The sequence below is a fragment of the Rhopalosiphum maidis genome, chromosome 1 (genome assembly GCF_003676215.2).
Source record: "Rhopalosiphum maidis isolate BTI-1 chromosome 1, ASM367621v3, whole genome shotgun sequence".
In the NCBI taxonomy this organism is placed as follows: Eukaryota; Metazoa; Arthropoda; class Insecta; order Hemiptera; family Aphididae; genus Rhopalosiphum; species Rhopalosiphum maidis.
The window spans coordinates 73,062,282-73,173,355 of NC_040877.1; the positions used below are offsets into that span (position 1 = coordinate 73,062,282).

Here is a 111,074-nt window from a genome sequence, read left to right on the forward strand (position 1 = left end):
ACCACAGATCCCTCCAACTACCTACGACATTCTTTTTCCAGATGCAAACATACAGAAACAAATGCTAACCAACAAGGAGGAATGAAATGGATATATTCCCCCGTGACCTTTTTTTTATCTATACATATTTATAATAATATATATTATATTATAATGTCTACTAAAAAAAAAAAAAAAAAATCAAAATCAAGTTTAAAACAAAATTATCTGGCCACAATATCAAGGTACATAACTTTTTCGTGGAAGCACAATATGTTCAAACTATGTCAAACTAATTGTCCATTATATTCGTTCGAACATAATAATTATTACATTTTATTAGTTTTATTATTAATATTTCATGTAGACATAAAAAAAATTAAACTGTACACATATTGTACCTAAGTGTTTCTTTTCAGCGAAATGTATTACAACAGAAAATATAATTAATAGAAACGTTACCTTTTGTGTCATGATAATTGAATGTCAACCGAAAATAAATTAATTATACAAATTCATAAAAAGGTCAAATAACGCGTTAAGTTATTTTTACCTCAGCGTTTTTTACTACCTTTGGTTTGATTAAACTCGCACCCCACATAATTAGCTACATGTTTAATAACAGTGTAATAAAATTGTTGAATTTAATAATCGTTTTGTAGACATTAAAAACTAAATTTATTGATTGCCGCTTAGAAAGTTTATTTTACTATACAAACATAGATAATTTGATTGTTATATAAAAAAATATAAAATATAAGACCGTATTCGGTTAAAAGTTTTTTTCTCATTTTACATATACATTTACTCATAATAACATTATAATAAGTATTATAAACTTCAATTAATTTCGAACGCATAACATTGTCTACGATATTAATTATGACAATAATAAAATAATTACCTTAGATCATTAAATCATTGAAATTTCTGTCCAATTATTTACCACTAAAGAAAATTTAATGATGACATTTTAAATACATTTTTTTAAATTATTATTCTGATTTGTTTATTGTGATGTTAAATGCACATAATATCTTTCTATGGACAAAATCTAATAATATATTGAACTAATCAATAAATAGTATTTGTAATGAAATTCGTTGTCAAAAATCTGTATACAGGTACAATTTTCGGAAACAATGCCATCAAAATTTATTGAGAAAAATGATAAAAACTTTGAGTTCGACATGCTCATTTTAAATATTTACATGCAAAAATGTTTTGGATCATTTCTACATATTATTTATATAATATTTACTCTAATGAATAACGTATAATAATATTGTTCAGTTTATTATTATTTTTTTCTGCTGAAATCATAGATTATCACGCAGTTATAATACTAGGAAAACGGAAAACCGTTTTTTATATACCTAAATTATTAAATTTGATCAACGCTTAAAACAGGCTAGATAAGATTTAAATGGTTTTCTTTTAAATTTAATGTTGTCAAGATCAAAATTGCCCGGATCATTCGATCTACGTTCACAATAATATGAATATCAAAGGACAGGCCTGTGTTTTAATGGCTTTTTTACGATATGGTTTTATTTATTTATTTTGCGTAAAATTCTAAAAAAAACATTGTTTTAGTTTATTTCTCTCCTCTGTTGTTTGTATTGTCTGTAAATTTCTTTTGACATAACGCCAGTAAAGATGCTAATTTCCGGTTGCGATCGTAGATTGCGTTTTGAGTCTGGCTAATTTACAAATATTTTGGCAGTCGCATTTTTTACTCGTAGCACTTTGATGTCGAATAACGAATTAGCGTTTCTCCGTCCGTACGTTTTTATTTCATTATTTAAATTTAAATATTCATTTTGGTGTACAACGTATTACATAACAAAAAGCGACAAATTACTTTTGTTAGACAGTGTTTTTAAAAAACCGACCAAAACAAACACAAAAATGATTGTTATTATAAGATATAATTTTTTTTATCATCTTACAGTATGATGATACAAAAAAATATATTGTTGTAAAATGTAGGATAATATTAAATATATGCGTAATAGTCAATGTATTGATGTATTAAATTTCTTTTTTCTAATAGCACTTATTGCTTATACCAGAGGTTAAACTAATTAAGTTTGGATTCACAATTATCGTGTAAATAAGACGCGAAGTTCAGTACAAATTTTATTTTTTTTTCCAATATCCAGACATATTATACTGGTTCCCATCATCAAAAAACTTAAAAATAAAAAAATTACTTTTTTACTTTTTTATTTTTGAGTATGTCTCATAAGAATATAATGTAAATCGTAATAACAATTCATGTAAAATATATTATCTTACTAAAAATATATAATAATAATAAAGGGTATTATTTATTTTGTTTTATCATATTGTGTTATAGGTACACGTATTACTTTTTTACCTAATATGTACCAGATAAAACCTGTATGCACAATGATCTGACAAACTAAATATTCGTCACGTGCACAAGTATATACTATATTATAGTTCATTATATTTTATGACTTTTATCGATCACGATAATACCAAATTAAAAATAGATTTTTTGTTTAATCATTTTTATCTTAACATAAAAATAATTGTTTTGAAATATTATTAGTGCATAAATCGTCTTTTTTTAAGATATTTAATTTCACGCCTTAAAAAAGTTAAGAAAAAGTATAAGTACTCGTTTGTTTTATTCTTAACATGTTTTTTCATATATTTATTGATATATCGAGCCCAACCGTATACAATTTAATCCTTAATAACATTATATATACAACAAAATCATTTATGAGTTTGTTTCAAAAAAAAATCTATCAATTATTTTCCGTCCTAAAAGATTATATACGTATATATATATTTATATAAATATAATATTATCGTATAATTTACAGTATCAGTCATTGTCAATATCTTATCATTTGGGAGGTAGAGTGTTTTTAGTGCACTACTATCCCTTTCTCTAAGAAAGGAATATTTCACACATGTGAACTTCAGTCTAAAGTGATGTGGGCACGGCAGTTAATGACATTTTACTGTAAATGCATCATAATATTCAATATATTACATACGTGTTACATGTAACATGTATAAAAGGCGTATTGTAAATCTATAAATTAAATAAAAATATACTTTTCAACATTTATATTTATATACCTACACACATTCCTACCTACATGTGTAATCAAGGTACAACAATTATTTTAAGTTGTTTAAGGTAAACTACTGTGATAACACGCCTTTAGACACTAATACACTATTCGGATTATAAAATGGTCCATCAAGCGTTTGAAGATTTCATGAGATATACTTAAATGAATAATAATAATTTATCATGATCTACATTTCCTCGTTCAAATTTATAAAATATACACGGCGGTGAAAATATCAAATTTAACCGTTATTCCTAATGAGCGCATTGCCCTAAAATCCTAAGCGCGCGTCATACATCTTTTTGTTGTTTGTTTTAAAAGTTTATACGCTTTAATGCGGCTAGACATAAATCAATTGATTAAAAAGTTTTCTCACGTAAAACGGTTAACAGGACATAACGCTTTTCAGACACCTCTTTCTAGTTTTATAACTTTATTAGATTAGTAAATTTACCTTTTAATCCGATTTACCCGCAGAGACGTATAATTCTCAATTAACTTACACATGTTTTAGTAAACAATAATAATTAAAAACAATTTTGTTAAAAATCAATTCATGTGCATGAAAGAAAAAATTGTAATAAAAGTAAATGTTCTCAGCTAACGCACAAATCCATTTTAAAATAAACTGTCATTAAATGTGTATTTTTTTTATATGAACCGAGTTTTATTGTGATGATTATTTTTGTTTGGGTTCTCTGTAAATAAAAGACTATTTTAATATTAATATTGTTATGTAACTAAATTATTTTGTCCAACTACATATTTTAATAATATAAGTAGTATGTATAGTATGTAATTACTAATAAGTATATCTACCTGCGATGAAACCAATATCATAAATAACAATTGTCGTAGAACGGGCGTCGAGTGCTAAAGAATACGAACCGCCATTTCCAATGTCGTATTTAAAATATAAAAATTATTAAACAATTTTAGGAAGTATCCTCTGTTAGAGCTAAACCAAATTATATTAAATAAAAATTATATTATTTATATTAGAAATATATCTGTCTCATTTTTATGAATATAGTCAATCTATTTTAATACTCTAACTAGTAACCAGTAACCATCTCCTAATGATAATATTATTGATGACAACGCTGTGTTACTTACTAAAACGAATCACCGTTCTCTCCTTCTAATGGAGTTGACCTCAGAGTTAATTTAACACTGTCTCTCACTATTGGTCAGTCTCCGTTAAAGTGCATCGAATGTCCTCTAGACAAGGTGATTTAATAAGCATATGGCCGCCCCATGTGTTTCTATAAATAAGAAATGTATTTATTAAAATTATGATTTTTGAAATTTTTGAGAAGACTTAAATACCGTATTTTTAAATATTTGGATTTGTATGTGTTTATTACTAAAGAATGTCCTGTATGTCCTGTGGTGTTTCAAAATTATTTTTTAATAAGAAATAACATTATTTTTCATAAGTTGTTAAGCAGGCGATGTTCTTGAAAATATGGTATCTAAATCAAAATGTGAACGAATATTTTCTGAATTATTAAAATGTAATAAATAGTAAGGATACTAGTCCTTAAAAGATACTAAAAAAAAATGTATATAAAATACAATTTATATTTAATCTATTACTTAATATTATATTATTATATTACTATTACTATACTGATTATCTTACTTATCAGAAATGTTAACAATATTAAATGTTAATTATAGATCAATATTGAATAAAAATGTATAACTATAATATTCACATCATTATAGTTTCAATCCTGATACCGAGAACTTATTTTTAATACACATAACTGAAGAAATCAAAAATTGCTTATTTGAATTTTGATTTAGATATATTATAATTAAAAAAAAAAAATTAGCTCATATTATTTTTTGTACGTAAAAAGTATAAGAAATATTAAAAACATATTCTGTTTAGAAATTTAAAATAAAAATATATTTTAAAAACTAAAAAAAATAGGAACACTAAGAAAAAGCAATAAAATATAATGTCTCAAACCCTATTTTTGTAATAAATTTAAAAAAAATTTAAATACACTATTTCTAAAACGTTATTACTTGTCTGGATGATGGTTATTTCCAGTTTATAATAATCGTTCAATATTACCTAATATCAGCGCGATTCAATGTGATTATATTCGCTTTAAGTGGCGTTCTAAACCAGATAGATAAACCACATTAACACGATTTCATACTCGAAGAGACGCGAGCAAACGAAAATCCGTATGTTACAATAGTGTTATCATCCAACACGGCTGTGAACAATAAGATAATAGCGATAATTCCTATAATAACGTTAACTGCAGTGAATAATTTATGAAATGATTTGTACTCCCCGACGTAACAGTTTCCCGCTATTTTAATTTTACGAAACAGTTTTTCCGAATCGGGCTCTTAGATCGTGTCACGGCCCACGGGCCAAGAAAATCGTTAAACCGTTCACGTTTATATCAAATCTAAGACACTAACAATTACCTCGACGTGATATATTATAGTACATAATACGTATATGTTGGCAGTGGTACAATGTGGGATCTACAAAAATCATTTGATATAATAATAATAATATGGAATAAAATATACAATTCAGATCTACTAACTTTATTTATTCCATTTTGGAACTCGATATAAACAGCATACCTAGCTACTTCATTAAGATAAATAAAACGCCACTACTCCTCGTAATATTTTTTAGATAAAAAGTTTAATAACTCGTTATATTTTTATTTTTATATCACATTTTTTTTTGTATTTCACTACAGTTGTACAATGTTTTGTGTATTTGTCTGCAAAACCGGATCAATGAAATACGTACTTTTGCTGATATACAGTTTTATGTATGAATCTATGCACTTTTAAACATTTTTATATTTTCTGCTCGTCACTATATATATGAACTGTGAAGCCTGTCTCACCCTCTGCTTTAATAATTAATAGGGAGTAGTGCTTTTTTTTTTTTTTGTCATTAGTGTTTACGTATAAATGATAAAAAAATCTATGTTCTACGCAATTGTCATGTATATTGCATGTCGCCAACACAAAGCGAATACCCACAGCCCACAGTCCGCGTACCTACATATTTTTCATAATTCTATATTAATAAATATTATTTATTTTCTTCTCCGATGACTGGTCTTGAGGTCATTTGGGATTTAGGTGGTAGTATGACACCACGTTGCTCGGTGTTACTTTCTTTTTCATTGGGAGTCATCTATTTCAGTTATTTTATATTATAATATACGTATTATATAAGTCTATGAGTAAATATTTTTCTTTTATAGATAACATATTAATATTAAACCACAATCAATAAACTATACATAAGTACATAACAAATGTGAATAAACGCAATATCTACACGTTTTGTGTTACTTCTTATTCACTCGTCTGAATGGTTCGTTACATTATGCTAAAACGATATAATATCTCAACATTCAGATCACATATACAAATAGTAATATTTGAAGATTTAATAATGAAAGAACTGGAGGTTTTTGGCAGCATTTTCAATTGAGTTATTAAATGGAATATGTTATGAATGTTCAACAAATAACAACATAGCGAAGCGAACAATATTTATATCATATATTTGTACGTGCCATGTACGTATATTTGGTACAATTTTGTATAAATGTTAAACAATTTATGTTAATATTAAAAACACAAGGTTTCAATTTATAAATGGCTTTTTAACCTAATCTAACCGGCTGCCATTCACAGCATAATTAAATTTTCAACTTGAGATTTTAAAACACGAGTAAAGTCATATATATGAAAATTCAACATGTGAAAAACCTGAAACAATACGAGTGAGCATAAAGTTTATCATTAATAATAATAATAATAAATTCAGAATAAATTTTAAGTAGAGTACAACATGAAGTTAGTTTGAATTCAAATATTATTTACGTAGTGAAATGCTTAAAATTTAGTAAAAATAATATCAGATAACTTTTATTTAGTAAATAATAGTATGATATTATGTAAAAACAAAATACTATTGGGTACGATATCATCGAATACCTTGAAAAAATTTTGATTCTTATTATTCAATTGAAATTTTAAATGAACAGAAATATTTATAAATATCTTTAGATAAATATTACTGGCTAGGTTATAAAATTGTTGAAAAAATAAATAGAAAAATGTTTCCAAATATAATAATAATTTTTACTTTAACGAGCACAATTTTTTTTTGTACTTACATTTACGGAAATGCACAATTTAAATAATGTATACCTACCTTCAAAAGTTGAATGAATAAACTAAATAATACTTCTAGTTACTTTTTAGTTGTAATGATAATAATGATAAAAAAGCAGAATATAATACTTATTAACAAATATTTTTCATCATTGTTATGCTACAAATAAATAGAACGCAATAAAATAAATCTTATTCACCAATATCATCTATTTAACATTAAATTGTTTATATAAGCACCTTATTTTAAACTAATCGGTTAAGTACACTTGAAAATACAATTGATTTATTTATGTTGGCCTTTTTAGGGTGCAATGATATTGAAACAACTTATGCATATATATTAAAAGAAAAAACTTAAATAATTGTTCAAGATTTTTGAGGGCTACCATAAATCAACTGAACAACTATCTCTTACAGATTATAATCCACATAAACAAATAAATAAATAATATTTATGCAATCTAATAAACTAAACTAATAACTTTCTTAATCATAGAAATTGTATTTATAAATTATTTTGAATGTCTTTCACAATTAAAAATATTTTTAATTCAACTAATTATTAAGATTAGTAAACTAAAACTAATAATAATAAATGCAGTTATAAATATATTATATAATGAAAACACATTTTTCTTGGAACATTGTTTTCTGAAGTTTTTAGTATTAAATGATAAAATAAAATACAAATTACATTGTAAGAATAACGAATACAAGTACTTATAGAACTTACCCAAAAATGCAGTTTAATAAGTAAGCCATTATATTAATTCAATAACCTAATGTTAGTCCTTAGTAGACATCTAGACTTTTGTAAAAGAAAAATGGTTAAATTATAAATTTATTATTATTATGTAAATACTCAAAAGGGAAGTTCCGTATTCCAAGTAAATATTATAAATATAATATTATGACGTACAATACTCGAATTTAGTGTTTAATATAATAACAATATTTGTATACAAATGTTTTCTATCTATTATGTATTTATTAATTTTATTTTATTTGTAATAAAATTCGTACAGTTAAATTTATTATAATATATATTAAAACCGAAAATTATTATTATTCTGTATTATTATGTTGAACAAAAACTTGAATTTAAAGAAAAATTGTTTAAAGTAAATATATTTTTGATGGTTTTATAACTTACTTAGGTACTATACTTATTGATTTTTCTTCATAAAATAAAATAGTAATATGGGCACTTACTTAATTGTCTAAAATTGTAATGATTATTATTATGAAATATGACAAAAATTGTGTTGAATCAAAAGCCTATATATATATATAAAAAAAAAACGAACATTCAGAACGTTACATTAAATTTATTTTCATAAAAAATTGTTAATGGTTTGACGGATAAATAAAATCGTTGACATTTTTATTTTTTACATCATTTTAAGTCATAGATTATCTAAACATATATAATATAAATAATTTTATCAATATCTCCATTGCTCCATTAGGTACTTGAAATGCACTGTAACACTTTACATTGATAGTTTTAGAGATTTAAACGGCTGATCCCTATCAAAGATTCGTGACCTCGTTTTCGTTTATGTACTCTCAAGCTAATTTATAGTTTTGTAATGCAACGAGCTTGTATAATATACAATCAAATTCTGGCGCATGAAGCAACGCTAAGTTAACTGTATGGAAGTTTTGATATGGTGCAAATTTAATAACGTTACGTTGCTTTTAAAAAACGGTATTTTTTATAAGTTATCATTAAAAACTATCGTTTATCGTAGGTGAAATGTAATATTTCCAAAATAGTAATAAAATTGATTGAGAGTATTTTAAAATATTATAATAATGGGCCGTATCGTCTATCGTCAACAGGTATGATATATATAGATAGCGTCACTGAAAAATGTGCATGATGAGTAAGTATCGTCATTTCGACCAGAGCGCTGACCATTCGGTCACTGCGCAGGATTTCAACGATTTCCATCCGTTAATAATTGTTAATATTATTAAAATGCATTGTCTAAATGTAATAATATTATATATATATATATTATTAACTTATCAGCCTACATAACATATTGCCGATTTCAGCACAACCCTGATGAGTGTCGGAAACGAGCGTATTATGACTGCTAGTGACAACCACCTGCGTGCATTTTGTACATTTTACCTGGAATTTAATAGACTATTTTTACATGTACAAAATACTATTTTTTGATCATAAATAAAACAATATTTTTGTATACTATTTTTAACCATATAACAAAATCTAATATTTTATTTAATAATAATACAAAATATGTTTTAGTTATGTATAAATAATGCGTGAAGTAAACATTATTATTATCATCATTAATACCTATAATGATTTTTTGTTTTTTCACAAGTAAAACACAATCTATACAATTTAATGCACAATAAGCACTTAAGATAAAAGTCTATACATAACATGAATAACTTGAATAAGAAACCACCCATTAGTGACACTTAGCTTGGCGGACATTTAAATTGTTGAGAAATATTTTTAATTTAAATGGTTACGACACCATTTCCTTTTGAGTCTGCGTTGTGGATTTTCTGGAAGTGTGAAGGTATGTGACACTTTTATTAGTGAGTTGGGATGATTTTCTAGTTTAGCGAAAAACCGTTTTTAGAATAATTCCGCTCCAGTTATAACAGGTTGGATACCTAAATCTTGGTGGAGGGATAAATTAGAGACATAGAAAGGAGCATTAGTGATATTTCTTAAAGTAATATTCTGGAAGACTTGAATTTTGTTTTTTTTGCCGATCTCCAGAGTTGTAACCCATATGTCCATATAGGTTTTAAAAGAGTTTTATAAATAAGTAATTTAATTTTTAAGCTAGTAAACTTGTTTTTGGATTATAACATTTTTAAATGATCTGGATCGAGCGTTAAGGGTCAATCTTTTAGCTTTTAAATGTTGGCGTCAGATTAATTTTTGGTCAATAATTAAACCTAGATATTTAACAGCATTAAGGGGGGGATAGGTATGTTTTTGACTGAGACATTTGGACAGTGACCGTGTCTAAGGGTAAAGGTTGTATGAGCTGATTTACTGTGATTTAATTTTACGCGCCATTTTTCATACCATTCCGATTGTAGATTTAAATGAGACTGTAAATTGACAGAGGCTATAATTGGGTCATTGTGAACTGAAAGAATTTCTATTATCATCTGGATAGTCGGAAATTTTGGTGTTTGGAGTTATGAGCTGATTAGAAGCATATATATTAAAGAGTATGGGAGATAGGATAGCTCCTTGGGGTACACCGGCGGTAATCGGAGCTATATCTGACGTTGAAGAGCCGCAGCGTATTTGAAAGTGGCGATCTGTGAGGTAAGAATTTTCGAAGTTTATACAGTAGCCCTTCGTGCCATACTCGATCGAAGGCTTGAGATATATCTAAGAAAACGGCCGTGCAGTAACATTTTTTCTCGAGTGATGTGCTAATAACATCAACTACTTTATGAGCTTGATGTACTGTACTATATTTAGCTCTGAAGCCGAATTGTGAAGCCGGGAGTATATTGGTCGCGAGTATATGTAGAGATAAGCGTTTAAGAATAAGTCTCATAAATTTTTGAAAGATAGGGCAAGAGACTAATTGGTATGTACGAGTTTGGGATATCTGGTGGTTTTTAGGGCTTGGCAAACCTATAATGATTAAAATTTAAAGTTAAGGTTAAAATTTAAAATTGATTTTTACGAGTATGATTTATTTTTTATGTTTTAAAATTTTAAATGGTTTACGTTGCATCTTTGGATATCTGTACGCGAACGGTGTATCGAAAACATTTTTATTTTTGGTTATTAAAATGAAATTTCTTAAAACAATTTATACACACAATAACTGCAGGTAAAATGTACAAAACAGGCACGGGCGGTTGACAGCCGCAAAGACATGAACACAATAATTATATCGTAAAACATAATAATATTATCTAAAACAATATTCATGCGAAAGTTACAACGACGTGTACGCGGTCCGTATTATGTAAATATATTGTATTCGACGTATACGATAATGTATAAATATCATTATTAGGTATAATGTTATTGAACGAGTCAACGCCGTCACTCGGACTCCTCCTCGTCCTCGTCCTTGATGATTCCCAAGTGTCGGGCTACGGTCTTGACGTTGCTGATGACTTCTTCCTGGACAAGGTTGAAGCTCATCGCCAAAAGGGCGATGCCGAACAACAGGTACAGCGAGCAGAACCATATGCGGAGCTTGGTGTCGTCGCCTTTATTCATCACACGCTGGGCGGGCACGAAGTCGCCGAACCCGATGGTGGTGAGCGTTATGAAGCAGAAGTACGCCGAGTCCGGGAACTCCCAGTTCTCCCAGCTCTTGAACAGGAACGCGCCCATGATTATGTAGCTGACCACCAGCAGCACGCACAGCCATATGGGCACGGGCTTGATGTGGTCCGGGTTGTTGTCGTCGAACTCGCACGGCTCTGCGTCGTCGTAGTAGTCGCTGTACCGGGTCGACCGTCGAGGGTATTGCCGGTTCACGGCGAAACCCAGCGGCGACATGATGCGCGGACTCGGCGCCATCACCTCCAAACGTTTGCCTGCGAAAACAACGGGACGTGATGGTTATAACAACGACAGAATAATAGACTTCAAAACTTTCGACATAAATATTTTTTACTTTAAAAGTAAAACAGTTGTTATGAAATTTACCACTTTTCCATATGATTGATTTTACATAGACACGGTGACACGGTGCACCTATAGGTAGTTATTTTTTGTACATCGTCGTGATAAAAATGTGTATTAAAAATAATATTGTATTTTGTATGAAATAATTTTATCCTATATGGGTAATAATAATAATGTATTTTTTGCCATTTTATTTCAAATGAAGGCTTTACGCATCTTTTTAATGAAATACTATCAGTGTACATAAAATTCACTTTCCAAATCACTTTAAACAATGATAATTTCGGTTTGAAAATTGAATTTTTATATTTAATCGATTAAAAATATTTATACCACAAATTTCCTTTAACAAATCAAAAAATGCTATCTTGTTTAAATCATTATTGGAGCCGTTTGACATTTTCGTAAATGTATAATAAAATGATTGATCTGTTTTAATAATTCGATAAAACGTATTTAAAAATAATAATAATAATAATAATAATACGTTTTGTGTGGGCAAAACTGTGAAACCCTCTACGGGTCTATGGAAGATAAATTATTTTAGCACTGTAAATTTGCACCTAATGTTCATCTATACGCATATTTACCACCCAAATAAATTAACAGACGACCTTACATCGACTTTGTAGAAAAAAATGTCATGGGACTTTCGGTAGAGGAGAGTTGATATTTTTATAATATAAAATATATATATACCGAGAGTCGTAATTATTCAAATAAAAAATCGTTAAAAACGAGAGAATTTCAATGGTATTTTACTATTGTATTGAGTTAGTACTTAACCGTATAAATACAGCGTACAGTTTGTCTTATATACGATGAATTTATACATTTATATATTGTATAAAAACACAGTTATATACACTCAAATACTTGTTGATATTTTTTGTCGTTATGCGAATTTTTTTTTACAAGAAACTTATTCAATTTTAATTTTTTTCTTATTTTTTCGAATAACATTTTCATTTTAAAACGTTTTAGGTATATAAAAAGTCCCGAATCTGTATACAGTATGAACATTCGTTTTTATTCAAATAAAAACTATTGAAATAAATGTCACGAACTTATTCGAATTTTATTCATATTGTAATACTATCATAAAATATATATTTACCTTTAACCCATTTTGCTCTTAAACATGATCATCGAATGTTTTTAAGTTTAAGTTCATACATTTCATAACTTATCTTTTGATAAATATTGTTTGATAAATTGAATAAACTTCGGATCGCAAAAACATGTCTTTACTGATGCATTAGCTTACTAATTATAGATATAATATAGGTTAAATAAATAAAGTTTAGACCTTAGATAAGATAAAACAAAACGTAAGCAAAATTTAAGCAAAATCAAACTATATACATATTAGTTTATATACGTATATAAATGTATACTTAAAATGTATTATAAACATATTTAAAAGTACACCAACTAATGTGCATATTAAAATAATCAACATAATTCATACGTTTGCATTTATATAAGAAATTGTAAGTTTGCGTTTACGAATCGTACAACTATAAACACTTATTATATAGTTTAATATGCATTTTATGTTTATTTTATGGTTACCAACGATTATGAAAATGCGTCATACTTAAAAAAAAAAAATCAGAACCTTTTAAATTCAACGATATAATTCAACAGTAGATCGTTCATGGTTAAATGTATGCATGTTGGTATAATGTGTTTGATAATGAAATAGTTTGTTCACATCTGTCACGATTCACGAGACTCTGTTTTCGTTTTTATTTGTTTTCCACAAATAACAGCAAATAATGATAAAACCGAAAATCTAATCCTAGATTTTAAGCGATTTCACTGGTAAGTTGCAAAAAAACTCCAGGCTTAAAAAATCCCATTCTATTATTTTCACCTTCATTCCTTCCCCGTTTGGAGACTTTATTTTCTTTACCCGTCGCAGACTAATGATGCCCCTGGAAACTTCACGTCCAAGGTTTAGTGGGCGGTGGTCAGTGGGATTTGTATAGGGGAAGTGGAGAGCGGAAAGCCGTCCGTAATATATTATTGTATTTGTCCCTGGTTGTTCTGAGAAGTTAAACTATGTTCTGCAGCCTAGCGACAGCCAATATGTCACACTTATTCGTTCCGCTACGCAGCATAACTAAAATGTCCGAAGAGCAACATACATACTCCGTTTTTTAAGTGCTTCGTGCACTTGGAATTCGAAATATTGCTCTTGCACATAAAAAGCTTATTTTTAATCGTTCATGAAATTTTAGATCCCGAATAATATACCAGTTTTGTGTTAACACCAAGTAATATCAACTTTAACAAAATAGTTAATTACTTAGTGATAATAAATAGCTAACGGTCGAATTGAAAACCATTCGTATTATATTTTATAATTATACAGTTATGACAAGATGTCAACTTAGAGATCTATAACCTATAAACACAAAAATGAATGACAATTACATTAAACTGTTGCTAAAGATTTAATAAAAATAAATTAGTTCACTTAAAATCGTATGAATAAATGAAATTATTATAATATTTGAATAATTAATGTAGGCAAAAAACTAATACTTATCGCTCATTAGAAAATAAACTATAAAATACTATCAATGCTATACGCTTTTTATTAATTTTTTTTTTTATATACTATCAACTTATTTTTAAACCATAGAAATTATTATTTAATATAATATTCTACTTTTTAAGTTCTTATACGTATAGTTTAACATAAAACATTATTTTTTTGCAAATACAGTGAAACTTCCATACAACGAACTTCCATTTTACAAAATGTTCTGTTTAACGAAATATTTTTAAGAGCTATGTCCATCATTTTTAAATAAAATGTAATTCTATTTAACGAATTCCTCCATATTACGATTTTATTTTTTGTTACTTATTCGACTTCATTATATGGAAGTTTTACTGTATTATAAAAAGGAGATATTATTAAATAGCTGAATGTGATGATTATTGTTTTTTGTTTTACATTTTCAGAAGGTAAATAATGATTACTATTTAATTTTGTACGCAAAACTTATTGTATAATATACTTAATTACAAAATATATTAGAACTAAAAAAAATCTAATAAACCACAATACATCAATGTGTGAAATACTCTTAATACGTATGAACTATGAAATGCATGGAAATTAATTAACTGTATTAATTTTTGATAAGGGAATATTAAGTATTATTATCATTTTAATATAAAAAATGAGTAAATAAAAGTATTCTATTAAACTGTAAGCTAAATTTTGGTTTAGACGATTATATTATTATTTATGAAATATAGTGAACTTTTTAGTACCTAGTGATTTAATTTGATACCCCAATTGAACATAACAAAATTAAAAATTAATACAAAATAAAAAAATTAATAGATGTGCAAATACAATATTTTTGAAGAATAATCAATTCGTATCAAAGGAACTGGTAGCGGAGACACTCATAATTAGTTTCGTTTGCCGTTGATGATTTTCTTCCGGTCGGTCGGAAATGTACGCGCAAACGTCCGATAAGAGACAGTAGAATGGCAAACATCCGTTCTGACCCAGGCCACATCTGAATTCGGTCCAAAATTACTGATATCGCCACACATATAGATCTCGCAATTATAAGATGCACATTTTTTACAAGAGTGATTACAAATGAGGATGATCCTCGTTTTTTTGATTACCTTAGTTCTACTACCGAAAACGTTCGAGTTGAAAATTATTTCTTTAACTCTATATTTATGTAATATGATGTCATAAAGATCAAAACTGATTCCATGGATAACATAAAAAGGAGAACAACGAACAACGAACAAAATTATACGTTGTAGCTCATCGGCGTACACATATATATATATATATAGGTGATTAATCAAATATGCTCACTGCCTTTTATTTCTTCAATAATTCGATATTTAAAGTCTGATTTAAAATAATTTGATTTATAAATATATCTCAAGACCATATTTGAAATGTTTTTGTATTATTAAAGAATTGCGCTGTAGAGTTACAAACTTTTATTTTTCAAATGACAATCCCATTTTAATTAAATTATTTAGGTGATCATTTATTTTTAAATAATGGTGAACCTATTGAACTTAATTCAAAGTTCAAGTGAGTAGTTTTAGTTATTAAACTTTATAAACTATGGTACATTGATCATTTTAGTAATTCCAATTAATCTATCATTTATTTATGATTTATTAAAAAAAAGAACAAAGTATAATAAATACTAAATCCTGTACTATATTTTTTTTAAATTTTTTTTTAAACCATTTTTCATAAATATTTTTTTTCATATAAATATTTTAATAACATTTAGGTATATAAACATTTTTTTAAATAATCCATTTAATAAAATTAATAATAAAAAAAATAGGTTTTCATTTGAAATATAAAAATTTGGATCACCATTAGGTACTACTAAAGTTCGAGAAGTTAAAAAAAATTTCATAAGTTTTAAAATATGGTCTTTAAGTATATTTAAAAGTTTCAAATATCTAAAAATCTGAATTTCGATAAATTCATTATAATTGATCTGTATATAGGAAAACGAAAGAAAAAACTTATACTTATCAGTAGTTATGCTGCGTGCGTGCGCGCGCGCGCGTGCGTGTGTGTGTGTGTGTGTGTGTGTGTGTATTATGTGTGTGATTGTCGTTTGCGACGTTTTCCACATATACGCACCCTTACCGCCTCCACCGCCGCCACAGCCGCCACCGCCCAAGAATTCTTCTCGTAACTTACTCTGATTGGAATTCCGATGTCTCGGTCGGAATTTCGGTTTCGGATAGTAATCTTGGTCAGGATGGTCCATTGGCGGCATGTCCACGACCAGATGTTGAGGTGTTTTGCTTCGGCCGTTCGTCCGCAACGTACCCGACGGCGTTTCCGTCGCCAAATTTGGCGCGGCCGAGTGACCCCGGATGTTCCGGCGGATCTCTTGGCTTTGCTTCGGATGAACTGCAAAAACAGACACCGGAAATAATATTCGTTTATTATGCACATTGTACAACACACGGTCAACGACCACGACCACGACTACACCACGGTGAGACAAGACGATCACGAATCACGACCACACCACGACGAAACGACATTTCGTTTACACCTGCGTGGACCAGTGCTATTATAGAATACTATTAATATATTAGTGACAAGGCGCAACGTGTTTGAAATAATAAATAGTACCAACGGTAATTTTCACTGGTAATTTAATTATACATAAATACTATCGTTTGTGCTAAAATTTAATATTATTACGAGTCAAAATTGGCAATAAAAAAAATTATTTTTTCCATTTAAAATTTTTTTTTTTTTGTGCAATTAGGCGATACATTTTACAAAAAATCAAAAATTTTCATCGGATATTGAAAAAAAAAAACAAATTCAAAATTGACAGATATCCAGCCAAAACATTAAAGTCACTTTTCTGACTATTTGAACATAATGTTTATATTATATTATAGTCATAATATAAATATATAATAATATTCAATATATTATATAAATACGAGTTATGTATAACGACATCTGTATCGCATTAGCTGGTTTTAATCTATTTTTTATTTTTATTTTTTTTGGTTTTCCAATAAATTACATTATCATTCCAAAGTTCCAAAGGACTGTCACCTATCGCACCGGATACTAAACACAGTACAGCGTGTACATAATAAGCGATTTGTATTGCAGCTTTGGTGTATTTTACCACCTTATTGCGTATATTTTTAGGAAATCGTATTTTATTGCATACAATTTCAGCTCTCAGTTCTACAATGTGCATTTTTACACTAATATAATTCTATGATTTTTTTTTTTTTGTTTAATACACTTTCTACAATTTATTTTGTATTTCATTCAACGAAATGGGCATCAATTCCATTCAATCTAAAAACGTAAAACTTTTTTAGGTTCATTACCAAGAGTAGCGAATACTTAGAACAACTTTAGTTATAAAAATGTTAAGTTATTTTGTTCACTGAACCGATAAGATCTGTAGTTTTAGCATTACTGTCCCCTTTAACGATATTTCTCCCGGGCTGAACACTGTTTTTCGCCGAAGTCACATGAAATTACGATATCGTCTACAGTATAATGATTATGAAAAAAAGCTCTTGGACTCCATAAATGAAGATAGGTAACATTTCGGAAAGATAAACACTATCGGATTTATATCAGCGTTAACTAGACGTGACTTGATATTACAACAATATAATAAAATAATAGTTCTATTTATAATCGTATTAATAATCCGATTTTGTGCTATGTTCCAGTTAGTTTTTGTTCAATATCTCTCAGCTTAATAATTTTAAACACACATCAGTTATCTTTTTTGTACTTTGCTTCATCGCTGTTCTTAATAGTCCTATCAATACGACGTTAGTACCTCTACGTATGCGTTACGGCTATTGCACAATCTGCACGTAATATTATGTCGAGTGAACCACGTAAATGACATTGTTTATATGTACACATTTCCTATCTTATTTACAATTTTTTTATTTAAAGTTTTAAACTCGGCGAATACAACCTTGCCAATTAAATAACCTAAGTTAAATCAATTATCATTTTTGGTTTTAATATAAATATATCAATAACAGTTTTTGTTATTTAGTCTACAATTAAGTTATGAACAATAAAAATATGTGAGACAAATTGTTATATATCTAAATATAATAATATGATAGTTTACATAAAAGTTCTTGATTACTAGTAAATCGAATGATGATAATAATTATAATAAAGACAAAACGCACATTAACCGAGTGAAAAAATAATAAATCTAATAAATAATAAAGCTAATAAATAATAATAATTTCGCAAAAATCCAATTATACATTCTATATTCTGTTATAAAATTTCATAAACGTTAATATAATTATAATTAGTCATAATAATTTTAAATAATTTTCTCTAAAACAATATGTTTAAGGTTGTTTCTATAAAAAAATCCATAAATTAATCTCCAATACAAAATAATGGCTAGCGCTCTTTCGCTGAACATAATTTTACAAAAATATCTCTAACTAAATAATTAACAAATAGTGTTCTAAATAAGTCTTAAACAAAATACACAGCCGTTAAAATCTACACCATTGGTAAGTAAGTTAAATAATTATAAAATGTTATTTAACAAACCCATTACGAATACCACTATAATTTTGTTAACAACCAAATACCAAGTATTTATAAAATAGTTTACTGTCATGAGGGTATTTTAATTTAAGTTTGTTTCGCAAACTTAGGTAAAACATAGGTATCAATTTAAGTCAATAAAGTAATCCATAAAAAAACGTGTAACAAAAAAAAATAATAATGAAATTTTTGATTAGAAATACTGTTTTATTATTATATAATATATAATTTTCACAAATTTCTGTTTGGCTCACTTTTGTGGTAAATCGTGTGTAATAAAACTATACTCTAATTTTAATTATTTATCCCGTTCCCGCACTTAATTCACTTCATGTTAATTTATTTTAATTTTAGTTACCTAACTTTAAAATTAAATTAAAACGACTAAAATTCTATCAGATTAAGGGATATGAATTACTGATTAAATGTATTGCATTTTAATCTTATTTTTATAAGGTGTCAATTATTATATAATAAATAAATAAATTGTTAATAAATTATTAACATACACTCGGCAGAATTTGCAATATTAGGTATTATATATAATATGTATAGTATATTATTTATAAAATTTAAACACGAATGAAAAAAAATAAATAAATCTTATTAAACTTAAATGTTATTGTACTTACTGATACATATTATTATGATTATACCAAAAGTAAAACAAGTATAACCATTTTTGAATTATATTACATATATAATTGTTCATAAGTTCTTATTTTATAGGCAGCAATTTAATCTTACTGATTATTTACGTCTGGTTTTAATTAGCATTATAGCCAAACCATCTTTATAAAATAATTTACGTGTCATTATTTTATGTAGGGACATGCAATTCTATTGTTTTACAGCGATAAATTATACAACTAAAATAAGAATTGTTGTCACAAGTTATTTATGTCTTAAATAAAAGGTTGGCAAAATAGTATACATTTGTATAAGCTATGCAATGAGTTTTGGACTTGTCAGCTATTTGGTTGTGAAAAAATCAAAGTTCATAAAAACTTTGGTATGACTGTAATAAATACTATAAATAAACCAAGTGTCCAAGTTTCGTACTAAATTTACATATTTTTTACTTTCTATTGACATCTCTGATGTATCTGATTATAATAAACATACATTTTTAATACAAATGAGATCTGTACTACGACTACATATTAAAATTAATTAATAAACAAATAGCTCATGGTTTTGAATTATTGATTGATCAATTAAAATAAATTTCAAATAGGTATTAGCACAAAAAATGTTAAACGTAAAACTGTAACTGTATATTTCAACGGTCAGTTAGGTTTAAATTCACTAGCTTATCATCTTGGGTATTTAGAGTGTATACTCTTCACAAAAATATAATAAATATAATAACATCACATACTACGTTTAGTAATCACACTAAATTAAATAGCGTAATTTTAAAAAATATTAATAAAAAAATATGTTATTGTCGACTACGAAATGATTTAATATGTGCGCACAGTACAGGTTATTTTTATTTTATCAAAAAATATCACTCACGAGGAACAAATGAAACTAACTATAACATTATATTATATTTGAATATCAATTATACGTATAAGACGTATACGCCCAGGAATATTATATGCGTATGGACCTTCCATTGAATCATATTTGAAATGTCTTGAAAATGTAATTACTATAAATAATTGGAGGAATAAGGAAGCTATAATTTATTTACAAGGTTTTTTCTTTCTTTCGGCAAACAGTTTTATGTTGCTGTATGCCAACATATAAATAGTATATATATATATACACTTACGTACTTATATATAAAATATAGTTCAGTTAAAAACGTACAAACAGTAAAATATCATAGAGCGACCTACTCAGATTAATGTCGCATCTGCGTTTTATTTTTCGTAAAAAAGCTAAGGTTGACATTGTTCTAAGTGAAAACGATACAAAAAAACATGCAATACCACAATTATTTTGGTTGAAAAAAACATCAAAGTGAATACAAAACTAATTAACAAATAATAATTTAATATTATAGGCATTGTATTGTTGTAATTATTCAATGCTTGTCTAAACCCTTCGTTGTTATTTTAGACTGTGTTTGAGTGACCTAATACGATATAATTTATTTATCTTAGAAATGAATAAAAAATTGAATTCAACGATACAATATCATTGTACAACGAAAAACGATTACGAACGGAGACAATCTGTCCGCCTACATTATTAAATATTTTTTATGATGTGTTTTTTGATATTCCTATTAAACTAATTTATCGTATTATTATTAATCTCCTTTCCACAAAAAAGTACTCATTCTTAAATAACTATATTTATATATAATATAATTATTATTAATTTTAAATTGTTTATCTTGTTGCTCTTGAGTTGTTTTTTGATAATTTCAGTGTTAGTAATTAGTTATAACAAAACCTTTTAATTTTTAATATTTATTTATTTAATATAATAATAAATTATAAACTCATAGTATATTATTAAGTTATTTTTAAATGTGCATCAATAAATATATTTTACTTTAATTTGTTTTTCCGTATTACTATCTGATATTAGTTTTTGTTAATTTTAATATTTGCCGTTCAAAATGTTTATCTTACCATACAATCACAGAAAATACTATAAATAATGTTACTTTTAATATAAATTGTAAATTATGAATATAACTATTCCTTTAATAATATTAATAACTTTTGAAAATAACAGATAATTTTCGTTAACTTACTTCTTCTAGATTCTTCTCTGTCCAGCGCATATTTATTAAATAAAATCGATGGCACTTGCTGCAGTTCTGGCCCATCTAGTTGATCACCATCTGAATAACTTGGATCTAACAAAATAAAAAATAAATTTAAAATACCATTCGATGATTAAAAAAAAACCCTATTAATTTTCATTGTCCTCCATAAAATAGTCACACTGGTACAGCCGAGTGCTTAACTTTATGTCATCGCAATACATTATTAATCCAACACACAATTATATTGATGGTTTTTTCCAGTAAAATGAATTATATATATATATATCAAGTATTTTAAAATGTAACTGTAATACTTGTACTACGGTATATCATTTCTCTAGAAGTAAAATGTCTTACATTCAAGACAATTCTTATAAAAATAATCTTTATCCAGGCTAAATATTTCTCTAGGAAATAACATAAAAGTAAAAACAAAACGGTAAAAAAGTGCATTGAATCATCTTTGATAAGCGAATATTATTAGAAACATATTATAAATAAGTATTTGCTTGATAATTTTTATGAATGATTTGTATGGAAATGTTTTCATTTTATGGACTATAAAACATCTCTTCGTATATACGGCACGAACACTATAACAATATCTTTATAGTTTATCTATAAAAAATATTTTCAACTCTGTTATATGTAAAGGTAATAAATATATATAATTATTATATAGAAGGTATTCTTTGCAGCGTATATCATGATATTGTGTATATCAGCTATAAGCAATAATTTGTATTTAAATAAATAACTCGTAAATAATATTTAGTAAGGAATTATTATAAATACATACTCGGATCCAACTTGCGATATATTATACAGATTACGCATGTAACGAAATTAAAATATTTAACTATATTTTTATTTCTAATCTTATAAAGCATAAAATAAAATGTTAAACTTATAATGTGTTTTAATGGTTTTATACAGTTTAAAATTCATAATACGTAAAAGGAACGTTTATTATACTTAATGATATTTACGTGTTACTGGATTTTACCCCACATAGGGGTACTTACTAGCTCACATTTTGGGAATATTTATACCAATGAAAGGTGTTTGAGAAATGAAAAAATATATCTATTAAGTTTCTATAACTATGTTGGTACTTTGTAGTAAGACTGTAGTTTTAATGTTAGTTTTTAAAGATAATTTACGATCCTGTATGGAAACCGAATTTATTACGGTACTATAATGATTAGTTTAATAACCATGAACGTACTTTAGAAAATATAAGAAACATCAAAATAATGTTTAGAATTTTAGATCGATCTATAACTTTTTTTCTTCTCGACTCTCATCAATTAACATTTATTTTAGCTCTAATAATAATTTTATGAATTTAAATTTATAATATACATAATACATTTTATTATTTTTTTTTCAAATAATATTTATTAATATTTTAACATATTTTTCTCATTTAAATGGTTTATTATATGTTTTTTGAAACAGTTAAATTTAAATGCTTGTGACAACATCAAAAACGACTTTTTAAGCATCATACATTTAAAGAATACAATTTTTGGTATTTAAACAGTCACGGTAATGATGGTCATAAATCTTTTAAGTATAAATACAATACAATTATAGTTTTTAAAACTTAACGATAATCCATTCGATAAATAATTAAGATCGTGATAAAATATATACTCTGCGTGTGTCTAATCCATTAGTAAATATTAACTAAGCTTAAGCATTTCACCAGGACACTTGTTTTAATACATAATATATGATACACAAGCCTAATACTAATTTTCACGTTCTCTAAATGTATTATGATTTCATTTCACTCTAACATACAAATACTATATATATGATGTGAGTACCTTGTACTCGATATCGACCATGATAATAATGGTTAGCATTATTTCGGTGACCACTATTTTGACTGGTTGATCTTGGTTTAATAGCTGGCGAGTGTCTTCGTAACGGTACGGTGTCGGAATACCTGGATTGCTGTGAATATCGATTAGGGGCTTTAACGGGCATTCCGCCTCCAAACATGGCATATTCTCTTTCCATTTTATTATAATACCTACAAGAAATATATATAGTTTGTGATAGAAAAAAAAAATCAGACTACCACAACTCTATAGATATTTCACCTGCATTCGGTATCTGAATAAGAAGATCTAGTGTAACAATCTGACATTCCAAGAGCACTGTCGGCGGATCTCTGTGATATTCGACCTGTTCTCTTTAGTGACGTAGTTCTGGAACTAGAAAATAGATCAAATTAAACAAAAACAAATTATTGCGTTACAGTAAATTTGTAACATTTAAAGACTGATTCTAGTACGCAAATTTAGGAATAGCAATCAAGTACGTTTTTAATGGGGTTTTACAAAAACGATTTTTCAAGTCATCATTATTTTGATAATGTTTTCGTGAGATGTGATGATTTAATATAATATCTATTAAATTATATATTATAATACTAATTTATTACAACTATTTATATGGAACTTCTAACTCAAATAAATAATTAAAAAAAAAAAATCAGAAATTATAATATAATACATATAAATTATAGTTATAGTATTTTAGTACATCTAAAATTAAAAAATCCGTTTAATTTGTTAAAAAAAAAAAATGAAACGTCATAAATGTAAATAAAATGTTAAGTCATATTTGATATAAATTAATCAACACAATAATTTCACCACAACAAAAATAAATTAAATAGTTGAATTATATTGAAATAAAATGATCAATATTGACGCAGTTTAATAATATAATCCTCTCGCACTTCTACGATGAACTTCACAAAAATACAACATAATCAATAAACAATAAACATTAATTTCTGGATACAACTAGAAGTAGTCAAAATCTATAAAACTTGACCACTTGACCTATTACGGGCCTTCAGGGGATTAACAAGTGAACGTGCTTTGACTGGGTTAGGTATTAAAATATGTAAATCCAACACCAGGTATGTTAAATCTTACCCGTGTGATCTTGTAGTGGACCTTTGACTGCGGGACCTCCTTAGGGACTGTACTCGTCTCTGCCGCCTGGTGCACGTATAGCAACATACTTTCCAGTAGAGGAACCTGAAGGAATGCGCCATTATGTCACCAATATTGGACAGGCACAGAAGCATCAACGGTATACCGACAATCGCATAAAATATAGTGGCTATTTTTCCATTAAGGGTTTTTGGAGCTATGTGACCGTAACCTGAAATAAAATATTTGGATTATCTACAAAAGCCGTCCTTATAATAAATTTCAACTATATGATAAAAAATATAAGTTCTGAAGTTTACATCACGTTTATTAACCGTATACGTTTATACGCATTTTTACGGAAACACATATTTTAAATGTATTCAAAACAATTCCATTTTAAAATATATTCAACTTCTTGTAAAAAAAAATACAAACAACAATAAAATAAACAATATTTAAAAAAAAAAATTGCACTTCACATGCATATACGTTAACCATCTATGTCTGACCTGGAAATCGTATTTCTCTTATCAAACACTAAGAGATATAGGAGTTTTCAATGTTGTTATTATTTATTATTATCGAATATTGTAAAACACCAATACCCTTTACTTAATGCCTGATGAAAATTTACCAAACACATTTGATGTAAAGTATATGTAAGACTAAAGTAACTTTATAAAATCATCGAGGCTAAGTGTGGTTTTACTGATTAAAGTTTAACAATAGTTAAAATGGCTTTCTTATTTAAAGAACAAAGCCTGCTTAATTAAACAAAGTTCTTTTTTGTACCACGATACTAAAAAAAGGTTGAATGTATAAAGTTGAAAATAATATACTGTAAGCAAACTTACTAAATCAGACACAATAAGTAATAACCTAAAGCTTAAAGTTATTTCAATTAATCAACAAATAGTGTTTGGTAAAACAATATTTGTAATCAATCATGTTTTGTTATTATTGTATAAATAAAACCAAAGTGATAATCAGAAAATCAATACATTTTTCACGTACGTGAAGTTTTCACCCCGACTATGTCCAATCGATTTCATGTCGGTGTCATTTACTTGCAACTAATTTGCAACAATTTACCACGTCGATAAAGTAATTAGCAATATATTTTTAATGAATATATACAAATATAACTTTGAAGTACTGAGATCGCGCAAAACCCCAACTTCAACTATTAAGTTCCAAATCAGTGTCCGATCTGTTAAGTAGTTTTTAAATGGTGTTCCATACATTACGAGTATCTATAATTTGTTTAAACTGATTGCACTTTGTTGAATAAAGTAAACAACTTTTTGGTGATATTCAATATTTGTTTTTGTTATCTTATTCATAGGGAATGTAAAAATAAAACAAATTACATCAAAACTTATACTAGTATAGTATGCTATGTAACCAAGGAGGCCTGAGACTCATATTTTAAGGGAGCGCCAAAAAGTTCATTACCTGATTAATAATACTATACAAAAATATCTTGACAAAATATTGGTTTTAGTGCAATCGTCGTAATGATTTTGAATTTCTTTCTGGCAATTCATTGTATATAACACAACTTGAAATATTTAAGAAATGAGCATCTAACTTAACAATTAAATATGATAAAGATAAATGTCCAGAAATAATTAGAGAAATATAATTTTTTAAATATCACCTAAAAGCAATATTACAAGATGTACAAAACGTAACATTTTTAAATAATTTAAATGCAATAAAATCTTTACAAGAACTTGTTTCAAATTTTCCAAGCTTGATAATTGCATAGAGATATAAGATTGTATATCATGTCTGCTATTATCGCAACCGAAGAACGTTCCTTTAATAAATTAAAAATAATCAAAACATACTTATGATCAAAAATATCCCAAAATAGATTAACTAATTCAAAAATACTATTAATTGAAAATAAAATGACAAACAATATCGATTTTGAATGCGTTATAGAAGATAAATCAAGTCAAAGAAGATTAAATTTTGAATCATATAATATTATGTTAAATAATCAAATTTAAATAACGTTTACTAATGACAACACAATTTTTTTTCTCTTATTATTATAATACTGTATACAATATTACACCGTTTACTACATTTTAAGTTATTTTATTATTTTTACAAAAATTTTTAATAATATATAAGTAATAAAATATTAATACAATAATACCAAATAAGTTGAAAAAGATTAAATAGTAAATTAATGGAGGGGATCGAATATTTTTAATTTTGCTCCGGGCGCCAAATCATAACGGCACGGCTCTGAGTATAATATATTTACCACTTTTAACTTATGACACTTTAATTTAATTACCTAATCATAGAGTGCCAACCAAATTCAATTTTCAAACAATTTAGAGATACTTAATTTATTTAATTGGCGCCTTTACTCGCTACCTACTATCTGAAAAAGTATCGTTAAAAAAAATATATCGCTCAGAATCGTTAAATTAATTTATAAGCGCGATGGCTTATTTAAAATAAAATAACAGGAATACAGGACACAATTCTGTTTAATTAAATACTCATACAATATTAATATTGATTTGTCCTTAAAATAATTTAAAACAGTTCACTTAAAATTGTATTATTCAAGAATTAAGAACATGACTTTTAGACTTCGACAAAACTCTATAAAAAACCCTGTGTTGCATTTCAAATTTTTCGATACCTTATATACGAATCAATTTTAATTATAATAATAATTAAACAATTAGTTTAATGCCGTGGATTTTTATTATGATACTCTGTATGCATATAATATTATATGACTAGTTAATAACAAATTAGGTACCATGTTAATTACTATTCCGATGTGTTCCGATGGTGTATTATACATTAGTATGTACAATAATATAATAGTTATTCAATAAATTATCATATTATATTGTGTACAGGGCAGGATCTATAAATAATAAGAGTGACCTAGTGTCTAATGATCTGCGTTGTATCCCACATTTTTTTTCATGATTATTCCTAAAATATAATATAACTAACAACTTACTTATATAACATAATCATTTTTTACATAGGTCTTGAATTTTAATATACTTAAGAATTATTTGGGCAAAATGAGTAATGACACAAATTCGTATTTTCGTATTATTTTGAATTTTTATTATATTAATCGATAGTATTATAATACAAGTATTCCCGCCACGTGAAAAATATCAAAAATATTGGATCAATAGAATACACGATAATCATATAACATTGAAAATTAAGAAAAAAGGCAATAAACTGGCTTGTTTCATTTAACGAAAAAAAAAAATCATTTCGTATTGTCGTTGTACTAACTCTCCCGGCAATTGTCAGATCTAGGCGGATAAATCGATTTTTGTTCACTTTCTGAAGTGAAAACGAAGACTCATGCAATTATAATTTAAAATTTTATATTAATTAGCCATGGCCTAAAAAAATAAACAGACAAAAAAATGATCTTATGAAAAAATACATCCTCACGTGTCACAACACCATCGTGATTTATATCGAAAGATTTGTAACGCTCTACATACACATCGTCTTCGTCATCCGCCCAAAAATCAAATAAAATAGAGAGGGATCTCATACTGGAAGAATAAACCGTTTTTTCGGCGTCAAAAAATTAATAATTAACAATGTAACTCACATATTTATCCTGTCAACCTAAATATGCATGCAAACTTCACGCTTATCCAATGGACGATGATTTGTAAGTTTTTTAATGTAAGTAAAATATTAAATTGTGTAGCCTACTTGTTATATGTATCAACCGTCAAGCGCATTGAACCTCGAAAAGTATTTTTTTATCGTTGTTATTATTTCGCCACCTCAACGGCAATAATCATATAATATTACGACGCCGATAGATTTTACTTACATCACTCTATAAACCACAGTACGTATAATTTACTGGATAATTCTCCAATCATGTATACATTTTTATCTATTAATAATGTATTTATTAAAATACTTTTTGAAATTTTCAATTTCATTATAAAAATAGCATTATATTTTCAAATGTTTAGATTTTTACACAATTAGTGAAGTATACTGCGTGACGATTTAATAGCAAAAGATCTTTTTTTTCAACTACTTTTTTATGCGTGAACATTTAAGGAGATTATTTTTTTAATATTTTGATGCGCTTATAAATCGAAATGCTGGTATTTTTTTTCAATAGTTTCTTAGTTTCTAAACTTAACGCACTAATAGTTCACGGTTATAGGTTTACTCAATTTCGGGACTATGACGATTATATTACCATTTTATAGTTGGTAAAATTTATCCATTTATAAAAGAAATACAATACTAAATATTACATATATATATTGTATTACTAAAGAAAATTATTTAAGAATTTTTATCGTTAGTTGATAAAGCTTAATAACTTCAGAACCAGCTACTAATCCATTATTTTATTTAAATGTATTAACATTTTCAAAGGGGGTTCTCATTTGGAAAAATAAAAAATTAAAACAATTTTGTATTTCACCAAATACTTCTTAAATTGTTAAATGGTACAAAAATACATTCATTTTAAAATTTAGTCTTTGAGTATATAATACTATAATGTATGATGTATCAAATCCAAAAATTAAACTTTGAATAAATAAATTATCCCAGGATAAAAGAGTACTAAATTTAATCAGTGAATCACAGCTATTTATGATATATAATATATATAATATATATTATATATTATGTATTTGAAAATATAGGAATTGCTTATAAGCATATTATATAAACAATTATGACCTCGTATCGATCTGGTTTGGGCATAGGCTTATTGATATAGGTAAAACGATTGTTACTGTTTAATTTTTCAATCGGTAAATTATGACATAGGTGTGTCACCGTCAGATTCCATGTATATTATTTTTGCAACGATGACTTAATCGTGATCATTCGTTTTTATTTAATTCAACCGCTTATAAAGATACTAGACTTTGATACGCACCCCAAATTATTATTTTTCACACTTGCGATTCACCGCAAAAACAAAAACATACCAAAAAACGCTCGTAAATCGCCCGCACCACGACCCAGTCATCCAAGTCACGAGTGCGTTGTATAATAATCGACGACATTTAATTCATCCTCTCGACCGTACTGACCGAAAGCTGCTTTGAAAATAAAACAAAAATCTCTATACAGACATAATATCTCGATACGTATTCGGAATCTCTCGTTTGGACTGTACTATCTATCCATGTATAATAATACCCTCTAGCTAACTTTTATCCTCTCCTCACAAACAATACGTGAATAGGTTTATTGTTTTATTATACAGGGTGACTCATTGAGAATTTTTACCCGCCCCCTTTATAGTTTAATTATTAATTTATTCATACTATGATTTTTGAGTATATATTTATAAACCATATTTTAAAACATTTTTTTTTTTTTTTTTTTAATGATGATTACCAATCTATTTTAATATAATTGTTAAAAATATAATAATTAAAAAACTTGATTCATCTAGATAGAAATTCAATAGATTAGTTTTTGAGTTATTACACTTTGTGTATTAAGGATAATATAGTATTTAATAATGGTTTTATATGAAATATAACAGATTTGTATTTACTCTACTATTTATTATTTCTATTTTATTACTTATTACACAATTCAAAGAGTTTTAATGAATAATAATTGCTATTATTTCCAAATAATTATAATACTTTATCTTCTAAATCTATATAATCATGAACTATTACCCTTAGTACTTAAACTTTATAATTCAAAAACTACTTATCAACGTTTTTATACAAATCATTTATTATTAATAAATCATATTAGAAAATAGTTGGTATTCGTTAGAAAAAAACTTGACTATAACAGGACATTCCTTATTATACAATAAATCTAAATATTTGATAATATAACCCTTCAGTGTACAACAGAATTTAAATATATAAATTATTTAAAGGAAATTAGGGTGAACATGCTTTTTAAATTACCCTGTATAAGTATGAGGTGGTACGCCTGTATCTCAATTTATTTTGATCCGTCGAAGTATAATGGCTCGGGTTATCGTGGTTTATTAAAACCATCAGCAATCGAAATTAAAAAAAACAAGTTGTATTAGAGGACTTCCATAAAAAAAAACATAAGATGCCTACAACTATATGCATTTATAAGATAACTGAATATTAGATTGAAAAAAATTGTTTCTCTGTACCTTAATAATCATACGTTCACAAATATTGTAAACTAAGATTTACGAAACATATTAATGTGTAGATGTAGATACATGTGAAAATAAAAATTTTGTTTTCTAAAATAGAATAACACTCAGTGAGACACTCATGCATGAGTCTCACGCCATACATTTTCCACTGAGATGTAATAATAACTTATTGTAATATGAATATAAAAGCAAATTGAAACAATCAAAACCTGTCTACAAAATTAAATTTTATTTTCATTAATCAAACCAATTTTAAATTCTAAGATACGTGCAAACACGAGCGTTAGACTTTAAATTTGTATGATAATATTTATTTTAAAATGTCTTAATACCTTAATAAAACAAATCAAAATTTTCTAGTTTAATGCATTTATACAAAGACCAGTTGATTTTTGGCGGATAAGAATATTCTAAAACGAAAAATACAAACACATTTATTACCCGCAGGTATATAATAAAAAATAAAAATAAAATTATAATTTATTTCAAAAACAATAGCTCTTGCGTTCCGTAAAGAAACTAAATTTAAATCTTAATAAACTGTTTTGGAGATTGCCGTTTCTTGAAAGAAATTCAATCCGAAATACTTATTAAAACTAACGAATTGAATAACGAAAGAAATAAAAGTCCATAAAAACAAATCTGTCTTTGAAAATGGATGAAGTGAATAATTTATTTTATTATCCCGAAGAAAGTTTGAAACGTCATCAATATTTGTCGTTGATAATTTTGTTTTAACATTTTAATTAAATTTCAACAAAATATAAAACGATGGATATAAAATATGGGTAACCAGTAATTTGTCACAGCCAATTTAAAAATGTTTCACTAATTCAAAATTAAATAGGTACATTTAAAAAACAATAATTATTCAACAAAAGAAATTATAAATTTATAAATATGTATCAACAGCAAAGCTATTATCGTTTTTAAATCTAAGATATTACAATTTAAGTTAGTAGTTTAAGTAATATAGGTGTAAATTAATAGATATATAAAATAAGTGATACAGGTATGGTAAAATAATGTTAGTTTAAATGAAATAGTGTATTTTTGATAAATGTAAAAATGTTGTGAGCAGTGATAGTTTCTTGATTTTAAATTATAAAATGTTCATACAGTATTATTGTATATTATCAATACGCCCTACTTGTTTTTTATTCTGAATGAAATTTTCTCGCATTGATTTTATGATCACGTGACCACTTCGAAGTATTATTATGCAGTCTGATCACAGATTTTCTTTGCCGGTTAATGTTAATGCATATTTGCCATATTTCCAAAAGCCTGTTAATAAATCGTAAAAAGCTTCATAACAACTCTGTGAAGAAAATGTATGCTAACATTGCTAACAAATAAAATGTGATCTAACCATTTTTGAATAAATCGATAGTTCCGATTGTCTTTAAACGATTTTAGGTACTTGTTTTTATGTTAAACTTGTTTTATCGTTTTTATATTTTTGTCATCTAAACTCTAAAGGAAGGATTTTTAATCAGTTTAAATTGCTAAACGTTCATCACCAGCACCACATTTATTAATATTACAAACGTCAGGATGCTTTTACATGTAATACATACTATAAACAAGTACTTGATAAAAATCATAATAAGTTGTAGTAAATAAAGATACGTATAATATACCTACATTATAGGTAACACGACAATTCACGGTTTAGTTTCCAAATAAACAATAATGTTTGTTTCTGTGGTTTACACTCGAAAATATAATAAAAGATCGCGTTAGAAGATGATTTACTATAGACGAGAATAAAGCACCTATTGTATACGCCGTATACGTTGTACTACACCGAAGTAATCAACACAATCAAAATAAAATAAAACCGACAGCACCGCTAGCAATGTCGTTACCAAGAATCTGAATAACGGATTTTCTTACGTTTTTTAATTTTTTTTTTTCAATATTCAAAAATTCTGTGTTCACTACATTTTTTAAATACCGGCTAGTGACGTGTAGAGCATGGTGGTGCAATTAAAACGTAATCAAATAAAATGATCTGTCTGCTTCTAATCCCCTCGATACTTACTATTCATCAACTACCGCTAATGTGTGCGAATAAAATTATGATGCAGATGACCTGTTCTGATCAACATGATTTCGACGTATAATATTATTTTCTATAATATGTGACGTCAATATTTTTAAATAGATTTTTTCGTCCACACTTCACGGATTAATGGTTGTTTAACAATATTGGATATATGTAAAAACGTGACAAGTAGACCACCCTGCACCTCGACGTTCTGAACAACGCGTCCGTAATAATTATATTTTGTTTAAATAGCTAGACGGCTCTTCGGGATTCTCTGGTAGTGATTATTTCGCTTTCGGATAGATAGTTGGGTATATTATTATTATATAAAAGTAATTTTGAGTTTCCGATGCTCACGACTGCGAAAACGAAAAATCAAAGAGCTGTGCGTAAAAGTAAATTCTATACACTGTAGGTGGAGCGTTTGAATTGCGAAAATTTTTCAGTTTCAGAACGGTTTATGGTTCTTAGTAAAAAAAATATATTAATTCTTTGTGGTCCCGTTTGAAATCCGCCTGAAAAAGCGTATATGAGAGCTGAAATCAAAATCTATCGTTTTACGCTTCTACGTTTAAAAAAAAAAAACTGAACCCGTAGGCCATTACGGATTTTCTACAAACCATACTGACGTATGTACAGTAGTATTCCGATAAAAATACATTTTACATAACCTACTGAGCAAATTCTACGTAAATATTCGCTTTTGAGAAACATAATTTAGATATCATAATATTAATATTCTTTCGCAAACCCACACAATAATATATTATTATTGTCTACTAACACGCTAGCTCGAGAACCCCAAAATTATCGCACTGTAGACGTGTGTAATAATATAATATTATGAAGCGTATGGCAGCCGTACGGGTACAATAATAATAATAATAATAATAATATTATGGTGCTGCGTACTCGTATTGTACGGCGTGAGCGCGCGCCCGCGTGCGTGTTACGTTGTGACGAAACGTTGTGCATCGGCTCATTTCACCATCATCTGATTTTCGCGCCGATTCCAGTCCACTCGCGCCGGCGGGCGGACGACGATGTTCCGCGTCGTTGTGTCGTAACAATAACAATAATATTAGTTGTTGTTATTGTTATCATACGCGTGACAATGCGTGCTGTACACGTCTTTTACGTGTCCCATTACACGGCGCCGTTTCCGCGGTCGCGGTGGGCGGGACAGCGCGAAAATATCGTTTTGACCGAACGGTGTTCGACCAGAGATCCCGGATTTTGGGTCCACGAAATCCGCTCCGACACGGCACGGCTAACTAGCGCACCGTTCGGCGGGTTGGATAACGCGATCGCGTACACGGTGCCGTTCCATTGTAGATCGTACCTGTGACGCGTGTACGACGACGGTGTGTAGAGCGCGGAGACGGACGACTCCCTCCGCCGCCGGTCGTTGCGAAATAATAAATAAAAAAAAAATTGTGTGTACATTAATCCGAACTCTCGGCGGTCACGCGGCGGCGCCGTCGGCGAAACGCGCGATCGGTCTATTGAAACCGCCGACACGATTGTTATCGCTATTCCTGCAGTAAGATAATATAAAGACAATAGCGCGTCAGCGCGACACGGCACCGTGCGCGTGCCGGGCGCGGATCTAGAACGATCTGACTTGGGGTGCGCTGGATATGTTTGTTGTCTTTTGCCCGGAAAAACGACAAATAATACGGTTTCATTAAATGTCAGACATTATCTAATCGTAATGTTATTATAATATATTTGCAAAAATCATGAAAAAGTTGACGACAGTAAAAATCCGGATGCGTTACAACCGACCGTGTGTGTAACGCCTTATTACGTGCACGATGTCCAATACACTGTATACACAATTTAATTCTTATAAAGTTAAATTATCGTTTCACGAAAAATGTTGGAAAGTTTTTGAAAATATCATTATTTAGGTATTTATTGATGTCGTTTAAAAACAACATTTTCGAACAATAAGTTATATTTTTCACAGTTTTTTATCTTTATCGTTATTCAAGTTTTTTTACTATAATGATTTACAAAAGTTCAGATATAATTGTTTACTAAAGACTAAACACAACTATTCGATCGTTTTAAAATTATGTTGAAAAATACATTTTTACTGAGAAGTTTCAACAGAATATACGCGGTACCAATCAATCAATATGTTATATATATGTATAATAAACATAGAGTTTAAAGCGTTAAAAGTGAATATCAACTTTAATTAAAAAGAAAGTTAAGTTTTTTTTTTAATTTTTTAACTCGTCTAGTTAATGGATTTACTTATTGATTTAATAAATGAATAACTATTTGTTAAAACTGTCCATTGTAATAACGTAATTTATCACAATTAATTTTAAAACTAATATACATAGTATTATTAAGTTAAAAATATATTCGTACATACATATATATATAATATTATGCTTGTGGTTAAAATTAAAACGCATTAAATATACTTAAATTTAATCCCTATCACTATGTATACAATGATTTTAAATAAATTTAAACAAATAAATGTTTCATAATTTTATAATTTTATATAATGTAGATATGTGGTAGTCTGTAGACATAAATATTAAATAATTTCCTTAACCACTTATGAGTAATGTGCAATGTGCAATAATAGTAAGAAATGTAGGATGATTTTTTTAAGAAAATAGTTACCTAGTTATTATTTATACAATTTAAAAATTGAACAATTATTATGTATGATTCAGTCGATAATTTAAATTTATTAAAAATAATATTTCGACCACACTTAATCATAATCTACTAAAACACCAAACACTCGACGAATACAATTAATAAACTTAAAAACGAAAACTTAACTGTCCAATTAATTTCTTTCTTAAACGAATTTTAAACCCTTATCAATCAGTTTCTGCAACTGTCATTGATAAATTAATTTTAAAAAATGTCAACTAACCCAAATTGAATTTATCCTTTATCAATATTATTATTGAACGCAATTGGATTATTCAAAACAATAATAAATATTAAATTTCAATATTTATTATACGATAAAAAAAAAATTAACTTCGCGTTAGTTAGGTACAAAAAACCATTTAATATAAAAATAGAAGTAGGTACATAAATTAAAAATCAAATTGAGATTTGAGGGGCAAGAGGTTTCCTCTTGCAATTATCTAATTATTTATTTATTCCCAAATGTATTAAGCACTGCTTGCGTAGTTATTTATAATAATTTCAAAAATAAAAATGAATATAGGTATATTATTTGTTAATATTTAACTTATATTAGCTTAATGTTCTTAACATTGCTAAACAAATTCAAGTTAATTGTTTATCATTAACTTGTCATTATAATATTCTATAATATGCTATGTAGGTATTATATTATATTATTATTACATTTATAAGTGGAGATGCCCGTGTCATCGTGTCAAAGAAACAAAAATGAATGATGAAATGTTAGATGTTAAAAATCCATCACTGAATAGTTTCCACGGATTGATATTGTATTATATTGTTTCACTGTATATAATTTTTACACATAAACAACGATGAAAGTAAAAGTGCTAATCTAAACATCTTCTCGTAACTTGTGATTTAACATACTTACATAGTAAGTGTTATTCGATTTCGAAATATGAATATTAAATAATAATATTATACCTATTATCAAACAACTCCTGGTTTTAGAATCATAATAATAATACATAATACTACACTGCAACACATACATGAATGTCGATTTGTTCCGTAATGCACGTGCAGTACGGTTAATGCATAAATTAATTATACGTTTCGAACCGTGAACGCGATTATTTCATCGGATTATTGGCCCGTAATATATATAGTATACAGGAAACACGTTTCGCAGAAAAACGTCTGAAAACTTGTTTTCCTTATGTGTATACAATAATATGTCCTATAAATTTAAGGTAATATAATACTAATAATACAACCGACAAATCGTATCACGATAATAATGTTGTGATCGATCGCAAGGACTTGTACAACTGTTGACACCGAAGGATTAAACGCTATATTATTTTAGGTAGTGAGCACAATTCGTCAGAACGCTACGACGCGTGTGTTTGTGGTGAAATCGTTAAAAAGCGTCAAATGCACGGATCGTTTATTGACGTTTGAAACGTTAAAGGGCACTGCACCGCGGAACAAAATCAACATTGTCCACCGTGACCCAAAATCTGTCATCATTATACGCGAATCCGACGACGGTTAGCCGTGTCCAAGTTCGGTTGTATACATAACGTCATGATGTTATACAACACACAGTCGTTGTGCGCGCGATGACTATCATCCCGATATGTTGCAACAGCGAGCATATTATACACGATGCGTGACTGCAGCAGATTTATGTTGTAGCTGCAGTTCAGGCGTCGAATTAATTGTACGTAAACACCGAATAACGATGTGTACCAATGCTGTTATCATTAATATAACCGTATGTGCATTATTCTCGGAAATTAAATTTGTAAAGGGACTTGGATGTACTGAGCACAAAATAAAACGGCCTCGTCATTTGGGGCTTGGTAAGTTCCCATAGGAGGAAAAATGTGTCGAGTTCCGACCACATGTAAGTCCGACCTACATAAACAAAACTACACCTGCAATGTGTACTCTCCTATACGGTTACATGGTAATAAAATTAAATGCATTACTTATTTCTTTCGTTAAACTTATCTTTATTACGTTATGAAACGAAATAGAATGGGCATGTTGTTGAATCAGTACTCGTTGATTATTAACAAAGTTAACATTTAAACAAATATTAAATGCACTTAAAATTAAATTAAAATTTATAAAAAAAAATGGACGAAATGAATTAATTTTTTAGTAAAAAGGGAAAAATTATTTTAATCCATATAAAAATTATGAATTTCATGAGTAACGCTTCAATACAACGGACATGTTGTTCATATCCATACTAAATGTTACACCGATAATAAAATATTAATTTAAAATAAAAAAAATATTGGTTTTATTTATAAACATACAAAAAAAAACTACTCTCTACTAACAAATAAATAATTCGTGTTAAAAAAAATCAGTAAACAGCGTTATTTAAATACCATAAAACTGTGTTAGACTCTGAGTTATCAATTAATGTACCAAACAATTTATACTTGAGACAACACAAGTATGACGACGCCGTATCCATTTGGGTCCAAATTTAATACCGTAAAATTCAAAGGAAAATAAACGAATTTTACGATTATATTAACTAATTACAAAAAGGATAATGGTACGTTCTTTTCCCTCCTAATATTTGGGCTAGTGCTAATTCTTATAGAATCGCCTGTGACAGTTTCAACTCAATATTACCATATTTTATGTAATTAATTTTTAATTTTTTTATTAATAAATAATATATATGTGTTATATATATATATATAGTAAAAAAACATTGTTATACCTACCTATATAATATTTCAATACGACGATTCAGTGTTATGTGGTATGGGAAAGGGATACCCGAGATAGCTCAACGTTTAATCCATGATTGTAAAACTAACTGAAAAATAGCGGTCTTCAAGTTAATTATTATTTTACCAATTATTAACCATGGTATTAATAAGTTGTATGCTCGCATTGATTACTGATCATGTGGATAATTGGTTGTGATACAAACTTGTTATATATTTTATGTTTGTTTATAAGTAACATACCTTTACGTTGTGATAGTTTGTTTTGTTTAAGAATGGCGTAAGTTTACAAATTTACATTAATCATTAATGCGATATGATTTAATACGTGAACTTTAGTGAATACATTTTGTCAGGGATAGTTTATTTAAAATAAAAATATGACAAATTGAGCAAATTGACGGAATAATATTATTGTAAACATACATTTTTTTCTTTTAATTTATGATAATTATTATTGTTATAATTATTTTAAAAAAATTTTACTCGTTTTAAAACATTAGGTGATACGAATAAGTACATTTTATAACTTATTTCTCTTTCAATTTCTTTCAACCAATTTATCGTAACTCTCTCCTCCCCGAATTTTAATTAAATTTGCCTTCCTGGATATTATTGTTATTATCGTTAAAGATAACCCTAAGTGTCCACAGAAGTCCTATTTATACCCAGACGGATGACTCCGGAACTCGTCACTCGACGGCATTATATTATCACTCCAGTAGTGTACGCATGAACGCGATCGTTTAATTAATTTTTCGCTTTTCGTATAATTATTATTCCGTTCGTTTCGGCCGTCATGTCTGGACGTCGCGCGTGTCACAACGCATCGTATACGCGTATCGCGAACACTTGCAGTGTATATTACCAAAGATAAAACATTTCAATATAATGACTGTAGGTTACGTGTATACATTATAATAAAGCGTTTTTAATTTATTTTATCCCGAAAACGTTCCACTTCGTATACAATGTATACACGCGTAACATATACATTATTATATAACATCTACAAAAACATTTAAATAATATCGTATCGTTATAATATTATTAATTTTTAAAGACCGTTTTACACATTTAATAAAATATAATATACGTGGATGTAAATGATATTTTTGGTCCGTTACTAAGGAAGGGTATGCGATTAAAATTTAAAATTACGTAACATCACCAAAACCTAAACTTTTAATTGTAACAGTACTAATTTAATTTATACATAATAGGTTTATTATAATTTTTCTGTTTTTAAATACAACAGAAATATCAAACAGAGTACTGTATAGTATATTGATATATTATAATATATACAGTCACTAGGCATATGTATATTTTATATTGTACAATGTTATACAGTTGACAATACTCAACCAAAATTTAAATGCCTCGGTTGATTTTTGTACCTATTTTATGAAATAAAAATATTATATTGTATTCTATATATATTTTTTATACATAATAATCAATGTACGAATACACAGTTGGAATAAAATAAACTCTATTGTTAGTTCCAAAATGGTTGAGTTTAAAAAAAAAAAAATTGAAGTTCCTTTCATTATAACAATATTATTATAAGCACTTAAAAGTTATGACCGTTGAATTGAGATTTTAAGATTTGCTGTTTCATTTAGGCTCCGGCAGCAATGTTTGAAAAAAATATTTGAATCTCGTTTAATCCAATGCCCTATACATTATATTATAATTTTTTGTGACAAGTAAATACCATCGGCACCCACCACAGTGAAACACATTTTCGACCGCGGCAAGAATGTTTCAATGTCAATGTGTGTATTATATTATAGTCATCCAGTCGTCCTTTGAGCGTGAATTTTGAAGGTAAGAGGGCATTTGCCAATATTATTATAGAGGATCGTGCCGACAAACTTGATAACTTTTCAAACGCGTCCAAGTTTCCACCACTGAAAAACAATAACAATAGCAACATTCCCACGTGATTTTTTTGCCGGTTATATAGTCGCCCCCTTCTATTCGACAAGATAACATTTAAACGCTCTCTTTTCCACGATGCCGTCAACGTCTAAAATATCCGCATCCAACTGAGCTCACTAATCTTATGTAAGTCAAACTGTGTATACCGATATCGCTCATTGGACGGACTGCCACACCGAAGACGACAATAAACAAATGACGAGTGAGTAACTACAAATAGTAACGTCATAAGTAAAAATGTTCTCTATCTTTCAAAAATATTATATTATATTGGTATGACTTTTACAATTTGACTCACATTTGTTTCATTTCATCGGTTCTGTATGTGTGAAAAGTTTTCTAAAGTTTCGGGGCGAAAAACTATCAATTTAAGACACGCTCTGACTACGTCATTATAGGTTATCTATGTGGTTGATAAAAATTAAGTTTTAATGTCAGTAACAAGCAGGAAAATTATTTCAATAGCTGTAATAATATTACAGTGGATATCTATGTAATTACTACATTGAATATTTTCCAAAAATACGTGTAGATTGTAACGTGTATTCGGGATTAAAACTTAGTATTTCTATTAAATCCAGATATAAATGTAGGAATGGCGGCAGTAAAAATACTATATATACTATTATTTAGAATATTATCTATAAATTGAAAAAATATACTACCTTTAACTCTCTCTCTAGTAAATCATAAATAAGCTATAACTCCTTTCATACTTATTTGCCTGCATTCTATTTTACGTTTTTTAATTAAATAGTCAATAATTATACAGAGACACAATACTAACGCCTAACCCTATAATAATAACCATATAATATAATATTTTATGAAAATTTATTCAAGTTGAATTAAGAATTTGTTAATGGTGTTTCCTACAAGTTCTTATGGTAAGCACCATCTTATTATCATTAATACAAATTCATTATACTCATCTGAAATTAGCATGAAGTAGACATGAAATAATATTATAATACCTAACCTCTCAGTTTCTAATATTCATAAAAACAAAAAATACAATTCAAATACTTAATCGAAAAACAAATAAAATGTATTTATTTACCTAAACATTTACATGGGACATTTCAAAAGTCTTACTTTTTCCTTGAATTATATACAACATTGAATATTAATTCTACTATATCAATTTAATAGTCATTTGAAATTTTAAGTACCTAGGAACATTAAAAACATATTAATAACTCTTTAAAGTTCAGGATATTATAATAAAATATTTAAAAATATTAAATTAAAAACACTAAAATTATTAAACAAAATATTACAATAAACATCAAAATAAACGATAATAAACTGTAAGTATATTTTTATTGAAACCCGACCGATGAAATGTATAATATAGTAAATCATAGAAAATAAGAAATTGATTGGCATCTTTTTTTAATGTTTTATTTTTTGCAAACACTAAAAACGTCATTACATACTATATGAACAAAGCATTTATATATTTAATGACTGTTTATTATATGTAGGATTATGTTTGTATAATATGTTCTTTAGTTCAGTAATTACCATTTTGCCACCATTACCCTTAATAATGTTGTTAAATATAGCAAAAAAATAATTATGATAAAATTGTACTTTATTACCATACCCGGAAAGGTCGGTTCCATGTTATGATTAACCCTTATACTTTGATAGTTAATTTTTTATGTTATATTTTTTATTTCTTGTTAGAAAAAAAATAAAATAAAATATATTTCCGTGAACAATGTTTTTATTTTATTATAATGAATACACTTTTGAATTATATTATAACCCTTAAATGATCTATTATAAAATCTTTATTTTCATTGTATTTCATAGTTAAATAATTACTATTATTTGTTATTACACATGAATAGGTTATATAAAAAGAATGTTAAAATAATTATACAAATAGTTATAATTTTCACGTAACAAAAGTAATTTTAGACTAAATCCCAGAAATATGGTTAAAAAAATAAATCCTTCTAATAAGTAATAATAAATTAAAATTAAGCTTACCAAATCTTATCTTGTATTATATAACTACAAGATAATAATAACTATAAAAGATTATTATTTAAAAACAATTGATACACACAAACACACTGGTGAATGCTTTGTTCATAACATGTTACGTTCAAAACTTAAAAAGGAGCTTACGCTTAAAATATTATTTACTAAATCATTGTTTGATATTATCATTTATACCAAAACTATACGGACTAAGTAGCTATTCTGTGTAGTCTGTTATTGTATCATTCGTTCTAAAATAAAGCATAGGTACATCATATTATTATATTTAATTTTTAAACAATCAACATTTGTCAGCCACTACATATTAGGATATATCCATGTACCGAGTTAAATAATTTATATTGCTGAATTTAATGAAACTCTGTATATTAAATATCGCTGACATAATAATATGACGATCGCCGGTTGTCTTAAACGGTGGATATCACATACATACGTATTTTTACCAACGAGGACAACAGATCGAATTGACAAGGTCTCGCGACCTTGCGTGTATCAAAACAAAATATATGCGTTACATTTTGGCCGCGTGGGAGCGTTAAGAATTACTGACTCGCGATCTGATGGGTGAAATGGACATATGAAATCAACGATACCGGTAATCCTAATGGGCAGTGTAATAATATCGTGGCAATTCGGTGTCAAGGCAAACGTGAGAAAACTCATTGGCCATCACAATAACAATAGCGAATGTCCGAATATGATAAATATGTTGAGCTTAACCATAAATTATACGATTCGGATGAATTTGAACTGTAGTTGAATGAAATTGATTCGATTTTTACTAAACTATATAAAGTGCAACAATAAATAATATATAATTTAAAATATTATATTATTTTTCCCAATCGCAATTTAATGATCTTTGACAAGTCAAGTCATCTAATGCAGATTACCATTGAGAAAAAAATTGTCAGGATAATTTTTATTCCATACACAAATTATTCAAATTAATTCGTTTCATGCAGTCAAAAAAAACTATACTTAATTAAAATAGCAGGAAAAACAAAATTTAATGTGCATAAATTGTAAATTAAATTTGATTTTATGTGGTAGTAAATTATTAGTTTTCAATCAATAAAACTAATAAAATATATACAGGTACTAATATAAATTAATAATGAAACATCGTTGTGTACCAATAAAATCATAGATGAACGAATTTTAATAAAAATAAACAGACGATCATAACATTATACGAGAAAACACTAACTGTGGATATTGCGATCATTATAATGTTGATGAGTAGTTTTCCTTCAAAAATAGGCTCGAAGAAATGACAAGTAATAAAATGGAATTACTTACATTTAATATTTATACATATTTCGAAACATACAGTATAGAAACCCAATAGTTTGACTTAAGGTAATATTTCTCTTGTTAATATAAGCAATAAAATTACGAGTTTCACAAGACACTATAAATGTTAATATTTTATGATAGACTATTTTGTTAATATATTTTATAATTTTCAATTATATAATAAGCTATGAACGAAAATTAAAAAGTAAATTTGAAAAGAATATATTATTTAATACGTTTTTAAATTAATACTTAATTAATAAATATAGATCTTATATAAATAAAATATTTAATATGAATTCATTTTAATTAAATTGTTATAATATATGGTTAATTAATATAATTTAAAAATTGAGTAGGCATTTATATATTAAATGCCTGTAAGAATAACATTTATTTTTTAAAGATAATTCTTTATTAGCCATCTGTTACAAAGCTGAACAATAAGCTTAATTAATAAAATAAATAATAAATAAAATATTGAAATATCGATAAAAAAGGCACCTCAATGAAGGTGCTTCATCATAAAAAAAAATATGTAATGCGTATATTTTAAACAATAATATTTGAATCTACAATACATTTTTCGACTTTAATTATTTAATCAACACATTTTATCCCTAGAAACAATTTATCATTAAGTTTATAAAATTTGAGGTGATAATGTAACATTTTGTTGGGCTCCTTGGCAATCTAAAATTACCAACAGACACTGAGCTTACAAAAATCATTATAAAAGCTTCCGCTTAAAACTAACAATATGTCTTCCCTCGCATTACCACAAAATATATATTGTCAAAACAAAATAAACTAATTCAAAGGTATATTTTAATAAAAACTTAATAAGCATTAACAAATTTTGAGGTTCTGTTACTGAATAGTTTCCCCTTCGTCACTTCCGTGTTGTTATGCATATAATTTTTGCTCGTCAATGTAACGTATTGTTTATGTTTAACAGAATGTAATTTTTATTAAACGAATAAATGAAAAAATAATTCTAGCACACAATAATCATAACGAATTTTAATAGGTGCATACGAATATACGACTATAGCAGCATTCAATTATATTATATAATCAACATTTAAAATCTCTAACAAAAGCATTTAATTAAATTCAGTATTTTTTCATTCCATTTTAGTATATTTTATTAAAATTATTTTCAAATCGAATTTTTTTCTGAATAATAACACATATTTAACTTCAATTGCAAACCTAACCCCCGTCAACAAATAAAATTAGGCCATTTGTTACAATGGTAGGTATCATCAACTATTGTGAAACATTCGAAGCCTGTAATCTTGCGTAACACTAATGTTATGATATTTTAACACAAAAATACTATTATTGTATTAATACCATACCTGCAAAAGATTCTATGAGATACTACAAACAATTTTGTCAGTTTTTGTAATCAGTGATATATCTTTATACTAGACGACTTAGTTAAATTTATGGACTTCAATGATTATTTATCAAGTTATAAGTTATACGAGTACGTATAAGTATAAATTCAACAACGTTTTGCTAAAGAGAAAATTTATTTGAATTTTAAACGATAGCAATTAAAATGTTTGAAGTAAAAATTAATTTGGCTGTAATTGAAAGAAAATTATCAAAGAACGATAACAACTCGTTAAATAGTAATGTATACATTATACGACAAAACAATGAAGGTAAAAATAAAAACAAATAAACTTTATTGAATCTTTTTTTTCATTATAAATGTCAGTCACACATTGTTTTTAATGATATTGTGCAATATATTTAATACGTCCAGATCAGAGATAAAAAAGAAATAATTAAATTATAAAATAAAATACAAAACAATATTTTTTTATATTTAAGAATACATAATATTTTGGGTTAAGGTACAATAACTAAAGTTAATATACTTTCAAAAAAAGTACCTAGTTATTATTTTTATTTTTATTATTTCACTTAGGAATGTAACAAATCGATGAGTACATTACAAAAAATATTCATTTTCATACTGAATAAATTTTAAAACAAAAATAAACAATTAATAGCAATTAATAGGTATACTAGGTAATTCACCAAGCATACTCACTCACATTTTTCTCTTATAAATTAATTAATTTCAATTTCAATTTTTTAATTTTTTTTTATACTTAAATACTATGTTTTTGAATTATTTTGATTCGTCATACTACTTAAGAAGTGTCAAGTGATGAAACAAATTTCTGGTTTTAAATAAGAACTTTCTCCTTTTTGTAGACTAATTAATAATTATTAATAATCAATGAATCGTTTTATTAAAAATGTTGATGTGCCTGAATCGAAATTCTTACGAGGTTTCTTAGTTACTAAGATTGTTAAACGAATAATGTCCTTAAAAATGGTTTTATAAACATAAAAATGTATGCATATATATTTATTATTAATATTGCATATATATATAGCATTAAAAGTTATAAATGTCGATAGATTAACATTAATTGCTAACATTTTTAAATCATTGTAACTCTCATATTATATTCCAAACCAATTATCATGGTTCTATTATTAATAGTTTATACAATTAAATAACTCAAAAACTGATCGTTAGAAAAAGGTGTTTGTCATTTAAAAAAACAGCAGTTTATTTCTCCACGACAAACTCCTAAAATAATACGAAAAATCTAAAAAATAAGAAATATAATCTTTAGTTATGTTTAAAAATTTTAAGAACCAGATTTTGAATAATTGCATTATTGAAGTAAAAATAGTGATGTATATATTTGGTGAATTAGCCTATGTATAATGATATTGATTTTTTTTATCAAATGAATGTAAACAGTTGAAATATTATGTAATGTATATGAATATCCCTTTAATCATTATTAATTAAAACTATAAGTTTGCAATTTACTAATGATTCACCGAACAAAAATCATAGGTATGTACATCCTGAGTGTTTAAATAACTCCAGAATGTTACGAGTCTTCTAATCTAATATTATCACGAAACAATTTAAACTCTGGATTAAAATCTATGCTAAAAAACAAACTACCGACTAAATAATATACTAATAACATATTTTTAGATTATTATTATACACGATATATACTTATATTAATCATTGACTTCAAATAGGTACCAAACAGTCTTAATTAAGGTAAAATGCAATTAAAAAATAATTCGATAAAATATTTAGTTCTGAACATAAAACGTAGTGTACAATATAAACTATAAGTATTAGATGCATTGAATCGTAAAATTGTATAAATAATTACGTTTTTTTTTTAGAAATTTATAACAGGCCGCTTTTCGCGGTATTATTAGTGTTTGTGGCATCAACCGGCGTCACTTTAGCCGACGACGATAAATGGGTATGGGGCAGGTCAAACGAGCAATCAAAGGCTGACTCGAGAATCGGGTCTTCGTCCGACGAGGTGATTCGAATAGCTAAACCGTTATTGCGCAATCAGCCCAACCAAAAGCCCAGTCCATTATTCCAACCCGCCAACAACCCAAGGCTGGATACCAAACATTACAGGTAAGCAATAAGACTTTTCCTTTGAAAAAAAAAATGTAATAATAAATACACATAAAAACGAGTTTAAACATCGATATCAGAATAAAGATAATACATTTACCTTTTCGTACATTTCATTAAACATAAAAACAGATTACAAAGATAATCATATTATTGTCTGAAAGATAATATTCAGAACAATAATGAAAAGTTATAATAGAATATTATACTTTTAATTTTTATTGGTATTTAAATTTTAAATAAAGATACAGGATACACTAAACATAAAACTTTTTTAAAATGTAACTGAGATGTATTTGAAAACAAATATAAATAAATATTTGTAAAAAGTATTTAAATGCAAAATCGGATATCTACTATTTTATATTCATTTAAAATTCATTGTAAAAATTATTGTATATTTTATTATTACATATTTTTTTAATATATCAATTCAAAATTGATAATAATTATTACATTATCTCTAATCATTTAATTAATTTTAGCATCATTATACCACTTGCAGAATATACCAAAATATATGATCTAAAGAATTATAAGTTATAAATATGATATTATACTGTATCAACTAGTTAAAACATAAAAGGACTTACAATATTTCTATTTAGTCATTAATAAAAAAAAATGATTTTAGTATTTAAAGTGATTTTTTAAATACAAATAAAATAGGACTATCAATATTTTGATAAAAGATATTTCAATACAGCTACTAATATATTGTATAAGATTACGTCAAAATTGTTCTAACGTGAAAATCATTGTCGTGAATTATTGTAGTATTCACTAAAAATATTATTAATGATGGTTTTACATCAATAATTCTGATGTCAATAAAATAATTGCATAAGTAATAATTAAATATAATATGATGGATGGATAGCGGTGATATTCTGAAACGACTGCAGTGAGATACTAAATTTAAGCTTAAGACTAACACGTCTCACACGTAAAATAAACATTAATCCAAATGGTTAAAATATATGTACAGAGATGACTCCATTCGAAATGGGCGTTATGAAGTCAACGAGGATTATGTACCGGATAGGGAACCTTTGATCCAGCAACCAATCCATATATCTGAGACCTTTAACAGCAGGCCCTTCGACAGACCACCGCCGCCAAATACCCTACCGCAAAGACCTTTGTCAAACTTCCAAGGATCTTCGCGACCGCAGCGGCCGACTGTGATCATCGATTCCGTGCACGCGCCGTCCAGGAAACCCGTACCCGTAGCTACTGAACCAGCCGGGTCTGCTGTCGGTATACTCACTGGACCAGTGCCCTCGTGGCAACGACCAGCAGTCCACAAAAATGGTGATCCCACAAATTTCGAAAAGTGCAAATGCTCATTCTCTTTCAATTGCAAATCTCCTGGGATCAAGTTTGTAAGTACAATATATTATTGTATTATACACTATTGTCGAGATTTACGCGTGAATAAAAACTAATATATACTCAGCTGGCACCGGGCACTTTTAAAATTTATTTATTGCTACCGAATTGTCTAGATAGATAACACTTAAGTATTTAATTTAATTTAATTGATTCTAAAGTATCAAATTAAATTATAGTTGATAAAGTATCTATATTGAATTAAAGGTATACCAACTAAGATAATTGTCTAGCATATGAGAAATATCGTTCTTTATCTTGATAAAACTAAAACCAATAATTGTAATTTAACCTGTGTATGCAGAGCATTTAGGTTTAAAAATCACAAATGATTGAAATTGTAATATTTATTCCAAAACATTGTAACTATAATAAGTTAAATTTAGTAAGTGGAAAAATCCATAACATATATTGATAATAAAATGTTTGAATAAATTAAAAAAAAAATACAGAACAAAATGTGTTTTGATGGAGGTTAATTCGATTTTTACTTTTCACTAGTTTTAACAAAAAAATGTTCAATTAGCTAATCAAATAAACAATATTGAGATAATTAGTAAATAGATTTTATCAGGGCGTATTTTGATTTTTTCATAATACTAAAATTATTATCAATTTTTAATAAAACAATGTTACAACCAAACTAACTTTGCTATATTATACTCTTTAATTTTCCGATTTCAGTAAAATGTATAAAATAACATGAGCCAGTATTAAATATATATATATATATAAAAGAAAAACGACGAGCATTTAGTAATTTATATTTATTACCGTATAATTAAAATTCGAAATATTACTGTTTTTAATTACATAATACCTACTCGGTTTTTAATGAACAGTATATAACCCAACAGTAATCCCATAGCAAACTCCGTTCTCTTTTATCACTTATCCCTAATACATTTACCTCATTGCGTGATTAAAATTAAAGTTTAATTGAAATAATACGCTTTAAAATTAAAAAAAAAAAAAAGACTTCTATAATAAATACATTCACTGTTTAATATTTACCATTCATCCTTTTGAAAGTAATCATTTTATTATGTTTTCTGGTTCCACTGCCATTTAATATTTTATATTCAACATCCGAATTAAAGGATTGCCAGACAAAATAAGTCTTCTTATCTTAATAAAATATTATCTCGTTAAAAATGTGTTTTTACAACAAACCATGTTAATAAGATTTATATAGTATATATGATAATATGTGGGATGAGAACGCCAAACATCATAATATAATTGTGATTATCCAAACATTTTCTTTGTTCTGTGAGATTCCGGATTTGAACGATTTTATTATGTGACATGCGTTTTTGTGGCGGACAAACAGTTTGCGGTGGCTACACACACGCAGCTCATCATACTATTAATCGGATTAGAGAAAACTCATCCTTTTGTCATCTTTTAAATATATACGAACAAATTGTTATATGTTTTTCTTATAGACTAATAACTTGCAAAACAATGTTAATACGAGTTTTCATTAAAAAAGAAAAATGTTTTAAGTTATAATTAAAACAAGAAAAATAAATAATCATGATTATTTATTAGTTATCTGCAGATATTTAGTAAAAACATATTAATTGATTTATATATTTTATATATTTTAGGGAAGCTGTGATGAAGGAAAACAATACTGTTGTTACAACGATTTTGATGGCGCAAATTCAGGAAGCCAAGAAGTGGACAAATATGGAGGAGATCGTAGCGAACCCATACCTTCCGTGTTAGTTGGCCCAAGTGGAAGTCACAGACCTGGTTTGAAACCTGGTATATATGGACAAGTTTCCAACAAAAATGTAAGAACCACAAACTGTAAGTGCATGATATATACATATTAATATTAGTTTAAGGCTATTGCATAATACAAACCATTAAAAAAAAATTAATTAACATAAATTTGCTTATAGCCAAAATAATTATAATTTAATAACTATACAATATTGAATATATAAAACAAATTTATACTATCAATAATTACTATATTATACAAAGATTTATTTACTGTATATTTTTAAATCATCGGTGGTACTAACAATCAAACCTAATGAAAGGTATAATAATTTGAAGTTATTAAGTCGATCGTTTAATATCAAGATATATCAAGAATATAGTTTATTCGATCACATACTCCAATTTTATTTTAAAACAAAACACCTAAGACTCCAAATTATATAATGTAAAAAGAAATTATGATTCACTGTAGTTCAATATTTAAATACTAAGGTATAAACATTATGAATATTATATTCAAGACTTCGAAAAATAATAACCTGGGATAGTATTTAAGAAAATCCATAAACTATAACTAGTACTTAAGTTTATTAAAATATTTGTTTATAATATCTATATAATTGATTTTATTAAACGAATTAATATAATTTTAAATACTCGACAAAAGGTAAAAATATAACCCTATTTTTTAAAGATTTTAATATTTTAAAAACAATATATTGTAAAAAAAATGTCCAATGAAATATTTTAGTTTATTGCAACTTAAATTTGTTTTTAATTACAACTACAATTTTCAGGAATATATTGATCGACAAGAACTAGTTGGTAACAGTTTTCCTAATGAACCATTATTTAACAGAAGACCAAACGAGTATGGAAACAATCCTTTTATTATTCCAAGACAATTGTAGGTATATTAAATAATATTATTATAAACAAATGTAATTATTATTATATATTTTTTTCTTATTTGATAAATTGTATTATAATTTTATAAGTGCTAATTAATACTTGATGTATATTTCATTGTAAAACAAATATTGTAAAATATCAGTTATTTATAGTAGGAAGGTGATAAAAGAGTATGCTTGCAGATACAGGATAATACAAAAACTATTTTACATCTTATATTATATATAACTATATATTATATTCGTACATAGCTACGTCTTAAAATTTATAAATACTTTTTTAATTTATAAAAAAATCTAATAAGTATGAATTATTTTTTAAAACCAAAACATGATATAAATTACTATGTAATTAATAACTATGTATTTATTTATAAAGCTAACTAATACATAAGGATAACTTACCACAATTTATTTATTATATTTTTTTTTTTTTTACTTTACCTATATAAGTAACTATAATAATTTTTCTTATACTAACAACATATTGTGAAACTGTATTCTAGACATCTAGATTTTGTATTACTAGTTATTTATTTATATTTTATTTTATTGAATAAATAAATTATCATTATGCTAAAGCCTTCAACAAATAAGTAATAATTTTTCATTAATCATGTCATAATTCATGTACCCAAATATGATAATATGCAATATAACAGGTACATAATATTACAAACGCAACCAATAATACATTAGTGAAATACATATAGAATACATTTATTGTCACAAATGTTATTGAATGGAAAACATTTTTTCTATATATTTTTACCAAATTTTAAACTATAAAATAAATTCTGTAAAATATAAACCTAAGATACATTCAAGAACAACATACAAAATAATTTTTCTGTTTTCAATGGTTAATAAATTATAAATATTTAATAACAACTGCTGCTCGAAAAATTAAAAATGTATAATTTTTTATTAGCTTATTTTAAAATTGTTTGAATAGAAGCATTATTTTTTCTTTACATTATTGCTTAATTGTATATAAATAGTAATTAATTTGCACTTTACTTACAATACGTTTACAACAATACACACGCTGACATGTTTGTTGTATTCTCTGTATGGTTGTATTATAATTATGAGACTATTATAAATATTATATTAATATTTTCAAATTATTTATTTGTACACTACCAATCAATTGTTTTTATTACACTATCATCTCGTGTTCTCATCTAATCCGATTGATTAAAAATTAAATGGTCTTAATATATTTTTTTAGCGTTTTCATTACAACCAATATGTGTGGATAACGCATAAAGTTAAGTGGTGCCGAGTTTCGTAAAAGAGCTAAAGAAAAAATAATAAAAACGAACTAAATATTTCTAAAACACCTACAATTCAAAATTTCTACAAAAAATAAAAACTAGCGTAAAATAAAAATACATTTATAATTAAAACAAAATAATAAAATTATATAAATTAGAACACGCAAAAATAAAAAATAATATATATTATATTATTTATATATTGTATTATTTAATAATGAAAAATATCAAATCATGATTCATACATTTTATTTTATACTAAGCTTTTAAAAACTAGATGTAAAAAACCTAATTTATAATATTCGAGACTACGATTTTATTTCATACATTTTTTATTTGTCGTTTATTCTATATAAAGTGTGAATCAGCATTATTTTACATAGGCAATAACTTTTATTCTATGTCTTACATATTTTTTTTTATACAAATATCATGATAATTTTAACGCTTTTATTTTTAATATAATTTAATTTTTTATGATGAGTACAAGGGTTGTAGAGTGCGGAATTTTAAAATCTGCCCCCAGGCAGTATATTCGTTAACCCAGTACTGCTTATTTCTACAACATAACAACATAAAATCTCTAACCAAAATTAATTTTTTATAAGTTGCGTTACATCGTTTGAAATTTTAATTATTAGAACATAGTTTTCGAACATCTTATATCTACTGTTACAAGCCCATAGTGACTGACCCAATTTCTTAATTTACACATAAATAAATATTATGCAATTATTATAAGTGGAATTAATGCATAAAAATTAGTCTGAAAATAATATTTTGAAGGCTATACAAAATGTTAAAAATGATCGTGTCGTGGAAAAAATTTACCACAATATTATTCATATCGTGTCTACTATACTAGTCTGTAATGTTTATTTTCTGCTTATAGAAATATATAGTATTTAGTTATTTTATTTATATGAGTAATTTAGTTGCTTTAAAAACACATTTAAACAGTATTGTGCATTATGTAGGAATTCACTGCATTGTTTATTAAATTATAATATTTAAATAAGCATGTTAATTAATAATAGTTTATAAATGCATTACAAATTTATACAAATCCGTCCCATGAAAACAATTATCGTTTTTGAATAGAAAAAAAAAGAGTTAACTCGTATATTTAAACGACATATTAAATACTTTTATAATTGCTAAGTATCTACTTTAGTACTAACATAAATATATTTAATGCACTCAAATTACCTCCTAAATCTAAGTTTCCGCCAAATATTTCCTTTTTTAGTATTGATTTTACCACAAAGAGCCACAATAATAATTCTATATATTTCACAAATTTAAAGTTATATGACTCAAATTGAGCTACTATTTTTCATACATATCAAAAAAATAACCATTGCAGTTGATTAAGAAAAGTATGATGGATTAAATATACATTTTCCAAATAAATATTACAAATTATTACTACATAAATCATTTTTAAATTAACATAAACACTATATTGATAAATGATAATATAATTTTTTACTATAATTAAATTACTAACATTTATTTTTTTCAAATGAACTGAAAAGAAAACTTAGTGATATATCAGGTTATCCTTCAAAAATATAAATCGGCAAATATTTATATTATTAAATAAATTCCTTTTAAACATTCACATTATGCGAAATAATATTTTATAGCTTTTAAACCGAAAGTTATTCAACATTTTGAACAAATATATTGGCTTGCATAATTATTTTTATTTTTATTTTGATAATAATACGATTAATAACTATGTACTTGAATAATAATTATTATATTTAAATAATATAGTTTCAAACTAAACGTGTAATAATATTATGACGTATAATATATTATTTATATTTTATAACCAAATATAAAATGCAGATCTAAAATTATGTCCAATTAACTATTTTATTTTTTATAACCATTAATAGCATTATATAAATATTCGTTTTTTATGAGTCAACAAATTGAATAAGCCCATTTTTTAAATGCGAAATTTTAAATTTGGTCATAATTTATATGATTGGTACCTGATTTATTTATTTTGTGTATTATCAATACATTATTTTTTAAACAGTTATAAATACATTTGATGTTGTGATAACTATGAAATAATATGTATTCTACTATATCTTTTTTTTGTTTACCTTCTACACTAAATATTTTCAATAATTCAAACCTATGTTTTATTTTTCATCATAAGTGGCCTGCGTCATGTGTATAAAAATGTATTTTAAAAACTACCTGTACTAGCGGAATTAATGGCACAATTTTTTTTTCTTTACTTAAATTGCTTCCCGAATCATATTATACCATATTAAAAAAATATTTTTATACCATACAATTATTAAATTAATAAATATGTTTCTACTTATTAAGTTAGTTTTATAAAAATATTATAAGAAATATAAATTTAGTGTAAAATTACGTAATTACAAATTCATGAAATTGTATTTATAATTTTTTGTTTATTATTTATTCAATTTATCAAGCATCACTTTTTGTATTAGAATTTAGGGGTCCATTAAAAATACATTACAGATGTAATTACTACGAGTATTTTTGAAGTTTGTAAAAATAGTTGAACCAGAAATAAGTTAGTTTTGAAAAACTGTTTTATATTAATATAGCGTGTGTACTGGAGACAATATTCGAGTAAAAAACGTTAAACTACTAAACTATCTGATATACCTAGGAGACGATTCAAGTAAATGTTTTTATTAAATTATAGATGCCAAATATTTATCATTTATTTTATAATAGGTATAACAATATTAATAGGTAACAATATTGACCTTACGATATAACGTCATTATCTTGACCTTAGGAGATATACCTAGCTTTAAAATATTATTATTATAAGCCCAGTTACAAAGTTACTTTAATTAATTAAACTGAATGCTCCTAGATAAGAATAGAAATAATTATATGTTTCAGTGAATACATTTTTAAATAAATCTTAATTAGTTTAGGATTAATTTAATGAGGTATTCACAATGCTATTTGTATCATTTTAAAATTAATAATTTAGTTTTTGTCGAAATTGAGTAGTACAAAATTTCAATAATTTTTTATCATTAGGTATATAATATTAAACTTAAAGTGATTTACTCTTATATTTTCAAGTTACAGTTAATCAATATTTTAAATTGACTTTATTTGATGAAATTAATTATAAAATTAGTTATATCTATAAAATATATTAGTAAACTAGTATATTTTTTATATATACAACAATTATATAGACACATTCCATAGTTCCATACTTGGTTATAGAATAAAACCTAATTAGTACACTATACTTCATATAAAATGCATATACAAAATAATAATAATATATATGTACGTGTATACTAATAATACACTATAGAATACATAGTTTCATTATGTTTTCGAACTAGATCATAATATATATGTATAAAAAATGTATATAAATACAAAATTTAAATAAATATATAAAGAATCAGTCAAATTAAAATGTTTAGTAAAAATAATTGAATGTTAAAATTAATTTATCGTTTTACATTTAACTAAAATTATCTGATTAAAAACATAATAAAGACATTAGAATTTGTATTGTCTTAAATTAAGAGAAAATCGTTTACATTTATAACTTAAAAATAAGTAATTAATTATCAATATATTTATTTATTAATATTTTTAATTTATACTACCCAGTTTAATTAAAAATGAGATAAAATTTAAAAAATATATATGCACCTCCTGCGTAGTTCACATCAACATTAAACATATGCTGCAAATACACCAAAACAAAAAAATTCTAAACTTTCCTAAATTTAAACTGAATTACTCAATCTCACACAATATCAAATCTATCATTGCAACCAATCTAATCAACCAAATTCAATATATCTTAACCTTTAATATATAATTAAACTTGATAACCGTTTATCCATTTATATGATATCTATATTTATCCAAATAAAATATATGAATTCAATACAATGACCACAGTAACTGTTGACGGGAATTATTTTAAATTTAAACATATATATATATTCAAATTAGTTTTAAAACAACCAATATAACAACTCATAAGTCTCAATTTATCTACAAGTAAGTTTAATTCAATGCAAAATTCTAAAACAGTTGCTAAAATAAATTTCGATTTATTTAATTAAAAAAAAAATCTATGTTGGGTGTTTATTTAGATCAAATATAAAAGTAAACTAAATATTCTTCGTTAAAACGATAATAAAACACATTACGCGAGTATGTTTCTCAATTATTATAGATATACAAAACTATGTTTTATTAAATAAGTTCTATAATGTGTTACTGATAACATCACGTAATTTTACACGTAAAATATAAAAGATATAAAACCAAATCATTCAAAAACTAAAATCATAATTGAATTTAAAAATTAAAATTAAAATTAAAGGAACAAAAAATGTATCATTAAATGAAATGATCATGTAAGAAAAGCGAGAAAAGAAAATTTTCAAATTTAAAAAAAAAATTTTAAAAAAAAATGTCCAAATAAAATGTATACGCTATTGATATTTCAAGCTATATAACTATAGTTACAAATTATTATTTTAGTGGAATATTTTGTCATGTAATATTATATGTAATGATTAGAGTTGTGAAACTATAAAATTATAAAATTTATAAAATAGGAAGAGTATTGTATAAACATAAAATTTTAAAATATCTGTACTTATGCTAAATAATTTTAATGAAATATTTACACAATAAATTATAGACAAATAATTCATATGTGATGCTGTAAAAATATTAAATGTGTAAATAAATATAGGTACTTATAATATTATTACGAAAAACACCATTTTACACTAAAATATTATAAAGATTGGAATGAATCAATTTAAATAAATAATAATGAGTTATGACACACCATTTTTTTTCAAATAGACAGTTAATATATTTAAGATCAAACAATTATTTATTATAATTTATTTGCAACATTTTCAAAAATATGCAAATAAAATATATTATTTAATATGATTATCACAATTTGTATTTCATTTGCTATGAATTTAAAGTTAAATTTGTCGATACAAAAAACATAATTGGCATTTTAAAAGATCAAAAAACAATATGTGACTCAAATGAGTAATTTTAAAGAATACGAGTACAATAAAGCTCATTTATTTTGTAGATAATTAAAGTAAAAATTAACAATATATTTACAGTAAAATTGGATAAACTGATTAAGTTACTAGTTACCTAATAAAATATAATGTATAAATTAATTTATTATTATTTAATTTTTATATTTGAAGAAATACTAATATTTATAATTTAGAATATTATAAATAACTTTGAATAAATTTAAGTATTTTTTAAGTAAAATTAATTGTTCAAAATATCTTAACAAAATTTTCACTACTATTTTGTTATTATTTTAGTGACAAATGAGTGTTTCTAAAATTAATTTTTTTTTTAAGTATCATAATACATACTTAGTCTTTTTTTTTTTGTATATCTAGATCAAATTAATTAAAAAAATAATATCTTCAGAGATACAAAAAGATTGCTTTATAATGCATTTAAATATTAATATATTTATAACAATCTAAGTAAAATGTATACAAGTGAAATAAATTAAATCAGAAATTAATTTTTAAGAAGTTACTGTATTTATGGCTTAAATAATAATCCATTCTAAGAGTTCACAAGATCAACAGCTGATGGTTGTGTTGTTTTTATCTTACTTTCACAATTTTAAAAGTTGTCATAACTCATAAGTAACATTAAAGAAATTAATTTAAAGTTTGATTTAATATGTTGACACACTTTCATTTATCACGATCTATAACACAAAAATGTGTACTTTGTTCATTAAAATATTTTTCATAGCATAATAAAAAAATAATTTCATATCATCCTTCACTTTTTGTGTACATACCTCATTGCATTTGATACATAAATTATATTAATTTCTTAAGTAAAAAAATCGATCGAATAAAGGTGTGAACTTAGATATTATTTTACTAATTTAATGCTACGTTTAATTACCTAAGTTAGATATTTTCTACTTTGTATAACCATTATAATAAAGTACTTAAGTTCCGATTTTTCTAATTACTTATTTGGCATATTGTATAATATGACATAACGATAGATATCAAATATGATCATAATAATAGTCGATAGAATAAAGCAATGTGTATGCTAAAACTTAAAATTGAAACTAACTCCAAGTTAAATATAAAACAATGCAAGATATTTATTTATATATATAATCTATGTTACAGTTTAAATTCATCACAATGACTTAAATATATATGAAATTAGTTTGATGTTTGTTTAATGCTAATTATGTATAAGACACAATATGTTATCTATTTAACTTATGTAAATTTGTCAAGCATTTAACAGAAAATTAATTACCAATTAACGCATAGAAATATATCAAGAATAAATTAAATTAACTTGTCCAAACAAATATTTATTTAATTACTATAAATTTTAATGGCCCACATTTTAGTTAAAATTGTATAATAATTTATATTATTATAACTTCTGGTATATTTGTGTGTATTCATATACATAATTGTTCTTACATACATTTTTAAAACAAAACAAGTGAACACTTTTCTTAAATCATTAATCTGCTTATATATAAGCAGATGATTTAGTAAATAACTAAAAATCTATGCACCAACATCAAAATTAAAAATAATTTTAAAACTATAGGCAGACATATCTTAGGATTATCAAAAATATACGTAAATTAAATGATTAACGTTTAGGATATTATTATATTCATAGTAATAAATTCCTTTATAAATATATATTATACAGGAATACAATACTCGTAAATCGTATTATATTACATATTTATATAGTGTATGCATATATTATAATATGATAATACTTAAAAATAAATTTAAATAATTGCATTCGTGAGTACTCACCTATAGTTGTAATAACAATTATTGAGTAAAATAAAGCCCCAGTGAAGGTCCATTGTTGTATTTTAGTGTCTTCTTCGCCATCCCAGCCTTTACGTTTAATTGCATATATTAAATCGTCTTCAAATTTCTGCAATCGGGCTGTAACATTTGTTGTAAAATTATCTTGTTGGAGCACCAATGAATTTTTGGTGTATTTCCAAAGATCCGTAGTTACATTCATCCTCATTACACGAATACTATTTTTCACCTTTAAAATAAAATACATAATTATATAATTCGATATAATATGAATGGTTTTATGGCACTTTTTGCAGTTTGAACAACAATAATTCAAAATTACGCCCTATCAATTTACTACCTATTATAACACGCCTAACTACATCTGCTGATGTGCCTATGTGATTAATAACAACAATGCACTGTCATTCAGTAATAAAAATATTTTATGTAAACTGTAAACTAAACGTTAATATTTCGTATAGTATCTAATACCTAGTTTATTCGACATTACAGGCAATTAATAATTATTGTGGGTTTTATTTTGTATCAAATAAAAGAAGTTATTACGGTTACTTCAGGTATAAATTTTATATTTTTTCAATGTTCCATTAATAATAATTCATTTTCATAGGTTATTTAACCACTTCTTTTTTATGGTTTAATTATACATTTATTTGTAAAATTGTATGTAATTGTATGTAATTACCCAATATAAGTCGTTAATAAGTGATTTACAATGAAACTATAACACGAGCACCCTATTACATTATAAATGCATCAAACTTTCTTAATACAACAATAGTTAACAATTTTACTATTATTATAAATTATAATAATAGATTATATCAATATGATTTTATTGTTTTTAGATAACTTATAACTATATGTATTACATATTACTATAATTTTTTTTTAAACTAATTTCGTTTTGTACTTGGTATTTTGGCAGGATTTAATAAAAAAAATTGTTACTTTATCGTCTCTTTAAATAAATACGTAACGGTAGCAATAGGTATTATATCACCGCATCATAAAACGTTTGTTTAACAAAGTGTCGTTATTTAATTTCATACTCTTCATTCGGATGAATATCACATTGAAACTTCTTGTACTTTAAACTTTTTTTGCATTTACATTTAACTAATCAGATAATAAAACAGTAAATTCCAATAACGGCAATAACTATCGATCTTTTGCTTTAAAATTATATAATCCCTAATATAAATGTTAATTAAAAATTTCTACTTTTATTATTATCTATTATTATTTAATGGTCTTTAATTATCGTGTTTAAAATAATAAAAAAGTAAATAAATGTATATATATTATATACGTATTATCTGACAATTATATTAGTAAATTACATTTATTTTTATTACGCCATTTAATTACAAAAAATTTAAAAACGGTATATAATTTGTTTCATTTAATTGTAAAAAAACTAATCTTTGGTTTAATTTGATAAACAAATCATTAAAACTATAAACAGGTAGGTAATGAAAGGGTTTAATTTTAAAATTTAAAAATCATTTTGATTATTACACATATTTTACTTTTATTTCTAATAATAACAAAATTAATTAAATTTTTATAGCCAAATCGATGAATACAAAAGTGACAACTTTAATAATGATCGTTACAAAATTTAAAAGTTTGTGAGTTTAAAATAGGAATTATTTACATTTAAAAATGTAAAAATGTAACTGTTGAACATATTTATGGTATTATTGACGCCAAAGTTATGAGTTTATGACAATAATAGTCGACTTTTATTTTTACTTTTCATACTTTATTTTATTATGCATATATTTTTTCTATAATACATAGTAATTAAGTATAACAAATCAATAAAAATAAAAACCATTCATTTTTAATTGTTCATAAAATTTAACAACTAATAAAATATATACTTATTAACCTTAAAAATTAAAAATTAATGATGAAAATATGTTTTAAGTTCTCAATATTTTTAAAAATGAAATAAAATGAATGCTGGATTTCAATGACAGTGAATAATATTTTGGTTATTTCTAAAAATGAAATCCTAAATCGTAAAAATGTTACTCCATGAATAATAATATTATTCCTAACTTCATCATGTAAAAACCTCATTCGAATAATATATTGAATTTTATGTATGTTACCATTGTAACAATAACGAAGTTACTATTCAAAAACCCACTATTCTAAAAATGAACATTTTGTGGTACATATTATTATAATAATATTGAAGATATAATCAAAATAGTTTTGAATAGATTTGGAAAAAATACACACTGCAGTGTACTATGACTATTGTGTTGTAAGCTTTTAGTAACTCTAAAAAAGTTTGGGGATAGTGAGTACATAATTTGTGTAATACTTATTGCTGTATTTGTATATACAACTGTCTTTAGGAATAATTTTATTATAAAAAAAGGTAAGTAAGAAAGTCCGCTTTGCTTAGGTTTCGAGTAGGTCACTATATTATAATATTTGTGTTAAATTTGTATTCCATGATATATATATATTGTATAGTGTATACGAAAAACGATTCTGAACAGAAACAATCCATCAGCCTATATCATCATGTGATATTTCTTTTTGATGTAGCTATTAAACAATTTAAGTAATTTATTTTACTTTCAGTATTATAATAAGTTGATATTATTTTCTCGAAAATATTTCATTTATAATATTTATTTATACCATATTATATCTACTTAACACAAAATGTAATTACATATTTCAGTAAATACCGTAAAACGGTAAAAATAAACGTATAAATAATATTTTAAAATAAATCAAAAACATTATTGAGTGTAATAAAATTCATAATAATATTATAAAACATAAACGATTGTAAGTTCCTACGAGTAATGGTTTTAAATAACCACAAAATAATTGAAATATTGTAATTTATTATTTAAATTAGCTATTTCGTCTAAGTTGGAACTTAAAATGTCTATAAAAAATAATTGTCTTTATATATTCTTTATATTTTATAGTTTCTATATGAATTAAAACATAAATAAACTTAAATACAAAAAGGAAACTAACCAAAACTGGTTCTCTTCGATACGGTTTCAGTCCCTGAAGTTCAAATGCATATAAAAATAAGATAATAATAATACTATGCTTATGTATTTTTATTATTTTATGCAGATTATATAAGAATAACGTTTATAGGATCTTTTATTAAATTTACAAGAAATTTGACACAGTGAATAATTTTTATCAATTTGTATCGAAAAAAAACTAAAATAAAAATTTAAAACTAATCATGTCTACAAATAACTGAAAAATTATTAAACATTTTTATTGTATAATAAAAATGATGATATAAATATTTAGTGAAAATGTCAAATATCTATTATATTATTTTTTTTGATTTTGAAATACAATAAAATATCAAAAATTGTTCAATGAGAAATAATTATTTTACGGGTGACTTATTTTCTTTCATGTATAGATACGTTGTGCCTGGAAAAAATAGACATATATTATAGCTGTATAAAAAACCTCTTTTACCCTTTTACTCTTTTAAAGGTCAAATTTTGAAAAAAATCCTTTCTTAGTGATGCGCTCCTACATTACTTAAGGAACCTCTGTACAAAATTTCAAGTCTCTAGACCCGGCGGTTCGGTCTGGGTGTTGATGAGTGAATAGGGTCTACTATATGTATAAATATGAAAAACTAGTAAAGCATCACCTTGTATTACATTTTTAAATCTTAGGTAAATATAAAATAATAATTATTTACTAATATGTTATCAATTTTTATGAATTTTATCAACATTTTTAAAATTAAACTCTTTTAACAAAATATTGAAAGTATAGATTTTCGATATTTTTTTAACTGAGTTATAATATCTTATGAAGAGCTTTATATAACATTTTCAACCATTTCTACACCACAAATATAAACTAAAAAAAAATTTCTCATAATTTCTCTATAGATAGTTGAAAAATATTCAAAATATTATAAAATTATCATAAATAAAAAAACAATAATTAAAACATTTTATGAAGGTTTCAAGTATCTACGGTTATTCATTTTTGAGTTATATAAAAAAAAAACAAAATCCATTTTGTCGAAAATTGGATTTGCGTACAAATTCCCGTTTTTCTTGACTTTTGTTTGTTTTTACAACTATAGAAATAAGTAATTACTTGAAATTTTTAAATTTAACTTCTTCAAAGCACAAACTAGATCTAATTTATTATCCAAAATCACAACTATTTTTAAGATCGAAGAGTTTTATCAAAAACTTATCGTGTTCTTATTTACAAAAAAAAATTACATTATGATAAAATCTATAAATTTATCGCTCTGCTCAGAATCTAAAAAATATTTAGTATGACGATAAAAAAAATGAAATAAAATATTTGTGGTCTAATTATATTTACTTTTTTGGCATCAATATAAATGTTTTAATGATACAATAGAAATATTTTGTAGTCATCTACTTGAATACAAGCTATTTTTTTTTAGCAGTTTAACATTCATTTATCATTATCTCGAAAGGTATTAATGCTTTTATTTTTACATAATTTGAATTTTGGAAAAATATAAATATTTTCTTTTATTGTTATTTATTATTCGTTGTATAAGTTTTATCTTTTTTAAAGACAACTTACAATTAAATTTCATTTCCTAGAAAAAAATATGTTTTAAACAATATTATAGACTTAATAATCATACCATACTAAGATTATTTAGCGTAACCTAACCATTTACAATAGTTGTGCCTGCAAACGAATATTTTCAAAATTGACCATAGTAAAAAATAAATTGAGGAGTACAATGCGCCAACACCTACTGAATGATGTATTATTAATGTTTATTGAACTAGAACTAACATTTAGTGTTGATATTGACAATATAATTGACGAGTTCGAAGCTCTAGAAAATAGAAGAGTTAATTTATAATCTTTATTTTATTATAATTATTATATACTAAAACAATAATAAATATAATGTACACATATTACGTATTACAATATAATGCAATGTGTATATTAAATATTTAAATATTAAACAAATCTCTTTTTTTAAATTTTAAATAATGAGCTCTTATTTTTTACATAATTTGATTAATATTTATTTCATTTGAATAAAAAAAATTTTTAATTTAATTTTTAAATTCAAAAACACGTTGACACATACAGATACAACATATTATTAATGTTGTATGTAAATTTAATTTAATTTTAATTTAGGTACTATATGTACTTATAAATATTCAGTTTTTAATTTACCATAAAAAAAAAAGTATTGGAAAAAATGTACGGGCATTCTTTATGTATTAGGACACTAATTGTTCCAGACTCTACCAGCAATTTAAGTCTGTGGACGCCTATGCCAGAATATAAACATCAACATGTGTATTATTGTACAATTTTATAATATTATCACAGCTAATATAATTCTCAATGTCAGATAAGTATGTTGAATGAGTGAAGTTGGATACATTAAATTATTAATATTTAAACATAAATAGATATTCTCGTAGTACCTTACCTATATATACAGAAGCACATCAATTCACTATGTATTATTAAAATAAACTACCTAAGCGGTAGGTACATAAAAAAAAAGAATTTTAATTTGTATTATTGTCCTTGATATTATTATATCTATATAATGTTTAATCACTATACAGTAAATTATATCTATACGTAAGCTAAACATTACTTTAAAGGTACTTTTTGTCTTATAAATTGATCGGCAAATACGAGAAGTGAAGTTTTAATTCAAATACAAACTATGTCATTATATATTATTATAATATATATGTTTTGTACTTTTTAAAGAATTCATGTAATATTTATTTTAAAACTAATAAACGAATATAATAACAATAAATACCTTTCTTCTTCGTTCAATACGTCCTAATCATAAACTCATAATAATTATATAATATACACTTATCACTTGAAAATAAGTACTAGTTACAATATTATTATTATTACAATTGTTTTTAACAAAACTTACTTCAATTTCGTTTGCCGATTCTAGACGTTCAAAAGCAAAGGCTCCGAGCAAACAATACAGCACGACCATAGTGACAAGTAACACGTGCAGAAACAAACACGTGAATATCTTCCATGCATAGTAGACGAGTGTGGTGCATCGATTTGGCGTATCATCGTCAAAATCAACATCCATCAACATGTTCACGAGATCAACGTGTGATTCCCGTTAACCAAAAACCAAAAATCTAATATTCACCTACGTGATAAATTGTTTCTACATAATAATATTATAACATTGATATATTGTTAAAAATCGGTGTGCGCAAACATGTTAATTTTATTATTCCTTGCGGTACGCCGAGATTTTCGTGACGGTAACTAGCTGCTACAATAATATGATAATATTTATTGTGGTTATAAAGAGTGCGCGTGTGGCTATAGCGAAATGGCCGGTCGTCGTCGATCCAGAAATAAAATGGTCCATCTGTCTGGGTCCCTAAACAAATGGTGTTCCCACCGTCCGACGCAGCTTGCCAAAATTGTGTATTTAAATTTAGAATCATTCCCCTACCGTGCAGCAATAAGGTTTGTTTTTCCCACATAATTCTGAAGAAAATATTATTATTTCCCTTCTTAGACCGCCGTAACACACTATAATACACTACGTATTTCTGTTTGCCACCATACACGTCCGCATATCAACACAACAACGAACGCATATCGTTTTATACTTTTATGGGTGTATATATAATATTATACTATATAGTATACATGCGTTCAATATTCTAGTGGTTGGACACGAAGAGAAGCTTTTCAACTTAACACAATACTTTCACGGGTCCGTTTGTGAAATAAAAACTTGCAATATAATATTTTATGCGTGCCCTTCGAGGGCCGAGCAAAATGACCCGCTCACAAATCCGACTCAATGACTTTTTCTCAGCGCTATATTTGACGTTCGCTGCTATAATACAGCCCGTTGAAAAATGGCGGTATTCATTTTTCAAATCGCTTCCGACTGCCCTTTCCAGTTTCCACTGTGTTGCATTTTACTGACCCAAACACATCATAACAAATACACTGGTCCAGCATTATTATTTCCACACTATTCCCAGAATGTTGTGAATAATTGAATGATAAAAACAAATAAAATATATACGTTATTTTAAACAACTGCCATTATTCTCACCATAGTTTGATTTAAATTAATATTTAAATTACCATAGATTTTCAAGGAATTCTATCTAAAATGTATTTTAATATAATAACATAAAAATTTGCTTAATTGAATTACTAATAAAAAAAAATTATAGATTGGTGAATAAAAATATACTTTTGGCACTTTAAAGTATTTAAAAGCTTAAATGTATTTAAATTAAAAATAATAAAATATATTTATTATAAAAATAAAATGTAAACCCATTTAAACATTAACATTAATTGGTTTTTACTATAGTATTTACTTTTTTAAATATTCAAAAAAAATACTATATACCCTAAAACATAATAAAAAGGGTAATATTTTACTTAATTATTTTTTTAATACACATATTACATATACAAGATACGTGATACGTGATACATATATATAATTAATATTATTTACCTAAAAACGATTATTTCAAAAACCAAAAAAAAGTATTGTATGGAATATAATTAATAATATAGGTAATATTAGAATATTAGGTGCCAAACATGTATAATAAAATTCATATCTAGATGCAGCACATAGACATAATATAGTTTGAACTGAGAAGAAAATATGCAAAAGCAATTCACCTCACATCCAGTGATACATACCCCCAAAAATATAATAAAATAGAAGATACCTAGGTAGTCATTTGTCAACCAAATCAGCTCTTACATTAGATATATCGACTGACAAGTGACAATACGTCAAAAGAAGTTTTCTAATTTTCTCGACACATTCAGTATTATTACATGTATATCTGCAGCCAAATAATAATTGGTTATATCGAAATTTTTTAATAATAATTGTATATAAGTAATACATGTAAATGTAATACAATTACAACAGTATAAATTTACAAATTATAATAATGATGATGATTGAGTAGGTAAGCAGGTTTTAGAATCTCTAGATACTTAAATAGTCAAGAATCAAGTATACAAACAACATACACTAATATATTCGATTATATCAAATACCTACTCTATAAAACGATAAAGTATAAATTGATTATATTATATTCTACGGTTATAGGAAGTAAAAAGAGGTTAGGTAGATTATATATGATTGTGCTGGTTTTGCCACTTACTAATTACTAAACATGTTAGTAAAATGGTAATCGAATATAGTAATAACTTTGGAAGTATTCATTAGTAAGTTTTTTATAAATACATAATGATAAATGTTCAACACAAAATACAAATAGTTTTTTTGAAAATCAAATATTTGTCTATCATATTGTACTTAACTAATACCTTTATATTTTGCACATCATGAAAGTAAATACTCACAATAATATGGAAAAAGTGTATAGGGTCCAAACAACAAACATAATTAAGACTTGTGGTTTATAACTTAAAGAATTACTAGATAGTTATAGACTATAAGTAGTAACAAGGAAGTTAAATAATATAGGTACAAATTAGTAATTACCAATTATAAGACACGAATAATGTATTGCTTGGCTAAGTACTTATTAGCTAGGTATATTATAGTAGGTTATAATGTATTGCAAATAAAATAAAACTAGATGGGTAATCATAATTGTACCTACTACCATAGATTGAATATAGTATATAACAGGGGTGTACGCGAGCCACGAGCCACATATATTAATGCAATTTTATTATATCAAGAGCCAAATTATCTAATCTGTACTTTTATACTACAAAAACACCCCTGGTATATAATAAATATTATACTATCAATTACCATACCAACAATGGCGTGTCCCGTGCTTTTTTTGTGAATAGGCCACAAAAGTTAAGTTCGGAATGGTTTTACCCCCTCCCCCCATATTATAATTTGATCTATTTATTAAGTTTTAGTATTTTAATTCTAAATGACTAATTTTAATATTTTTATAATAAATGGGTAGCATACCTTTTATTAAAACATAAAATCTTAAAAATTCAAATCTTACATTTTTATTGAAATACCTAACCTAATCAAAACAATTTTTTCCTAACTATAAATCATATTTTCATTTCTCAAGCATCGGACTTATACTAGTCTAGTATTTAGGTATATAAAAATGTGGGTAGGCACTTGCCTACCAGGAATCAGGCCCACCTCCTAACACGCCACTGCATACAAATCTATACTGCTACAAACTTTTTACGTCCTTTCTTATTTATAATTAGTATCTATGCCTATAATACCAATATAATATTGCATTAATATGCTCCTAGCGTACCTAATCCACTTATAAATAATAACGTTAGAACTTGTTTATCGTTGGAAAATAATAATCAATAGCACATCCAATATTAATATAATTGAATAATTGTGAATTTAATATACAAAAATTTCATAGTATGGATATTATATAGATACCAATTTGATCTATTCCAGTTGACCCATTGTTGGGTCACGTAAGCTTTAAAATTGGGTCGCAATAAGTCTTCTTTTTAAAATAAAAATTAAGTTTAGTAGATGAAATAAATGAAAATACATTTTATATAATTTATATTTTGTAATATAATAATAAAAGGATATTAAATCACGGTATAAGTTAATACTACTACAAAGCTTATTTTTTTGTTATTCTACAAAATGTACGAGGGTCGCGAGTGGCGAGTCCAAAAAAAGTTGAAGACCACTGTTCTATGCTATTACTTATGAGTTAGGTAAAGTCTCCAATTGATCAATTTAAAATATTAGAAAACTGTAGTATGTTGAATACTTTACATAGTTTTTAGTTGAACATTCGAAGTCAAGCAAAATCTAATAAGATATAAATAAAGTCTTTTATAAAAGATTTATAGATCTCGGGAATTAAAAATTTAAAAATTAAAGAAAAACAAAAATCGTATATGATAGCGCTATCTAGTGATAAAAATCCATAAAAATCCTACCCTAAATCCTAATTATTATTATTATCTATAATCGTGATATCCATTGCAGTGAATTGTGTAATCATATTTTTAGTGATAAAACTAGTTTATTTTCGTTTAATTCAGATATTTGGAATTTTAGAATACTGAATCATGTTTAATTAGCATAAAACCAGTTTTAAATAAATAAACACAGATAAATTAAATTAAACAACTATTGTTTTTTTTTAATTTTTAATAACGCTAAGAATAATCCTAAGTATGCATCCTGATTTGTCACCACACTTGCATACTGAAGAATGTAATAACTTAACTATGGAATTTAAAAACTGTAATATAGAGGTAAGAAACTATTTACGTGAATAATGTTTAACTAAGCAACTCGATTACTTGGGTTTGAATTACAGCATAAAGTTTTGAGATTTGTTGGCAGATGTGACAAAGTATATGATCGTATGGTTCACTGTTTCCATTTGGAGGTAAAAAATTATTTATAATTATACTATAGATCTTGATATCGATAACCAGAATAATAATTAAATACTTTACACTATAGCGTTAATTTTTATACTTTGAAAAAACTATGATAAGACTTGATTTATGTCCCGTGAAAACAATTTTATACACTTACTAAATAAAAAATATTGTTTGATTATTGTCTTAATAATCATTCAATAATATTTTTTAAAATGCATACTATAAATTTTTTTATAATAGGTAGCCTAATCAATTTTAATTTTGATTAATGGTGTATCATCAATATACAGACTGATTCTTTTACCATTTACTGCTCATTTATTCAAAATTATAATTTATGTTAAATATTAAATTACTATTAATTAAATGATTAAAGTTCATATTTTAAAATTAATAGTTATAGTCTACCCAGCTAGAGAACATGTAGCAATAGTCCAATTAAAATCTGTTCTACACAACCCCACATGACTCCTGATCTCGTTAGCAGGGTTTTGAGTAGGAGGTTCAGAATTGGAGTATTATTTTGCTGGACAGAGTATTTAAATTTTAACCAAACTTAAAAATAATCATTTGGACATTTCAATTGAACAAAATAAAAATATTATTTAATATTTTTTATTGGGATATTTATTACTTTTGTTTTTATTTATATTGTTTAAGTAGTTTCATGTTTATTTAATGATATGGACATCATTTAAATCCTTATTTAAATATTTAACCATTTATTCATTAAAACTTTAAATTTTCAGCGACAAGCCAAACGCCAAAAAAATAACGAAGAAGCAAAAAAACATCAAGCTTTAGTGAGACAAAGGATGTTAGCAGAAATGAGATTAGACAGAGAAAAAGGAATTGTGAATTGAGATATACTATTTGTTGTGCATAGGCTTAGGTATAAAATATTGATAAATAAATGTAACAAAATATAATATTTTATAATTGTGACTAGTTTCTTTATTTTCCTTTGATTTTTTTTAGGAACTTAAATGAAATACACAAAATAACAATATTTTACAATATAAAATTAAAGAGTAAAAACAAGTATAGTTCTCCCTATGTAACCAAATAACTTAAAAAATAACAATACATTCTTGTCATACTTTGGTAACAATAAATTGTAGAACCTTATACTTTATTGGATAGGTATCAAATTTATATTTTCACTTTCATCAGGTGTTTTTAATAATGTGCTTAATGCTATTCCCAAAAACAAAATCCAACCAACATGGTTATTGGATACAAATTTATCACTACAATCTTTAGGATTATATATATCCAGTGTGCTTACCTATTTACATAAAATTATAATTTTATTAAAATTCATATTTTATTAATAACACATTCAACTTACTTGATTAAACATATGGGCGCCTGCAGCACCAACTGCTAAATAATAAGGCCATATTTGTCCAGTATTAACACCACAAGTAATTAAACTACTTAATGACATGGTGGCAAAAGATGTCAACCAAAATTTTGATTTTGAACCAAATAAAACTGCAGTTGAGTAAACATTATGCTTGGTGTCATCTTTTCTGTCCTATAAAATAATATAAGTTATAATTGGTTATTATTAAATAAAAAATTTAAGCATTATAATAATTATCACTTGAAGACCATATATGGTATCATAGAAAAGTGTCCATGCAACACCAGCAGCATACAAAGGAAAACAAGCAGTGAAGTCAATTGAAGAGTGGATAGCAGACCATCCTAATAGAGCACCCCAGTTAAAAGTTAGACCCAATACAAATTGTGGCCAATATGTTATACGTTTCATAAGTGGATATAATGTAACTAATACTGAAACAAACAAAATTAAACAGTGGTATTTATTTTACTGCATTCTGCAAGTATTTAAAATAATGCATATAACATTTAAGTACCGACTACCAAGTACTTAATAAAATATTTACTGATCATAAAAATAAAATATAATTAAAAATATATTCAATGACTATAAATTATAAAAGTAGATATTACGCCACTGTGTCAACAAATAAATGTATAAATATTTCACATTTTTATTATATAGACAAGAAAATAAAATAACAATTGAAATAAATTCAAGAACTCCAAATTTCTTCGTTTCATTACAAACAATACATTGTAAATAAAACTGTCTTTTTACAGGTTCGGGTGAATAAAAACAATTTATATTATGCTACCTGGCTTATAAATAATATTGTGGTAGTATTTATTAAATTATAAGTTCATATTGTTTTGTAGGGGTGGATATATGGGGCCCGCCTGGCCCCCATATATCTGACTATAATATATTCAAAAATATACAATAATATAAAATATAACAAAAAAACATATTACACAAACTGCATATTATAAAATACATTAAATGTTTAAAAAAAAAAATGATTATGTTGTAAGCAGAAAAATATAATTTAAACATATACAAATATAAATCTAGAACATTATAATTAGTTTTTTTTTTAAATTAAAAATAAAATTCTAGGATTCTTTTCTTTATTTAAATTTCATAGTTTACTATTGAAATAATATTCTACTAAAACATAATTGAATTATCCTAATACAAACTGTTACAAAAACTAATAATGAGACATATTAAGCTTACCTAATGAACTAGCTCCAACCACAATAGTATACAAATTTAACTGCAACAATACAATAAGACTGAGACCCAACTGACCAGCTAGGAACACCCATGCATCAAACATGCTTAACGATTTGATGACAAGAGGTCGAGTTTTTGTTCTTTCAACCTAAAAATGTTCACTTACTAAAAAAATGTTTATTATAAATTATGTACAGTAATGTTTTAAATTATTATGTACATAAACAAAACACAATGATATTCAATAGATAATTGTGTATAGTGGAATATAATGCATAATTGTACTTATGAAGTTGTGTACAAGAGCCAAGAGGACCAATAAGCAAGTAAGTTTCTAAAAATTTAAATATTTTATTAAAACAAAATTATACCCAAGAAAAATAACCTGAAAATGATATTAAATCAAGCAGATGGTAAGAAAACAATTTTCAATCTCTAGAAAACAAATATTATTTTTTTAATTTAATGCATTTGATTTTTTTAAATTATATTAAATTGTGAAATGTTTTAAAATGTTACACCAGCATGTGTTGTATCCATCTTATACACATATGACATAGACAAAACACGTTTAGACAGTCGGAGTAAAACTAGATCAATTTTGGTTCTAGTATAACATTATACCTATTATAAAATTAAAAGATGACAATATTTTGGAGGGTAAGAGTTTTTTATATTATTACCAATACAATGTTCGCTATAACATTTAGAAATATTGAAAAATTCAAAATTTTTATATAACCTTTAAAATAACTTTTCAAAATTTTAATTTTTTTAAAAAAACTCATCATCAATATTGTCATATTTCAATTTAATAATAGGTATATAGTACTACTCTAGAACCAAAATTGAGCGAGTTCTATTTAGACAGTGTAAACGCATTTTGTCTATGTCTTAAGTGTGTAAGACGGAAACAACAGTTGTGGGTGCGACGTTTTCTTAATATGTCTTGCACAAATAGTATTATTATACAATTTAACAAGATAAATTAGGAAAATAAATTTTTAAACAGATCTTTTTTTACATTTTAGTATAAACAATTAATAAAGTTTGATTTATTTGAGTATTCTAAGCAATTTTTTTAGATTTAAGTAAGTTATTAACTTACTTTTTTATCAATATCTTTGTCCCACATATCATTTATTGTACAACCAGCCCCTCGCATCATGACTGCTCCCAAACCAAACAAGCCAAGCATTTCAAAGTTTGGAAATTCGCCAGCTGTAGAAGCTAAAGCAATGCTCCATGTGCACGGCCAGTATAAAAGCAACCATCCTAAAAACCAATGAATAGTCAAAATACTTTATAACCAAGAGACTTAATATTAAAAAAATATATAATTTTCAAACCAGTGGGTCTAGAGAATCGCATAAGTTCTAGGTATGGTTTAATCGTGCTGATGACTATATTTTTTGGTTGGTTCATAGGTTTGGTCTGTTCGGTAATGAAGACCTTGCTACTATCCACTGAGCAACATCGTGCAAGTTTTGTATTGGATAATAACGATTGGTTAACACATAACAATGTATTCCTGCTTTTAGACGATAGGGTTTTGTAGTAAACATGATTGATAGGCAACTTTAATTGTGTTCCAATTCCCCTGGCAAACGCCTACAAAAAATAAGTGGCTATGTCAAAGAAACATATTTATTGTGTTTTGTAGAGAACCTATTGAAATTACCTGAATAATCATTGCAACCAAATTTATTTCCAACCGACTACGTTGTTAAATCACTTAGTTTTAATAATTCAACAAATTCGTAGTTTGTATGTTCATTTTCGGTACAGTACACGGTTGAAACTTGAAACGAAAATTTGAAATCCCGATTTCCTGGCCAAGGTCGGTGTAATGACTAATGAAACAAACCAATGAGATAAGGACCGCGTAATGAAAAATAATTAATCGTCGATAATATGACTATAACACAGAAAACACTATTCAATATAAAAACTAATCAATAATGTATAATTTATTATTATATTATATTGTGTTACTAGTGCGTGTACGAAACAAATAAGCCTTTTTATAAATACTTAAGTGTAAGCATTATTCACATACACGTTTCAAAATAATATTATTTTACCTACACATATTATTATTATTAATTCAAGACGACTAGAGTATTAAATTATTACTTACGCTATCAATAAACATTTTAATTTCCAACAGAGTTTAATTACATAACCAAAAAATAAATAATAATACCCGATAAGGTAATATTCTTTTAATATAAATTGTTTCTCTTATTAGTTGTTTTTATTTTTTTTTATCTACAAGCGATTTTAGTTCCGATACTGTTCACTCGATGTCGCTGTATGGCATACATCGTTTGCCATCGCTCACGATCCGTACCAAAAATACAGTTTTCATCCTTCTACGGATGGAAAATTGCAATATTCCTGCAATTTCATTAGTAAAATGTTGACGACAGAATATGTATCATGTACGACGACTCGATATATGACCGATTGGTATGTCGACTTCGTCTTCTTCCACACAACAACTGCATTTCAAGAATAGAGATATTTCCAGTATAATAAATCCCAACAGTCCCCAACGTTGATTCTTCCAGATTCATATGGGACATGATGAATGGGTATTAACTCTTCTTATAGAGAAGCCTGTGCCTTCAAACTTGTTACGTATTATCAGGTCAAACCTATCTGATCCCTACAATATATGAATTATTAAGAATTCCAAATACTTAAATTGATATTAACTTTAAAATAATAATCATAGATTGATTAGTACTTGTTTGATGAACATGATGACTTGTCCAACGTTATATGATAAATCGTAAACTATTTTTCCTCTTGAGTATCGATGTCATTGATGACATATTCCATCATTAAAGTACTTAAAGAACCTTTTGTGTCTACTGTTTTGGTTTTAAGTCTCGAACTAAGCTAAAAAAATATTCAATTAATATATTTTTGATCGGTGTCACTGACCATTGAGTTTAAATTCGATCCGTCTACAAGACCACAACGAGTAAAATCATAGTTCTTAACGTTTTTGAAGGTAAAATTTGATCAATAAATGGAAGCCTGATTAATACTTACAAAGATTAAAAGTGAAAATAAATCGTAATAGATAATGTGCTTATCACCAAATCCATCACAACCATTGAGTTTGATGAAATACATTGAATAATGGATTCCTTACTAGTTATTAGTATAGTATTTTTAGTTTTTACGATTTTGTTGGTGTACCTCAAACAACTCTTTATATTTTACGTGATCATTGGTAAATCAATATTTATATTTAAATGACATTGTTACAATCAATAATATAAACATCATAGATACTAAAAATTGTCGTCAAAACACTCATTCTCTGTATATTTGAAATAAAAAATATCTTATCGAATATTATATTATTTATATTTTAATTATATGGGTATACATCTCATGATGAATATATTTTGATTCTCATCCTGAGTGGCTGAGTATACTAGAACCTGAACATATACTGCTAGGCTAATACACATAATATACTTTTATAAAACAACTAGTGTTCAATCTCTGAAACGCATTTTATTTTCAAAATCGAAATACTTATTTTAATTTCAAATTTTTTGGTACTTCTATAAAAACTATTACACATCCATGGCATGTTTAAAATGTGTTTAAAATGTATAATTAACAATTATACAAATTTGATAGATTACATGGCATGCCTTAACACCACTTATGGTAATATTAAAATGATATTAAATGACAGTCGGTAAGTGGTTAAAACATAGTAGTAAGCAACATTTTACTACATACTGCATAGAAATAAAATAATAATCAAATTGTAAATTTCATAGAGTAGTTGAATATTTTAATCCTATCATGTATAAAACATTAAAATACCACTAAACATTTCATAACATAATAATATGCAGTGTTTTATCCTAGTATTAAAATGTCTTTAGTAGTTTAAAATCAGATATATAAAAAAAAACAAAAATTTCATCAGTATCAATAATTGTATTTCAGTAAAACACTATTAAAAAAATGTAAAAAAGACAAATTTACCAATTATTTTTTTTATAAAATATTGAGTAACGACTAATTCAAGCTGTACAAAATAATATAAAATAGGTAGGCCCTAAGTATATAAATTTCCTTAAAAAAAAAATCAGTCTTAAACTTAACAAATTAAAAATTTACATACGGACAATGGACATACTATTTAAGTCAAACAAAACTTATTAAAGTACATAATAATAATAATAATAATAAACAGTCTAATAAATGTAATGTTTTTAGTTTACATCATAAATGTTGTTTAATTGATTTTCTAAACTATATTATTTTCTTATGCAAAAATTATTTTTCTCTATATATATAAGTACCATTAAGAGCTTTCTATAAGCATAAATAAAATATACAAACATATACTTTATTAATATATAAACAGGTATAACTGAGCATATATGACTTAAAAATAAGAGTATTATTCTACATTTTAAAGACTTAATATCTACACAATAATCAATGATACAATAAGATAGGTATATTTAAGTTTAAAATAAATAAATACATTGTAGACATTTGAAGCAAACATAAAACGCTATAATAATACAAAAATTTGGAACTCATAAAAATATTTTTAAGCTTGCTTGCTAAAAATAATGCACTAAAAGAATAACACAATGTTCAATATTATTATTACGTAAAATTATATCATTTTAAATGTCATATTTTTTGACATTATAACCTTAACTTATAATTTAATATTTTAAACACTCAATTTACCTTTTTGGTAATAATGTATATAGTATAAAATAAGCATACACAATTTGACACAATTGAGATTAAACCAATATACAATTTATATGTATACACGGGTATTTAACTCTGGTATTTTGCCAGTATTATAAATAGGTCTAACTTTGTATGATATTTTAAATAAACGATACCAAATCAATAATAAATAAGTATAAGATCTGTAAATTGTAAAACATAAGAATGTAAAATAACTAAGAATAAAAACATCAAAATAATAATTTTAAGGTTTGCATCTACTATAAAATCTGTCATATGATATATGTATATATTATATATTCTATATTTCAGCTAGGTATAAATACCACATGGCCACTAAAAACGGGGTAAACTTTATACATTTGTACTCAATATATATTTTTGAACATTATACATATACATATAACATATACATTTTCTGAGCAGAAAATTAGACTTTTGTAACATAAATATGTATGGTTTAAAATTTGTTTAGCTCGTTAATTGAGTTAACTGATTTTACACTCGGAAAACGGAGTTCAAGAATATATAAGATACAGTGGTACAAAATTTACTACCCTACTTATGTGGACAGTGGATATACCTGTTTTCAGAATAGTCTTCATACTTAATACTTAACAATATATATTTTGATCTCAAAATTGATGAAACACTTTAATTATTTTTATGAAAAATTTGATATTTGTTCTAAATTTAAAATAAAAAGATAAAAGTATGATATCACAGTAATTATCAAAGGTAAATAACAAATATGTGTGTACAATGGAGCACATTGGTTAGTTTATACTTTATCTTTAAATGGAAGACTTAAAATAAAATTGTTTTACATTGTTTTTCAATAAAATTTTGATTTAAAAAGTTGATAATACAAATATTGTTAATTTAGCAACAAACTTCTTGTTTATATTAGTAGTAAAAACAGTGTATTAAAATTCAATTTAGTTTTAAAAATTGATTTTGGATTTAAGATCCTGTAAAAAATGAATACCCAAATAATACTAAATTTTCAAGCTTTTAAATACAACATGTACATACAAGGAATGTGTATCTCAATTGATGTCAATAAAATAGTAATTACTTATAAAATGTAGACAGCACTTGAAATTGTTTTTAAAAAACTTATAGCAAAGTTCGAGATCATTTTTTTGTAGATAAACTCACAGAAATTTTTTTGACAACTGAATATAGAACTTGTACGTTCAAAGAGTGCCACGGCGATTTGTTTCAATCACTATACGACACAACTCTATAAGAGGCTCATAACCAATGTCAAGCAACAAGCAAATAGCGCAATTGCATGATTGTAGTGGAACACGTCAATCTGCTATTAAACCCTGTAAAACAAAATTATAATATTAATGAATATAAAATTACAAATTTTTTCTTTAAACTGTTTGCTATACAATGTACCAGAATTATTTAACAAATATAGTAACATTTCTAATGAAAGTTTGTTAAATAATCTTGTTACACCTTATATATACCTGAGATGTGACAGCCAGTTGATCTTTTAACAATCTAAAAGATGGACGATCTTCAGGACAATGGCTCCAACACTTGCGCATAACCTTTGAAAATATAATTACATTTTAAAATCATAATAGCAGACAAGCATTAATTTATAATTTAATTATATTCAGGAAAAATGTTTACCTCATAAACTTCTTTAAAACACATTTTTGGTTTTTCCAAAATAATACCTCTTTGTACACGATCAACAACTTCAGTATTTTTAAGACGTCCATATGGCATCTTACCACAAGTAAATATTTCCCACATTAAAACACCTACAAAAAGATTCCATGCTAAAATTATATGTAAATGTATATTTTTGTATGCTTACCATAAGCCCAAACATCAGATTTGGAAGAAAATCTAGTGTAGTTTAAGACTTCAGGAGGAGCCCATTTAATGGGGAATTTGGTACCACCAGAACTGGTATATTGATCATCGAGGACATACCTTATAATAAAAAAAATACATTAAACACATTAATTTAATCATTCATTCAGATACAATTATTGTATTTATATATAATTATAAATTGTTTAAAATTAAGTTGATTTTGTTTAGAATTATATGCAGAGATAAATTCCAAAATAGAAAATCTAAGGTTTCAGGTTTTTACAACATGCACCACCTAGTGACCATAAAAACATAATACAGTAAAACTTCCATATAACAAACTTTCATTTTACAAAATTTTCTGTTTAACAAAATAATTTTAAGAACTATGACCTTCATTGTTAATGAATACGTAATTCTATTTAACAAATTCTTCCATATTACAAATTTTTTTTGTTGCTTATTCGACTTCGCTATATGGAAGTTTCACTGCATTAGACTATTAGCATAACAAATAAATAAATAATATTATCAGTTGTAAACACACAAGTTGATAATACAATTTTATATGTATTAATTAATGCGAAAAATAAGTTTTAATAAGATATTAAAGATGTAACATAATATTTTAAATACCGGGCTAATCCAAAATCTGCGACTTTTACAACATTTTCTGAACCCACTAAACAGTTTCTAGCAGCAAGATCACGATGTATGTAATTGTGACGTTCTAAATATGCCATCCCTTTGCAAACCTAGTATTTAATTAAAATAATTATTTTAGTAAAAGTATATTTTATTTTTAAACTTATCAAAAAGACATTATTTACCTGAATACACATATCTAGTAATAAACCATTGTTTCCTCCTAAACTATTTTCATGTCGCCTGAGATAATTCAGCAGTGATCCATGTCTCATATACTCGGTAACTATATAAATTGGACGATGTTTACTACAAACTCCATAAAGTTGGACTAGATTCTGGTGTTGGAGTTTCCTGAATAAGGTAAGTTAAATAATAAAATGTTTAAAAAAACAATTAAATTGAAATTTTTGGTATTTTTATTATGGGATAAGTATTGTGCAAACGGTTTACCCCAATGAGGCGATACCACAAGAAAAAAAAATATTTTTACTAGACTTACGTCATGACTTTGGCTTCTTCAATAAAATCATCTTCAGACATTGTGCCTTCTTTCATCATTTTGACTGCAGTGTCAATAGAACCTTTCCATTTACCATGGCGTACCACACCAAACTGACCTGATCCTAGCTCTTCCAACAACATTAATTCTGCAGGATCTATTTCCCATTTATCTACAAATAAATATAAATAATTAATAAACAATTAAAAATTTAATAAATTTAATTTTTAGTTTTTACCATGACTAAGGCCAGCTGTAGCAGGAACAGGGCGGTCACAAGGAGAGGCTTTTAAACGTGATGCTAATCCACCACTGTTGTGACGATGGTAATTAATTAATTCTGGAATAGTTGAACAGCAATGTTTTTCACTTAAAAAAAAATCTCCTCGGCTATTTTGTTTTATGTGATAATGCTTCACATGTGAATGTGGTCTAAAATAAATATTATAGTATAATAGTTAGTTAAAAAAAAAAAAAAATACTGTGAAACCCAAAAAACCATAGCAATAAACTAATAATGCATTAATCTATTTTAATAAATGTGAATAAGATACTTGGACCCAGAGCTCGCAGGTAACCTATATACCCATTAACATGTCTACTAGATTTTAAGTATACACCACCTTAAGAATATAAATTTGACTGCCAAATTTTGACTAAACCATAATTTTCAGTATACTTAACTACATAAATTAAAAAAAAAAATTGCAAAAAAGATGATGTCTGGTAAAGTAACAAAACTCCTATTTTTTTTTTTTTACTGATTTATGGTATTTTACTAAAAATGTTAAATATACTTAAAATGTCACACAAGTTATAAATCATATTGATGAATATGAAAAATCTTATTTATAATAAAAAAAAGGTATATTAACAAGCAATATCAATTTTAAATAACTTACACTTTTGTGAAAAGAGATAATGTATAAAGACCTTTGGTTGATGAATTTCTAACCACAAAACAGCCTTCTTTATCTTCTTGTTTAAGAAGAGATTCAGCTCTCTGTCTTGACATATCTCCAACATACCACCTTAAAATACAAATTATACGATAAACTTTATGTGAAATCAAATTTGTTTTGCATAAATAATAAAACTTTTAATGAGTCAATCAAGTTTAAAATTAAAATTTAATATTTACAATAATTGATTAATAAATAATTAGAAAAAAATATAGGTACTGATTGGTTATTGTGATTACCTAATTAATCTTCCGATAAACTCAGCTGTTAATGCTACATTATATTATTTTAAAACAATTTTCATAATCTACGAGACAAAAAATATAAGTTGGAATATCTAATTAAATTTATAACATAAAGCATATACTAACAAACTAACTTCCTACAATATGCAAGTGATTTATTTTATCTTTTTACAGGATTTAACATTTCGAAAATATCTGTTTCCTAAGTATAATTTGTGTTTGTGACCCACAAACTCATTATTTTGATAAAATACCATGAAAAAGTCATAGCAATTTTTGCAAAAATAAGTGTTCAAGGAAATTTATTTGTTGACTGGTCATACATTGCTTTTACAAGCAATACACTTTACATTTATTGGCAGATTAAATTATTCTGTCTAATAAATTACAAATTGTCCTAAAATTATTTAAGTATGTTAACTAGTGATAGTTGCAATCATAAAATTGTACTGAACCAGAAAAACAACTCAACAACCAGTTGTACAGGTAGTTGCAATAACTGATAAGTACCAATATAATATACACATTATATATATATATATATATATATATGATAGTTAAAATTTAGTAAATATAAAACAAATGTTTAAGTTAAAAATACTCACTCATATTTTTGAAGACCAAGAAATTCTTTTTCTTTAACATAATTACTAGGAATGTAACCAATAGCACTATAACATTTTTTAAGAATATATTAATAAAAACTATAATAAATCACAATGTTGGAGACTGATAATAGTTTATAATATTTTAGTATTTACTTACCCATGCTCATCTCTTACTTTCCACCAATGATCTTGAGAATCATCAATGACGTCATATTCACATCCCTAAAAGGTTTTAAATTGTATTTATTACTCAAATAAAGTAATAAAAGAATTTTATTTAAATTTTAACTAAATGTAAAATTAATTGAATATATTGACCGCCAAGGGGGTTTTTATTTTAATATAGTTACTTTAATTTTCTATGAAACCCAAATTTGAGTCTTAACAAAAAATGAAATAATATAAATACATAATGTACATAATGTACTCAACATAGTCTGTAGAGAAAATAGAGTTAGATCTTCTCTACATTGTAGTCTTATAGTAGTACAATACAATTATTTAAAAAGCAATGTCCAAGATTGGGTTTCATTTATCAGTACTTTTAATCAGATTCAAATACTACAATATCAAAAAACATATTAAGAAATGTACTTATAGTGATATAAGTTGATTAATAGTCTCTGATCAGAATCGTTTTTTATATACAACGATTTATCATTAAATCAAAAATTTAACATATACATTACAGTTATTGTATAGCAGAGCAGTACTTAATTGTCTCCCTTTTTTAATTAGTTTGTTGATTTTTAAATTTTAATTTAGACGTACAAATATTGTTTTAAATTGGCTTTATAAAGTAAATTAACTTATTATTACATTCTATTTTACTATGTAAATATAAAAATTGAAACCCAATAGAAATTCATTGATGGAGATATTAATACTACAGGAGTCAAATTTGAGTTTCAAGTTAACAGTAATAAAATTAATAATTTAGCACAGAGGTTCTCAAACTTTTCAGGCCAGCCCCCTCCCTTTTGGTCAACCACAGATGTGAGCCTCCCTCATAAAAATAATTTTAATAGTCATGTTGAAAGTAACAAAAAGTTAAAAATAAACGACAAATACCTGTAGGCTAATATTGATATTAACATTACAAATTTATTATATACGCGTTAATTGTTGCTGCCTGTATGTGATGTAGTATAAATAAACCGAATTGTATACAATACAGAACGTGATTAATATTACGGAAATTTCACAAATCTTTTTCTGTCCTACCAATGTAATGATGATTTTTAAAATTGTCTTGCCCCCTCCCCCTCTATAAAGCTTTTGCGGCCCCACACTTTGAGAACCTCTGAATTTTAGTGAACGACTCCATAAGGCTATAAAATTCACTTTTGGATCTCATTATTAGTTGAAAAATATAATTAACAGTACTTATGACATACTTTAAGACATAATAAATTATGTAAAAATTTCATTTGAAGCATTTTTTTACATTACCCATAAAAAATCCCCTAGACAGTCAAAATAAAGACCAATTAGATCTCATAGCAGTTAACTTGTTAAATATGAATGTGTTATCTTACTTTAACTAAGGTCAAATCTCCTGGTTCAATTGCTTTAAAGGGATATAGAGCAGTGACTACCTTAATCCTTGGAACTTGGTCCTGATAATAAATTAAATGAAATAAATATAATAAAAATAACAATTTGTATTTTTAATTTATAAAATATGTATTATTTAGCAATACTTACTTTTAACTTGGCAGCTGGAGTACCACCTGGCATTATTGGGCTTGCTGTTAATGCTGTGAATAAATACATATTTATAATTTAATGTTATATTCCATAAAATATATCTAACTTAAAATTTATAATCATAACATTGTTAATCCGAACAAAATATTATATTTGTTAACTTAATACAATGGGGTCAGATAGAATTGGATTTGTGTTACCTAGTCATGGTGAATTGACCTCAACTCAGCAGAAGCAACTACCATGTAAATTTCACTTGGTTTATATTTAACACTACGCTCAAAAGTTATTTGACTAAACATTCATAAAATGTATTGCAAAATTATTGTAAAAATGTATAAGAACGCACTCATTTTTCTATTATTAGAAAAAAAAAATTGTAATTCAATACTTTTGTTAATGATTCTATAATTATAATTTGTATAATTTAACTTTATTTATGAATATTTAAAATGACTGAAGTCAAAACCTCTTGGCATACCACATTCAAAATTTGCAAACCAATATGACGATAAATGGCCCATTTAATTTTATTATTTTTCGATAGGTAACGCAATTTATATAATTGAACTGATTATGACACAAAGATAAAGCGATCGATGTTTTCCATACAACTCTAATAATATTAAAACTATTATATTAATTTATAATTTATGAATTGGGCCAGTGTTTATTTACGACAGAGCGTGTAAACAATTATAACTGATATGATGAACTCCACCTCCCTTATTCCTATAGACAAAAAAAAAATGAAAATCGGGTGACGTGGTGACACGCTGAAGAGTATTTGGAACATTTCTGTGAAAAAAGTTAAATAGTGTCGTCATAAAATTGGAATATAAAAAAGGCCTGTTCTTCTTTTATTCTCATAAAAACCATTTTTTTTTTTAAATCTATTATTGGTTTATTTAATATTAACGACAACAAATTCTGAAACCGAACAAAAATGAACACACAATAAACAGACAGTAGTAGTAGTAATACAATGAAAGAACATAACCAATTGTATTAAAATAATTATTAATACATTCATATACGCAAAAAACAGATTTGTAGATTAATGAGCAAAAAAATAAAAATAAAAATAGTCCGATAGAAAAAAATATGCAATTGCAATAACAATCCGAGCCCTATAACCACACAAAATATTTCCCATGATTAAATATTAAAATGCATACAATTTAGTATTTATAGTGAAACCATGAAAATATGCTTTGTTACACACTTCATGTTGATCGATTTATAACATAATAATATTACATATAGTTATAGATATATGATTATGGGAATATATTTAAACTTTTTTCATTTGAACTCCACAAAGTTGCAATTATCGATTTTTTTTTTAAAAATTTTAAATATTATTTGGAACTAATTGTTCTATATTCTAAACTAAAAGTTTAGTTCTATGGCTTGCTTCGAAAAATATTAATATTTTTTGTATAATTTCAAATTAATATTTCGTTAATTTATATAATTTGTTGATGTTATTATAATAACAAAATCTAAAATCAGTACATTGCAACACGAATAATGTCATTTTGTTGTAATTTTACACGGAAAAAATAGTCACGAACTAGTCAACGACATACAAATTCCACTATCGATATTTCAAAACAAAAATGAATAGTACCTTGTACCTATAAAAATTATACAATACATTCGTTGGAGAACAACTATTGTTTTGTTCCAATATAATAATGATAATGATAATAATAATAATAATAATAATAATAATAAGATCGTCTGTCTACACTCTTTACTTGTATAATCGTTGGTTTCTTTTATATTTTTGTACGCGGATCGGTGGACCATTCCGTCTGTTACCTTTACCATAAACAGAACAGAATACAAAGTCATTCACCTGATGCAACGCCTTTCCCACTTTTTTTTCATTTTCGAATCATCTTCTTTCTCTCTTACCCTAAGATAATACACTATATCAATGACGTACACTACATACTCGCGCATTATGCAAAGACAATTACGCCTTTATGTGAACGACGTAAGGAAGAAGAGACAGAGATGAAGCCCAAAGACCATACGTGTACGTGTGTGTACTGTATATGCGTATTGTCTCAAACAGAGTTCCAAATACATAATGCGCCCTATTCTTATACGCATGTACGGAATATCGAAATAAAATACAGTTGTGTGTGTTTCAATGAAGGTGGTCTACAAATAAATAAAATATTTGTTTTTTTTTTTTTAACTTGGAATAATATCCCCCACTGTCAAGTGAAAAAACATTACTCAATTATTCAAAAAAAAAAAAAAACGTAACACTCGTAAAATAATATCGGTGATACTTGTGGAATGAGTTACACATTACAAACCACAGACAACATTAAATCCAATCAAAACACACGGTTTCGTCACATAATATAGATACAAGTATGATAAACAAACGCATTCATATATTCATTGCTCATATTAAATTTTTGAAATTTCAGTAAACAAACAATGATAAATAATTTTTTAAATATATAAAACATGTTTGTATGAAAAAAAATGTACATAAATTGATTTAAAATTAAAATTATCATTATAACAATTAGATTACTGGATCATTATTAATTTGATATAAACTTTTTAATATAAATATAATGAATTAATTAAGTATCATTTAAGTTATAAATAACAGGATTCAAAAATATTAAACACAATATGGTGAATACTATATAATATATATTCATGCTTTACTCTTATAATATTTAAGAATAAAATATTGGTATTTTTATAGAATATTACATAAAATGATCAAACAAAAGATTAATAGAAATTTAATAATTAATTTTTAGACCGAATATTGACCGGAACATTTTTTTGGTCAAATGTGAAAACACATTATACATTTATGGTTATAGCCACGCGCGCGTAACGATTTTAGTGTCTGCATTCGTCCAAATCGTCGTAATATTTTTATTTTATTTTTGGCACATAAATTATGGAAAAAATATTAAATCTTAAGTTTCTCCCTTTTAGTGAAAAATATAAGATCATTAATATTTCTTATGGCAGGTTATAAACATTTATGATCTTAATAGGTTTATTTATTACATCAATTTTTGTGTTTGTAAATGTTAAATGTTGTTTGTAAATATGGAAATGTTCGAATGTGTATTTGAGAATAAATTATTCCGTTTGTTTTCACCTCACGAAATAATACGTTGCTACGTTCTAAAATATATTGCATTTTTTTACCCTGAGACATAATAAGACATATTAATGTCAAAAAATGTTTCTCATATAAACATTATAGAGAATTAAAAAATTTATAAATAAAGCACAAAATTAAACGATTTAATAAAAATATTATAATTGATTGTGCTTTCGATTTTTTTAATACGACCTATTATTAATACACCTATTATTAATATTATTATTAATACACCTATTATTAAATAGAGTACATACATAAATTCTTTAATTGAAGATTCAAAAGTCAAGTGTATTGGTCATCGCAATATTTATCAAAAAAGATTTTAGAAGTTTTAAAAAAAAAACCTATTAGTTCATCAATAAATAACTAACTTAATATAACGTTAATAAAGATAATTTCCCTAGTACCTAACGTATTATTTCAAGAAGTAAAAACTAACGGAGTGACATGTTCCCAAATAAACATTCGAACATTTCCATGTTAAACATTTATAAACAAAAAATTATATTCCGTACTTTTCCTGTCATCATAAATCATACCATACAATTACTTAGTGATCTAAATAAATAAACCGCAAGATCATGACGTAAAATCAGTAATATGTTCTATGGCTTGTCATAAGATATATTAAAGATCTTATGTTTTACCTAAAAGAGACAAACTAAAATTTTTTTTATACTTAAACATATTAACTTATTACGAAAGGATAGAAGTTTTGAAAGGTTAATATACTTAATATTATATTATAACAACTTAATATTTTTACTAACATAAAATTAGATAGATAAACCGAAGTTTGCCAGAGTAGGAAGACTATGCTTTATAAAAAACACGCTAATAAATAAAATACAATACTTTATAATTAATAATAAAAAAAAATAAATATTAACAAATAATAGAACAAATGCGTTAAATCTACCAACTCATACGTCCAATGTGCGCCATTAACAAACAGGAAATTAAAGACATATAGAAAAAGAGGGGCTATGCAGTAAATATATGCATACATTGTTCGTTTCTGCTAATAAAATAAAATAATTGCCGAAAATAAAATTAATGCAATGAATACGAGGGGGATAAACACCCAGTATAAAATTATATTATTCGATGACTCACTGAATTCAAAATGTTTTAAAACTTAACATATAACTAACGTGTACAACCAAGTATCTAATAAAATTATACCATAGCAATAAAATAGAGTTTCAATTATAATAATAAGAAAGAGTAATGCTCATTATGTTGAGATGAAACATTGGGCAATATTTTTAGATTGAGCAAATTGTTACATTCATATGCTATCATTAATTTTCAAACAGCGATGTAATAAGTTAACAACAAAATAATTGTAGTAGGTCTTAAAGAAATTGATGATTATTAATGTTGACATCGAAATATCACAACATATTTGTTTTCGTATAAGCAAACAAATATATATTTAATTTAAGAACTATATGATATGGCTAACAAAATAGGTTTTTAATTGATCAAAATAATTTTTGGTTTGGAAATTGGAAGTACAATCTCAGTAAATAATATAAATTATAAAAGTAGTTGTTAGTATGAGTAACACTAATAATCAATAGAACGATAAAATAGTGAAAAACAAACTAAATAAACAAGTTAAATTTTTAAACAAAGGCCACCGTATTTTTCCAACATAAGGAAACGAGAAAATTAATAAAAATAAAAATTATTGCAAGATGATAATTTATATTATAATGTACTCAATATTATTTTTTTTGTAAGACAAAATTTCTAAAACGATCTGAGACTCTAAGTTAGAAAATTATTTTAATGATATATACATGCGTATAGATAGATACATACAATGTACTGTTTATTTTACTGTAAATCAAATAAACAAAACTATAATAATGTACCTATCTGATAAAAATCGTAATAAATATAAAGAAAAATGAATATATCATTAAAGTAAAATTTATAATTAAAATTAATATATGCCTATTTTTTACGTTATTTTAAAGCTACGGTTGACCAAGTTTCTAGATTTCTCAATTCGATAAGGTTCAAAAAAATAGTTAATGACGACAATAATAATAACAAGTTTTATTAGGTGTACCACCAACCGCATTAACTAAGTGTTTTAGTATCTATGCACTACACTGCAGAGTGCAGGTATATTTCACTAGTTCGATGGCACGGAAATTTAAATGCCTCAAAGCGATTTTGTTCTCAAGATTATGGGTAAAAAACATTGTGTACCTAAGAAATTATGCGTCGGTCAACTAGTCACGATTAACACTACCTAGGCTATCGTCATTATTAACAACATTTAAGTTACAACACGAAAAATAGAAAACCAGTACTCGTCGTCGTAATCATCATTTTGAATAACATCAAATAAATACTATAAGTTCTAGTACCTATAAAGTAATGACAATTATTTTCAGTTTTAATTATAATATGCAGTTTCCGAGGTAAAAACACTGGAAAACATAATTTTCAAACGTTATCTACAAAATGTTTATTCCATAAATATAGTTAAATTTTAAGTTAATATTTACATTAAATCATGGGCCTTTAAATACAAATTAATTAAGTATAAAACTACTATGCATGCAACTGTGTATTATATTTATAAAATTATAAACGAAATTAATAGTACTCTATAATAATATACTTATAGTATCGTAAATTCATTACATTCATTAAGAACTATACATTCGTGAGAATTAGACGCGATGATGTTATTATAATAATATTAACATATAAGTACGAAATATATTTTTAAAATAACTATAAAGTATAGTCATCTTTCTTGAGTATAATCAATTTATTAAAATTGTCAATACACTAATTGAATAAATTAAAAGAAAATATAGGTTTATCAAGATACATATAAGGTATGAAATGTAGGTACGTAAAGAAACAAAATTATTAGATTTATTTTAAGCTTTTTTCCTTTAAAAATAACTTGACTTAAAATCGTAGTATTAATATAAAAACTAATCTATATTGACTTTTAGTATCCTATTTCAAATTTTGTATTACACTAAAAGCGTCGCCTGAGTCACGTCCATATTATATCGATTGGCGGCTGTCGGCTCGTGTAAACACACCCCATGCAATGGGAGTGTAACATACATCGTGTAGAAAAAAACGCACCCCCTTACGAGCGCCAACCTAATCGAAACGAAATTAATGCAGAGAATTCAAAACGAAGTTCTAAATAATATTGAATTTTTCTCGCAAGTTACAAACAAGACAATACATCAATATATTATACTGCAATACTGTATAATATCAATAAATTATAACATTATTATTAATTTTATAACATAAATTATTGAAGTTTCCTAGTGGTACGCACCTTCGTTTAGTGATATATACGTATATTATATCCGTTGGATTATTCGCCACGGCTGTATTACATGTTGTCTTTAAACGTGCTTGATTTAAAGGACATCCAACGCTTATGGATGGATTTATAAGTAGTAAATAATAATATTATAAGTAGTAAATAATAATATTATATATTATAGATAATAATATTGGGTAGGCCAATCTTACAACTTTATAATATGTACAGAATGAACGTCGCTATCGCCGAGCACCACAAACGACATTCGGTATACGCACGACTGAGATGTGTACTAACACCTGTCTGAACTAGTTGGGACGTCGATTCTTCGTGGGGGACGAGCGTAACGTAAAGATAAAAAAAAAGTGAATGGCTGTAGGCGCGCTGCACCTCCACCACAGCATAATATAATAAAAGTACTGCCGGCGCGAGAAGGGGAGACGCATCAAGGCAAGCGCACTAAACGCATACATTGTTATTGACCGGGTTAAAACACCACTGCAGTGTGGCCAGCTCCTAGGGCTTGAAACACGACCGAAATATTATAAACGAGTTAATTTCAATATAATTATTATGTGCATATTATAATATTATATAGACGTTTAAGTACACACCTCTATTGGCTATTATTATTATTATTCCAAATACATATGAACCGGTTATATTCGTTTTCGTTTTACGAACGCTACCATTTATTTTAGATAAAAATATTAGTATAGCCTATACTTATTAGATATATGTTTATTATGTATAAATGTAAAATGTATACCTATTGTATATGAATATACTATTGCAAGTTGACTTCCAAGACCTAACCCTTAATGAGTCTGCGTATCAAAATGTTCAATCCATTTCTTATATATAGGTGATATTGAAGTTACCTGACTATGTATTATAAACAAAAATATAAGAACTAAGGATATGCGGTTTAGATAATTATAGTCTAAATATTAATTGACAAGTGTTTTCGATTAGTATTATTAATAATATTAATCAATATTACCTATTCAAAACAAACACATTAGTCATTATTAAATTCATTGTGGTTCTTCCATGTGTGTCCACTGTCCGTTATGTATTTCTACTATTAATAGGTATGTCTACATAATATTATATACTTTATATTTTCATGTATATTAATATATTATACAGCTTCCAATAGCAAATAACGTTTTAAAATATATGCTTGTTAATTGTCGAGTAGTAAGCTAACCAGTTTTTATTTTTCGACGAATCTACAATTCATTTTTTTTTTTTTTATTTAAACAAATATACTTTATTTATAGAAAAAGTTACGGACCTTGGTTGTAATTTGTTTCCATTTAATTTGAAAGTTTATGTTAAATAGGGAGATTGGAGGTAAAAGTTGTCTAATAAAATGACCTTATACCTAATCCGCGATGGACGATGACATACGTGCATCAAATTTCAATTATGCTTAAAACAACTAGTCTTTATTTTAATGTTTTAAAAATAAAAGAATTAAAAATATATTTTTGAAGGGTAAATATTAATTGCCATCTATGACACATGTATTATATTATACCTTAATACCTTATATAATCACTAAATAAATTAATATTTCAACCATCATTTAAACAATATTAAAACAAAAAACGTAGTAATACAATAAGTGTTACCTGGGAGATAGAGATTTTAATTTGGAAACAATAATAATTTCACGATTAATTCCAAAAAGCGATACCAAGTAACGTTTATAATTTATCCCAACAATAACCCAGGCTTAAAAAGAATTACGTTAATTTACATTTATTCATAATAATACCTAATAGCATCAAATGCTGAAAATTAGTAAAAAATAAAAATACAATTTCTGTGATGTATAAATAAAGACAACAAATATTATAGTAAATAAAACTAAGCGTATTTATACCTGAGAAAAACACAGATGAAGACGTTTAGCTGTATAAGGTTTTGAGTGAACCTCGATACATTGTCATTATTGATTAGGCCATTAAAACAGTTTAATGGATATGTAAAATTTATATTCAATCATCGCACGGTTTTTAGATTATTTTAAAACACGTAATAAAAATCATCTACAATTTACTCGCTAAAAAACACGCTACACGCATCAGTTTAAAACAAAACATTCATCACTTCATTTTTTTTTTTTTTTTAATATAAAATGTGTAAAAATTTTAACTCATGCATGTATTACTAAGTCAAAGAATCTCAATTTAGAAAACTAAACATAATACTTAACATGTATTACCTATATATAATTATATGAATATGAAAATGGAAGTTATTTTAAGGTTCTTGTATGTCATGTACAGTTATTAAATTTGTCTGTATAATTGATTTCAGATATAATTTGATATAAGCTTAACACAAAAATCCTTTCCCTTATTTAAAAAAATAGTATATAAGTGGTTATTAACGGAAATTTCAACAATATATAAATATATTGATTATTTACAGTCGTGAGAAACGACATTTATACATAAATAAATTGCATAATTTACATACTAATGGCATTATATGTGTATGTCTGGTAAAGTCGTGAGAGTATAATAAGAATTCATGCGTGTATAAACAGAATCTTCTGATTAAGTAATTATCATTATGACTTTTTCAATCAAAAAAAATTAGGTAATTAATTTAAGTAAATAAGCTACTTCTTACGATATATTCATCAAGCACAACAATTTCTAAGATTGATATTTTTATAACTGTATTCTTGATTTACTCTCAGTCTCAGCTTGGTTTAATTTTAATATTGAGATATTTCAAACCCAATTTTTCTGCAGTGACCGATGTGACGCGAATGGTCTGTTTTGGCGTCATCATACATATATAAACCATATATAGTGATTCAAAATGTTTATTTATTTATAAAACGATGGTGTAAATTTATAAAAATAGGTAGGTTCTTAAATTAATTATTTTTCGTTCATATAATTTTTATTTAGGGATTTGATCCTGCCGATCCTGGTTAGGTGTTATCAAGCTGCCTATCAAAATATGCACTTCTAAATATGTCAATAAATTGTGCAAGCTGTCGTACTGTCGTAGTAACCAGAAAAAACTTCTAATAACAGCTTAACATATTTAAATTATCGCGAAGTTCAGTACTTGAAAACTATTTTTCCATTTGAACTCTTAACCTTTTGACATTTAATTTTGAATAATAAGGACTTAAAATTTTTATAATATTGAACTCAATAAATAACTAAAAATTTAAGAACGTCGTATTTAAGTAAAATTCATGGTTACTATAATTTCGGGTTTAACATTTTTATTGGATAACTATAGATAATCACTAGATCAGTTAATACAATTGAAATAATATTGATACTTAATAAAAAAAACAAAATTAAAAAATATCTATTTATCACGTGTCGGTACATTATTGACCTATTGTGTATGCAAATGCAGGAGTGTTCTACTATTTATTTTACATTAAAGACACGCAAACACTATAGTACAATGATTAAATACCAAGTACACAATCAAACAATATCACGCATAGGTTTTAATATTTTCAAACTTAGTTTTTGCAATACTATTTTTTATTTAAATTATAAACCATTACATATAAAACAAACATATCAAAATAATTATACCTAAACGTATTTTGCTTCAGATTATGAAATTTAAAATCAAAAGTTAGTAGTGGCTCCTATATAGAAGTGAAAAATTAATGGCATTAAGTATTAGGACAACATATAATATATTCGAATCATAGTATATAGAAATTAACAAAATTAAGTAAAATCAAATGCAATAAACAAATTAACTCAAGATATTAAACATTTGAAAATTACAGAACTAAGTGCACAAATTATATACTTAACATATAAGTTACCTATATTAATACAATATACTAATATATGTCAATAACCAAAATGTTAAAATATTTTTAGTTTTTTTTTAATGTTAAAATTTTTAAGAAAAAAATGTTTATTCAAAATAACAAAATATTTTAATATTTTACAACATTTATATGCCATTGTTTATACGTCATATTAGATGGAATTAATTCTAATATTGGGGGCATCTTAATTCTTTTTTAATTTTTAGTGTACTCATTTGCATTTAAAATTGAATACAACCATTAATTAAATCAAATTAATTCTATACATATTAATAATTGCATAGACAATGTTATTTGTTATAAAACAATCATTTAATATTATAAAAAATACTTACCTAATATGGGACTATCATTTTCACTATTTTTTATAATAGGCGAATTTGGTGGTGTTTTGTTCCATTCAGAACATGGTTCACAGCCTTCAGCAATACGTGTTGGAGCTCGACAACATTGCCATTTTTTACCACCCCAAATTGATGCATGATATTTTTCACTCTTTACCAAAGTGTCAGCACATACTTAAAAAATTATATCATGTTAATTAACACCTGATGTGTGTAATAAACATAAAATGTAATGATTTATTAATTTATACCAGCTCTTAAAGATCTTATCCAATCAGATCGATCTTGAAGTTTTTGAGTGATTAAATATAATGTATACTGTTGATCATTTCCATCACTATATGATATTTGAAATGCATACCCATTTTCACCATCATTATTAGTAGTATCTTGAGATAAAATATTTGGTGAAGAAGTAATGGTAGCTGTTTCAATCACAGTTACCGAAGACAATTTTATACGACCTCGTTCTTTTTTACGCTATAAACAAATTATAAAAATATTTAAAACACAATTATTATTTATTTAATATTTATAATATGATATAAATAGGAATTCATTTCTTAATTTGAACAGAATGGAAGAACATTTGACTCAAATATTTTGATTAATTTGAATATTATATAAATATAAATTAACCAAATATTTCTATTATTATTTGACTGAAAAACCAGAAACCAATAAATTTTAAATACATTAACCTTTCAATTTTTACTGGTACTTAGTAAAGTTATCTATTACATCTGTAATATATACAGAGTGATTCTTTTATCAAGCAACACTCATTATTTCAAAAACTGTAAACATTTTTATAATAATAAAATATATTTAGTCTACATTTAAAAATTATACAATTAAAACTTTTTTTAAAAATAAAATATAAAAAAAAATTGTATTGACTTGGTATAGTAAATTTGGTAATATTAAATAGATTTAATGATTTATTTTACTAATTCAAACTATAAATTTATAATTTATGAAATAATAATTTAAAAAAATAATAATACTTGAGTTCAGTATAATTATGATTTACATTACACAGAAATAGATATTTGTTTTTTGATTTAAACTTTGTAAGTTATTACAAATTTAATTTATTAGCTTAAAACGTAGTATTAAGGCTTAGAAATTAATATATTATTATATACATATAAGGAATACTATTATTTATTATCAAGGATTAGAAGTTATAACAAATGCATATTTTTTTAGTAAGTCATAATATATTGAAAATTAGAAACAAACTTGTTTCATACTTTTCTGATGTAGTTTAAGAAATTTAATTCTGCTAATTTTAAGGTTTACGTCCTATTTATAGCCATATTTATATATAATAAAGAAAATTAACAATACAAATTCAATAAAATATACAGATATGCAAACAAAAACATGTTAAACATGTATTTTGATTTTCAAATAATAGGTATATAATCGACTGTTATTGCTGAACATATCGGACAATTTATTCTATTAATTTTCAATAATAATAATATTATAGTTATTTTTAAAATAATGCTAGATGCATTATACTACGACTATCAGATTTGTCATATTTACATTCCAGAGTCAGATCAAATACTTATAGTTCCTAAATACCTACTACAATATTCTATAAAAAAATTCTTTTATAAAAAAAAATTGATTGAACATTTTATTTTACATATTAACTAATTTTTAGTACTATAACTTCTAAGTCATGTTTTAGACCTCATTCGATTAATCCTATAAGCCAAATTAATAACAATTATAATGTTTAAGATAATATGTACACAGATAATCATAAATTATTAAGAGCTTGTACCCAAAAACTATGCCATTACAATAATATATAGATAAACAATCAAAAAAGAAATAAACCCACCTACATGAATTTATGGTTTCCATTAAAAACATAAACAATAAAAAGCCAAACAGGATACAATGTTAGGGTGTTAGGTCCTTGTTTATTTTATTCACTTTAATACAGGATAGTGATGCATTATTATTTTACAGTTTAAAATAATTGGTAAATTATAATTTACCATAATTTAAAAACAATACCAAATTGAACTTAATTTAAACTATGCTTGATAATATTTATATTAAAGAATTATTTAACAATTATCAGAAGTTTAATATATAATAATATAATTGTTAATAAGGCAACATATAGAAAAAAAAAATACTTCTTGATTTTATTAAGAAGAATCATTTTCAAATTGATAGACAAGTGAAATCATATTTTTAAAGTTTTTCCATCGCCAAAAAATGTGTTCACAAAAAATATCATTGATAAGTAGTTACCAGACGTCCGGATTACGTCCAAACAGTCCGGATTTCAGGCATCTGTTCGGATTGGCGTCTGGATTTGAGAAATGTCCAGATTTTACAAAGTTAACCGTTCAACATGGTTGAAAAAAACATGATACGAAAAGTTATGTCAAGTGACAGATTTTCGTGTACACTCAATATAAATGTATATGTAATTTCTATTTTTGTTCATATTTTTTCCTGGAACGTCATGATAAGTGACTAGGTACCTAGTAGGTACCCATTATTACCACCAAAAAAAAATCGATAAATGACACATTTTAAAACATATATTTAACCTAATAACTCTTATACAGACATTTTATTCATATATCTAAATAAAATTGTATTAATGAAATAACAATATTGTATATCAATTTTACCCCCTCACCACTTGAAACAGAACTTTTGTCCAGATTTGGTCTAAAAACATTATGGTAACCCTATTGATAAGCCAATACATGATTTGTTTTATTCAGAATGTTTAATTAACACTAAATATGTGATGTATTCTAAAATTTGATCAACATCAAAACACTTTTTTTACACTATATTCTTCAATTGGATTTTAATATTTCTTAGAATTAATAGTATAATAAGTAATAACAATACTCTGTTCAGTAACACTTATGGAACTACTAAAATTAGCTCTTTTGAGCATCCCTGTACAACATCCAACTATCGAGAATGGTTTCGCTATGGCAGGATGTTGCACAAGGATGTACTGAATTGGTGTATTCTCTTGCTGGACAAAGTATGTTTATACTTTTTTGTATAATTTCTTCTCTACAACAATAAACCACCATAAATTAAGAATTAAGACTCAATATTAATAGAGAAATCATACACAATAAATAAACCTTACAATAATACAAATTATTTAAATTATTTGAATTACAACTTGCCCATTACCTATAGTAGGTATATACATAACAGTAATTTTTAAATCTACCCGATTATTAATTACTAAAGTAAATAAATGGCTTATTTGTTAATTGTTACATTTGTCAGTCACAGACAATAACTTTTTTGATATAAGTATATCAACAATTTCTTAATTGAATACAATAATTATATTTTGTTACTATTTTAAAATGTACCAATATCTGATAAAACCTTCAAACATATTAAATTATTTAGTGAATATACATGCATATAAGTGCATACATTTTCAAGAATTTTATATTATTGTAATAAAATTAACAAACAACATGCATATTTTCTATTGAATAAGTCATTATAATGAGCAAATTAGATAATAAATAGCAATGATTAAATAGTATAATGAAAAACAAAAAAATATATGTATATAGTTTTTATAATAAAAATATTTTACATTTGTGAACTAGTACTTAAAGAGTTTCACTGAAATAGCTATAATAGCAAAGTTACCATATATATATAATAATAATTTAAACTAATGTATTTACTCATTATTTTATATTATGTATAAATTGAAAAATTACTCTATTTAATAATTATATTACTTAAGTGGTTCATTGTTTTTTGGTTAATGATATGACCCTAATATTAGTAACAAATAAAAGCATAATATGTACCCTGTTAAGCAGTTGATGTATGTTATGGAGACACGGCAGTGAGCTTCTTTCAATAATTTCCTATGGAACGGAGAACAAATAATATAAGTTATTTTAATATTTCTAATTTTGTACTTGTGTAATTTATAAATAAATAAAAAAATGACTTAGAAATAAAATGGGCTAAACTATTAATAAATAATACTATAATGAACCTAGTTAAATCTACCCTACCTAATGCTTTTTAACTTATTTGTCAAATAAGTGAAAAAATATATTTTTTACTACATTAAAAATGTTAAATCTTATTAATATTAATTAACCCACTTAATTTATGTATGTATAAATTATATTTATCAAAAACTTAACTCATCAATAACGGCAATCAAATATATTTATTAGAATAATACAATAACATTAAAAAGTAAAAACTATTTGAATATATAATACACATTGAACTACAGTAAAATCTATTAATAGATAACAATTAAATTTGAAGTATTAGTAAAATTAATAAAGTGTATCTATTAAATATTAGTCTTTTAGCCTATTTTATTTCCAAGCCACACAAATATTATTGATTAGAAATCAATTAGTCAGCTTGACAAATTATAAACATAGTTCCGGAACACCAGACACAAAAAATAAACCTAATGCAACTAGGGTAAAATTAAATTATTTTTGAACCAATAATGATTAGAATAATGTGTAATTTTATTTGATTTGTACTATTTAAATTAAAAAAGTTTATATAGGTAATTTATGATTCATATGAAATATAGGGTTAAGTAACCCTGTTTATGAAATATTGGTGTTCATGCAATAATATATATTATGAATGTGAAATTTATAAATTTATATTATATAAATGCAAATGTTCAACAACAAACTAATCCAAAACCGATAAATTCAGATCAATTAATACAAACTTACTTCTGATTCTGATTCATAGTAAATGAAGTTCTTGGTTGTCAATACAAACCATCTCTGTTTGTAGTTAATAGGCATGAATCGTTTTTTGTTCTGCGATCGCTTCACCATCAGACCCTGTTTGATGATGTCACAGTCATCTATATCATCTTTGCCGGCCATCATCATGTACCTAACAACACAAAATCACTTATAATAAATTTAATAAAAAAAATCATAATAAGCTTAATAAAATTTAAAAAAATTTAAGAATCTATTTCGACACAAAAGATTTTAATTATATTATATGCACAAATCATAAATAGTAAAAACTATAAATTCTTCTATATAGTTTTTATCTTGACTACCTACTATAACAGCTTATTCTAGGTACTTATAGGTACGTAAAAAGTTAAGTAAATGAAAATCGTATTTCACACAGATCACAATTGAACAAGACGGTTTTTTTTATATATATCATTCGTGTTGTCAATACTCACTGATTTTCAATATTATTTCAACCTTCGACGAATACGAGTAGTTAGTCGCGGGTAGTACATCATCGTATTGTGTTGTCCGCGAACGGATTGTCGGGTTTGACTGTAGTGGACTGAGACACAGAGTTTGAAAGAAGATTGGTGTAATAATTATGAAGGAAAAAATCGACAACGAAGAAAGAGAAGAGTGTATGGTAGACGTTAGTGTTCCCTGGACAAGAAGATGGTGTAGTTGGCAAGTGGTGACGGTGAAACGAAATTTAAAAAATAATAATAAAATAAATAAATAATGGAAATAAAACGAAAAAAAAAAACCGAAAACCAGTTTTACTATATGTATTGTATGTATAATAATAATATCTGTTGGTACTTTAGCGGTGAAAGGGTCGGGCGGGGGTGAGGACGTCGTGCGTTCTTCGGTAGTGCTGCTATCACCGCAGCTAACAGGTGACCACGACTAAATTAATGGTTACCAGGTTGCCACTGGCAATTGGACGGTCGTAACCGGACATCCGAGTGAATTTATAATTAATTATTGGACAGCAACTGATAACAAGATCGATTGCCGTTATCGCTGATGGACTCCATGATTACCCGTTAACAACAATAACAAATTAATAACAAGCGCTATACCAGGCTGCCGAAATCTTAAGTGACCAACTTGAGTTTTGAAGAGAGCCTAGTGATTTGTGCGTTGCGAGTTCATCGTAATCGCAGTAATATTTAATTATCGATTAATATTAGACAGTAAAAAGTGAATAATTGTATGCGCCTTTTGTGACATTTTGTAGTAATATTATCTGTGTGACGTACGGGTACGTAGTGTTCAGATTATATCACCAACCATAGCAACTATAAGTTACATCAGTTGTCAAGTAAGAGTAATTCTAATCCAATAGTCTATTCACCTATTCCAAAAAAACCTTTGTTACTCAGATTTTATTTGTCAAATTCACATTTTTCTTGCTATATAGATTTTTTGTTCGTATTTGTGTTACATTCATACCGCATATGCAATCTATGCAAAAAGTGTTATTACAATATATACTCTATTTCTATATCTTTGATTAAAAATTATTTCTATAATTATTTTACTGAATATTAAATTTTAATAATGCTATTTCTAACTTCTAAATTAATATTTTATACTTATATCTAACAAATATAAAGTATTGTTAAGTGTGATATTGTAATTATATAAAAAAAAATGACTTGAGAATTTTGATTTTTGTATTTCACAATGTGCTCAACTTTCAGTAATGGCAAATAACCAAGAAGCAATGCAAGTATGTTCTTTGCCTTTACCACCTGTGCAATACTTCCAAAATTATTCAGATGAAAACATTAGGCGAGGTCGTGCTTCTAAACCCCCACCAATAATTCAAGAAACATACACAATGTTTGGAAACCCATACAATGCTGAAGATAGTATAATAAGACCTTTAGAAAGTCAGGTATGTTGCACTAATAAAATAATAATTTATGAATATTATTTGTTGTTATAATTTGTTATCTTCTCTTTAATGTTTATAGTATATTATTTCATCTGATTTAAATCAAGTGATTGCAATAGAAACAATATAATATACGTTATATAAATACAAGCCTATTATAAAATATATGATTTCAGGGTTTTAAACGCCTTTACCCTCAACATTTTGATAGACGGCGGGAATTACGTAAACTTAACCATTCATTATTGGTAAATTTTCTTGACTTACTGGATCTGCTAATCCAATGTCCTGACTCTCCAAGACGAGCTGAAAAAGTTGATGACATAAGTCTACTGTTTATACACATACACCATTTATTAAACGAGTTTCGTCCTCACCAAGCACGAGAAACCGTTCGTGTCATGCTAGACTTGCAGAGGAGACAGAGAAATGAAACCACAATTCGATTGCAAAAGCACATAGATAAAGTACAATTTTACATTTCCAATGTTTATAATTGATAATAATTGTAATAACTTAATATCTCATAGGTTAGTGATATTTTACAACAAACATTAGAAAACTTGCCAGACACTGACCTTGATTCTAAGTTAATGGTGGACACATCTAAGATTGATCGTTTAGAACAGAAAAATGCAGATGAACCTAGAGTTGACAAATGTGTACCTAAAGATAAATTGATGTGTCATCTTATTGATACAATGAATACCAATTAAAAATTAAGACAGTTTATTTATCTTTTGTTATTGTTTTATATATTTATATACCTGAAATATTTTAAACTAACAATGTTTTTGTCATTCTTTTAAACTTGAATCATTTATATCCCCATGACCTTTACTTTACCTTTATGTATATTAAAATCTGAAGGCCATTGAATGATTTAATATACTTTTTTTTTACTGATAATTAATTAATATTTGATAATAATGTCACTAAAATATCCAACCATTGTTTCATTGTGTATATCAACTGTATAATTATTTCATTATAAATTGAAGTAGACTTTAATATTATTTGTATTTTTCTTATAAATTATGTCAAAAAAATTGTATCATGGTATTTTTTATTAATAATAATATATTTTGAAACTATTGATTAATGTATATTTTGATTACTTTAATATGAAGTTTTTAACAAAAATAGACATTTTTAACAATACTTATATCCTTGGTTTAAATGTTAAAAATTATTATTTGTATCTTTGTTCTGAAAATTAAAATTGATAATTTTTTTTTATTTTTGTTTCTATATATAACTTTATATTTAAGAAATAATAAGGAAAAATAATGTTTTAAGCAAGAAACAACATTTAGTATTATACATTTAAAAAAATTAAAGTATCCTAATAGAAAATAACATTTGTTTTTTTATTTTGAAATTTAACATTTTCTTACTAGAGAAAATCATGTATACTCTGTTTGATTTATAGAATATTGTTGAGTAAGATATATAACAATAAAAACAAAAAAAGACAAATCAATTATTAACTAATAAAAATAATATTTGGCATAAAATGCTGATGTATAAATATGTATAAAAATATATAAATAAAAGCTATTACTATAATAATAATAATTATATTATATTATAATTATTATTCTATAATCAAAATTACTATATGGATTTTGCTCTGCTGCCCAGTAAGTTGCAAATGGGTCACTATAATGGATGGTATTAAATTTAAATTCAATGATATAATATCATTGTTTACGAAAAATGATTCTATCATATTATTGTGATTTGTGATTAAAATAAATAGTAATTAATTTTAGTATTGGACATTAGCATTTACTAAGTAGGTTAAATTCATTTTCCCCGAAAAATTACATTTGAAAATACGATTGTGTGTATAAAATATAACAATATACTTTAAAAGTTCCATATATCTACGAATAATATTTTTAAATTACAAAAAATAACCGTAATCGTTATGCTTGGTTTTTATATGTAACTTCGTCCAAATTTGAATTTAAAATCTATAAAAAATAACTGTGTTCATATATTTTTTAGCTTTTTTGGTTACAGTATGAACTATTTATGAGAATCTATGTTTTAAATTTTCAATCCATAGTTAGGTAAAAACTGAACATCTTATAATTTTTTAATTACAATGAATGATTCTCGAAATTTTGATAAATGTAAAAATTTTAACTTTAAATGCTTATAAAAAAAAAAATTATACCAGTGTATTTTTAATATTTTTCAACTGCTATTGTAACAATATATCAGGAGCCTTGTAATATTAAACTGTCATGTTTTTTTTATTGAAATTTGTAGAAAAAAAAAACTAAAAAAATTTGAAATTTGAAATTACATATGTTATGTGATGATGTGATTAAAGGCTTAAAGAACATTTAAAACTTAAACTTAATAAATTAACAGAGCGATATAAATTTAAAGAAAGACTTTAAAACCCTACAGAGACAGTAATGGAATATTTAGCAGTGTTAAAGAAAATTGCTATCAACTGTGAATTTCATAATAATTTAGATTAGAAATGCTTCGTAATCAATTGGTATGGGAAGTTTAAGAGAATGCAATAAGGAATAAATTATTGTTAATAAATAATTTATCATATACGGTTGCTGTAGAGATAGCTGATGGAAATCGCGCAGAAAGAGTTAGCAGAGTTTAATTAAACATCACCAAAATAACTCAATTTTATAAAAAAAAAAATAAATAAAGGAGTGAACTCACATGTTAAATAAACAAATACGTTCAATAAATCAAGACGAAATGAAATAAAATTGAGGAAGTAATCAAAAAGGAAAAAAGGAACATGAAGCAAGCAAGGCAAGCATTGGCTCAGGGATTAACAATAGTGTGCTACTGCTGTAGGATGAAAACCACAGTATTTCCACAAACTGAAGTCATGTAGTAAATGTAACAAATTTGGACACTTGGAAAAGGTATGTAAAAATTAAGATAATTTCTGTAATAATTTCAATGAAAATGAATGTAAAGATAACGATGGATTTTTATTTCAAATTGATAAAGATATTAATTGTATTCAGCCATATACTGTGAAGTTATATGTACAAAACAAGTTGTTAAATTTTTTAAGTTTAAGGCAAGCAAGAAAATTAAAAAGTTAGCTATAAAACGGCGTGTGAAAAGTTTTAAAAGCTATGTGGGGCATTGGGTATAGTGAGTGTTGAAATTAAATATAAGGATATTAAAAAGAAAGCAATTAACTTTGTATGTGATACCTAATAGAAAATCGTATATATTAGGTCGTGATGGTATTGCAATGCTACAAATTGGCAAGTGGTCTAATAATATTAATATGATGATAGTAGAAGAGAATATTAAGAATATTATTAAGGTGATAATATGGAGATGTATTTACGTAAATAACTAAAGGAAGCATATATATTGTCAAAATCCATTAATATTTAAACCAGTGGTTCATAAGATGGCAATTGTGTGAGCGAAATGCTCATAGCGACACCAACGACGGGTTAAATCTGATAAAACATTAAAATTACTATTAGCCACATCTGGTAGTAAATATAAAATAGGTATCCAATCCAAAGGTTGAGGATCTCGCAGTTAACGAGTTGTGTCCTAACAAAATTTTTCGTACACGAGTTGCATCCCAATGATAAAAGTGGGGCACACGAATTGTGTCCTAACTGTTTTATGAAATTTTACACAAGTTGTATGCTGATAAATTTAAAACGATATTTTACACAAGAATAAAATATGTACAAAACATATAAAATCGGTATCATTTAAATTTTTACCTAATATATAATATTATATTAAAATGATTTATTTAGTTATTTTTACTTTTTATTTATATTAATTAGACGAAACCACATTGATTATATTGTTAGCTTAGGTTCATATTTCCACTGACGATTTTTTTGGACGAACTTTTAATTTTTCATAATATTATTATATTATTATATAACACAATACCTTCAATATTGTAAAAGACAAATTTATCAATGTGAATTTATAAAAATTATTTTTTTTTTACATTTTTGCCTGATATGTAATAGTATTCAAATTATTTGTGTAGTTATTTTTAATTTTTACTTATACTAGTTAGACTAAACTTGTGTACAACTCAAAAAAACTGAGAGATACAATTCGTGTAACCTTAAAAAATCCTAAGGACGCAATTCAGTATAAACACATAACGCGATACACAAAACATCGTCGGAAAAGTAACGGATAACGCGTTTACGTTCACCGAGGGCTTATTGCGCGTAAAGGTAGGAAATGATGTAGCCGTAGTGATCCCAGAACAAAGAGCATATAACGTGATCTGGAGACACCAGGCTAGCCACCCAAGTTGGAAGGAAACGGCAATGCGTCAACGGTACTTCTGGAAAAGTATGAAAAACAACGTCAGATTATACGTAAGGTCGTGCCACGTGTGCACGTGCTTTAGACCACTAAACACGTCGACGGACGACCCAACGACCACCAGAGTACTCCGACAACCGTGGCCCGTGGAAGGTTATCAGTATAGATATCATGGCTCTTACCCGCGCACGATTACGGGGAAACAATTCATACTGGTAGCAACCGACCTGTACAGTAGGTGGACCGAGGTGTCTCACTCAGAACAGCAACCACTAAATCAATAACGGAGACGTTAGTAGAAAAAGAGTTTTTATCGTGCTACGGATACCCCCGCATGTGTCTCAGCGACAACGGCCCCCAATTCATAGCCAACGACATGTGCGCCGCAATAGAACGCTGGGGGCCGAAGGGTGGACAACGCTGGTATACCATGCAAGGGCCAACCCAGTCAAACGAGAAACCAAGAAATAAAAAATGTCTACGCGTGCTATTGATCGACGATAAGCACAACATAAGGGTCAACGAAGCCCCTATCTTGTTTGCAATAAGGAACAGGTGAAATGACCGGACAGGTTACCCGTTACCCGCCCTCGGTGCTGGTTCTCGGCAGAGAGGGAAAGCGACCAAGAGACTGGGTATTGTCTCAGACAACATACGTACCGATTAACCAACCTGATAGGAACAGAAAAAAATGTGAACAAAACGTTACAAAAAAAACGCACACACACTAACAAACTAAGTACAAAACGGGCAACACATAGTATACCATAACACACATCACTTGTCAAAGGCACACGAAGAGTTTCATGCTGGCTTCGCACCGAAATGGTGGGGGCTGGTAAGGCTGGAAAAGTGGGTTGGAAAGATTTATTCCTAGCCAACCAGCTACCGTCGCGAAAAATACACGTATCGTGCCTAAAAATAACAATTTTCAGTACTCAACACTCCCACCATGTCCAACCAAGACACCCCAAACATCAACGATCCTATCCAACAGGTGGTAGAGCTGCTGGAGCGTAGCAGGCGCATCCTGCAGTCAACGGGAGCGGACCCGGGTAGGACGGCAACTAGAACTGAGAGAACACTGACGCGGTCCTGCATAACAGCCGTTTGAACTCAAACGGCCTTTACGCGGAAGCCGCGCTATCGCTCTACTTAACCACCAATCTGCGACGCACGACGAGAGCGTGTAATGCCCGTGGCTGGAACCGTTGACCTGCCGATATCACGAACTGGTCTGAAAAATACCAGTTCATCGCCTTCAGTGTAACCTGTCTGATACCCGATTTTCGCCGTTCGTAACGCGACCGAACGAGTGTATCGACATCACCAGCATAGTGTACTATATTTGCACAGTATTCGTATAATATAACCATATAATGTAAAACTCAAATTTCACAATAAACAAAACGTCATCTTTTTATTTGCGTGTAAATACATTGTGCAATTTAGTGCATCACCACCAACATCCGTGACAACCATCCCTGACACCGCACCGAACCGGTACGTATCAAATTGGCACCCCGTACAGGAATCACCGGTAAGTGAAACATTTAAATTCAGCTTACCCCATACTACCACCCTTACACCCACTGCGTGCAGTTTTGCAAAATTCCCCGCTAATGCGACAAAACGTGGTTTGTTGCTGGTAACGGAAAATCCGCCGTGACGCAACACATTACGTAACGATACGCAGCGCCGCGTCGCCGTCTGAATTTCGGACGCTCCGATATCACCGCGCACGTCGCTTCAGGTACGCACGGTATAGGTAGGAACGTTAGAGCGCGATAAGGTCTCATAGCCGCCGCCCAGTACAACCGCCCGAATCACGACGCAACGCAAATCCCGTGACCTACGTATCACATATATAGATCGCCGCCACCCAAATCACGATAACCGATCTATGCTGAAAAGTGATAACCGGACACGCACGATAATAATAACACGCTGACCTACATTCGTATGTAAACAAACATTAACAATCGGTAAACGGAAATATCAATAAAACGTGAATCCCGTTCTGTTTAAAATATTTCTAACGACTCCCACCCCATAACGATCAAACCGGAAACACAACCGGACAAGTATGTCTGAGAAATTGTTGAACAAGTTGACCGTTATGGAATTGCGATACGAATGTAGACAACGTGGGCTAACGGATGGGGGCGCAAAAGACGCACTCGAAATCCGATTAGCACAACATTTCGCGGATTTGGACGTACAGGGAAACGCCGTCCGGTTTCAGCCAATGGATATCCCTAGACCAACTGGAAATGATGATGCGGACACAAGCCAGGCGTATACCGGGCAAACCGAGTCATTAACGGATGAACCTGCGACAACACATCACCCGCGAAATACACCTAACCCACCACTCACAAACAACCATCAAAGCGCCGCGGATCTGACGCAGACTGTGCGCGACAGTAAATAGGCGGTACAGCAAGCGGCACAGAGTTCGCCGAATCAATCCAGCTTGGAATTGCGCCTGTCCATGTTCGAGGACTGCATGGTCCGTTTTTGTGACGATCAGCGTCGCATAGTTAAGACAATGCGGCGCCTAGAGATGGGCATGTCCCGCCAGATGCCGGAGCAGCATACTGATGTGCCACCGCCGACCCACCTACAGCACGTTATGTTATTAGGTCAGAGCCGGAACACGCCGGACTCGTCACAAACCAATAACACACGCCAATACACACACAAGAACGCGTTGAACACCTCGGAATACGGAGCTAGTCTTTTCGCGGCACGAGAACCACCGGGCCGCACGGCGCGCACAGACCGATCGGTACAATTCGAAACGTATCAACTGTGCACCACACGTCCACTCCCCCACCAATCACCCACGCGTCGCAAGAATCTATTTTAATACCGTAAGAGGATTTACGCACAGCGAGATACTCGCTGCCGGAATTTTACGGAACAACACCCGAAGACCCGATACGGTTCATACATAATTCGGAATCGATCCTATACCAAACACGCATTAATCGGTCGGGTTGGACAAAAACAATCGAGCCGCAACTCAAAGGGGCAGCCAGTACATGGTGGAATACCATCAAAATACTGAACCTGTCCTCGGACGAATTCCGCGCCGACTTTCTAGAAAAGTTCGACAACGCGGAAATACAGTCCCGCCTACGGGCCGACATACCGACAAAAACCGAAACAGTCCCTAACGGATTTTATTATCTAAAATCAGCTCGCGCGCTGCATCAATACCGGTCTAGCCAAACCACAACTAGTTAGTATAGTCGCCGGGCTAACACGCGACGAATTCCGCACCCAAATACGCCTGCAAAGGCCGACAATATTCGGTGACCTCCTCCGGATCGCGAGAGTACTAGACTCCTCACCAGGCGAAGCACCCCCCCCCCAAAAAAAAAAAAAACGGAAGAGGAAAAAAACCGAGCAACAACGCAAACCGTACCCATACCACAAGCCAAGTACACATGACAGTAGGAGCGAAAAACCACCCCCCTCCCCTGATGCAAATACTGTGGGGGGCCCCACTGGAATAGCGATTGCCCGGATCATGTCACCATTTCGGTAAACGACAACCACAACTATCAATAAAAATACACCGTTAGCGCCAATGTTGGGTGACACCAACGGGGATAAAACTATCAAACACGTATTAACACAATGGGCGTCACCAGATATATCCTCCGTCAACACCCATAAAAATTCTGCGAGTAGTAGATCATCATTACAGCACACCACGACCACTTCTCCGAAATTTTCGCTCAACCAAGTGGACCAAGCTCATAACGTGGTAATAATCGTAACAGATACCCGGGTAATGGCGGTGCAAACCACCTCTCCCCGGACTACAGTTTCGTGGTTAAGAACCAATTGTCCCGCAACAAAGAGCAATCCACTTCGAGCAAAGCTAAACAAAAATGCCCTGACGAAATTCCAACCCCTGCAGTCGAACTCAAATTTAGGTCAGGCTTTCTAACAGCCCTACTCGACTCACAGACGCAAAAATCGTATGTAATCCCAAACATTGCACACAAATTTAAAACACCCCTCTCGTACTATCCACACAAGTACGAATGGCGGACGGCTATACAACCTCCACAAAAGGTACTTCCACATTTGAAGCCAGAATAGGGGATCTAACAATCACGTTAACTGCAGCTATTCCGGAAAACTTAAACTGTTACATGCTCCTAGGCACGACTTCTTCATAGAGAACGAAGTCTCCTAAGACTATACAACCAGCAGCAAACATTTAGGCTCAGAGAGGAAAACAACAGCGTGCTGGAAGGGCCGAACAAGTCACACAGCCTCACCCCTCGACCTAACGAATTTGGAAATAAACGGAGACCCAAACACGCGCGAAAAAATAACCGATATAATTAATAATTATCCGGACGTTTTTAGCGATAAAGTAAGCCGTACCGAATTAGTCGAACACGAAATTCTCCTCAAAAACCACACACCCATAGCGCTAAAACTGTATCCATACCCACATGCAGTCCACAATCGATAACATGATTAGGGATATGGAACGACATAGGGTTCCCTATGACCAACTTAATTTAAACTTATACATAATACACGAAGATTCCGAATACACAAATGCCATAATTTAACGGAAACTTAGTTGGAAAAAGGTGGGGATATTCAATAAAAATTGTACAACAACAGACATTATCACAGAACCTGATTCTCCGCGTAAATTTAACAACATAATAATAAACACAATTTTTCCCTATTTTAATATTATAGAAAAAAAATGTAGACCATTTCTTACACTCGCTACCTCGACGACCTTCACTGCGCGGATTGCCGGACCATCAACGCACCCACGTCAGAGGTACAGAAAGACAGTCTCGAAGCAAGTATATGATATGGTAATGTAAAGCAAGTCGCCGGAGAAAGTAAATGATGTCAGTGAAGAATTATATCAATAATATATACCAATAAAAATTATAATATTACGTGCTATTTTAAATATTTAGAAGCATATTTCACTGAGTTTTTTGGAATGAATTAAGATTCATATAGATTTCAATTAATTTTGGAACATGACGTATTTAATAATTCAATGATTAGGAAATCCATGTTAAGTGTACCGTGTACCATTATAAACAATAATCATTATATTTTGTCAAACACCTTATTTTAAGCCATAAGGGACCGATTTTTAACATTATATATTTTTTTTACACTTATTATAATTTTGATTAACTATATGATCAACATTTCTTAAAGCAATTTCTATACAATGTGTTCCGGGTGGGAAGTGACCGGCCGACGTCTTATGAAAGTATACCTAAAATTATGAAGAAATGCTCATTAAAGATGGGGTCTAACGTTTTTATTTTTTAAGTTATGGGCTAATCAACTTTTTTAAAATAAAACCAAACCTACCACACATTTTTTTATGTTTCTCCAAAACTTTTCAAAATTTTAACATAATTTTTTTTTTATTTTAAAGCAATTTAATTATTTTATCAACACCAGAATTATATGCAAATTATTATTATCTTAATTTTACGAGTTATACGCTATCAATGGCTATACTATCTTAATTTTTTAGATTCGAATACCGGTCATTAAAACAAAGAACTAGTTACAAAAAGTGTTTCATTTAGAGTTCGAGTTTGTTTACAGTCAGGTGGGGAACTTTGAAAATCTGATTAACTAATTAAATAAACATAACATTTATTTCTTTGTTATTTATTTTTGTATGAAACTACAT

General features: G+C 26.8%; 6 protein-coding genes across 11 annotated transcripts; 3 read left to right on the forward strand and 3 right to left on the reverse strand.

The window, feature by feature from the left end:
- Positions 1-11,064: 11,064 nt before the first annotated feature.
- On the reverse strand, positions 11,065-65,766 carry LOC113555315. Of its 3 annotated transcripts, none has more exons than XM_026959742.1 (8): positions 65,333-65,766; positions 59,356-59,602; positions 24,761-24,992; positions 23,915-24,028; positions 23,636-23,844; positions 21,786-21,890; positions 16,679-16,894; positions 11,065-11,861 (listed from the first exon to the last, which is right to left on the reverse strand). In XM_026959742.1, exons 1-8 carry the CDS (start codon positions 65,510-65,512, stop codon positions 11,359-11,361), a joined length of 1,806 nt encoding a protein of 601 aa, XP_026815543.1. In that variant the 5' UTR covers positions 65,513-65,766; the 3' UTR covers positions 11,065-11,358. The 3 variants fall into 3 exon arrangements, with proteins under 3 accessions (XP_026815543.1, XP_026815542.1, XP_026815541.1); XM_026959741.1 differs by having other exon boundaries at positions 16,625-16,894; XM_026959740.1 differs by having other exon boundaries at positions 16,619-16,894.
- On the forward strand, positions 40,379-51,772 carry LOC113555351. 2 transcript variants are annotated; one of them, XM_026959743.1, is made up of 5 exons: positions 40,379-40,536; positions 46,902-47,151; positions 48,140-48,536; positions 50,157-50,345; positions 51,078-51,772. In XM_026959743.1, the coding sequence occupies exons 1-5, from the start codon at positions 40,530-40,532 to the stop codon at positions 51,189-51,191; spliced, it is 957 nt and encodes a 318-aa protein (XP_026815544.1). In that variant the 5' UTR covers positions 40,379-40,529; the 3' UTR covers positions 51,192-51,772. The 2 variants fall into 2 exon arrangements, with proteins under 2 accessions (XP_026815544.1, XP_026815545.1); XM_026959744.1 differs by having other exon boundaries at positions 50,157-50,361; positions 51,078-51,207.
- Positions 65,767-69,432: 3,666 nt separating the features above from the next.
- On the forward strand, positions 69,433-70,761 carry LOC113558372 (COX assembly mitochondrial protein 2 homolog). The gene is made up of 3 exons (XM_026963831.1): positions 69,433-69,681; positions 69,747-69,818; positions 70,566-70,761. The coding sequence occupies exons 1-3, from the start codon at positions 69,601-69,603 to the stop codon at positions 70,677-70,679; spliced, it is 267 nt and encodes an 88-aa protein (XP_026819632.1). The 5' UTR covers positions 69,433-69,600; the 3' UTR covers positions 70,680-70,761.
- LOC113558363 (4-hydroxybenzoate polyprenyltransferase, mitochondrial) lies at positions 70,743-74,600 on the reverse strand. Its single transcript, XM_026963823.1, has 8 exons — positions 74,547-74,600; positions 74,088-74,259; positions 73,756-74,017; positions 73,515-73,681; positions 72,407-72,554; positions 71,426-71,619; positions 71,168-71,356; positions 70,743-71,104 (listed from the first exon to the last, which is right to left on the reverse strand). Exons 2-8 carry the CDS (start codon positions 74,097-74,099, stop codon positions 70,949-70,951), a joined length of 1,128 nt encoding a protein of 375 aa, XP_026819624.1. The 5' UTR covers positions 74,100-74,259; positions 74,547-74,600; the 3' UTR covers positions 70,743-70,948.
- Positions 74,601-76,967: 2,367 nt separating this feature from the next.
- LOC113551850 (tyrosine-protein kinase Btk29A) lies at positions 76,968-99,909 on the reverse strand. Of its 3 annotated transcripts, XM_026954387.1 has the most exons (18): positions 99,588-99,909; positions 99,112-99,280; positions 98,200-98,259; positions 94,603-94,831; positions 94,343-94,525; positions 83,676-83,728; positions 83,507-83,587; positions 82,126-82,190; positions 81,966-82,031; positions 81,056-81,184; positions 80,392-80,585; positions 80,154-80,325; positions 79,837-80,005; positions 79,643-79,761; positions 79,005-79,123; positions 78,815-78,948; positions 78,646-78,729; positions 76,968-78,495 (listed from the first exon to the last, which is right to left on the reverse strand). In XM_026954387.1, exons 2-18 carry the CDS (start codon positions 99,274-99,276, stop codon positions 78,478-78,480), a joined length of 2,040 nt encoding a protein of 679 aa, XP_026810188.1. In that variant the 5' UTR covers positions 99,277-99,280; positions 99,588-99,909; the 3' UTR covers positions 76,968-78,477. The 3 variants fall into 3 exon arrangements, with proteins under 3 accessions (XP_026810188.1, XP_026810197.1, XP_026810206.1); XM_026954396.1 differs by lacking the exon at positions 98,200-98,259; XM_026954405.1 differs by lacking the exons at positions 94,343-94,525; positions 94,603-94,831; positions 98,200-98,259; positions 99,112-99,280; positions 99,588-99,909 and adding exons at positions 90,176-90,277; positions 90,376-90,563 and having other exon boundaries at positions 76,981-78,495.
- Positions 99,910-100,173: 264 nt separating this feature from the next.
- Positions 100,174-101,769, forward strand: LOC113551866 (mediator of RNA polymerase II transcription subunit 7). Its single transcript, XM_026954417.1, has 4 exons — positions 100,174-100,459; positions 100,842-101,038; positions 101,215-101,505; positions 101,569-101,769. Exons 2-4 carry the CDS (start codon positions 100,844-100,846, stop codon positions 101,752-101,754), a joined length of 672 nt encoding a protein of 223 aa, XP_026810218.1. The 5' UTR covers positions 100,174-100,459; positions 100,842-100,843; the 3' UTR covers positions 101,755-101,769.
- The last annotated feature ends 9,305 nt before the right edge of the window (positions 101,770-111,074 follow it).

What these genes read in the sequence shown, in the direction of transcription:
- LOC113551866 (XM_026954417.1), top strand. Translation starts at nt 100,844, where the DNA reads ATGGCAAATAACCAAGAAGCAATGCAAGTATGTTCTTTGCCTTTACCA. An exon ending in TAAGACCTTTAGAAAGTCAG is followed by an intron (nt 101,039 to 101,214) that starts GTATGTTGCACT and finishes ATATGATTTCAG; the next exon opens with GGTTTTAAACGCCTTTACCC. An exon ending in TGCAAAAGCACATAGATAAA is followed by an intron (nt 101,506 to 101,568) that starts GTACAATTTTAC and finishes AATATCTCATAG; the next exon opens with GTTAGTGATATTTTACAACA.
- LOC113551850 (XM_026954387.1), bottom strand. Translation starts at nt 99,276, where the DNA reads ATGATGATGGCCGGCAAAGATGATATAGATGACTGTGACATCATCAAA. An exon ending in TACTAGATATGTGTATTCAG is followed by an intron (nt 79,762 to 79,836) that starts GTAAATAATGTC and finishes ATTAAATACTAG; the next exon opens with GTTTGCAAAGGGATGGCATA. An exon ending in GTTTTAAAGAAGTTTATGAG is followed by an intron (nt 78,730 to 78,814) that starts GTAAACATTTTT and finishes ATATTTTCAAAG; the next exon opens with GTTATGCGCAAGTGTTGGAG.
- LOC113558372 (XM_026963831.1), top strand. Translation starts at nt 69,601, where the DNA reads ATGCATCCTGATTTGTCACCACACTTGCATACTGAAGAATGTAATAAC. An exon ending in TTAAAAACTGTAATATAGAG is followed by an intron (nt 69,682 to 69,746) that starts GTAAGAAACTAT and finishes TTTGAATTACAG; the next exon opens with CATAAAGTTTTGAGATTTGT. An exon ending in TTCACTGTTTCCATTTGGAG is followed by an intron (nt 69,819 to 70,565) that starts GTAAAAAATTAT and finishes TTAAATTTTCAG; the next exon opens with CGACAAGCCAAACGCCAAAA.
- LOC113558363 (XM_026963823.1), bottom strand. An exon ending in GGTTGGAGCTAGTTCATTAG is followed by an intron (nt 71,620 to 72,406) that starts GTAAGCTTAATA and finishes TGTTTGTTTCAG; the next exon opens with TATTAGTTACATTATATCCA. An exon ending in GCGCCCATATGTTTAATCAA is followed by an intron (nt 71,105 to 71,167) that starts GTAAGTTGAATG and finishes TTATGTAAATAG; the next exon opens with GTAAGCACACTGGATATATA.
- LOC113555315 (XM_026959740.1), bottom strand. Translation starts at nt 65,512, where the DNA reads ATGTTGATGGATGTTGATTTTGACGATGATACGCCAAATCGATGCACC. An exon ending in AATCGGCAAACGAAATTGAA is followed by an intron (nt 59,603 to 65,332) that starts GTAAGTTTTGTT and finishes TTTATTTTAAAG; the next exon opens with GTGAAAAATAGTATTCGTGT. An exon ending in TGGTCGATATCGAGTACAAG is followed by an intron (nt 21,891 to 23,635) that starts GTACTCACATCA and finishes TTATTTTGTTAG; the next exon opens with ATCCAAGTTATTCAGATGGT.
- LOC113555351 (XM_026959743.1), top strand. An exon ending in CTGGATACCAAACATTACAG is followed by an intron (nt 47,152 to 48,139) that starts GTAAGCAATAAG and finishes ATATATGTACAG; the next exon opens with AGATGACTCCATTCGAAATG. An exon ending in AATCTCCTGGGATCAAGTTT is followed by an intron (nt 48,537 to 50,156) that starts GTAAGTACAATA and finishes TATATATTTTAG; the next exon opens with GGAAGCTGTGATGAAGGAAA.